This window comes from Anser cygnoides, chromosome 1 (genome assembly GCF_040182565.1).
Source record: "Anser cygnoides isolate HZ-2024a breed goose chromosome 1, Taihu_goose_T2T_genome, whole genome shotgun sequence".
NCBI classification, from domain to species: domain Eukaryota; kingdom Metazoa; phylum Chordata; class Aves; order Anseriformes; family Anatidae; genus Anser; species Anser cygnoides.
This window is the reverse complement of record NC_089873.1, coordinates 175,696,950-175,818,845: the sequence shown is the minus strand read 5'-3', so window position 1 is coordinate 175,818,845 and position 121,896 is coordinate 175,696,950. Positions and strand designations below refer to the sequence as shown.

At 38.6% G+C, this 121,896-nt stretch overlaps 1 long non-coding RNA gene across 2 annotated transcripts; it reads left to right on the top strand.

Annotated features, from left to right (window-relative positions):
- Window positions 1–22,470: 22,470 nt before the first annotated feature.
- LOC125180003 (uncharacterized) lies at window positions 22,471–63,233 on the top strand. Of its 2 annotated transcripts, none has more exons than XR_007158203.2 (7): window positions 22,471–22,898; window positions 33,890–34,031; window positions 38,033–38,155; window positions 41,749–41,857; window positions 44,216–44,282; window positions 58,085–58,147; window positions 58,872–59,196. It is a non-coding gene; the product is annotated as an uncharacterized lncRNA (long non-coding RNA). The 2 variants fall into 2 exon arrangements; XR_010827556.1 differs by lacking the exon at window positions 58,872–59,196 and adding an exon at window positions 62,688–63,233 and having other exon boundaries at window positions 22,472–22,898.
- The last annotated feature ends 58,663 nt before the right edge of the window (window positions 63,234–121,896 follow it).

Sequence of the window (121,896 nt, the reverse complement as noted above, 5' to 3'; positions counted from 1 at the left end):
CAAAAGAGGGGAAGCATGTAAAACTAGCTTAATGTTCGGACTGTTTTATGAAAATAGCTTGCCTCCAAGCTCACAAAAGCAAAGAATTTCAAACTCTTCTTTCTTTTACCTAGTTTGTTCTTGGATGTTTAGATACAGCCTTCACAAAAGTTACTAAGACGAAAAAGTGAAGTGGAGTGGGAAAAAACTGAGCAAGTAAAAGTGCCACATTTGCTTTGTGATGAAATATTGCCATATGAACACTCTTCCCTTGGTCTGTAAATACCATCATCGTACCTGGTTATGCCAACTGACTGAGATGGTCTCTTGGTATCTCCTGTGGATATCTCCCTTTCTTTTGTGTCTTAGGACCTCAACTTAAGCTTCATAAAGCTGCCTAACACAAGAGGGGTAACCACTGATCAATGTTTTTGACGTTGGCATTAATCCACCGGTGATTCTGACATTTTTTTTTTTTTTTTTAATCTGTGACACTGTTCTGGGTCATTAGAGATAATGGCCTTTCCTGAGACCTGTGGCTGCCGTAACTGGGAAATGGGGCAAGGACTCACAATGAGAAAAATGACCCAGAGAAGAGGTGTCTTTAGTCTTAGAAAATTCTGTGGTATTTATGTAGTTATACATGTATGCAATCTGACAATACAGTACTATTACACAGTAATTTACATCTGCCTGGAATGTGTCTGCTTTAAACACTCCTGTACAGCTAGATCACCATCCTTCAACAGAGCTGGGGGGGGGGGGGTTCTGGCATGATTTGTCTAGCAGACTTTGGCCTTGAACTTTGCTGTCATGAATGCAAAGACATCTTCTAACCAAAGGGCTCACATTCTTTGTGGACAGGCTCACAGCTTTTCAGTAAACAAGTGTATCTCTTTCATTTTTTTTCAGTGCTTTTATTTTTATTTATTTATTTATTTTTACGTGTGCTGGACGATTCCCTGTGTGATTTGGAACAACGTGTTTACTGTTCCAGATGTGACTGACTCCCCAGGGAGTTCACCTGCACAGCAAACATCGAAGTACACCGCTGCAAGTTGGAGCCAGAGGCAGTTTATAGCAATCGCTATAATAACTCTGTCCCACTGGAGGGCTCCCCTGCACCGAAGTAATCTTCCTTTTTAATGGCTATCTCAGTTTTAGGGCTGCCTCTTGCCTGCAGTGCAATGCAGAGCAGTTCCCTTGCAGCAGAATAAATGGGCTTAGAGATGCGGGGGGTGCAAGATTCATTCCTGCAGTCCACTTTATGTATTTTTATCACAACTGTCAGTGTTGCTATCAAGCAAATTACGTGCTAAATAGGATTCAGAATTTAGTGCTAATTTTATTTTAATTTTTGTGATAATTTCTAAGTAAGAAATATATACAACTAAATATATTCACTAAACTAAATATATTCACAGCAACTAAATATATTCGCTGCTTCTTAACCAAATACAGCTTTAGAAAGGTAATAGAAATTGTTCTGAAATTGTTCCCTTTATTGTACTTCAATTTTTAGTGGATACCTTCAGTACAATCAAGCTACCTAAGATTGCTTTAAAGGGAAAGTGAATAAACTTGGTTGGCTACTTTGCTCTTTTTCAGCTGTGTTGCTTTTAATTTCATTTAGTCTTAAAATAATTGCTCAATTTAATTCATGAACAGTTTTAAGTTTCTGTTGAGATTTCAGGTGGCTCTTTTCAAACTTGAAGAAAAAAATGCTTTAGAAAGATGCTCTGACTAGAAAGCTCAAGTGATTTTGTAGCAAGGTGTCTGAAAGCAAGTCAGTGATGTGCTTTGTGCATAGCTTTCTACAGTCCTCCTTTTCATCTGGAATGAGTTAGATGTGGCATGACACGCTGGAAAAATCCAGGAATTATAAATGAGCTTTTGTGACTACTGCAACTTTTGAGCTGCTCTTAAAAATGTTCATTCTTGGCAATTTCTACATTTTATTTACAAATACTTGTTTTTATTTTCAGGATGGATTTTAATTAGCTGATATACCTAGTTATTTTTAAATTCTTCTCCCCTACCCCCCACTGATTGCATAGTATCTCAAATCTCATACTTGAAGTTGAATGCAAATTTCAGCTTCTCCAGGAGAGTCCCTTTACGTGGTATAACATGGTAGGTAGCCTTTGGTTTTCTAAGATAGCTCTACCTGAGCCCACTACATTTTTACTTACTGTTAGCTGGTGGAAAAGTACTTCTCCTGTGGCCACTGACTTTAAATCATGATTCCTTCCAGTAGGAATTCACTATCATTTGCCTATAGATATCCAAAAATAAGCATCCAAATACATCTTTTTATTCACTCTGACAATTATTTTTAAACCATCAGTGGTACCTCTTTCTTTTTGCTTCACAAAGCAACTTTCTGCAGCCTTCGCATCTCCCCACCCACTGCAAATGCTGAGGCTTATTCTGGGATTTAAAAAGAATTATCATTTTTAAATTCCATGTATGTTACTAGAAAGGGGCTTCAAACCATGATTTTAAAATCTCCTCTTGTACCCGAACTGGAGGTATTCAGCTGCAAGGAAAACTGTTATCAGTGAAACTTTCCCATTCAGCCCAGTTCTCAGTCAAAGGATATTTTGTGCTTGTGAATGATTTTTTCTTCATCCTTCTTAATGCTCTACTAATATTTCCTTCCAATTTGCCCTGAAAAATGAAAATATGCAAAGTGAGGTACCATAAAGCTATCAAGATGTGCAATATTCTTCACCTAGAGAGAGCAGTATAGAGAACGTTTCCTAATTATCCTGATCATGGAGATATGAAGATTACGTATTAAATGGAAGGAGATCTTAGCACAGTGGCTTGTCTGATGAGTATAATCTCAGGAGGTTGGAGTACTCTTTTTGGTTTATACACCCTATGTGCTTTACAATTTCTATTTTGTCCTAATAGCCCACTAGAAATGCAGCAGCTCATGCTGACCCTCTAGAGGATTGAAGAAGAATACCTGCATGGTCTGGAAACCCTGCTAAAATTCATGTCGCACCAGAAGTACCAGGATTCCTTTACATTACAGACACTGTAATGCCAGTGAAGTGAAACGCACAAAACAGTAATGAACAGACTATACAGTTTATAGTTTCTGAGTTGCACAAAATGTTAGCTCTATAAATGTATTTTAAAAGACCCAACAGCAGATATTTAAAAATAATTGCAAATTCTTCAGTGATGTACACACATAAATGAAGGAATTCAGCTGAGGCAATTATAGTGTCTCCTGCTGCTGTGCCAAAAGTATTAACATGATACATGAGACCTCCCACTGTTTGCAGATCTCTGTGGAAACTAGGTTGAAACCTGGAGATTTAAGGTTTAGAACTTGGAGGTGAGCTGAAAAGATGTTGTAAATAATTGCACAGGTTTCAAATCTAACAGGATGACTGTGGTGCTCTAATACCAAGAGGTCCAAGAGGATTTGTCACTCTATAAAAGCTTTGGGATGGTTTATCTTTGTAAGTGTTGCAGGAATGGACTATAATCAAAACATTCAGGCAAATGGTTGTTAATGTGCTGCTTATAAACTAAAGACTTGGGAAAAGCATATATTTTCTAGAGCTTGAATGGTTCTATGTATTCCCCCGAGTTGATAATGTCATTTTATTATAAATATTATATATTTATATATATAATATATATATTATATAATATATAATAATATATACATCTCTATATTTATATATAAATATATATAATATATAATAATATATTATTATAAATATTTATTTTATTATTTATAAGTGGGGAAAAAAAAGTGTTTTCTTGTTAGAATTTGGCCATGCTTAACTTTTTTTTTTTCCCTTTTCTTTTCTAATGTGATGAATTTTCTGCCTCTTTTCTCTGAACATCTCATTACACCTTGAGGCAGAAAAAATTGTTATGACACCATTTTATAGGATAGCAGAGGACCTTGTCTGGGGTCACAAAGGAAATAAACAGCACATTCAGAAACTGAAATGGGTGTCCTCACTCCCAGCCCTGTGTTATGTTCTTTTCCCTGCTGGCACCATGAGAAAGTAAATAAAAAGGAGAGCACCATGAGACATGAGTAAATAAAAAAGAAATCTTGGAAACCTATTTAAATCCAAGTATCTGTGACTTCTAAGTTATATGCTTCTCTGAACCTAAGAAGCTATTCAGAAACATGCACTGTTTTTAAAACCGTTTTTCCTAAATTGCTCTCTCTCTCTCTCTCTCTTTCTCTCTCTCAATAAACTTATCTGTGAATTAACATTTTTTTATTTTCTAGATACCGATCAGGTGATGAAAATGTTGGAATAGTTTCTCTGAAAAAGTGAAGCTCTAAATTTTTTTTCAGCATTTATGTTTATCACCATTAAAAATGAAACAAAACATACAGCTATCTTTACCAGATTGTTTAATATATATCTTTTAATAAGAATTACTTTTATAACAATGTAGAGAATCATTATCTGCAGGTATACGTAGGTGATGCTTAAATTTTACCTCTTTTTTTTTTTTTGTCAGAGGTGCTTTGTAGATATTTCTGATTTCATGCATACCAGTGATGGCATGTGAACTGAAGTGTGACTGTATCCAAAGTTTGTGGATATTTGGATCTCTGTTTACAGCTTAGGACCATCCATTTTATCTAGATTGTTGCGGCTTTTGAAGACCTGTGAACATTTTTTTTTCTTTTGAAGTGATTTTATTGTACTTTTAGGTATGTAACTGAATCCAATTTGTATGTGCAGGCATACACATTGAATCTATGGGTGAAGATGTTAAAGTACTCTTGCTCCTACCCTGTAATCCTGATTTGGGGATACGTGCGACAATGCATGTGGCCATACCGAAAAGCTCTACCTAGAATATTTATCTTGTTCACCAGCATTTTAATGCTTAATATGTTCTGATACAGTAAAAAACCAACAACAAAAACTGAAAAAAAAAAAAAGGCTTTGGTTCTTAGTGTTTCATTTTATAGGAAGACATGCTTACTCCTCCATTTATTTATGACATTGTTAAAGCAGAGAGTTGGTCCAGCTGTGAATTTATAAGCTGTAAGCAATATTCTCTGCCTTTGGCCAAATTTTAGTCTCCCAAGATTCACACTCTGCCTGGAGTGAATCTCTGACCAACAAATTCCCTAAAATAAGAACGAATAATGGAAAATCTGTCAGGACCCTTAACAGCAGCAGAGCCACGGGCTTCAGTGTAAACAACATAATAACAGAGTGGGTTTGAATGTCGTCCTGGAATTTCAGCCTTTTTCTGCTTTTCTTGTCCAATTGCTGGTGTGACTGTTTCACAGCAATACTTACTGGGATATTCCAAAATCTATAGTTATTCATCTACAGGCTCCCGCTATAACCCAGCAATAAAAAGTACATAGGGATATTAATTGCTCTAGCTTTTATAGCACAATAAACATGGCAAAACCAAGCTGGCTACGGATGAGGTAGTAGTTAAATTAAGCCTAACCAGGTAGTTCTCTGGCTATGACATACTGAGATATTGGGACTTGTCAGCATAAGGTGCTGTGACAGTGTCTTGCTGTGTGCTGAGTCATAGTATGAAGCCTAGAGAAAGGCACAATCCTCTTTCTTCTCATCCTCCTCAACCGCATTCCTTTTCTGACGTGGAAGCGCCTTGGACTACATGCACACTTCCACACTTCACTACCAAAAGACAGCATTAGTCCTGAAAGAGGTAGCGGGGCTTCCCTGTGAAACACACTGAACAACCAACCACATAAGAATAAGGGTCTCAAAACTAAGGAAGCATTTTAGAAAGCAACAAAGAGAGGGATTTTTTTATTTTTATTTTTTTATTTTTTTTCCCCATTCAGCTGTTATGTCCCAGTGTACAAAAAGATTATCCCTATAACTGTTCTCCCCCCATCACCACTACCAAGGGCTCTTTTCTGGTCTCAGCTGCTTGAGGTTAGGGGAGGACAGTGCTGCAAATGTGGCCTTTTCAAATATTTGTACTAGTTCCACTGGTTTTGCCTTTCTCTAAATTGAGAACTCATTAGTTAAAGTGCTCAGGGAAAGTTCAGTCCTATGTAATTAGCTCATATGACTATTATTACTAAAATCAGCGTTCCTATGAAATAGTACAGAAGTTTCTATTGCCCTCCAAAGGACAGTAGATCTCTGTTTTGCCCCAGCCCTAAAGCAGGGTAGGAACACTCAGAATAAAGATCTAAGATTTAACTCATGGGTTGTATTTAGGATATTGTACTCAGCCAGAAAGCTGAGAAGGCGTCACAAATAATTTGACTGACAAGCTTGTAGGGTAAACTTCAGGTAATATTTAGGTGTTTTGCTTTGTACTACTAATCCAACAAATCTGCAAAAGCCAGGTTGCAGCCTGAAGTGTTAACATAGTTCCTAATTTTTATTTATGTGTGAAAGCTAAAAGACTGTGGGTATTTTTTTTTTTTTTTTTTTTATCTGACAACTAATGAGCTCTTTAGTCCTTAGCAGAATGCATAGAAGGAAAAAATCCCATTTCTGGAGGTAGGGATGGAGGAGTAGGAAAAGAGGACTATTCCTAGACTGCATCCTCTCTCATTAATTATTTTCCTTTGTTCATATAGTCAAAGCTACTCTGCTAATACATTGAAAAGGAAAGATTAAGATTTCAGACTTAAGGAGATTCAAGTCATACTGAAAAGTATGAAACATACATATTAATAAAATTTCCTGTTTTCAATAACATGCCATCATACTTTACCTGTCCTTTACTGAGTAAGATAGAAGCCACAGCTGCAGTTGCTCTCAGGTTGCAGTTCAATAGATAATCCAATTATATGCCTTTCTGAAGCTATATCAAGATTGCATACAGAACTGTATTGATTACATTTTAATGCCAACACCGCCATGGCAGCAGAAACAAAACATTTTTTTTTGTTGTTGTTGTTGCTTTGTTCATACCCTAAATTTCAAAAATGCCCAGAAATGTCTTAAACTTTGTTCTTATGCTAGCACCTACCACTTGCCAAACTTTCCAGAGAAAAACAGAACTTTTCTTCTGTTTATGTTCTCATATTAAAACATAACAGAACATTAACAGAAGAAGGTGGTAATTATGTGAGAGCATTCACAGCTAATGTGAAAGTCCATCCTCCATTTATGGGAATCATATTTGCATCTCCCACAGATTGCTTTAGGTATTAGGCAATAGTCCATCTGAACAGACAATATTTCCTCTTCTACTGTTGAAAGCTTGCTGATGTAGAGGGAAAAAAAAATCAGGGCTCTTCTAATAAGTCTGTCTGTTCTTCTTACTTCATCCTCCCACCTCAAAGTCACATTTCCTCTTTATTTCTAATTCATTTTGTCACTCAGTTTTGTGCCCTACCCTCCAAGCAACACAGTGTACTTCAGAACATTATGAGAGCAGATTGCCAAAGAGAGAACCATGGCTGAAGTAATGATTTTCAAGCTGTAAGTCTGGAAGTATCAAAGGTCTTTAAAGGCTTTCCGGGCCTTATGTGAACATGATGTCTTAAGAAATGAAAAAGAATAAATATAGTGACTGAGAGTGCTAGGAGGGAATTTTATGATTTTTCTCTAACAAAGTCATCTGTAGAATGAACCATTGGGAGATTTGCTGAGCTGAAAAAAAAGCTGTCTCTTCCCTTGTGTGTTCCATTCTGGATCTACAGAGCCATGGTGTATGTTGCTGGAAGCTATCATCTATGGGTGTAACAACAGCTCTTCCATGGATGTAATTTTCTATCCACAATATCTAGAAAAGAATATTAAAACAATGAATACTCTTGCTGAGTTTTGTTAGCTATCTTTGGATAAAACAGTATTTAGCATTGGTTTATTGCATATTCATAGAAAACCATAATATATTAAAACATGCAGTGTGGTGATGAATGTCATTTAAAAATTTTACTAGGAAACACTAAGAGATTTATTGTTTTAATAGTCAAGGGTTCACTTGTTTGCTCTAAAAAAGGCTGTCATAATTCAGGTTCATGGAGTTTTTGATAGATTCTTTCCATAAAAAAGAGGAAATTATGAATGATATGAACTAGAGAGACTCTTGTGTGTGTGTGTATATATACATACATATGTATGTGTATATATATGCACTTAGAGAATGTATGTAATTCCTCTTTCATATTATGGCCAAATATGTTGTTCTGAAAAAAATATTTTGTAAATCTTTTAAAGAGATAAAATTAGATCTTTTAAAGTTAAAGCTATACAAATTTAAAAGAGAAATGAATTTATTTGCTATTTGAGAAGCAGTATTACTTGAAAAATACTTGAGGCTTGACATCGCATCAAAATAATCTGAGATATTTTTACAGTTATTACTGTACATATACAATAACACAGAATCCAGTAAGCTTACATTTGAGGACTGTATGTAAAATGTTACAATTTATTCTTAAAATTGTACTATATTTTCCTTAATGCTGACTTCTAATAATATTTTTTAAATCTTATTCTCTATTATTGCTGTATGTACCTGTAGTAGATGTTGAAAGGCCTCTTGGAATTGTAAGCTCCTCAGGATCAAGAGTCTAGTATGTGTTTGATGCATTTCACTTGACAGACTTGAAGGATGATTTCCTAGGGGGGCTCAGATGACAGACTAAGGAAGCTTTATCTCTCCTTCCTCTTTAGCTTTATGAAGTATGATGTATGCTCAGAAAAATCAGCCTTTTTTTTTTTTCTTTAATGTTTGAGCACTGATCATTTCTGCTCACAGTGCACCTCTCTCTTTCCATTCAAAGCAAAATGGCCTCATTTTTCTGAGTACCCAGCACGAACAGTTCAGATAGCCACGTGTATGAAACCTCCCCCTGCCTGGCTGCTTTGCAACATGAAGCTTAGTTATTATTTATCTAATATATTCAATCTCATGGGTTAGGAAGAGAGAAAAGCAGGGGCTGTGAAGTTAATCATTTCAGTCTGCTCTTGAGAAATAGCCTGAGAAGTGGTTGGGTGTGCTGCATATCTGAAAACCTAAACAAATTTGTGCTCTGGGGAAAGGAAGAGATTAAAGGCAAACAAGTTGCAAGAAACTAAGGTTGTCTTCCAGAGAAAGTCCTGCCACCAGCAACAGGGGTTCAGATCAAGCCCTTTTGTTACTATCTGCTGTAGCTATAAACAGTCTTTCATATCATCATTTGAAGGTAATCACTTAGAGTCTTACAGGTTAAAGTCAAAGTCTTATATCAAAATGCAGCAAGTTTACTGAAAAACTTGCTGTTTACTGGAAAGTCAGAAAGCAGAGCTCTTCACCAGAGAGTTCCATGAAAGCAAACTGCAGTAATCTGTACTACCTGCAGGTTCAGAAATGCCTCGTGCTTTGAAGGAAACCAAATTCGGTATGTTTGGGAACACCTGGATACTCTTTCAAGAAGAAATACACGGTCCATTCCACCATTTCAGTGTAAAAAAATAGCTTTAGATATAACAACCTATTTTGCATCTGCTTTAGTGCAGTTAAACATCATGTTCACAAGAGGATGCTTAATGATTATTCCAAAATTTCCAGACACCTTTTGCATAAAGGTAGGAAGATTATGGTCCGGTACAGACAGTTTCTCTGCTAATTTCTCTGTGGCTAATGCAAACATTTAGTCCTCTTAGCTGCATGGTGAAGTGTCTGTAATTAACCCTCAGTAGGGAAATGCTTTCATTGTTTAACACTTTGCATTAAATAGTTTAATAAATATATGCTTTGCAGCCACTGTCTCATCCACCCCACAGAGTAAAGAATTGCTAATATGAATATAATGATTTGTGTATGAGCAAATCCTTTTTTTTTTTTTCTTTCTTTTTTCTTCTTACTACATTCTGCTCAGTTTCAGATTTCTTTAAAAATGTAATTGATTATATGCCAGCTATATAAGAGCTGGAAAAGGCTTAGGAAATGTAGTCGTTCACTTCTTTAATTGTATGTTACTGCCTACAGGGCTAATAGGATGTATTGTGAGATACAGGCAGAAGAGTATTTTGACAATTGTGTAAAACTTATTATGGGATGTTTTAAGGGCACTGTGTCAAAATGTGGGACATATTATGTTATGTGGGGGACAGACAGAGGTAGGGAAAGGTGGATGGACTAGGGAGGAACTAGTATGGGAAAACAGGAGAAGGGGTTAAAGGACCTGGTCAAATGTATTCAGGTTGCTGGTCAATATGGTTGTATGACTGAACCCTGTGCTTGATTACCATAGTTTACCATATCTTTTTATTAAATCCTATTTTTACTGTCTGTGTGAGTGAGCTCTCCATCCTGAGTGTGTGTGTTTGTATGTTTGCATGTGAATACCAATGAATTTAAAACCAGACTAGCCATTGAGCGGAGAAGAGGGCTTAGTACCAGCAACTGAAGTGGGACCATGAAACTCTCGGGGCTCATAAGTCTGTATGCCAAGAGCAGGGATGACCAAAGTATCTGGGACTAGCTACTGGATAGACTGAGTATCAAAGTCGAGCTGCTGGAGTGATCCATACTGTACACACACATACACAAGTATATGTATTTATAACTATGTATATGGACATAACAGTATGCTATATTCTACTGACAGTTTCAAATCCTGATATCTGGAGAGAAGGATCAGGGATCGGGCTGCTTGTGCTGTTCATATTTGTTGTGAGTGCTGTGTATTTTTGTCGGTGCTTATCTGTGTGGCTAGCTTTATGTGAGTGGATAGATATTCATCTATATATGTACACTATACAGTGTACTTGTGTTTATTGGGAATGAATGTTCAGCCTCACTACTGGCTGGAGATGGGGTCACAGAGCTGCAGAACCTTTATGCATACCAGCCATGCAGTTCAGCAGCTTCTAAAAGAGAACTCTAGTCTAAGCAAGTGAAGCACTTTGTTTAAAAAAACAAAAACAACAACAAAAAAACCAACATGTTTAAGAATATTTTTGGAGATGGATCCATTACTGCCAAGCATTTTTAAACCTCCTGCTTGTAGAGGGTGGTTCATTCATATATCTGCTAACATTGCTCTGTAATCCTTAGAGACTTTCCTTTCTTATGATTGTGTCACCAGTTATTTTCATAGAATAAAGAGACTCGAAAATGAACTGACAAGCAGAAGAATCACAAGTCATAAAGTGTAAAGAATAGGGGAACTCACTTTATTAAGCTGCCTTTTTTGAACAACAGTACAAGCCAAACTCCTTCTTCTTTAAATGTGATGTTATAACAATGATCACTTTGCTTTCACAAATTAGTGCTGCAGTTGGAGAAATGACTTTATTGAAACTGAGGGTTTTTTTGGCGATTGGGGAGCTGCATGCTAGATCACAGAATCCAGTTTATTTATTTCCTGCATTCTCCTCTTGGGGCTAAAGGCAGAGTATGTTTCAGTGAAACAGAAAAAAATAAATGACTTCTATATAAGGTGCACATATATATCCCTTTCTCCCAGACACTGATATTACCAGATAAGGAGAACAGGGAGTTGATCCAAGGACTGCTGAAGACACTGTCTCATGCTTCACAGGCATGTTGATCTGGCCCTTGCGGAGAGGTAAAAGAAACTTGCTGTGTTCACAACACAGAGGATTCTATTAGCTGTGTATATTTTTTTTAGTGTAGTGAGCCAGAAATGCATTAAAGTTTTTATGAATTCATATTATTTTAAAGAGCTTCTAAATCTCATATCCAACTATTCTATACATGATATCTGCTCTGTGTAGTGCTTGTTAGATGATGTAAGCAATTGAACTAGGTTATTAAGCAAACTCATATGAATCAAGAAAAATGGGATGTTAGAGAAACCTTTGCCAAATGGTCCAAGTGGGAACATTTCCTATTAGGGTTTTGAGCTCCCGATCTTGTTGTCCTTTCAGTGCTGCCCTGCCCAGCTTTCTCAAATGTCCTGCCTTAGTCACCTCCTGAATGCCATTGTTGTGTACCATGATTTTTCCTTTTGGCTGGCTCCTTGTGGCAAATGCACTGGGCCAAAACAACTCACCTCTTGCTTAGAGTTGGTTAGCTCTGCAAGCATGGTGCTGTGCTCCTGGCTTCATGTGTGTGCTTATCTAGCTCCACTGAGATAGTTTCTTCTTTCCTCAGCCTTGTATTTTTGTAGTTTTACTTCTCTAGCCTCTTCTTTCCAAATAAAATTATGAAACAGGCAGTCATGGTCCTCTCATTAAGCTCTCAGTTTCTGCCCTACCAGATTCTGCAGGTTTTTTTTTTTCTTTTCCTGCACTGAGGGGAAGCTGGTTGTCTCTTATACAAGAAGTGGGTCAGGTTCATTGTTTTTGCTATCTGTCCAAGCAAATGCCATAAACTATCCAAGAAGGAGCTGTCTTGGTCTCCAATAGCTCCTAGCTGGAGGGAGTTAGTGATTCCACATGGATGGAAAATTGTTACAAAGTTTTCTCAGTGGTTATTGAGTATTTGATGGGTTTTACAATAAAAATGAAATCACGGCACATAGAACATTTTGGCCAAAATAGTTCAATTTGTTAAAGTCATAAAAACCAAAAATCATTTCTATAATAGGATGTGCTGCAAACCTTTGTCCTCTGTGCTGTTACAGTTGCACAGGAGCTGTAATTCCAAGTCTATTTATGACAGTTGGATTCCAAATTTTTTAACTAATGAGCTAAATTCTCTGAGGGGCAGGTACCTGTTATTCAGTTAAACTGTCATGGGAAGACAGGTTGTAACAAACGTAAAATTGCACTGACAGTTACCACAAAGGACATCTGTCTTTGAATAAGAGAAAAAGTTGCTAATTTGAGACAAACTTACAGTGAGCATTTAGGTAATTATATTAAATTATGGTTAATGTAAGTAATTATAATTATTTAATTATGCCATAATTCAGCACAGTTGGATTCAGTCATGAGACATGTTTGGTGTCTTGCCTGCAGAGAGGGAATACTCTCAGACATAGTGTATCTATATCTTGTGTAAGCCACTGCATCCAAAACTGGCTCAGAGTCTCTAGTGCTATTTACACAGCTGGAAGTTCATGGAATAACAAAAAATGTAAATACAGAAAAGAAGCTACTTACCTTGTTTTCCAGCCCACAAAGACTTGTCCTGGGAGTATGTGTTCTAACAGTATATCCAGTGGAGTTTGAAATTCCTAAGTGCTGCTGGGCTTTTCTATGCTTTTCTGCAAGTAATTATGCCATAGCTTAATAGTTCCCCTTATCAGAATATCTTTTTCTTTTCTTTTCTTTTTTCTTTTTTTTTTCCAAATAATTATTCAAACTTTTCATTTGCAATAATGTAATTATATGTATTTTTGCCCTAAATATAGCTATTATTTTCCTTATCTGACCAAAACAGAGTGGATTATTTTCTTCCTACTTCTGTGATGAGATGCCTTAATAAGAATTGCAGTGCATTTTTGTTTTCCTGTCATATTACGTAGTAATATAATTCATTTCCAATTAAAATCTTCAGATCTCTTTTGGGATTGATGCCTTTCACATTCTTCTCGCCCAGAGGCTAATAGTTAAATTCTTTTACCCAGATGTATTGAACTCCCATCCTACATGGAGACATGCTCAGTTTTATGCTTTGTGATTATTATTACTGAAGTGGATAGGACTACTCACAGTACAAGCAATGAAGCACACATATAAATATTTGTGATATCAGACTTTTATTAAAATAAGCCAATTAGAAGTAAAAACAGTGCTATCATGTCAACTTTTAGCTCTCTTTAGCCTTTGACTAACTGGTGTGTACAGTTAGTCTCACTTAAATATGGTGCATCAATTATTACTGAATAAAACCAGAATGAATTGTTTAAATTAATATATATGCTTTAGTTTAAGAATATTTTATGTCTCTCAAGACATTTTTATTTTTTCTGAAATAGTCCTGTAAAGTTTATAATTCTAACAAAAAAGCTGCTTGTTTTTCTAAGGAAGTTTAAATAATTTTTTCCTCTTTATGTATTATTCAAAACAGCCAGATGCTTTGGGGATTCTGTTTGCCTTTGGAAGGAAACTAACGTTTCCAATTTAGGGTTATAATTTAAACTGAAATATCTAGGTCTAGCATAGTTAGAGTACTTTATTGCTTTCTGTCTCATTGAACACATAAGACTGAATTATCTTTACAACTCTCCAGTTTCAGTTTCACTCATGTTTTAGATTTCTTTGTTGGGATATATTTTCTTCTTTCTCTAGGAACTGTCATTTCCCTGCAGCTTTGAAAAGTTTAGTATCTTGGCCCTGTTTCCTTTTTAATTATTTCTTGCCAAACCCTTTTGATATGCTCTGGCTCAATCATGGTTACTGAACCCAAAGCGGGACTTAAAACACGGGGCCTACATTACATGACAAAATAGACTGTGATATAGCAATGGACTGTGTTATAGCTCAGAGCTTAAGTAGCACTCTAATTTACAAAGAAGTGTGTCTGTTTGAACCTTGATTCATCCAATCTTCCTTAATTGTGAATCTTTAAAGCATGTGTGTGCAGTAGAATGCTTGCTGAATAGAGAAGGAGGAAAGCATATGCTTATGTTTTATTGAGTTACTGTCTAAGAAAGGTTAGATTTGGCTCCTGGTGTTTAATGCAGCAGAAAGTATGACACAGCATTTTTGTATTTTTTTTTATGATGTCTATGATCTTCTGTTCTGTGTTTGTGTTAAGTGTTGCTATTGCATTGGATTTATGAGGTAATGGTTTGTTAGCGGGGTACTGCAGGGATGGCCTCTGTTAGAACTGCCCAGAAGCTGCCTCATGATCCAGCCAGCTCCAAAAGGGACCTGCTGCTGGCCAGAACCAAGCTATTGAGTGATGTTGGTTATGACTCTGTTTTTAGTTTCCTTTTAGTTTCTCACTGTTCTAGTTTGCTCGTGATAGGCAATAAATTATATTAATTTCACAAAATCACAGAATGGCCGAGATTGGAAGGGACCTCTGAAGATCACCTAGTCCAAACCTTCTGCCAAGCAGGATCACCTAGAGCACATTGTGCAGGACGGCATCCAGACGGGTTTTGAATATCTCTGCAGAAGGAGACTCCACAACATCTCTGGGCAACCTGTTCCAGTGCTCTGTCACCCTCACAGTAAAGAAGAGCCCTCTCATATTGAACCAGAACCTCCTGTGCTTCAGTTTGTGCCATTTGTCTACGTTAAGTCTGTTTTACCCATGATGGTAATTGTTGAGTCATCTCCCTGTCCTTATCTCAACCTTTGAGTCCTTTTCAATTGTATTTTTTCCTATTTTTCCTTTGAGGAGGGGGAGGGAGAGAGTTGTTGTGGTAGAGTTTAGCTGCCCAACAGGGTAAAACCACCACAGCTATACAGGAAAACTTTATGGTGAGTTAATCTTAGCCATCAGCCACTTACCCTCCCAGATGCTCACTCAGTACTTCAATAGGACCGATGAAAATAGGATGAAAAATCTCATAGGTTGAATGAGGGGCTGTGGTCAGACCATAGCAGTTCCTCTCTGTCACTCCTTCCTTCTCACACTTTTCTTGTGCCCTAGTATGGGCTCTTCCATGGGCTGCTGCAGGGAAATGCAGGAGACCACATGCTCCACTGTGGTCTTCAAGGGCTGCAGAGGGTTCTCTGCTCTCTGAGCACCTCCTCCCCTCTTTCTTCTCTGACCTTGGTGTTCACAGGGCTGTATCATTCACTTCTCCCTTACTCCTCATGGCCATGCAATATCTTGCCATTTCTTAAGCACGTTCTCCCCAGAGCACCACCACCTTGGCTGCTTGGCCCAGCCATACCCTGTGCTATTGAAGTGGGCTATTGAAGTGGGCTGCAACCAGCTGTGTCCGCAATGGGGCAGCCCCAGCCTCTTCTCACAGAAGCCACCCTGCAGCTCTTGTGCTAGGAATGCCTTGGCACCTACATCCAATTCAACTTTCAATTATTTTAGAGCTGCCTAGTATGAATAAAGGAGAAAAATAAAATGAAATAAAATGACTTTCACTGGTAATCTCTATGCAGCCATCAGAGTTTAATCTGGCGGACAGCTAGCTGACTGCTCTAGAGTAGACAGAAATATTTTCAACAGAGTACTACATGTACCAGAATTTATATATACCAAAATATTTTCATGTTACCACAGCCATTTTCCCAGACTGTTAGAAAAATTCCAGGAAATGTAGTTTCAGTATTTCAGAGAAATACCATACTTGGACCCTGATTCAGTAAAGCACTTCACTATTTACTTAGGTCTGAGTGAAAGAAATGGAACTGCGACATAGCTTAAAGGTAAGTATTTTATTGAAGTGCACCTTTGGGCTGACCAAGCATTTGTTTCTTTCACAATGCTTTCAGTCAAATATCTAGATGAGTTGCGGAATGTTAACAGATACAGGAATCTCTTGATGTTTTAGTAGTTCTTTGGAGTGTCTGAATGTTGACTTAAAATATTTTAGATGACAGGATGAAGATCAGAAAATCAGATCAAGTTAGGTAGCTGGTCCCGAATCCAGAGATTTGCATTTATACTCAAAGTATAAAAGTCAGTGTAGGAGAGAGAGACTAAATCTCTTCCCACTGAGCTGTTTGCTTTCTGTGTGGAGTATCTTCTTTCCATCTCCTTTGTGTCTATGAAAAACAAGTACTTCATCTTTTCTTGTCTTTGGAGCACCTTGATGAAGGGAGACTTTTTTCCAGACATTCCTGTGTTCCCACTGTCCTTAACTGGCTTCATTCTAGAGGAAGACAGTGATAAAAGATTTTCTAGGAAGTGAGAAAGAACCCCCAGTCTGATAAGAGTATTTAAGAATATGACAAGGAACATAATGTTTATACTGTGTCAGAGCGAATATCTGTTATCTAACAGTAGTCAAAGGAAGAGTATATGAATAAAGTTAATATTTGTTATTTTCAAGAATAACTCTTCCAAATTCCTGTTTATAACTGGTAGACTTTGGAGCTAGGTGTGTCTGCATTTTACAGCCTTTGGTGTTCATTTATTTATTTATTTATTTTCCCCCTTCTCCATATATTGTCCTGTCACTTTTGAACCTACCTAAACTTCTAGCATTAATAGCCCTCTGTAGCAAGGAATTCTACTCTATGGGGTCACACAAAGAGGTTATGGAAGGTGGTTTATTGATTCTCATATTTCCGTTTTAAAGTAACTCCTTTAATTCTTGGCAGACACCTTGGGTTGCTCTTGAGGAGGTTAGCACATCATCTTTTTGCACAATTTTAACTCTATTCTACTGCTGCAATCTTTGTATAAACACACACACACATACACACACAAGCATGAACCTCTTCCCCATGGATGGTTCATGCAACACTTGCCATGCGTTGGTGGCCAGCAATCAATTTCAATCATCTCTGTCTGTCCAAATATATTCACATCAACTTGCTAGCCTTGGTCTATCAGCTGCCTGATGAATTCTGCTGGGCTGCTGAAGGAAAAATGAGCCAGCTGCTGGTCTTGCCCTGTTACAGACCTGGTTATTTCACTGCGATTCAAGGCCTGTTACTTCCTTCCCAGTGCAAAACTGGCTCCATGAGCAGAAAGCTGAAAGTGGATTTTTTTTATTTTTTTTTAATTTTTTTTTTCAAAAATAGGCAATGTACAGGTGTGTTAGGCCAGACTGACTTGAATTAAGCTACCTAGTATTAGGTACTTAAGCTAGGAGCACTGGGGCTCTCCTCATCTGCACAGCAAGGTAATCTGCTCAAGGGAAATTTAGACTTAACTACTACTAACTACTATCTACTAACTTGAACATTTAAGTCTGTTACCTAAAATTAGGCATTAAAAAGTGGGTGCAAGGGAGGACATGGGATATTGACTATAAGTAGGAAACTATTAAATGCATTAATTATCTGAGTCAGGTGGCTAGTTATGGAATGTGAGCCTACTAGAACATTCATGGCCAAAGTTGTTTTTTGGCTTTTTAGTATAAACTTATGATTTTACGTCTGAAGTCCTGATTCTAGTTCTGCTATGCTGTCTAGAAGGGGATCCGTCTTGTTAGTATACATTTGAAATACTTTAATCATGTATAACTTTCTTCTCTGCTCCCAGCAAAACATCACGTGCCCTTTTTTACTGCAGTTGTAGGATAAAAATTTCTTTGAAAGCTGAGCTGTTTGAAAGCAGCTACTTGTTTACTGCTGTGGTACTTCGATATTCTAATCTCAATACTCTCTCCTTTATCCTCTTAATAATAAATACAGTAGAGTCTAACTTATAGGTGGTAGTAATCCCCATCCCCTCCCCACCCCCCCCCCCCAAAAAAAAAAAGAAAAAGAAAAAGAGATCATAGTACAAATGACAATTTAGAAATTTAAGGTTTTTACTATCCATTCAGTTTATATTAAGTCTACTTAAAGACTTATTTCATTATTCTCTATTAATCTGTGTAGGGGAAAAAGTTTAGGCAAGTACTGTTGAGCTTTGTCCTGACTTTCAACATCATGCCATATATCAGCTATGCTGTGCAATGCTGCTGATGGTATATGTGCTATATGCATTGTCACATTTTTACTCTTTAGCTTTAATTTTCTTACTGTCGTTTATAATCACTGCCCATTTGGTAGAAAACCATAAAGAACCCTCAATGTCACAGAGAGGTGGCTTTTTTTAAATTGTCATATTTTTATTAGGTTGAGCTGAACAAAGGCACTGAGGAATAAGACTTTGAAATGAGATGCATACCTCAAATCAAGAAGGCAGTAATTCTGCAGTTGCCTGGTGATGTTGTCAGGAAAAAATATATGCAACTTATTTCTTGGGTAATTATACCTTTTCCCTAAATGGCTAGAAACTTTATTCTGTTCATCTATGAGTGTACCACTGAAAAAAAGCCTCCTGTCAAGAGAAAGCACAGTTGGAAAACAGACGATAATAAGAATGCCTTGTTCTAATTTTGTTATATACAAAATATAGTAGATGAAAAATACAACTCAAAAGTTACCAGAAGCAAACTGTAGACTATTTCAGTGTCTTTATTAAGTTATGCAAACCATTATCTTTGTGCTAAGTCCTTTGCATGTTCTGTTCATTGCTGTACAATGTACTGTCATTGCTGTACAATGTTCTGTCAGTGCTGTACAGTGTCCTGCTGTACTTAATGTCAGTAAGTAATTGATAACAATACTTTGTATTTTCTGTGTCTGAAGAAACAGACAAGTGCTCACAAGTGTTGCTCATCAATATTAATAAATAAAGCAATCTGTTAAACATAACTGCATTGATACCATGGATATTTCAATGCTCCTTCATCACTAATTGAGTGTTAGCAGCATTTTCAGAAAGTAGCTCAAGACTTGTCACTTCACTTCTACACATGCAGTCTATTGTTATATTTTCCTTAATCTGGACTTGGTGTTCTGACCATTCTTAAAGCTCTTGCTGAAACTATGTAAGCAGAAGCTGAAAAAACTTCAGACAAATGGGTGTCTGTCATCCTGTCCTCTTTTTATGAATATGCATTTGAGGGTGTGACTGTGAAAAACGAGTAACTATAAAAGTGATTCTTTGTCAGAAATAGTTTGATAATTTTGATGATACAAATACAAGAAGGTTATCTATGGGCCTCAGTGGAGAGACAGCAAGACGGTATTACAACAGCTCTAGTCTGTTTAGCTGTATGACTTCTAACTCTGTCCTTGTCTTACTAAATCCAAATTGATTGTTGCAGAGCTATATGAGCTAGGTTTACACCGGTAAGTTAAGAAATACCATGCAACATCCCCAAGAACTGGGGGCCCATTAGAAACTGTTCTAACAATTTAACTGTATAGATGGCATGTTTTTTCCTTGTGCCAACTAGCACTGTCTGAACTAATCTGAGAGCTAGTATAGGCCAATGTCCATTACCAATAAACCGTTTGTATATAACCACTGGATTTTTGAGGCCAAGGAATTTAAAAATGAGTTTATGGGTTGTTCCTTGCTATATTGCCTTAGTACTAGAGAACTGCTACAGACATGATTGATTTACTTGTATGGATATAACCTTTGTGTCTTTATATCTAATTCATCAAAATTCTGGGTTGCAGAATACCTCTTGTTTTGGGCATAGAACTTGTTTTGTCTAAGGATGTGTGGAAAGAGTAGCTGCTCTTTTAGGGGTATCAGGTCAAGGACTTTTGTCAGTGGAAAAAAAAAAAAGGATAATAAGAACAGGAGGAAACCATTAACAAGAACATACAAGGACACAAACCTGATCAACAAATGATAAGGGAGGCAGTGATGACTAGAGGGAAGGGAGAACAGGAAGAAATAAGGAGGGGAGCAGCCAGACAGGAGTATAAAAGGGGTTAGAAGCCCTGCACCTGATCACTGCAGTTTGTCCCATCTTTTAAAATCTTATTGAATCTTTTCTTAACCCTCTCTCTTTTTAATCTTGCTCCCTATTCCTAGTGTCAGTGCCACAAGGGCTCAGTGCCAGCTCCTGGTGGGACCTGCGTGTGTGAGAGAGGACTGGGTGCTGGCTGCTGGAGTCAGGCTGGAGTGTGAGCATCCCAGCCTGCGGTGGCAGCTTTTGTAGCCAGTGGGGTGTTAGCATCAGCTCCTGGAGTTGGTGGAGATCTTGATCCTCCAGCCCCTGGGACAGGAGCACTGTGTGTCCCCAGACCTCCTGCCGGGGGATGGGGGTGAGTGAGGTGAGTGCGGGGCTCTGTGCTGGCAGCTGGAGCAGGGCTGTGGGTCACAGCTCATGTGCCTGGTGTTGGCTGCTGGGGACAGTGTCTGTCTGCCCCAAACTGGGTGTGCACGGGAGCAGCCAGAGAGCAGGGGACCAGTGGGGCAGGTGAGAGAGGCTGGGATGCAGGCGGGGGTGCTGGATTGGCAGAGAGGCTGGGCTGGTGCCTGGGGCACCCAGGAATGTGCATGCGCTGGTGAGCCTGGACGGGTCTGTGTGTGCCTGCACCAGGGAGCTGCTGCCTGTGCCAGCCCGCGAGGAGGAGGGGACTGGGCTGTCTGTGTTGGTGTGGTGTGTGAGCCTTGTGTGTGGGTGCTGTTGCCTTGTCTTTGGCAGTCTGCGTGACAGGTCTTGTCAGTGTTGTGTGTCTGGCTGTGTGTCTCTTGAATACATGGTTGAACCTTCAAAGGGGAAAGCAGCAGCTGCATCCCTCAGCCTGTGCAGAGACCCTGGGTCCCCAGGCACCAGACTGGGCTCCATCTGCACATCCCTTTACAGTTTGGGATGTCTTTTTTTTTTTTTTTCTTTTTTTTCTTTTTTTTTCTCTGATACTTCAGGTTTTGACTGGGAGTCAAACTGAGATCTGGTCTTTCTCAACCAGGTGTCCCCTTCTGGGTCAACAAGAATGTGAGCCAAGGCTTGGGCCCACATCTGTTCCTATTTCATCATTTGCCTTATTATTAGCTCTTTTGTTTCACATAGGAGCTCACAGACAACCTGTAGAAGCAGAAAAAAGAATGCTCTTATTTTCTAACACAGATGATTTGCAATCTGTCAGGGAATTACTGAAATTCATGAGCTTTGTCTCTGGGGTGGTCAACAGATGTGAGCTGAGTGGTCGGCCACCAGCATTCACCGAGACTATAAACTGCTTTATGGGCTAGTTTGATCCACAACTTAGTCACCCTTGCTCTGCATACCCCTAGCTCTAGCCATACCAAACTGTTACGTGTTAACTATTGACTATCATGAGGACTGAATCTGTTAGAATATTATCTTCCCTAAGCTCCATATTTGTTCTGAATCTTTGAACTTCTAGTTGCTACTTCAGACACATTTCTGTTGTGCTTGTCTTCACATAATCCAGCTGGTTTAATCCCTTTTTTTTTGCACTCTGTAGGAAGGGGTAAGAATTAGCCTGACCAATGTGAATGACAAACTAGAACACAAGACATCTTGCAAAGAAATGACAGGAAGAACTGTACTTTTCAAAGTTTTGTTTTGGACTAATTTAAGTTCCTGTCTTGGGTTTACATGGCAAAGGCTTGGTAACAGTGCGGCTTCAGGGGTGGCCTCTGTGAGAAGAATCTAGAAGCTGCCCCGTGTTATGTAAGGGCCAGTTTCAGCTGGTTCCAAAGGGACACACAACTTGCTAGAACTTAGTTGCGCAACATTGGTTGGGCCTCTGTGAAAACAGATTTAAGAAAAGGGAAAAAAAAAAAAACTGCTGTGCAACAGCAGCTGGGAGAGCGAGGAGTGAGAACCAGCCTTGCAGACCCCAAGGTCAGTGCAGCAGGAGGGCAGGAGGTGCTCCAGGCAGGCAGCAGCAGTTCCCCTGCGGCCTGTGGAGAGGCCCCTGGTGGAGCAGGCTGTCCCCCTGCAGCCCACGGGTCCCACACGGAGCAGATCTCCACGCTGCAGCCCGTGGAGGAGCCCCCGGTGGAGCAGGTGGATGTGGCCTGGAGGAGGCTGCGGCCCATGGAGAGCCCCCGCAGGAGCAGGCCCCGGGCCGGAGCTGCAGCCCGTGGAGAGGAGCCCACGCAGGAGCAGGGGTCTCAGGGGAGCTGCTGCCCATGGGGGGTCCCATGCTGGAGCAGTTTGCTCCTGGGGGATGGACCCTGTGGTACGGAGCCACGTGGGAGCAGTTCTTGAAGAGCTGCTGCCTGTGGGCAGCCGCCGCAGGCTCAGTTTGGGAAGGACGGCATTCCGTGGGAGGGACCCCACGTGGAGCAGGGGCAGAGAGTGACTGTGAAGGAGCGGTGGAGACGAAGCATCAGGGACTGACCACAGCCCCCATTCCTTGTTCCCCTGTTCCGCTAGGAGGGAGGAGGTAGAAAAGGGTGGATGGAGGGAAGGTGTATTTAGGTTGTTTTTAGTTTCTCACTGTTCTAGTCTGCTAGTGATAGGTAATAAATTACATTAATCTCCCTATGCTGAGTCTGTTTTGCCTGTGACGATAACAGGTGAGTGATCTCCCTGTCCTTATCTCAGCCCTTGAGCCCCTTTGCATCATGTTTTCTCCCATTTTTTCTTTGAGGAGGGGAAGTGAGAGAGTGGTTGTGGTGGAGTTCAGCTGCATAGCAAGGTAAAACTACTAACTGCAGTTCCATCTCTTTAAACTCCTTTATATCCAGTGTCTGAGTGAGAATGTGCTGCTGTTGGGGGGTGGGTAGAAGGGGATGATTCAAGGTATCTTATTTCTTCAAAACAACACCTGTAATTCTCCCATATGTGACACAGGTTTAGATTATGCTGAACTGTGCTCTGTAAAGACAAGAAAGGAGGAAAAAGAAAATAATTATAATGGTTGTGCAAGCAACTTGCATCGAGGAATTAACATGTTGATGTGACATCATGTAGCTGAACACTAAAGTATATACTAATAGCACAGAAAAAAACAGCACCCTGTTACAATTCCAAGTGATCTGCATGATTAAGGCAACAACATTTTTGTCATTTCTCCTGTGCTGGTGGTGAATGCTGCATCAGTTGCTTCATTAGTATGCATTGTTGTATGAACTGATTTGCTATTGTAGCTGTAGACTGTTACTGGTGGCCACAGGAGGTCTAGGAAATTATACAAGTATGGATCTGAGAATGATTTTTAATTAAATGTGGCAAATAACAAGAAATCTGTGATTTGTTTTGATTGATTTACACTATGGTGATATCATCTAATTGGTAATACAATGACATTTTAATTCAAATTTCAAACCATTTTTATGTAGTAATCCAGATTTACACTCTACTGAAATATCTATTAAAGCAATTTGTTATATATTTAGTTTTACCTGTCTTTTACTTTGTTAGGGGTTCATTTTCTTACAAATCAAAAAGCCTTCGATTTCTCTGTCTTTATTATATTCCTACATGGAGTGTTATTGAGAACTGCATGTTCTGTGCTTGCCTGAATCTATTTTGCCTCTAAAATTATAATTCGTGCGATACTTCTTTGTTTCATTCCTGTGGCATTTGTTTCTGAGAATTTGTTGACAAATATGATAATGTGTTATCTAGAAAAGAAAAAAAAAGATCTATGTGACATATAAAATATGTATAGAGAGTAACAATTCTTACAGGCATATTTTAGTACTTTTTACTGTCATGCTGCCTGTTGATGTTACTTTTAATCTAACATTTCTGACTTTCATCTTATGTTTTGGTGTCCACACTAATGCAAGCCATAGTTAAGTTTGTGTTATAAACATACTCTCAGGACATTTTGTGCAGGTATGCATAGATGCATGCATACATATATATTCATACATATGTATGAGTGTATATATATATCTTATAACAAAGGAAAATAATTTCAAGGGACTATCTTGTTTCTATTCAAATTCCTAATGAAACTTTTATTTTGTCATTAAGCTTCAGTAGGAGGAGCTGTAGGGCCTCAGAGTGACTTCTTTGCAATTTAAAATGAACCACTTTTAAGATCTGAAGTATAAATACACGTTTGACTTTTCTGCTTCCATCCCATTGATTTTCCAGATACAAATTGATTATGTAAATCAAACATTTAAGTTTATTAGTTCATATCAGTATTTTTCTTTTAACTACTCCTTGCAACATTTTATGAAATGATAGAGAAAACTGTCACACTGTCTTCATCATCCTTAATTTTCTACGCAGTCAGCATTACTGAAACATCGTAATGCACCACTTCCTATGACTGCTTATTCATATGGAAATGTGTCCTGCTGTGAATATGCATCTCTACTCCATAATAGAAAACAGCAATGTCAAGAATTCCACTACAGTTTATTGTCAATTGGCATCCATCAATCTGTCAATTGAAACTCAAAACATGACTGAATGTGTTCCCTGGTATGTGTCTGTGAGACACATTAGCAGTAGTTTATATGCAGTATTTGTAACATTCTCAATCATTGCAGTGTGTTGTGAATGCATATTAAGAATAATGTGTTGTGCTCAGCTAATTTTTAATGTACTGATTGACGTTCCCCACTCCCAAACACCTTTTAAAGACTGCTGTCTTATCTGTCTCCATCACAACATAAGATACAAAATGCCACGACCCATGTTAACAAAATATGTCTGATTTACAGTCTCAAAATCTATATACTGTCTGTTTTGCTCAGGGGTTTTATAAGTTTACCAAGACTTTAGCTGGCAGTAGTCACTTTAATTTATTACTGTCTGAAGACTGCATGGCTGTCCATGCAGATTGGTTTGGTAGGTTCAATTCTGTTCCCAGGAGACAGATATCCACACTGTAAAACTTCCTCCACAGTTGTTATTGGATGTGTTGGTTGAAGTTCTTGTATGTACAGTTAGCAGCCATTGGAGAAAAGACAGATTCTTCAAGCAGTTCTGAAAGTGAATTGCTTCAGCTTCATCCTTTGTCCTTTTGTAATGTATGTGAGGCACATTGAAGCATGGAAAACATTCACTCCCCTGTACCTGTCTAGCCCCCTTAGGGGATGGATAGGTATTTTATTTCTGCAGCTGCTAATCCACACATAATTACATCCATATTGGTAATAAAAGAGATGCTGGAAATGTGTTCAAGCACTTGTATCCTGATAGTCTCTGCTGCTCATTCCCTCACTCTGCTGTGGCCTGCCTTGGCTACCTCTGTCTAGATGAGCTCTGCTTTTGGGAAGGTGAAGAGATGGGCCAGCCCTGAGCAAAAGGCATGTGAGTTTCCTTGTGGCATATAGCTTTGTGACCAGCGAACAGGCCCTGGCTTTCTGTCATTTAGTAGCATTTACACTGCTTTTCTTGCCACCCATATCCTGCCCCAGTACCTACTGCTATTAAGCAAAGGCCGGGAGGCAGGAAGTCCAAATCTGATGCTCTAAAATCTAATCATCTGACCCTGTATAGGCTTGTGGTAGTGATGAATACTGTTGGTTAAAAACAAACAAAAAGGCACTGACACTGCAGTGATACTCCTGATAAATGCAGCTTTCCAGTTTCTCTGTAAGCTTTTATGGGGGATGCAGTTGTTTTTGCATCGGTATGGTCTTCTGTGAGCTCCAGAGAAGTCTTAAGATCTCTCCATCTTCTTTGTGCTGGTGAAGGTGGTTGTCAGTCAGTACAAGAGGATGAAGCTAGTACGGCAGTTGTGCTTTGGGAACTTTTCCCTGTATCTCCCACTCATGCACCGAGGTGTTTGCTATAGGTCACTGCAGAGCTGGATGTAAGTTTGAGTTCATTGCTGAGTGCTGGTCTAGCTTGATACCTTGTTTTGAACCTGCATTTTCACTGTTCTGCTTGGCTCATTTTAATTTTTCAATTCCTCACCTCCTGTCGTCCATTTGTTTCTGGGCCCTCTAAGTCCAGTCTTCCCCTCACCAGGGAACTCCATAATGTTTTTCTGCTGAGCTTGACCCAGTAGTAATACGTATCTCACTTGTAGCAGCCTTTTGTCTGTATTAAGTTCTCATAATATCTCATTAGGTCTTATTGATAGGCAACCTTTTCTCTGTGAAATGAGATGACGTGCATGACTGTCAATTGTGCCCTGGGAACCTGGAAGGAACAGAGACGGAATAATAACAGACCGTTCTAGAGCATAAAGGTGATTACAACATCTGCTATTGCTATTTCTAGCCTTCCAGGAAAAGCCAGTCTATTTACCCATTCTTAAAGCTTAGTTTCTAGGTATAGTGCAATAAGGACAAAAGAAAGAGCTCATTCTCAGAAAAGGGTTTCATTACTTGATAACTTGATGTTAAATTTCAATTATTTGTGTGTGTTTTTAACTCATTTAGTTCAGTGAAATCAGTTTTATGGAGGTCACGGTCATTGTGACTGCTGCTGTCTTTAATTGGATTTATGATGCAGCAGTCATTAATAATGGTGCTATCAGATGCTAGTGAAAGTCACAGTGTATTTTTACCTAAATGAGATGGTACTCATGCTGTTGATTTATATGAGCTGTAGACATTCTTATTAAAGGATGGAATAGAAAAAAGAAAGACATAATCCAAAGATAGATGATGAATATACTTAAAACTCTGTTCCTAGCAAACAAAGCATTGCTTGCTACTTTTTGCTATTTTTTTTCTGCATTGATGATAGGGTATATCCAGAAAAGGAGTGGTGACTAAAGCAAGCTGTTAGAACCAAGGAGAACAGATGTAAAATTGTTTTCCAGAGAATCACCATTTCTATCTCTCTTCCACTATGTTGTCAGGTACTGCTTCACATTAAATGTATTTGAAATCATTAAAAGATATATATATTTTTAATTATTATTTCAGAGTTTGTTTTGTGTTATCATACTCTATTTATAGCATCTTGTTTTATAGTTCCTACCTTAGATCCAGAAACTAGATATTCCTGTTATGTTCCCCAAAGAGCCAAACCTAACTGTCACGTTTTGAGGATGCTTAACACAAATTTTGTTCCTTGCCAAAACCAATCATGTCAACATTGTTTTGGAAAGAAAAGTCACCTAGCAGCCTAGTGATTGCCTCACTCATTCCAGAAATAGGAGAGCTGGCTTCAGTTGCTATCTCTGTCTGAAGAGCTTCTGTGTACAAATGTTTCTTTTCTTTGGGTTATATGTTCATTTGCATGGGGATTTTTTCCCCACTTTGCACTAGATCTGTGTGATTATTCAAAATTACATTCTCCACTGTGCTCCTCATGTGTGGATTTGCCTGACCTGCCAGCCACTGTCTTACGTTTTTTGGTTTACAGTAGAGGTAATTATGCAGTACTCACAAGACTTGAAATTAAGAATACAGTGTTCTTTGAAGCATAGTGACTAAACAACAGTAAAAAGTCTTCAATTCTCAATGAGATAAGTGCTATATCATCACTATATTAATGTATGAAACCAAGCCTAGAGTGCTGATTGGTTTTGTGGTACGGAACGTGTTATATTGACTACCCAAGTGCAAGTTAGATAGTTTGGTGAATTGTCTTCTGAAGGAGAAGTACAGATGAAAATAGTGTATCAATGCCCAAACACTGTTTTGTAGCACTTGATTGTTGTGAAATAAGTGAGTAATGACCGTAACCAAAATGCACCTTATATTTGTGAACTGCCTTTGAATATTATTTATTTCCAAGTTATAATGATGATTTTGAAAATTAAAATATGCTCTTTTATTTTGAACCAGTTTCATTTCCCCTACAGACCTATGAAATAACTAGTAGCATATAAAAGAAAACACATTTGGGGTGGTAATCAAATGCTGGTTGTGGTATCCCTGTTTTTGAAAATAATTTTTTGACTAATTTCATTGGCATCAAAATAAGAAGTGTCCTGTGAAGCCTAGATGAAGATGGGAATGAGTTGATTACTCTCTAGCTAGCTTATTAACAGCAAGAATGGATGTAGCAATGTCCTGCTTCTGGAAATCAGTCTGAAATCTGGTCATTAAAGAAATAATTATATGTACCATAGATAATTTCACTGGGATATTGAATAAAGTTAGATCTCATTGGAAAAATGGCCAGAAGCATGTAATGTGCTAGCAGTTTCTTCCTGTGACATCAGAATAGTTTTTTTTCCCCCCTTCTCTTAGTATTCTGTGATGAGCTATCATCTGTCGGGTTGTGCTTGGTGAGTTTCTCCTGAGTTTCTCAGCATGTAATGAAAATGAATGTATAGCTAACCTGGGAGGTACCTATCAAGCTCTAATACTTTTTTTTTTGGTTTACATAAGTTTATTGATATTGGCCTTGAGTCTTTTTGATTTATTTCCCTCATCGGACAGATTGTCCATTTGAGCGCATGGATTTCCTTTCCCCATTCACTCCAAAAATAACCTGATCGGTTGGGAAATCCGACCTGTAAATAGCATAGGGTGGAGAGTGAAAAGAACTCTGTAATTCACATGAAAAATGGTGACAAGGCTACATAAACATGGTCATGCAACCTTGAAAAGTACAACATGCTAAAGGAAGTTAGCAGCAATTTGTTTTCTGTAGGATAGCTTTATGTACAAAAGGAGGCTTACTAAATTTAGTAAGGTAGAGAAAAAAGATATGCACAGGTTTGCAGGGACTTTTATCAGGTTAGTCAAAATATTAATGGAAATGTTATAGCTTGCTTATCAGTAGGCTTCATGTACCTTCTTCAGTTTTCTTGGGATATTGTATCCCTCATTTCATTGTTTGCTTTTTACCTTCTCTGAGTTTACTATCTGTAGTAAGTCTTCCTTTTTTACTACTTGCTAGACTGTACTCTGTGGTTAAGCTGTTTGGACTGTGGCTTTTTGGTTTCTTTGCAAAACCAAAGATCAGTCAGGGCAGGTATATGTATACACTACTCTCAATGAAAGAGAGAAATTACGGGAGTAAGAGATGATACATATGGAGACATCAACCAGATGAAGTTTAAATGTGAAAAGTTTACATTTTAGAGGTACTCCTCAGGAAGGAGTTTTAAATAGAACATTCAAACCTTATCTGAACAATGTTTCCATATATACATGGAATCCATGAATTCATTAGATCAACCCTTTATCAAGTCACTCAGTTTCTTTGCCTAGTGTGGAAGATACCCTTCTCAACATCTTCATTTTTCTTCTCTTTCCATTTATCTTTGGCTACTGCAGTTTTCTTTTTTTTTCTTTTTTTTTTTTAATAGAAAAGTTGTGTTGTCTCTCACACTGTGGTTTTACCAAAGACTTATTTTTATCTCTACACAAATATCTCAGTTCCCACATTTTCAGCTGAGTAACATCTCTTCAGAGCTTTCTTAGCAGTAAGTGCTAGTGACATTGAATGCACATATCTTCAGGTGCTTTGCTTTTAATTAACAGCCCATTTCAAAATGTTCTGCATTTCTTATGGGTGAATTGTGCTGTAGCTTGCTGAGTCTATCAGTAAGGGGTTCTGGACCATTAAACACTTCTTTTTTTCTCACTTTATGGGTTGTTGGATTTTGTGGCTGGGAGAGCAGATGACGGATGGCTTTAACTCAGTTTAAACCATAACATTGCATATGTTACTATAGGGTATCTAGTATGTTATCTTTTCAGGTTATACCACTTTCCTGGCAGTCATTTGTGTTATCTCATGACTCTGTCTTTTTCATATGACATTGTAGATTAGATTCTATTAAAAGAGGTCAATATATTGATTCATTCCATTAACTTGATTTAAGGGCTCACACTAAAACTTACAAACTTACCTACAGATACTGTGATTTTATTTTTTATTTTATTTTTTTTGTGCGTGCAGCTTTAACTTTTGAGCAAGCTTAGAAACTGTGTAAAACAAATCAGCAAGTTGTATGCATGATGTGACTTCCCATTTTTAGTTTTTAAATAGTAAAAAATAACACACACTCAAGATATATATATATATTTTGGTCATTTTACACGTTTCATAAATGAAGTCAGTGTCTCTCTGCTTTCTTCACATCAGTAGATCCTCACATGCACCACTGTCAGCACTCTTATGCTGACAATGTCGAGTGTTGTCAATACGTATAACTCCACATATCACAGTGTTCACCTCTTCCAGACAAAATTAGATTGACTATTAGGACTAGCTCTTTCTTCTCTGGAAACCTTCCTTTATACTTGTTTGGAGTCTATCAACAAAAATAGATTAGATGGGTTGTAAATCTTGTTTAAGGTGCAAATACATCATTTATATATATCTCTGAACTGCACGTTCTCTTTATTAAACCCCAATTGTATTATTATTAAACCCCAATTGTATTATTATTATTAAACCCCAATTGTATTATTATTTTATTAAATCTCTCTCTTGGAGTTACTGAGATGGAATAAAAGAAAAAAAAAGTTATGAAAATAGAGGCTCTGAAAGTATGGTTGGCAGGATGTACACAAATATGTTATTCCTATTCTGCCATATAAGTATCTTCAGTCACTGGAGACACTGCAATTTTCAGAATAGTGCTCACACTTGGTAATGCCAGATTTTAATGATGCCAAATTTATGTAGTTGAAAAGTGAGAAATGTTGGTTAATGAGCTATATAATAGCGTGATAGGATTTGAGTTTGTTAAAAGGTGCTAGAAAAGCAGCTATCTTCTTTCAGACTCAGCCTGATGTGTAGTCAGCTGGGGTTTATTAGCAGTTGGAGTGTTACTGTGTATGTAGTAGAGGTAATTAGGGAGGAGAAAAAAGGTGTCCTTAAAAAAAAAAAAAAAAGCAATAATGAATAACTAAGTTCAGGGAGCTTATATGGAGATTTATATTGCAGTCATTTAAGTTATCCATAAGGCAAAAAACAGAAACTCTGGGAAGTTTCTGTTAGTTCCTATGTTAAAAACAGGGTTAAAGCAACATCTGCTTAGAGCTACACAATGCTTAGTAGGGAAGAAAGTTGTATTTTTGGCCTAAAGCGTGTAAAAAATATCAAGTGCAATCAACATGGAACAGAGTATTGCCTGTGGACTAATATTTGAAGATCCACTTGCACAGAAATTTGTGTATTACATTTTGAGCATTTTGAGTTCAGTAGGCAGATAAGAAGAACAAGCAAGCAACCCTGTCCCTCACTCTAGAGATTTTCAGCATGTTAGGATTTTTTTTTCCCCATCCAGTATTCAGACGAGGTGTTTATAAAATTCCCTTGGAAATGGAAAAAAAAAAAAACACACAAAAAACTAAAACAGAGAGAGAAAAGATAGTTATTAAAATGTATCTGACCTAAATAAATACATTAATGGCCTTTTTTTTCTGGGCTCATGCTCATTAACTCTTAAAGAACTAAAACACTATAGGGGGAGTGTAGTACTAAAATAGAAGCACGTAGAGTTATCTTGTGTAAAGGGTGAATGGGATCCTCTCTGAGCTAAAAGTCTAGCATTGTGTTTGGCTGAGGATCCCATTTAAAGTTTTCTTCCCATTTGGAGGGATCTGCAGAAGTATACTGCATTCAGCACTAGATGGAAGGAACATCTGTCTCAAACTGGATAGAATCAGTGGAAAAACTTAACTGAGTCAGAAAAAGAGCGGCATTTTTAACTTGAAAGTTTTGGCTTTGAGTTAGAGTTCGTTGTGCGCTGAAGTATCCTTGTCCCAGAGGATTTTGCAGATTTTTTTTTTTCATCTGTTTGTAACTTGTGTATCTGCCAGCTATTGCAGAGATCAAAGTGTGCAACTGAGGGAGAGTATGTAGACTTGTCAATCTGGATTACTTGATTCTGTAATCTACAGTGTACTTCATAATGAGGCAGCAGATGCACAAGTCAAGTACCGTTTGAGCGTTGTTTATTTTATAAAAATTTGTACCAATTTTCCACAGACCCAACAATACTAATTTCAGAAGAAAAATATTCCCTAAAATTCTTAGAATGATTAATTTGACATCTTAGTAAAGCTAATGTGTTTCGGATAAGCAGAAAGGGTAGTTAATTTTTTTTCTTCTTTCTTTTAAGTGCTATGTCATGAGCGACTATCTAAAGAAGAAATTGCTTGATCAAAATATGTAGCTGAGCTGTAGTATTATCTGGAATATATATATATATTTATTTCTCTTAAAAATTGAGACTGTCAGAAACTTTTTGTGTTTTCATTTTATAGTGAATACCTAAAAATGTTTTTATGAAGAGCTCATTTAGGTGATACAGTCTAGGTAATTTATCATTGTCAAAGATCTATATAAACTATGCCTTTCAGAGTGGAAAAAAAATTAATTTTCATAGTCAACACAGTGCTTCCACAGTATGAAGGAGAAATGTGCAGCAATAAGCAAGTCCTCACAGTTCAGTGATTTTTTCCAAAAGCAGGAAAAAATCAGTGATAATACTGATGAAGTTCACAAAGACTATTTTGAGTCTTTTTTTCAGTAGCATCATTTGATCTTACTGGCACATCTGTTATGTATTTAAAAGCCTTTTTTAAGCAAAATTCCTGGATTTATTTGAGGGAAGGACTGAGGAAAATAGGTATTGTAGGAGTCAAGATTTCTACAAGTGGTTCTTCAAGATAGAGGAGGTCTACCAGAAGAAGTAGGATGTATCTGAATCTATGACTTTACAATTAAGATTTAAGTGCTTTGGAAAAGGACACATTAAATCTATGTTCTGTATTTAGCAAAGGAATTTGTAAGGTACGTGCCCTCTGGAGTAAAACCAAGTTTATAAAAGCATTATTAAAATACAGGTCACACAAACAAGATTGTTTGAGATTATTTTGTAGGGAGGTAAAGGTTTGCATGGATAAGTAGTGTTTTTTTGTTTTGTTAGATCAACTCATGCACCTAGACAAATAGAGATGCTTTAGTGTAGAAATTTTTCACCTCGTGGCCTATTTTGCCATTCCTAATAAAATCTTACCTCTCCATTTGAATCTTACCTATTTTATCACAATTTCAAAAAAACAGTTACTAGAATGTTTTTCATTTCTTGTCACCACAACACATTTTTGTGCCCCTTTTTTGAAATTAGTGTTGGATTGTTTCTTCCAGACCATAGATAAAGAACTAAATAGCAATAAGCCATGGAAATATCCATTTAGAACTGTATTAAAAACACAATTTATGGACACTGACTTTGCATTTTGCTTTCAACACACACAAAATGAGGATAGTGTCAGGTTAAATCCGTTCTTTGGTGTAGCCACAAATTCAAGGGATCAGCTACTATGAGAAAACATTTGTTGTTTCCATACTCAACTATCCATATTTTTGATGAACTTTTCATTAAAAACAAAACAACAAAAAAGTACTGTAAAGTTTTTACTGTATATGCTGCTAGCTGTATGTGCTGATTTTTTCTAATCTTATGATGATGTTTCATCGAAGAACAGGTGTTGGTCACTATCCTTCACTGATGAAGCATGTAACTTGTTCTGCTGTTTCCTACTACTTTGATAGCTGAGGGGAAGGTTTTGATTAAATTTACATTACTCATCAGGTTTGTAACTATCACTGTGCTCATTGTTGTCTTACCAGGAAAGGATTCTGATGTATTTAGATATCTAGGGGCAAGGATTGAACAGGTTATATACCGACTTTAATGGATGAGTAATAATCACTTTTAATCTAATAAGTGACGGACAGCTCTGTTACTATAAATATACAGTCTCCCCCTTTGCCACCAGTACAGCCTGTTGGATACAATATGCTTGAACATGTGAGAATTACAAATCATTCCTTCTATTGTAGGTGCTGTTTTCCTGAACCTATCTTTGAGTGTCATAGTTGTATGGAAAAATTATTTAGCTATTTTTAGACTGAAGTAAAAGAAAGAAGAGGAAAGAAGAGGAGATGAAGAAGGACTCCGTCAGTTAGTTTTTTGGAAAAAAAGGTAAGTGTTCTGTAAAACAAGTTACAATGAAAAGGTTGCTAAACCAAAAATTTAATCTTTCCTCCTGAGCAAATTTCACCAGAGAAAACAAAAGCACTTTAAATGACATGTTTCAATTCTGTAATCAAAGGGGGAGAATCAGATCAGATCCTTGCAAGTGTGTTGTAAGCAGCTGGTGAAGGAAAAGTTGGGGATGGTGCTGCCATGCTTGCTAAGTCACTTCACATTGTTCTGCAAAGAGTTTATGAAACCATAGCTCTTCAAAATTGTTTTGAAGGACAAATATTTTGACATTGTAATTGACAAGTTTTTACGTTATGTATGAGGATTGTTATTTTGTTTTCTAAAATGTTCTTCTGGGCTAGCATTTCATCTTTTTTCTTCCTACAAGGTCTTTGTCTCAGCCCCTGGTGCAGTTTTTAGCTGTTGAAGTGGATGATAATCTATCCATGTTCTTGGACAGATAATCAGGAGCCTCAGAGTAACACATCCATCAAATGTGCATGTATATACATGTATTTTCCTAGTGATTTTTTCATCCTTGTTTATAATTATGAAAGAGTAGAGGTGGAAAAGAATAGTTAATTTTTGCCCTAAGTCCTGCTGTAACATGAAACTTAACAGAAATTGGACAGAAATGGTTCTGGGAAGCTTTTATTGCTAACTATTTATTGCTAACTATTGGCAGCACCTCAGTGAGGAAAACAATAAAAGCTTTAAAACTTTTTCTTCAATTATCAAAGCTCTTTGTGGAATAGATTCAACACCTGATTTACACAGATTTCCCTAGGCAACATCTCTGAGAAGTTCTCTTTGGCTTTGGGTTTCTAACTTCAAAACTGAACACTTCGGCCTCCGGGGCCTGGTGTCTCCCTCTTTCAGTTTCTGGGAGGTGGATTTTACTTGCTGCCTTATCTTTTCTGTTCTGTTTCCCTTGTAGGTCTCTGTTGCCTTACATCTATTTTCTATTCCCTTAATGCCAGTGGTCACAGTCAACAGATACCTTTGCTTAATTACACTGATTCAGAAGCTATGTTGTATGAATTTGGTAGATAAGATGCCCTGTGGGACATAGTTCCTGATCTGAGGAATTCAGAGACGAAGATAGGTTTGTTGTGTATACTGAAGCTAGAGCAGAACAGATCTAAATTGCAGTGCAAACAAAAGATAATGCAGAGGGATGGGAGCCTTCTGGAAGTCTGTCAGGGCACACTTCCATCTGCCAAGGCATTTCTTTACCAAGTATAAGTAGGCTCTATTTCTCCAGCTTTTTTCTTCAAATCGACCTCAACCGCACACCGTCATCTTTTGTGTTTGGGCAGTACACTAAAAAAGTAAAGTATTATGCATTACTTATTCACGAATTTATTTATAGATCATCTGATCACGAGGCTGTTCTGTGCTACACTAAAGTTATAAGAATTCAGAAAAAAAAAGTCTATGAAAGGATTATAAGCCATTTTAGGTGAAAGAGTTACGACTGCTTTTTGTTTGTAGCTGAAAATGTTGGGGTGTTTTCAACTTTTACATGGAAATTGATTTTTTTTTTTTCCCTCTAAGGAGCTGAAAACATTAAAATCTATTTATTACTCATGTACTGACATTTATTATTAATTTTATGTCCCACTGTATTTCTTTCTTCAGGGCAAAGCTAACATTCATTTGTTGAGCAGTGTTATACAGTCAACACAAGGTGCATGGCTGCTGATTAAATAACAAACACACTAGGATCTCTTTTTTATGGGTGTTGGCAGTAGGTGCTGCTTGAGTCAGTTCAGGGCAGATTGCTTGCTGCCCTGGTAGGCTAGCACTGCTCAGTGCATACTTTCAGGTCAACAGCCCAGATTTTTTTTTTTTTAAATTATGAAGCATCTCCTCTTCCCTTCCTGAATGGAAGTTAACAGTTTGAAGGGGTATTTTTCAGACTTCATAATGAAGTTTTAATAAATAAAATGTTGCATATTTATCCTGCAATACCTTTGTTTGCCCAGACCCTTGCTTTATACTTGTAAATGTTCATGTGCATTTGTAAGCCTTTGGAAATAAGGATATATCTGATGAGTGCAATAGATTCGTGGAAGGAAGGGAACAACTACAGGAGATGTAAGATAGGTGTCATTCCAGTGTACCATCTTATACACGAGATTGGTGTTCAGTTCAAGTTTTTACTAATTAACTGAGTAAATTAAGTGCAGGCAGTCATTGGAAATGTAGACTCTCTTTTGGTGGCCCATAAGGGCTCAATTGCCCATTTTAAATGAGGCCTAGTAGCTTCCTCTGCCCAGATGACGTACATCATTTACTTAAAATGGACTTACTGCCATGAATGAATTGACTTCTGATAATCCATTTGGTAAAATGGGGACCTGTTCTTTTACAGGAGGCATATTTATACCCTAGAAGAGTAGTATTTCAGGGTTTACACCTATCTATCGAGTATTTTATTACTCCTGTTAGTCAAGAGGAATGATGAACTATGCATCTCTCATAATATATATTGATCATCTTGGAGATGATTTAAGCATCTATCAATATTCTCTTCTGGTCTCCACATAAGATAAAATACTGTATCTTCTCTCTATTTGCAATTATTATTGTGGCATGAAATCCTCTCACAATTAGTTTCATTCTCTTTAGCAATAGTTCAAAAATACCTATTTATTTTAACAGTTAATCAATTAATAGAAAATTACTGCATTGGATTTAGTTTGTTTTGGTGGTGTTAACGTCATTGCTATAATCCAAGTTCCCTTTTGTTGTCTACGGTTTCACAATAGTTGTTTTCTGGCTTTCAACAGTAGGACTCAGTCAGTCTCTTTGGTACTGTCAGTCTGATGATGAGACCAGAATAAAATGTTTGCAAATTTTACTTTCTGTGATTCCAGTATGGCCTATGATAGGTTAACTGTGATCTGGATTTTGAATGTAATGATGAGCTTTTATCACTCTGTTCCAAACACCTAGCATTTGATTAGCTCCCAGCTTTCTTTGCTGTTAATTCAAAAATCATGCATGGATGACTGCATCTGTAAGCATATTGTGTAAATAGTGTAAATACCCACAACAGCAGAGGAGTCCTGACCTTCAGATCTGCCCCAGCAGCTCCACAGATACTTAGTTTCCTTCATTGTTTTGTGTAGGATATTGTTCACTTGGGTACGTTTTCACTCTTTTGGAGCCTTTTTTGACATAATTGATTAAAGTGCCTCTATATAAATTGAATTTCCCATGTGGACTTTTTAAAACCTCTGGAACCTGATAAGCTTTAGTAACAGAAGAAGAAATGTTTCATGCAGCTTGAAATCCTCCTTGCATAAAGGACCATTTCATCAGCTAGTGTCTGGTCTGCTAAGCTGTGCTGGCACAGCGGCATCTGAATCCCACAGTCTTAACTACTTTTTTTGTCTTGCCTCAGGGTATGAGATTCAAGAAAGCTTTTTTTTTTTTTAGCAATAGAAGCCAATGAGCCCAATGCATTAAAATAACATAAAAGTTACTGCAATCTTGGAGAGAACTTTGCATAAAATATAAAGGGGATGCCATTTTTTGTTTGTGGGACTTCAGATAGAGGTTTCTTTTAAAAGGTTTGAAGTAACTCTTAAACCATTGATAATCTAACTTGTGTATCTAACTTGTGTATAACAGAAGAGGAGGAGATGAAGTGTTAAACACATCTCAAGTTAAATACTAATAATAATAAAAAATAATCTCAGAAAAAAAAATGTTATCTTAAACTTCAAACTCTGGGGCAAACAAGCTGTGATTGCCTGCTTAGTTTAGTGTTTTCAGTAACAGTGACAATATACAAGTAAGGATGAAAGCAAATGCGCATAGAAAGAGAACATTTTCCACTCCTGTCACTTTATAATATACTTGTTTCTGTGTCTGATCTGCAGTCCTGAAGTGGAAGGTGTGCATTTTTTTTTTTTACAGTAGCAGAAAGGAACTGTAATTACATTCTTGAAAGAACTATGAATGTTATGTTTTTCTTTGCTTCCCAGGAGTCAGACTTTCCTGAATATTATCATCTGCCGTGGCAAAACACAATCAAAGAACAATCTTACCTTCTCCATTTTTTCTTTGAAGCCTGAGACAACTGAGAAACATAAATGGAAAAGTTTCAGGTGCAAGTTTATTTTATATTTCCTTTATTTTGTGAATGTAAGACACACTTGATGATTCTCTAAATTCAGACTTGCAGTTCAAGGACTGAGAGGAACTGATTAGTTCAGCAGATAGAACTGTGTGATATACAGGTGTCAGTGACAGATTATCTGGGAACTAAGCACACTTTAACCAGTATCAGAAGAGAGACTGTAGCTTGATACTGAGTGATAAAACTTCAAACTTTCCTAAACTTTTCTTGCTGTTTTTCCACATCTTGTTGTACTGGGTCTGGCTGGGTTGTTAACTTTCCCTGCAGCAGCCCATACAGTGCTGTGCTCTGCACTTGCAGCTAGAAGAGCACTGGTATCACACCAGTGTTGTGTCTGCTGCTGAGCAGTGCTGGCACAGCATCAGGACTCTCTCTAGCCCTCCTAGGGCGTGGGCAAAAAAGTGAGAAAGGAACCTCACCAGTGCAGCTGACTTAAACCAACCAAAGGGATATTCCATACCGTATGATGTCACACTGAGAGAGCAGTTGTGGTGGAGTTCAGCTGCCTAGCATGGTTCAGCTGCCTAGCACTAAATAGACTTGAATCAGTTCAATACCTGATAGGGAGTCACAAGGCTAATTTTTTTTTTTTTAATTTTTTTTTTCTCTTACCTAGTATAAGACATTGTGACAGCACAGTCCCTCTACAGTTCAGTTCCAGGGGTGTCAGAGATGGCACCATACATAACAAAAATAATGCTTTTCTTGCATTCGTAGGAAGTTTTTACCTCTTTTGTGTAGAAACTATTCTGCAGATGAGCACAATGAAGATGGTGAAACTCCTTGGAGAGAGAGTAATGTTATTTCAGATGAGAAGGTATAGTCTGGCTGTGATGATCAAGAGACCAGTGACACAGGCAGAGGGTGTGACAGAGGAATATTACTGATTCCACCTCCTTTCCAAACACATAGGCTTCTTTGCAATCAGGAAGATACAAAGATATTTTCATTGGAAAGTAATGGTTCTTGCTTCTAGCTAGTATCAGAGAAAGCTTATGTTTGGATAAGAATGGGAATCTCAGGAAACTATCTTGTCTACTGAAATTTTTGGGGTATAAGTTTCTCAGAGCTATGCATCAGCATGTTTTTCTGTAAAATAGGAAAGGATATTGTCTGATTGTATTTCTGTCATTGAGGAACCCAGGATACCAAAACTCTCTCTAAGCCATGTAAACAGATATTATCTCTGATGAGACAGTGTTGCCAAAAGCCCTGACCTGACTTGGACCTTCAATACCAGCCATCTGTTCTCAGCATTTACTTTCTCTGCTTGTTTTTTTTTTTTTTTTTCTTTCAGTTCTGTAGTTGTTTTTCCTCCCATCCTGGATGAAGCAAATAAGATAAAATATTGTTGCAGGATGTAAATTTTCTGTACAAGCAGATCTTATTTATCTATCTATTTATTTGGCTGCTCATAAATCCAGAGGATTTATAAATGGAACCCCGATTTAAGTACTTTTATATCACTATTTGGAGAAGCTTCTTTCTTTAATCGGCTGATAAGGGATACTGAGTCACTAGCTTTCTAACTTCAGTGCAAATATTCTCTAATAGAAGTTCAGTGAAAAAGAAGAAAGTGAACAATGGAAGCTTGGCCTAAAGTAGAGGGAATATGGTGGTTTGATGTGTTTCTGTATATGTTTCTAATTCTTCCACTTGAGAGGAGAACTGATGAGTTATCAAATTCCTAACATGGTGCATTTTCAAACTCAGGTAATTTGTAGATAATCTACACTACCTTATATCCAATTGGATGTAGGATCATAATAAGTCTATTAAAATTTGAAAGATGTATTTGTCTATATGTATGGTCACAGATTTATTCAGATTTACTGTGTACCTGAGATAGTAAGAAAACCTGAAGTAATTTTTTGTTGCAGATATTTTTGCACCTACAATTGTGCATAGCACTTGGTGTTATTGCTAAGTAAAAAATAAACAGCATTCCAATGGTGTTGTTTGTTCCAAAACCAGCCTAGGTGTTCCTCTGTCCAGCTCATTAAGCAGTTTGCCAAAGGTTTGGTGAAAACACTTACTTAAGCTGACTGTCAGCAGAGAGGTTTGTCTGCTTGTCCTTTGACAGGGGGGGAATGGTGAAAGATGCAGACCTAATGTGCAGCCAAGTATTTGTCTCATCCATTTTGGGATAGTACTCCGAAAGCTGTGGCTAAGTTTTTTCAAAAGCTTCACCATGTCAGCTTGAGTATTCATCCAGCTGCATAGTCATTGCTGCAAGGTTTTCTTGCGGAGTTGAAAAGTAGCCAAGCATATTTCTGTTGGGCAACTGGCTTAATATTGTAAACTGTAGTTTTTTAATAACTGATTTAACTACATTTGTGTACTGAAAAGAAATTAAAACTTCAGGACCTACCTTCTACTCATTTAGGCAACACATCCTTACTTTGCCCAGAAAAATAGCATAGAGCACAACCCAAAATGAGAGCAAGTATGCTAGACATTGAAGGCACGGCATGCTTTTCAAAGCAGACAACATTTAGAGGCATGGTCTCTGTGAAATACCGTGAGCTCACAAGAGAGTTCAGAGAATGTTTTCCCACCATTTTGCAGGCATCCTCAAAACACAGCAGCAGAGCATGTAGCTGTTTCTTCAGCTTAGAGGACTTGCCTTATTGATAATAATTTCTACTGAAACAGGCAAAAATGCCTAAGTTTGTTCTGGGAATCAAAGTGGATGCTGCAGGGTACCCATTTAGCTTCTATTACTATGCCCTAAATGCACGCTTCACACCATGAGTCCACTTTTTTTTTTTTTTCCTGTTATTGATTTTATCCCCTCAGTACAAATTCCTGTGCAGCAAGAATATTCGATGATATCCTCATTCATGAAGGTATCAGCAGTATTTTTTTTTTTATTTTTTTTTACAGCTGTTCAGAGAGGGAGGAGATGAGAAAAATAATAATAATAAAAAAAATAGTCATGAGGAAAAATGAGCATAAACCAAAAGAAAAATAACATCAAGTGTGTTTATGGAGTGTCTGGACTCAGTGTAAGATGAAAAGAGTATTTTCTGCTGTGCCGTCCAGGTGGCATGACACTGTGAAGAAGTTCATTTTCCTGCTCTAGCCATCATTTTGCAACAGTGGTTTCATGGTTTCATTGCTTGGTTACTCGTCTGGTGACATGTCTTTCATGCAAGAAATTGATTCACATTTTTGTGCATTTTGTATATTGATTTATATATCTTTCATTTTTTTTTTTCTAAAACTAAATTGCCTTGCCTTTTAATTCACATGATTATTCTTAAGATGGCAGTGAGATAAAAACAGCTACCTGACAGAAGTTTATCATTCAGTACACAACTTGTGAACATATTCCTTGTTTCAGTTGATATAAATCAAAATTCGGAGTAACTTTCATCATAACTATGTTTCCATATGCATTTCCATAGTGAAATTCATCTCTAGCTGTGAATCTGGACTGTACTCACATGTCTCCAGCCAACTGATAAAACTGAAATCACCCGAAGACCTTCTGATACCTGTTAATTTCCATAGAAAGTACCAGTTTTAAAAAGACTATCTGCATTTTTTTCCCCACAGAGTTCAAGAATGAGCCTGGGTAAACCTGGCAGCTTGAAGTCTGAGGAAGAAGATTGGTTTCTGCATGAGTTTCATTGACATGGAAGCTTGTAAGGGTTTTCAAACTCTGGTAAGGAAACTCATCCAGAACAGTCCAACAGGCACACTGGAACAGGTTGATTTATGGGCTTTGAAACATCTGAAGGTGATTCTGTTAAAGCCAATTAAAAAGTTGGAGAAAATGTGAGATTAAGATCTACCCAAAAAAGGGCAGATATTAAGAAGAAATTCTTTACTTAAAGGGTGGTGAGGCACTGGCACAGGCTGCCCAGAAAAGTTGTGGATGTCCCATTCCTGGAAGTGTTCAAGGCCAGGTTGGATGGGGATTTGAACAACCTGGTCCAGTGGGAGGTGTCCCATGGCAGGGGGGTTGGAACTAGATGATCTTTAAGGTCCCTTCCAACCCAAAGCATTCTATGATTCTATGAAGATGGTGAAATGCAGAGAAGCCTACTGTTCTCCATGTAAAATGAGAGAAACAGATACCTTAATCCGATGGCACAGCTTTGTAGCACATACGTGAGAATGCAAGAAGTTCAGTGAGTTTTTTTGAAAGATTTACTTAGGCTGGTTGTGCTCCCCCTTCACAGCTATACCACTCCTAAGAAACAAAATGATGTGAAGATGTGCATGTCATTTGGTTTAGCAGTCCTAAGCAATGCACACAGCTAGTGGGGAAAGTGACAGTGGGAAGGACTAGCACAGAACACAGTGAGCAGGATCTCACAGCAAGCCGAGATAGCGGGGAACTTCATGGCTAGTCCAAGTCACATCTGATATAGTAAGAATGTGGGATGAGTTAATCAACCTGGTCAGCATGAAGAACAGGGAGTGAAAACACATGATCAAATTGGGCAGACCCTACTGGGACCTCTTAGCCCAATAGCATGAAGTCAGAGTAAGTTGTATTAAAAATCATTAACACACTGTCTGCCACTTGGGCTCTGCTGAGCTTGAGTTTCAGTAACAGCTCACTACTTGAGCAGTTACATACAGCTAAAGAAAAAGAGCTTATTATATTCCCTGTGTATAAACTAGATGTATATCCTGAAAGGTATTTTGCTTTTCAGAGAATATGTGCATTTTCCAAGATGTTATACTGTTGATTTTTTTTCCCCTAATTATAAAATATATTTATGTAAATATTTTTATTCACTTATCTTTATTTTTTTAGCTTTAAAAAAAATTGGAAAAACTGTTCTGTCAGTAAGTGCCTGGCAGAAAAGTTACATTTCTAAGATATATTCAATTTGTGAAAAAAAAAATAAAGAAAAGATATATCAGCATATGCATTTTTCTGATCTAGGGGGCAATAATATTTTCTTTTTTTGAGTGAGCCACCTGTCTTTTGAAATATAAATTAGTTTCCAGGTAGTAGGTGAAAAATTCTGTTATTGCAAGTATGTAATTCTCAGTATGTACATGAATGTTCAAATTTAATATGTTGATGGCCAAATTGCAATTCACTGTGATGCGGTAAAATAAATGCCCTCCATTATGGGATTCCTTTGACTATTGCTCACGTATCCCAGGAGTGTTCACTTGATATTAAAATACTGTTACAAAATCTAATCAATGTTTCTAGGAAAAGAAGAATGAAAGAAAAATTTTATTTTCTTTTTTTAAATAGATACATTTGTTGGAAGTAGTTGAGCTCTGTCATACATATATATATTTGTTCAACTGATGGTTTATTAAATCTGTTTTCTATATTTTTAGCCATATTGGCTGCTATATTATTGAATAGTAATATTTCAAAATTATTCTCTTCAAAGAATAATTGATATATAAAGCACTTTGCCAAAACTGCATATGTGCAGTGTGAGCAATGCAAGTTTTTTGTTATGGATAAGCACCATTTGTGCTGATAACATCCACAGGTAACCAGTCTGTAGTCATTCCCCTTTTAGATTTTTTTTCCTTTCTCCATTGAATTTTCTTGAATCTTTTGAATTGCCAGTCACCAGCAAAGTTCCACATTTCTCTTTCATTCTCCTCTCTGCATTATATACCACCCATTTAATCAGGAACAACGTGTTGCATAAAGAGATTACAATAATTTCACTGGAAGATGCTACTGTTTTCTTTGTTTGTTTGTTTGTTTTGTCTAAATTTTCTAAGAAATAAAGCTTATACTTCAGTTGTGTGGTAGGCATGCATGCCTATTGTGTGAATCTGCTGATTGATTCATTATGGTTTGACATAGATATCTTAAAATAGTACACTTTTAAAATTTCAATCCTAAAATATTTGTTTCTTTTGATATCTTCTGCAGTCATACACAGTAACCAAGCTTTGTTATTTTAGTTCTTACAGAAATTTTTGTTTTAAAGGTGCTATAAACTTAGTTTTATTATCAAACTTAGCCATACAGGAACTATTTTATCAACTACTTTCAACTAACTAATATTTTGAACTATTTCTCAAGACTGTTCCATGTTTTAAAAGTTGTCACTGGGCGATTCGGTGCCGCATAGCATGGCACAGTGTTTCAGGTGAGTAAACCTTTTCCTTCCGTTCCGATTCTTTATTACACTTCTGTGGAAACCTATGCTGGCTCTTGAGGTGTGACAGTCTGACTGCAGTGAGACTTTGAGTTAAGCAGGATATGCTGGTTTTAGGGTATAAATATTTTGATGATGTAAAGATCAGAATAATTGATGTAAATAACTTCAGTAATCATCAAATATTTTCCTTGGCTTTTTGGACTGGCAGGCTAGTGCACATTAAATAAGGCAATTAAATGTTTTCTGGAAAACCTCATGCATTACAATGCAGCAAGTGCAGATAACAAGAACAGAACTACAGATAGTAACCTCTGTGGAAGACATAGTTCCATTATCTTAAATAATGAAGTTCAGAGGCAGAAAGATAACGGCATTTTCCCTCGTTATTTTTAATCCTCTAAACTTCAAGATCAAAAATGGAAGATAGCTGTCTATATGGAATGAATAAAAAAATAGAAAGATGAATGAATGCTTTTTTTTTTTAATGTGTGCAAGTTTCTTGACATTAATTTTATCTGTCATTGCAGCAGCTTTTTCATCTACATTACTATATGCCTTCTGAAACTGCTGGAAGTCTTGACTGATGGGTCATGAATGTGATGGGATAGGGGAAAAATCACTGAATGAAAAAAAAGTAAAGCTTCTGTAAAGTTTTTTTTTTTTGGTTTATGTCAAAAAGGGTGTGATAAACAGGCAAATAGTGCTTTACAGCAGCTGACATGTGGAGATGGTAGTTCTGCTTTTTTTCTGTATGTCTTTTTGCATGGGGTGTTAAACCTATCAGTAGGTTTTTATTGGTTGTCCCAACACAGAAGCAACAAAACAAAGTAGCAGCATACTAACAGAAATGATGTGATTTATCATACCACAGAGGTCTCTAGAGGCATGAGGGATCTTGGTTAAGGCTGTAGTTCTGCAACACTCTGTGTAAGAATCTTTTAAAATATTAGAGAAATTGTAAAGGTCACTACTGTGATATCACATGGTTACACACAGAAAGCTGCAGAAATAACCATCTCTTGCTGGAAGCTCTCAGCTGCATGAACAACTACATACAAATGGCCAGATACCAAATTTCAAGTGGAAACTGACACTTGCAAATTAAAGTTATTTGAAAGTAAGATGTACTTAAGCACATTTGTATAAAGATACAGAAGTCATATTTGCAAATTTAGCCTCAATTATCACTGAAAGAGTCCATCGTTACTTAAAGGCAGACTTTTGAGAAATGCTTAAAAATGAATCCTAAATGAGATTGTCTCCTTTGTGTTAAAGAGACTTTGGAGCAGACATGTAGTTATAGCTATGATTTCTATTCAATTATATTCAGCAGAAAAAATACTTAGCTCTCTCTCCCATGCAAAATCTAAACCAATACTTTAAAAAACAGGCAGCAACTGACAGCAAATTTGAGTAAAGGTGGCTTTATTTTTTTTAAACATTTTCATTTTAAATGAATTTAATGGTATGAAAAGTTTAAAAAACTCATCAGAGAGAAAAAACAGATCTCTTTGCAACTTTCCAGCAATGGAATATATATTTGTCAGAAATAGTTCACTTAAATGAACAGAAAATAAATATACTTGGTGAGTACCTATGTCCTGTAGATACAGATGACAAAGGTACAGCCATGATATGATCACTGAGGTTTAGATTCATTTATAAGTCTTATCTACACAAGGTAAGACTCATCTACATAAGGTTCTTCGTATAGTATATGGGCAAGTAAGTGTCCATTTCAAAGATGAAGATCTCTCATTTTTTTCCCCATTGTCTAAATGATCACTTATACTAGACTCTTTGGCTTAGACTGCAAATGTCATGTGAGATAAATTCTCCCACAAGCAGTTTTAGAAAATAGTTAACAGATAATGAATTCTTCTGTAATATTGTAATAACACTTGTAATATTAAAGACATGTAGCCAATGTTTTTTAGAGAGAAGTGAACAAAATACAATAAGAAGTAATTACACTAGTTTTGATTTTTTGAATCTAGAGAAAGTTTGCTAAGGGTGTGCTCACTCCAGCCACTTTTGTCTACTTAGAAGCTAGATAGGAGGATCATTATTCTTTGATCCTCTGCCTCCAAAGGAAGAGGATAAACTGCCAGAGTGTGATTTGTCTCATGTTTTCTAAATGGTTAAAAAAACCCAGCTATTTTCACAAGGAGTTAGTTAATGATGCAATGGTGATGCCTGTGAGGTTGATACATAATTCCTATACAAATAAGCATATTTTTTGCTTCCTCCTTCTTTGTAACACATTTTCCAAACCACTATTAAAATCACTGGTATAGACAATAAATAATAAACTGAATTCGGCTGGATAGTTCTCTGTAAATTGTCAAATGAAATGTCATCACTGAGATTTCATTTAAACCCAAGAAAGCTCTGAATTTTCTAGATGCAGAATTATCATGTGGCAGTTCTTGAGGGTAACTAGTTATGAAAGGGAAAATACATGGTGCAGAAGTATTTGAAAAACTGAATGCATTATGGTATTCTAAAGCTTTTCAAAGACTGCTCTCAGCTCCAGCAACTACATCAGTATACATCCATTCTGGGGGAAACTAGTCATCATTCTATGTTGATTAATGCCAAACATTATTGTCACAGGGTTGCTGTCCTCAAAAGGACATGGATGAAAAGACTTTTTTTGACATAACAATTATTTTATGGGGATGTTTTCTTAATGCCATGGCAGTGTAGGCACTGTTCTCCATTTACTGTATGTCCTGCCTCATTTTACTTGAATCACACTGGAATAAAGTACCCTCAGTTAAGTGGCTTGCAGATTGACACATGATATCAAGGCAGTGCTGATTTTCATACAGGAAGTCTGTTGGTGCAGTGAGTGCAGAAGCATGGTATGAGGTAACAGCAAGCTGTCATGGTCTTGCTATGAAATGAAGAGGGTGTAATGTGTACCTTGCTCCCAGACTTGTTGTGCTGACAAAAGGCTTAACTTCAATATTCCTTCTCACTATGATTTGGAAATGGCCTTTCTACCTCCCACATCTGGTGATTCTGTGTCCATGGGAAGTGGCACAGGGGCATTCAAGACCATCTCTGCAGCTTCCCTCTAGGGGAAGGGGTTGGCCCTATAGTAGAATCAAGAGACACAGCAACAGGAGGCAACAGCACAGGTCATTGTGCTTTGGTCCCACAGTCTAGAGGAAAAAGAGAGGCTGAATCTCTGGGCATAAATTTTCATTCTTCTGCTTCCTATGGGATCCTAAGCACAAATTCAGGCCAATGCTCGCAGAGCCTGGTGAGTGTTGTAAGGAGAGCTGTCAGCCCGCTGGTGGGTCACATATTCTGGCCCAGCACTCTTCCTTTTTTTGTAAAAAAAAAAAAAAAAATAAATAATTTTTACTAAGTCATTGAAATATCATACTAATACAGGCATAATACTTGTTTTAAGCAACAGAAATTGAATGGTTTTACAAAGTGTGTAAGGTGCAGATGTGGTAGGGTGGTGTACATATAAAAAACAAAGCTTATAACAGTATTTCTTTATGGTTGTGAATAGAGGACATTGTTCTAGAATAGAACAGAAGATCCTGAAATAGGGTAATCAGAGAGAAAAGAAGGTGATAGCTGACCCCAAGAACAGAAGACAGCATCTGAGAGTTTGATGCTTGGGGTGGGGTGCACCTATACCATCTCACCTGCTACGAGATTCCCCATGCAGAGCAATAGTATATAGTATGAAATTATTTGCTCATTTTTGCCCTTCAATTAATATTATTGGAAGTATGCAAGTAGATTGCTGCATCTCTGCCCTGGGCTGGGTCCATTTCCAAGAGGAGTTCTACTTTGAATCAAAGTAGTAGCCACCAAGTGGCACCCAAAATGGAAGCAGTTCTCAAATCCTGGGATTCCTAGTCAAGTATTGTTCTCAGTGAGACCACAAGCATGTTCTCTGAATGTATCTTGATCAGGGACTTGTAATTTTGAATCTCTAAGTTCAGAAGAGAAACTTTACACGTTGGTAGTTAGGTATTTTTGTAACAGGGGTTTTGTACCATAGTATTAAAATTTCCTAGTCAACTCATTTGCTTGCCTTTGCAAAAGCTGCTGTTTTTGAGTGATTGAATTAGAAAGACAAACTCAAAAGCACTTATTAATCAATATGGAAGATAAAAGAATCAGCCAAGCCAATGCAGCATCCTGTTGCAACAAAGAATCAAACATCTGAGATAAACAGTGGCAATGAAGCAAATAAAACCACACACATGTGCCCAGTATTCTGATTAAGAAACAAGAGGAAATGAATCTTTCAGTTTTAAATGAGCATTTGAAATTGAAATGTTATTTTCCCTTTCCCTTTCCCTTTCCCTTTCCCTTTCCCTTTCTCTTTCTCTCTCTTTTTTTTTTTTTCTTTAAGAAAAAACAGAAGTTCGAAACCAAATAATTCTTCAGGGCAAATTAATTGCTAACCTGTAATGATTTTATTTTCATATCAGTAGGGCCAACTTATTTGCTTTTATCTATGATAAAATGGAAATAAGATTTGTCAACAAGTCATAGAAAGAAGACCAAATTATTGTGTCATCATATGATACAAAAAGCTATGCCCTAGTATAACAGCTTACGCTGAGATAACAAAAAAAGAACAAAAAAAAAAAACCAAAAAAAACGGTATGGAAGAGAACTGAATTTTGTGGCATACCAGTAGAAAGGATTTTAATTAAAAGATGCAGGGAACAGAACACTGAGTGGACTCAGTGACATGATGTCAAAAGTGATATCTGTAAGAAGAAACTGAATAAAAGAACTGAGATGTTTACTGAGTGTTAATAAAAAGAGTCAGGCATCCTAAAGACAGGAAAAATGCAATTTGTGGAGAAGAAAACTGTGACTAAATGAGAGTAAACAAGATGGAACAAGGAGGAAAGGTCTTTATATGAATTGCTTTGGTTTGCGAATATGTTCTGAACAAATGAGATGGTTACATAAGACTGTCAAAAGGCACCGTTAAACCTATTATCAACAGACTGCTTGGCTACCATATAATCAAAGTGTGTTAAAGGATTCTTTTTGATAGCACTGACATCAAAACATATCATCAGACTCAGCTATTTGTGTCTTTACCAGAACCATGAGTAACATAAGGTGAAATGTGCTCACCAAGATCAACTTGCTGCTCATCATCTCTGAGTTTTTTCTATGAAGTTGCTTTTAAACTGACTGTTTATTTCATTTAATAGTCATAAAGAAATATACCATATAATGAGAAACCATGATTTATCCCCCAGGTAGTTGGATAGATGACATGGAATTAAGTTAGTCTTTCATCTCAGCACTTTATCATCTTTTTTGTTAATATGTCAATGAATGTAAAAAATAATCGTAATTCAAGTGTAGCTTCCAACAAAGTGCCTTAGCAAGCTGTCACTTACTTTCACAAAGCATATAAAGCCCTTCATCAAATTAGTTTCATTGCTTACAATCTGTAGAAGAAAGTTTAAGCAAAAAAAAACACCTCATTACAAAATCAGGTTTATATACATCTGTATTCTTTTGATTTTAGTACGAAAAGTGGATCCATAGTAATTAGTAATGAAGTAAAGAATAAGAATTTCATCCAAACTACCTTTGCAAATAGGTACAAAGCTGTAGATCTTGAAACCAAAATACAACAATCTTTTAAGTGAATTGGTACAAAGAACATGATAATCTTGTATTTAGATGAAAGACTGTCAAGCACAGTGATTGATGAGTAGTTTATTTTTAGTTTTCAAATCAAAGAATTAATCTGATTGGAAGCAAAAGTTTTTTTTTTTTTTTCCTCTTTTTTTTTTTCTTTTAAAGAAAATGTAGATCTTAACAGATTCCATAAGAATAAGATGGTCTCTTTTATACCTATTTTATTATTCTGGGGATGTTATTTTAAAACATGGCAAAATAAAACAATTTGTCTACTTTAATTAGCTCTGAACCGCTCTATAGGTTCCATTTTCTGTATTGGCTATAATCTCCTTTGACATAACTGGTATCTTAAGATACTATGAGACTTAAGATACATACGTTGACATATATATTTACACAATGAAATGTTGGTGAACTGTATTCTGTATTTTCATCATACAGTTAAATCTATAAGGATAACCTGCATATTTTTCCTACTTTATGATGAGGTGAATTGCTTTCTAGAAGCTCCCTATTTACTTCTGTGGCAAGCTGCTACATGAAATCTCACACCAAGTGACCCTGTAAAGTAGACATTTACCTAATAGGTTGAGCATTATATTAATTTTCATGATCCATGCTACATGTAGTTGCTATTGATACAATTTCTTTTTGTACATGCGAGAAACTGAACATGACCCTTTGCAGAATGTTCCAAAAGGCAGGAATAAAAGTATTGGTCTGAACAGTGGGCCAAATGGAAAATTCTGAACCTTGATCTTGCACATACTGGAGGGACACTTTGTTTATTGGGTAACTGTGCAAGAGACTGGAACCATCAAATTAATATGTTTAAAAATATAATTCGGAAAAAAAAACACAATAGACTGTCATTTTAAAATTTTTCAATTCTCTACCCCCCCCCCCCCCCCCCAGCAATTTTTGGGTGATCAAAATGTTATTATGAAAATAGCTCATATTAATCAGAAATATTACAATACAAAATCAGTATAATCTACCTATTGACTCATTTTTCCCCTTATATAATCTTTTTTTAAAATTATTTTTATTTTCGGATTGTAATCTTCTTTATTCTATTACTTGTTAAAAGTGATTCCACTGCATTGCCATTCTTAGTTTTGCCTGATTTTGATTCATTCTGTCCTGTTGCACATCAAGTTTGATCAGAATTGATATGAAACTGATGTGAACTGAAGCTTGCCTGAAAAGTCATGCAAATTTACATAAGTAAAAATAATTCACAAAGTTGGTGCTAAGATAAGACTCTTGCACTGAACAAGTTCTCAGTAACCAAATTTTGCTTCACATACTGACAACAATTTGCAAGCAGTCACCCCTTTTATAACACTTCAATGCTTGCTCAGAGAAAAATGGCATCCCATAAATTGCTAATAGCGCTTCCCGCAGTAGCAGTGGGTTCTTTGGAGGTCTTTTGGCCAAATACCAGAGTAGCTCATCTCTGCTTTGCTTGTGACATTTTGTTTGATCACATCATAAAGTGTTAAGGCCATGGAATGTACACTTAGCACTATACACTAATAAAGTGTTTATCCTTTAATGTCTCCCAGCTGCTTGCATATAGCTTTTTCCAATAGTAGAGAGAACATGCTGGTTTGATGGGATCTTCTATTTATATGGTCTGTTGGGCCTATGTGATACATCATGTTCTTTCCTCCTTTACTTTTGCAGAATCAGTAAAGCAAGTGTTGTCTTCAAGGTCTATTCCTCTCTGTGTAACACATGCTAGGTCCATTAAATAACTAGGAACAAATGGTAATAAAAATAGAGGTTAGAAGAACATCCTTGAGGAAAAAGCAGTCAGTAATTTCTGTGTTATGTAAAATCATAAACTTCTGTGGGACTGACAACGCTTAACTCCAGAGAGCTTTGGAGTGATAAGAATGAACAGAATATTTCCTAAATTTGGGAGAACATTCAAGGGTCAGCATGCTAATTCTGTTGTTCAGAAAGAAAGCGTGTGACACTTGGGGTCTGATTCTTTATTGCTCACCACTTGGTGCTGTTATTTATGATGGTTAAGGCAGGTATACACATTAAATGTTTTGAGTATTTTACTTACACTTTGAAAAGTTGTAAATCATCAGCTTAATCAGCATCAAGCGCTGCAGGCAGTAGATAAATGAAACCCTGGCTCTTTCATCCACATAGGACTGCCTGTTGAACTGAGGCTGAAAATCAATCAAGAAAAATCAATTGGAGTATTCCAGCTCACTATTAAAATTAAAATGTAATGTCCTCAGTTTTTCTTTGTTTATCCTGACATGAAGTGCCAGGTAAGAACTTCAAAAATGTTTAAATGCCTTTCAAGTCCAAGTCTCATTTCAATAGTGTTATAGACATTTAGGCCCAAACTGTTTGTGGTTGTCAAAGCACTTCACAGTGTAAGCAATTTATTCCATGTCTGCTACAAAAGCTTCTGCCAATATAGTGATTGTCATCAAGAACACAATTTTTGATTGATAGCAGAAGCTTCCATTACATGAACAGTAGTACTGCCAAAAATGAGCTTTTGCTGAATTAGCTAATTTTACTTGAAAGAGCTGGAAGATATGATGTTAGTGGAGACACTGCTTAAGAAATGGTTGTTAGGATGATAACACTGGGACTAAATTGCTCCTAATCCAAATATAGCTTTAGTTCTGCACATCCAGTTTTAATAGGGCAGAACTGCTAAGGCTCACCATGGAAGAGCCAATACAAGGCTGTAAACTTTCAAGTGTACCTCTGGCATGCCTAAGTTTTATTGACATGATCCTACAGAGCCCCACATCCCATAACAATATGGATCCATGTGCACAAACTTTGGGGCACGTGAGAAGGAAATCCACATAGCCAGCACTCTGAACAGTGGGTAGCCTGAAATCATCCTTTTGGGAGAGCTATCCTGATAGCCACTAAATGCCAAGCCCAGGTACAAGCCCCATATGCCACTTGCTGCACATCTTGATAACAATGCAGGAAAGTAACTGTCCTCTGCATAGCAACAGGTTGATAATGATGGTACAAAGCTCTTAAAAAAATCTCTTAAAAATAAAACCAACCATTTTGGTGGCAAGAACAGTAATATTTTACTGCTCTAAGAAATAGCTATAGTGAGCATACATACCAGGAATAAGAAACGGATTCATTTCTCTGTAGCACCTGAGGGGATAAAGTCAACCCCTTTCACCTGTCAGGATAAAGTCTATACATGCTCTCCACCCATCATATTGAAGCTATGCCTTGATACGAAGGATAATCGCCCTACAATAGAGAGCATAGCAATCATTTAATGGTCAGGATTGTCATGTACAAAGGAAGGAGAAAGAGTATGAGCTCTATTTTCATCTTAAATACCTTCACAAGACAGTTACTAGATAAAATATGTAATTGCTGAAACAATTGCTAAGACATTAAAGAAGGGAAAGAGCTGTTAATGCTAGCCCATGTGAGAAATTAGGTCCTTTAATTTCATGCTCCAACAGATATATATATTTGATTGAAATTTGTAGCTACGTAGACAGAATGTAGTTAGAGTTGTGTAAAACTATTAACTTCATATTATTGACATGCTGATTAAATGAGCATCATTATCCAGAATGACCAAAATACACTCTATGTTGATTCTGTGTTTTAGGAAAGCTGTTATCAGTGAGGAAAAGATCGTTGAAAAGAACAGTTTTAATTACATTTCATTGATGTTAATGGTAGGACCAGTGTTTTCAAGATGTCCGTCAATAATTTGAAAGGAAATATAAAAGCCCTGCTGATAAATTTTGCAGAATCATGCAAACTGCTGGAGTAGAAAATAATGCACGGAACACAGAAATTTGACAGGTAGTTTGAGCTCTTATCTGTGGCCTCTCCAACAACATGTATCTCTGTGCAGCCAGATACAAATGTAGCCCTTTCAAAATGACAAATGAAGAGTTTAGCTAAAATCTGTGGACTGCACTTTGAAAAGGTTTCTAATGTAACCTTTTGAAAAGGTCTTCTAGTGATCATAATAAATAAAAAACTGAGTTTGAGCTCCCATTATGAAGCTGTGGAGAGAAAAGCCAATAATCCTGAAATGCTATGAATTAGAGATTTTTACTTCTGTCTGTGGCTTTAATTCCTCTGTCTGAGCAGATAAATAAAAGAGAGCTAGTGATGATATCAGTGCCCTGGGGTCAAGGTGGACTGACTAATTCACATCCATGCTATTTAAGGCCTTCTCTACAGCAGCTTTGTCCTGAAGGGGCAGGTTGGAGCATTCCAAAGCATATCCAGGGAAGGAATTAACAGTCAGGGTAGATGACTGGTGTTCAAGCTCATTCCTTGGCCCTCTTTTGTATAATGCAGTATATAGGTGCACCTACTGAGACCTTAATTAGAATAGTGAGATCATTTTAATGCACAGATTTTCAAAAAGATACAGAGTAATTCTGGAGAGTACAAAAAAAGTGTGAAGTAGTTGGAGAGCCAAAAATAATACAATCAGTGGAACACTTCAGAAAATTAGCCTATTTAGCTTTTTAAAACAGAGGGTGAGAAAACAGTGTGATTATAATGCGTAAATACCCAGAGAGGGAAGTAGAGTGATATGAAAGACTTTGTAAACAAGTGAAAAAAGATACAAGCAAAAAGACCTTTTATAGGAGATGAAGCCAAACAAACTCAGATTGTAAGTAAGATATAAATTATTAATCATAAGTTGATGAACGAAGGAGTGGATTGATATTCTACCGAAGCAAGTAGTGGATTTTTCACCTTTTTGTAGCTTCAGATTAAGACTTCTTAAGAAGACGTTCAGTAGTCACATGAGCTTTTTGTTCATTTATGGAAAGGACTGTCTGCAATTTAATCACCAGTCATATGCAGACAGTTTAGATAACCTAACAGATCCTTTTTGGTCTTTAATTTTATGGATCTATATGCCAAAACAGTAATATTAATCAGAAATTATTAGCTGAAGTGAATAAGTTCTGTGAGATCTTATTTGTATTGGTCTAGGTAACACATTACTGCAAATGAAACATTTATATACACAAAGGTCTAGAAAAAGAATTGTAAATTAAACAACATTTTATTTGTATTGTGACTGTTTCTCCTTAAAACATTAGGTGTGGACTTTCTCAAAAATATGCTTAATGGTTTTGGAAAACTATGCCTTGACATCAATATGAAACAAACATTTTCCTACACCAAGGGTAAAGCAACAGCTATGATTGTCCAGGTTTCATTTAGCGTGTATTCTATTCCTGATCTAGAGATGGGAGACAGATGAATTAATTGCTTAGTTCTTGTCTGTCTGATGAGACTAGTAGAAGACGAACGCTTTGGAAGATTGTTTTATGGGATATAAATGTTCCTTTGCATGGAACTGGATTGGTAGCCCCAATCTAGTTTGGTTTTGGCTATTGTATTTTTTTTTTTTTTAGTTTTATTATTATTATTATTTTAAATAGCATACATGCAATCTTTTTTGGTCATTATTTCTCAAGACTATGTTTGGACCAATGAACTAGAATTCTAGTCAGTAGTCATTTTAAGATCTGTCAAACCATCACTAGCAGTCAGATGGTCTACTTGTTTTATTAAAATCAATAGCAACATTCTTAGCTTGGGCAGAAAGAGGGTTGGACTAGGTGCAAATATATCGTCAAATTGGTTTTCTTCTTGTTCTACTTCAGAAATAGAGCTCTGCCAATTATCTGCACAGTGCACTTGTTAATTCAGTCATGGATACCAAGCAGAGAACTCAGTAGTAGTAGGAAACTGTATGGAAGAAAGAGTATTTTATTGAAGAGATTGCATTATATGAAACTGATATAAGCCAATACCCAAACTTGTTCTAGTAACCAGGGTTCAGTCATTACCATCAATAACAAGGTCAGTACAGATTGACTTCAGGCAGTTTTAAAATCAGTTAGCTGTATTTAGGGAATGTAGCTATTATGGTGAAACAGAATGTGGGACAAAACAATCACATCAATTTAATTAAAAAAAGAAAAGAAGACCATGAGACTTCAATATACCTGAAGTCCCAGGTATATTTCCTTTACCTTCACAGATCTGCAAGTATAGGGAAATAAGTATCTGACCAAAATACCTTTACATTTACTAACTACTGTTGGATTTATTTATCTTTCATGATTCTTTATAATTCTTCTGTGAATAAATGCAAACTCTGGGATTCACAACTGGTAGCTACAAATTCCAGTATTGTGTGAAACAATTCCTCCTTTACTTGTTTTGAGTCATCTACTTGATCATTAAACTTGATGCTCCTAAAGCTTGTGTTGTGACAGTAGACAATGACACTTCATTCACCTTTTCTCTTACTTCTCATAAATTCACAGGCCTTCACTCTATCCCTCTTAGTATTCGATCTTCCAGGTTGAAAATGTCTGGTTTATGTAGTCGTTTCTTATACAGAAGCCTTTTTTTACTTGATTGGATCTGGCTGGAATGGAGTTATTTGTCTTCAGAGCAGTACTATATAGTACTATATATACAGTACTATGTTCTGGATCTGTGTCTAAACCAGTGTTGATAACACACCAGTATTTCGGCTATTTTTGAGCAGAGTTTGCATAGCAATTAGTTCTTTTTTTTTTTTTTTTTTTTTTTTTTTTTGCCTTCTCGGCCCCTGCAGCAAGTAGGCTGGGGGTAGACAAGAAGTTGTGGGGGGTGCAGCCTGGACAGCTTACCCCAACTGACAAAAGAAATAGTCCATACCATATGATGTCATGCTCAGCAATAAAAACTGGGAGAAAGGAGGAGGAAGTGCGGATAACATTTGTCTTCTGAAGTAACTGTTACATGTGATGAGGTCTTACTTTCCAGGAAGTGGCTAAACGTCTGCCTGCTGACGGGAAGCAGTGAATGAATTCCCTATTTTGCTTTTTGTGTGCATGTAGCTTTGCTTAAATTATCTCTATCTCAACCTATGTGTGGAGCTTTCACCCTTCTGATTCTCTCCCTCATCCCACTGTGGGGAGCATAAGGAGTGATGGGGTGGGTGCTTATGTGCTGGCTGGGGTCAACCCACCACACATCTCTGAAGAAGTTTACTGCCTTTCTTCATACATTTTCTAGGGTTATTGTAGTCTGTTCTGAGATCTGTGGAACTAGACCTACACATGGTATGCAAGATCCAGATGCACCATAGAATTAAACACTGAAATAATTTATGTTCCCTGTTTTGTTATCTGTTCCTTTTCCAATATATTTTTAGCATTTTGTTTGCCTGTTTGACAGCTGCTGATCATTTTCTTAGATTGTCCATTATAGCTCAAAGATTTTTTCCTCAGTGGTAATAACTATTTCAGAATCCATCAGTCTACATGCATTTTAAGATTGTTTTTTTCCCCATGGGCAACATTTTGCATTTATCAACATAGAATTTCGTCTGCTATTTACGGTATACTTCTATATTCTCTAAAGTGTCAGTGGAGCAAATGGTAACTTTAAGGTACTCTTGAGAATTACTACTCCATACCAACCAAGGTGATAAATACTAAAGAGAAAAAGTGCTCCAGGAGGTTGAACAAGATTTTTCCAGCTATGACAAGAATTTTTTTGTGCATAATTTGACTCAGACAAAACCTTATATGAGTCAAAGTGATTTGTACAGACAAAAGCAGTTGATGTTCCACTTTGTGACTTCAAACCATGACTATTATCTCGAGATATTAAAAAAGAAGCTCTTTATTAGCCAATCCTCTTTCTACTTTAATCATCTGAAAATGAGTGGACAGCCCTGTGACATTTATATGAAATGTTACATGCTTTTGGCTTGAGAGCTACGCTCACTTTGAGCTATATTTTTCTGACACTAATGGCATACCTAAATACAGATTAAAATGGAGATATAAAAGGGATCATGTATCTGATTCGTTAGCTTACGTAAAATAGAAAGAAGATGAATTTCTCTTTGAAGTAATTGGGAAATTTATTATTAAAATATCAGACCTAGAAACATTCTGCTATTAATGCATATGATATGATAATTATGTAAAAATATTTCCAATTTTAAGTCAAAATATATTTACTTTTTTAATTTTTTTTTTATTTGGTAAAAATGGTTTATTAACCATTTGTGATTGTTTTGCTGTTCTTGCAAAAACAGTTATTTATTTTTATTCCAGAATGAAGCAAATAATTTGGTCACAGTAAAAGAGTGAATTAATCAAGAACAAGACTGTAACTTGGTAAGTATGATGGCATTTGCTGAGAAGAACATGTATCTGTAAAATGGTAACCTAATAGTCTTTCAGATTTCTTTTTTTTTTTTTTCATTTTTTTTTATTTTTTGTTAAGAAAAGAAAAAGGTCAATCAATGAGCACTGGTAGAGGAGATAATATGTATGGAGTATGTCTTTATTTGAGAACCTAGAGTGACATATAAAGGATTCTTTTTCCTTCAAATTTTCATACATTATTTTTTTTTTAGTCTATAGCCATTTATATTGTTTCAGGTCCTTGGAATCTAGTTGTCATGTTAAACAGCACATAACTCTCCTCAACAGTTAAAGTGGAGGCTCAAACTGTGGGTCAAAAAATAAGACTTATTCATGGATCTTCACATTTTATTCCCATAGATTCCTAGCCTGCTGATTTCTTTGACTACATTGCACAAGGCACTAAGTCTTTTAAAACAATATGTCAGACATGCTTTTCCTGTGACAAGAATCAGAGACATAAAAGACAAAGACATATCAAAGAAATAAAAGTAAAATTTATTCACATGCATACCGGGAGATATTTTGTTGCATCTTTTGAATAAGAACATTAAATGTTTATTTAATGCAATAACTGTCCACCATATGTCTTGAATTTTGGCAGTTTTTCTGTCATGCTTTCTCCATTTTCCATGACCACAAAAGCTCTGTCTGCAACCCAGACACTGCTAAACAAACCTATTCCTTTCTACAGTACTCAGTATTAGGTGCATACTGAAGATGGAGAAGAAAAAGTAACAAGAATGCTGTACATGCTGGCAGTACTCGGCTGGTGGCAGCCTGTTGGGATAATTTTCAACTTGTTGCAAGAATTGCCTCCAGGCTTCACTATGATCCACTTCTGGGGATTGGCCCAGGAACAGAGTCAGGATGCTGTGAAGTTTTCCTTTGATGTAAGATTGGCACAGCAGAAGTCAGTGTCCAACAGTTTTCCCTCTTCTAGGCAAGTACATGACCAGACTTCCAGAAGATATCTTTCTGGTCTTTCCCTGATGAAACTGTGCTTACCTGACACTTGTGTTTTAATCTGCACTGTAGTGTTCAAGGAGACATTTTTTTTTTTCTCTACAATTGCCTGAAATAAAGTAGTTATGAGATTTGGAAGCAATATTGCTTTGCTTGTGATTTTTTTTTTTTTTTTTTTTTTTTTTTTCCCCAGGACTAGCACATGTAGTTATATAATGCCCAGAGCTGACAGCAGTCAAGGTAACAACTCTCACAAAAGGGCACTTTATAGTAAGCTTCTGTAAGGCTCCTCAGCAACTTCATGGCGTTGAATTGCCTTTGTAAGGCTTGTTGACTGGGAGTTTGGTGTATCTTTCTTACTCTTTTTTCTAACTTTTTGTCCAGGAGAGTATTGTCTTTCCATAGTTATATTTGTGTTGCAGTACTTTAAAAAATAGGTTTTAGCTTCAAAGTGTTTGGCTACTGAACTAAAGGGTTATGGCTGAAAGCCATCACCGAAGACACAAAGCATGTCTAACCATGCCATACTTGATATTTCATAGTTCTGTTCCGTTTGGTCTGTGCTTAAGCAGTAGTAGGAAAATAAAGACTTGATCTCATTTTAAATTCTCAGAGGGCTGCACATTAGCTAATTTCCACTGTGAATCAGACAATGAAGCTACAATTAACTCATCTGTAGGATTTGAAAAAGAAGACACATGTAGCCTTGCTTTTAAAACTTCATTGCTTCTCAGAGAACAGAGCAAATGTTTACAGCACAGCTCTGCCATTTCATGTTTGTAATTGACAGACTGCTGTTATAGGTGTCCAGATTTGAGCTAGGTATCCTAAACTCTCTTACTGTTAATGTAGAGAAATAAATACTTCCAGGACACAGTTCTTCTTGTCGTAAAGTGGATGTCTAAAACAGATCAACTGAATGGTGCTGTAACGCTACCAAGAGAGCTTAGGGTGAATAGCTCATTTGTTAATATCTAAATTGTTTATGTTTAAATTTATGGGGCGAATCCTATTCTACTTTGTTGCTTCAATGTAGATTGGCTTCCCTACTATAGCATTTTTACATCAGAGAGCACCAACAAACCAGAGTTTGATCTTGTTTAAAAAACTGGATAGAGAAGGCAAAAGGTGGGTTTCAGTTCATGGTTCAGACTCCTTAATATAAAGTCTCTGCAGTTCAGATACCTATATGTAAGCTGTATATATAAGATCCCATATAGTCAAGAGAGATCTAATTAATACAGTTAGTTGGAGCTGAGGCAGCTCTTAGCTGAACAGATGTGCATGAGGTCTGAGATCTCTCTAGGCTCTGTTGACTCTTTTGACTAAAGCTGCACCATCTATAACGGAAGCCTAGACACCTTAGAAGTAGATGCATGCGATACATACAGATTTAAGTGTCTGAACACCTAGAGCAAAATTGTGGTGGTGGTTCCAAAGATAACAGGGATATTTTATTGTTTATAGTGATTTAATCCTAGTAGGTGGATGAATGATTGTGTCTTTTATGTTTTTGTTCCTGAGGATGTAGATATATATGTTTATCTGTTGTTAGTTTGGTAAATGACGACTTACTGTAGTTGAGTCATTGGGATGTAGTTGAGTCAGTATCCCTGGAGGTCTTCAAAAAATATGTAGATGTTGTGCTTAGTGACATGGTTACCTGTGGACTTGGCAGTGCTAAGATAAAGGTTGGACCAGATGATCTTAGACGTCTTTTCCAACCTCAATGATTCTATGATTCTATGAATTCAAATGACACCATCACATTTTAGGCAAAATCACTGAGTGAGTTGAAAAAGTTGAGTAGTGTAGATATAGGCTAGTGATTATGACAAGGGACAGAGGGGGAATGGAATTAGTTCTTAGCTGGAGACCTTCAAGAGTTTTTTACAATAAATACATATCAATGAGAGGAAAAAAAAATGCACAAAAACTTGGGCTGGTAGCACATTTATTTTTATTTCCATTAAGCTTCTGGTTCAGAAGTTGCAGTGGCTCATGCTGACTCCTCATAGAAAAACTACTTATGGCTCATAAGTACACAACCTTTGTGAATTTATAACCCAGTCAAAATTTATTGATCTTTACAGTGTCAGGGCTGTGTGACCTTAGAAATAGATAAAAGCTTATAGCTTAAGGAGCCTTCAGAGTACCTTCTGAAATGAGCGTTTGGCTTCTAAAATTTCTAAGTTTGTGTTCATATTTTTTGAAATATTCTACTGTGTGTAGTTGGTTATTGCGCTTGCAGGATTTTGTGTGTCTCTATGTGCCGTTTCCTTCATTCAAGTATCTCCTTACACAAAGCATAAATGCTTAACCATTTGTTTCCAAGGCCCATAATCTAGTTCATGCTATTCAGCACATATTAAATGGTTGTTGACATACATGATTTAGCTGTGGATACAACCATGCTTTCATCTGTGCCACAGACGTTGATTGGATCAAGCTCATACTTTCTAGGCCTTTTTTTTTTTTTCTCCAGCGTTAATATGCTATATAGATGTCAATTACAGTTTTTTTTTTTTTTCCCTCTGACCTACTCTTTTTTTTTTTTTTACTTTTTGAGACACTTTACTGTTCTGGAGACACTTAAAGCTATTGTTTTTCTTGAATTATATTTATACAGATAAAAAAAATCTTGGCAATGATGGTCTTTCTCCTGGCAGTGTAAAGTGATCTAATACTATCATTTATTATTTTTGATTCTTCATTTCTACATACAGTGCTAAAAAAAAAAAAAAAGATAATTAAACATACCCTTAAGCATACCTAAACCCCCCTTTTTTTTTTTTTTTGAATACTACTAAATCTCACATTTTTTTCAGGACTTCTCCTGACATTTCAGTTTTCTCAACTAAATCCTCTGATCAGTTTTTTCCCGAATTATCATTCTGTGTTTATTCTTTGTCTAGCTTAATCTGAAAGTGAGTTCTTTGCAGTAGACAGTGGACAGATTATGTTGAATATTACTGGATTTATGGGAAGCAAAAATCTTGTCCAATATATTTAAGCATGTGTTTGCAAAGCACCATGTAAATGCATAGCAATAGTTGTGATTAAGAGTAATAAAATTACTGTTTTCATGGTTAATAATAAATGTGATCAATAGCAGTATAAATATAATTTGTCACTAGTGTTGTAGTTGTTCAATGAAGGTAGTTTTGATAGTAATAAGCACTGTCAACAAGTAATATTAATCTTGATTATAGAGGAAGCATTCTAGTAATTTACCTTTCTCATAATTTACCTTCTGTAGGTACAATATGAAATGGATGAGTAATTATTAATGTACTTGAAACTACTCACTTAATGAGAGGAATAATTGCTGCTTGCTTCCATTATTCAATCATTTTGCATTGCATTGCAGCATGGAAATGTACATATTGGAATAGGAAAGAGGGGCTCACTGTTCTTTTTTTTTTTTTTTTTAAGAGGTCTAGATCCATTTCTTTTGTAATGTAAAAAAAAAAAAGTTGGTGCTGAGAAAGAATTAGAAGGTATTATTTCATGTTTTCATGTTTCATGTTGTTACTTTTTCCAGGGTATCAGTTTGTAGCTACTATGGAAAGCAGACACCTGAGATAGATGGGCTTTTATCTACCACATGGGGAACATGAGGTCATTTTGGGCAGAACCCCTAGGAATCAACCAACAGCTATGCGTGGAAAAAAGGTAGGAAGTTTTGAAGATACCCTAACTTAGAACAGCCTGAGCTTTCCTTTCGGTGGAACAGAGCTATGGATTTAGATCTTCTCAAAGAGAGCGGGGTTGAAGGTCCTCTAGGCAGCATACATATTCCTAGCACTGCTTTAAATGAAGTGATGGCCACTATGTCCAGAGGGTGCAGGGGTACCTGATCTGCATTACCAGGCTGGAGGAAAAATGCAGTTTTTGAATCCTTCTAAAGTACAGGCCTGTGATAAATGTTCAGCAGCTCAGCTGTATCTAGATATCTATAAGAAATAAGACTTTGTTCACGTGGGAAACATTAATATTAACCATACAAGATACTGCCAGGAATAAATATGTAAATTCTGCTTTTGTCTCATGAGTTCCTTTTAACTGCTAGACTCAAGAATTTTGTCTCAGCCACTGATGCTATTAATTATAACAAATAATTAATTAAATCAAAACAATTTACATATTTTTATATTTTATATGCATTAAATCAAAACTAATTTAGAAGAATAATTTATAAAATATTTGCTATGAGTTAAAATAACGAATTGCTGATTAATAAAGGAAATGAAATTTAATATTTTTTGAAATGGCCCTAGTTGCTTCAGGTATTGTTTCATAATGTTTGGTTTATTACCAAGTCCTAATTTTTGGAGTTTAAATGATTTCAGTTTAAACTGAATTTGTGGAATTTTTGGTATTCCTTATAGTTGCAGAGAAAATTCTAAAGTATAACCATACTGATATCTTAAGGATAATTATAAAGAAAGCAAATTTTTGACTTTTTAAGTCTTGGGGCTTTAAGTCTTTCTCCTTGGAGACCTGAATTCTGGGCTTTTGAAGTGGTAATTTTTAAATGATTGAGTTTGATTTTTTTTATTTCTGAGTTCTGAATTCTGAAATAGAATGACTACAAAATAACATAACATAAAAAAAATAACATTTCATTTCAGCAAAATGAAATATTGTAATATAAAGTTGTTTGAATTAGTGTTGACAAATACATCATATTATACAAATAAATACAAAAGGTTAAAATCTAGTTTGAAATTCTTAGTGAAAGAACATAACAATCCTGTGGAAAAGGACTTAAAAATCTTAAAACTCCAAAGACAAGACAAGACCAAATAGCAGGGAAGTCCCTGAATTGTGAATTAGCAGAACAAAGAAAGTTTTCCTTTCAACCTAAGCATGACTTCCTTTGCATTCTTAAAAAATGTCTTTTGTAAAAGTTTGGAACTTTTATGCTTGGGCAAGAAAAAAGGGATGCTTATGTGTCCAGAGACTTGGGAATGATGGACGGTAACTGGCAGCTGCAATTAAATGTTAATTTGATATTCATCCTGTTTTATTTTGAATGTTTGTGCCAGCTCAGAAATCTCAATTTGCTATGGTAATTAGGAAGTCTTTCTGCATAAATAAGGCTATATTAAGGCCGTTTACATGGATAATAATTTGTTCATAGACTTGATGTTTCTTGTTCATGATCACTCCCATTTTAATTAATTACTTATTTTTATATGAGTGATAGGAAAGTCATACATCTACACTCCCACAGTATGTACCTGGGGGGCTTCAGCTGAAGTGTTTTTGAGTAGCAGAGATAAGTTAATGCTGGACAGACTGAATTTGCATACTAAGTGGCCTTTTTCTGTACATGTGCAAAAGGAACTCCTTTTTATTGTAATATGAATCATAAATGTTCCCAAAGGGAAGAAATCTGTGATTCCCTTGTATCCTCTTTCTTATACATGGTAATCATTGTAGCTACAAATATATATACAAAAAAACATTCTATCTCTTGGGTTAGAAGAAATTATCTGTGTTTAACATATCTGTCACAGTGTTAGTAGCCATCTGATAGAGAATGGCTGTGCTTTTTTTGTATTCATACAGGCTTTCAGTAACATTTTGAATACAGAAGAAAATTCAGTAAAGTTCAGTTGTGACTGAAATATTGGAAAGTGCGACAAAATCTGCCTATGTCAGTCAATACTGAATCAGAAATTTGCAATTTGCTCATTGAAAATGCTTAGTTCAAGTGTGCTCCCAAACTGAAACAGATCATGTCTCTGGTCTTTTAAAAATGATTCAGTATTTTCATTTTTGTTTGTAGTCTGTAATAAGCATCACTTAATAAGAATCAAATAAGAATCTTTTTTTTTTTTCCTTTTTTTTTTTTTCTTTTCTGAGAACACTTTTTATGAACTTGTTACTGCAAACCTGAGAAGAGGCATAGGATGGAGCTTCTCTCCGAAGTCATGATTTGCCAGGCTGTCTGAGGGCAAGTTCTGCTGACATCCAGAGAGTCCCTTGAATGATGTAATGAAAGTGGTAGCTGCAGGCAGGATTAGGACATGAAAGTTAAGATCCCCAGAAGAATTTACGACAGCAAAGCCTAATTTTTACCTATGCTGCACCCTTGCCTGAAAAGTTCTCAGGAATTAGATGCGCAAGTATTTGAAACTTGCTTCACCCAAGTTCACTCATCATAACTAGCCACTAGAAAGCAGAGAGGAAATGGTTGTGATTGAAGTCATTTGAAGAAACTAAGCACATTTTCTTGACTGGTCTCTGATAGGACTTAAAAAAAGCTTGTACAAAGGCACGTTCAAACAATGTCTGTCGGAGAGGTGTCCCTCCTCCTTTTATTCATGAGTTCAGTGATTACTGTACTCACTTGACATGGGGAAGAATTTAGTTTAAATACCTCTAAAGTTATAAACAGTTCTCAGACACCCCAAACCCAGCATTTAATCATCTGAGGAAATACAATGGCATGAGCTTTCAGCGTAGGCTGGTAAAACTGGGCTTTAAGGATCTACCAACTTTTTGAGAACGCTGACACCTCTGGTGCAAGATGAAAAAGAGTTAGTGCATTACATGAAAAGTATCAGGCACATTAGCCATGGAAGAACTTCTATAGGTGTAAGTTCTGGGCAGTTCCTTGATCTATGTTTTGTTATTTTTGTTGTTATCAGGTAGTATAAATCTCTTCTTAGTAGATTCACATTTTCACTGTCTTTTAGTTGGACTATTTTTTGACATACTGAGTTCAATAAATCTACAGGAGGTATTAGGAGAGGGAGGAAAAAGCAATTAGTCTCCTAATGGTTCTTACGTTCAGAAAGCACTTGGGGAGCAAGCATTTAAGATGAACTGGTACAAATATCCATTTCAAATTTACTCACCCCAGATATCTGAAAGTCTCTGGTTCACACTGTGCACACCTAGAAGCTGTAACGCACCAAGCATTACAGTGCAGTGTCATTACATCATAATAGAAATTTGAAACCAACTTTTCAGTTTCAATAACCAATTTTCACTGGCTTTAAACAGATCTGAGATTCTTCAAATAAAAGTGCAAAACAAGGAATCTTTCTTATAATTGATGTTATTCCCTGCACATCTCTTAAGAGGGTCAAAACTGATTGGTTTATGTGTTATTTATATGAGCTAGACACCTGGAATATATGGGTTCATGACTTTTTATGAATGTGAAATGTGCAGGCTAGTGCTAAGTTCTCCCAGCCTCAGAATTTTTAAACTTTCTGGCATTATAAACTACAAACAATAGAAAGAGGGAAAACTATCTCTTCTGAAATAGCAACAAAACTTTATGCAGTCTAGGACCCAACACTCCTGCTCTAAGCCTTGGGCTGTTGTGTTATGGTCAATGAACACAGTTAGGTATCTATCTCCTGGAAGTAGTTCAATAGTACTTACTATAATTAACTGTATCAGTGAAGAAATGCCAGGTAATGTTCCTGTACGTTTCAATCTCTGTTGCTTGTACTGTTGAATGTGCCAGTTATCACCATTCAAACAACTAGGAGTCATTTGAAATAGGTGGTTTACAGAGGCCACATTATTTTGGAGTGTGTAGAAATTTAATAGTTTTATTTGAGCTGTTCTGTGTAAGTAAGTTAGATGCCAGAGAATAGTCCTGGACATTTGCATATGTAAACAGTAGTTATTCTAAATGGATGGAGTTGTTTAATTCAGGTGTTTAAATCAGAGAAATTGGGGAATAGAGATACTGCTCTGGATTTCTTCCCAGTTGGCCAGCTCTAAGGATACTCCCTGTTCAGTAAGTGATCCACCATTTGTCATATTTGTTGACTCTTGGTTTCCTTACAGCTTTAATTACACTTGCTATATTGTATGTGAGACAGTTGAATTAGGGATAATTCCCATGGTGAGAAGCCAGTAGAAGTTGCAGGTTAATAAGAGTCTTTTCTTCTTACCTTATATTTTAATCTCTTGTATAAATGTCACAAGAAGGATGCACTTAAATTACCAGAAAGACAGATGATGTGATATACCATTTCTGCTGTTAGGAGCAGCAGTTACAGATATTGATTGATCTTAGTATGACCCTCATCATGGAGAACCAGCATGATAGCTGTAACAGAAGGAAAGGGGAACAATGACATTGTGCTTCTTTTGATGAAATTTGACAAAAAGGATATGGTGAAAGAAACCAAAGCTGATGTCTTTGCCTGTTACTGCTAGTAGCAGTAGTCATGTAATATTTCATTAAACACAAGAATTAATTCAGAGTCCCAATGCTTTTCTTTGACAGAAACCACAACAAGTATTCTGAACATTGGTTGGCTTTACCCAGGGTGAAACTGACTGACAGAGTCAGAAATTGCTTCTGCATTACTGTTGATTTTATTTGCAGAAGTTTTATCGACAACACTCCAACATTGTACAACCAGATTAGTTTCTCTGTCTCAAATGTTATACCTGTATTTTCCACTGCAGCTGATATTATTTCAATGATAGTATAAGCAGCACATTTTATATTTGTCTCATTGCATTTAAAAAGAGATGGGTCTTGGCCCACTTAACCCCAGCAAAATGTTGCAATTCCTCCTTTGGCAGACAGATTTTTGATATTTTATTGCTGACTGATGCACCATAGTTTAGGTTCAGCGTCATAGTTTAGATTACACAGCACTACATTTCCTCTACATGCCTTTCTTTGTATGTGTTTTGTTCATTTCTATGTACACAGAGAATAAAAAAACAACATATCAGTTTTGCTGCTGAATAGAAACAGTGAACTGTAATCAAAATACATTTATGAAGTATTAGAAAAAGCTCTGAGACTAATCAGTAATTCCCTGACTTTTATGTTCCTTGTTTACAGACGTATCTATTTGTGGAGTCATCAACACAAGCAAAGGCTGACTAAATGGTGGCATTACTCTTTGAATTATAAACTGCCAATTACGATCAGTTCAGTTGAGCTTAGTAGTGGAACAATTCCAAACTGCTTATTTCTAGTATATATAAGTATTTTCAGCTCTTCCTTTGTCCTCATTGATGTTCTCTCTTATTTATGTGATGATCACTTTGAGGCTGATGCTAGATCACCCATTGACCAGAACTTATCTTTGAGAGCTCTTCATATTTAAGATTATCATGAGATTTTCAGCTGTAATTGCCATCCACTGATATCTGTGGTGCTACAAAACCCACTAGTTTTCTCAATAAATCTGAGTAAGAAATCTGATGGACACTTTTGACTTACATTCCATAGAATGCAAAAGTTTAAATCAAAATTGCTTCTCTTTCTGAAGCTTCAGAAATGTTTGCTTTATTTTTTTTTTTCATTCAGTGAGGTCTCTCAGTTCTTTCTGTAGGACTAACAAATTCTTATTTTCTCCTGTGTTTACTCTTTTACTCAGGATCTTAAGGGATCTTTCAGTGTCATCCACCCTTTTGGCCAAAGGCCATAATCAGAGCAACTCAGAAGTACTTCATAATAATCTACTTTTTTTTTTTTTACTTTTTTTTTCTGTTTTCTTTTTTTTTCCTTTTTTTCCAAACTAGGGTAGTATTACTGCTAGTAGAGAAAGTCAGCAACAAAACAAAACCAGTGAAATATAAATCGGAAAATAACATGTTTCATAACCATTAAACAAAATCAACAACAACAACAACAAAAACAACCAACCACCACCACCAACAAAACAAAACAAAACAAAACAAAACAACCAGCCAACCAAAAAATAAAACCGAACAAAACAAATCCCCCAAAACCAAAAAAAAACCCACAAGCACTCTGGAAGCTTACGCATGTACAACAGAAACCTTACAAAGCATGCTTCAGTTATTGCTGTAACCTGAGAATCACCATGATTGCTCTTGGTTTTGAGTAAGGGCATCCACCTTCCTGAAACATCTTTACCAGCTTGTCAAATTGTATTAGAGCTGTAACTGTCCATGTGACTGGGCTGACCTTCAACAAAATAAAATGTAACACTTTTTAAAGAAGATTTAATCATTCTATTGAAGTGAAGCAGTGATACATACCGTACCTGACAAAATGAACTATCCAATGGAAATTGTGTATGAATACGTTGCCTTGACACTGATTACCACACTATGTATGCAGTTTGGTATCAATTTGCAGTACTTTTTGAGTATTTTTTTTCTCTCTACAGAGAGAAAAGAAACACAAATCATATGCAAAGCCGTCAATTTATTGTTAGTGTATTTGAAATCTTAACAGTTTCAACAATAAATTATTATAAGTTCAGATGTAATTCTTAAAAAAAAAAAAGTAAAAAGAAAAGAGAGTAATATTGAAGGAAAAACTATAACAATAAAGTTAACACTTTTATACATACTGCATCATAGATTCACACTGAATTATAGGAAACGTCTCTGAAGATCATCTAGTCCAATCACCCTGCTCAAAGGAGGTGTGAACTACAGCAGGTTGCTGAGGGCCATGTTCAGTTAAGTTTTGAATATCTTCAGGATTGGTGCTTCTCTGTTATGGTGTTTCCCCTCCCTCATTTTTCTCATGCTTAAGTACAATTTTCTATATTTCAGTTTGTGCCTGTTGCCTCCTGTCATGTCAATGGACACCACTGAGAAGGGCCTGGCTATCCCACTGTCAGGTAATTATACATATCAAAAATACCACCTTGAGTCTTCTTATCCCCAGATAGAACAGTCCCAGCTCTCTCAACCTTTCCTCATATGAGATTTTCCAGTCCCTTTGCTGGACTGTCCTGTCTTTTGGTCCATGTCTGTCTCATACTGAGTGCTCAGACATGGAGCCAGCAATTCACAGGTGGTTTTGTGAGTGCAATAAACCCACAAAAATGGTGTTATGGTTACCTTACCAATGTTCTTCTGGATCCTAAGATGAATGATTTTATTCTGATGTGCTGTCAGCATCCCAAAACCTTTGTTGGGAGTATGATCATGACAACGATTTCTTCTTCCCTACTTTAGGATCCATTCAGGATATTTTTATCTATTTCCTAACAATCACTACACTTTTCTTTTTCTTCCTTGGTGTGCAAGGTCACATTATATCTGAAATTTCTACATTTTTTTTGTTATTGTTTGTTTGTTTATTTGATTTGCTTAAGTTAGATATCTGTTTTTCTTCTTTTTGTTACTCCTAAAACTGTTTTTGCTTAGCTCCATGCCTGTGCTTCTTCAAATGACCATTGCTGAATTGTTTCTAGTCTTCTGGTGCCAGTTTGTGCTCATTTTCTTGTCACCCCATGCCTGTAATCCCTCTACTGTCTATCTTGTGTCCCCAGTTCAAGACCCTTGCTGCCATATCAGGCCCATATTCCTTTGCACTGCATCATTATGCTAGTGTCACAAATATGTCATTTTGTACAGAATAACTAGTTGTTCTTACTGTCTATATAAAATGATGGCTGTACCACAGATACATTAACAAAAGCAAAACAAATTAAGTTTAGCCACCTGTTCATTAGGAAGAAGTCTGCCACAGCTAAACAAACTAAAACAAAGCAGCAGATAGATCAAAACAAGTTAGACAAGCCTCAGTCCTAAGAAACTGCAACCTCAGTATAAAGCCTGTGAAACTGTTGCTAGATATGGCAATGCTTTACTAACTCCTTTCTGGATCATGGGATAAAGTTCCTAATGGAACTTTCAAAAAGCAGAAAAGTGAAGAAGAAATATGACATACATAAAGTTTATGATTTTTGCTGGTTTCAAAATAAAAGTTGTAGTGTGTTCTAAAGTGCTGGCTGTTGAGAGTGTGAAGTTGCTGTTGCTGTGACATTTCGAAAGCAAGCATCCATAACTGAAAGATTAAACTTGATGAATATTTTCAAGGCAAAACTTGAAGGACTAAAAATCAACAAGACTTGATTAATCAAGTTGGCAATGTCAACATAAAAGCCTTTTAGACATTTTATTTGATGTATGTATGAATCACTAGCAGCAAAAAATACATATATTTGCAGAAAATGTACGAAAGTCATTGTTTTGAAAGTTGTACAGCCTGAAGCAGCTTTCTCAATAGGGTCTTTGACAAATAACAGTGTTCTGCAGTGAATTAATTATATGGCTCAATATGTCAATATATTTATAGGGGTGACCCTTCTAGCATACCGGATGGAAAACTTAATGGAAACATCTCCAGAAGCAATCCAAGGTTTATGTGCCTAGGGGTACTGATTTCTGTCCAACTATTCCAATAGTGCTAAGGCAGGACAAGAGCATCTTAGCCCTGCAGATAAAGAAAATTAAACACAGTGACTGTTGGGCTTACTCTCTTGCAGTTTACAGAAGTCTTGCCACTACTATCATACTTGGAAAGATGTATTAAGGATGGAAGCATGAAAGGTAAGGCCTTTTGTAAGGCCATCAGATAATTTTTGACTTATTGGCATTGCTTCTTCTTTAGGCTATCTTGTTTAGCCTTCAACTAGGCTATAGGCTTTTCTAGTGATTAACATCTGTCCTTAGCTGGTGATGCCTTCAAAAATTATTTTTGTGTGGTGTACCTAATCTACCTTCTTGATGGCTCCAAGCACCTAAAAGAGCAGCACTTCTCTTTCTGAGGCTGAAATTGAAGCTTTGTTTACATGTAACATGATGAAAGCATTCATCAGAAAACTTAGAGGCAGTTATTTCCTAGGCTTATGGACCAAGTTTACGCCATTGCAGATTGTGTTGGCAGAAACGAAAACCAAAATCTGAGAACTCTTACAGACCTTTCATATCCAGTGGTAGAATCGTTTTCCTAGCAGTATGGGAAAGAGTGCTTACCTGTTGATTTATCTGAGCTGCTATTGGCTCTGTTTTAGTGGGTGTGTTGTTTCAAAGTGAATAGTAAATGCCTCTTGAGACTCTGCTTTCTGGGTGACTTTTCATATCCCAGAAGCTCAGAAATGTTTAATCTCTCTGAAGATAAGTCCAGGGAATTCTTTTTCTTTTTTTGATGTAAGTCAAGTTTATGAAGATTGTGATGACAGTAAAGTGAGAGAATATTGTGATTATTCTTAAATATGCTTTTCACAGAGGCGAGGGTTGGAATGTAGTGGGTTTACGTGGCAAGGTTTTGGTAGCAGGGGGCCATAGGGGTGGCTTCTGTGAGAAGGATCTAGAAGCTGCCCCATGTTTGGTAAGGGCCCCACTGCTGACCAGAGCTGAGACAATAGGCGATGTTGTTTTGTGCCTCTGTGAGAGCATATTTAAGACAGGGAAAAAAAAACATGCTGCAACACACAGCAGCTGGGAGAGTGAGAGGAGTGAGGAACAGCCTTGCAGGCGCCAAGGTCAGTGAAGAAGGAGGGGGAGAGGTGCTCCAGGTGCCGGAGCAGAAGCCCCCTGCGGCCTGTGGTGAGGACCATGGTGAAGCAGGCTGTCCCCCTGCAGCCCATGGAGTACCACGGTGGAGCAGGGTTCCACGCTGCAGCCCGTGGAGGAGACCACAGTGGAGCAGGTGGATCTGCACTGATGGAGACTGCGGCCTGTGGAAGACCCCTGCCGGAGCAGATTCCGGGCCGGACCTGTAGCCCGTGGAGAGGAGACCACGCAGGAGCAGGTGACCTGGCAGGAGCTGCTGCCCGTGGGGGATCCAGGCTGGAGCAGTTTGCTCCTGAGGGATGGACCCTGTGGTACGGACCCATATCTGGAGCAGTTCTTGAAGAGCTGCTGCCTGTGGGCAGCCCACGCCAGATCAGTTCAGCAAGGACTGCATCCCATGGGAGGGACCCCACAGCACAGGAGATGAGAGTGACTGAGAAGGAGCGGCAGAGAAGAAGCACTATAGACTGACCACAACCCCCATTCCCCCGTTCCCCTGTGCCACTCGGGGGGAGGAGGTGGAAGAGGGTGGATGGGGGGGAAGGTGCTTTTGGTTTCTTTCCTCTGTTTCTCACTTCTCTAGCTTGTTAGTAATAAGTAATAAATCTTACTGTCTCCCTATGCTGAATGTGTTTTGCCCGTCATGATAATTACTGTGCAATCTCCTCATCCTTATCTCAACCCTTGAGCCCTTTTCATCATATTTTCTCCTCGTTCCTCTTTGAGGAGGGGGAGTGAGAGAGCGGTTGTGGTGGAGCTCGGCCGCCCACCCAAGTAAAACCACGACAGTTTCTTTGTAAAAGACCTGTCAATTCTCATTCTCTTTCTATCTTCTGAAACAGGCTTCTTTTCCATTACAGTGTCAAAGAAACTATCTTGTTTATATATATAAACAAGATATATATATATAAACAAGATATATAAACAATATATATATGCGTATATATATATGGTCAAAAGTGACTAAAGATTAAGTATTACACAGATTTTGTCTAATCTTTGTGTAGAATATCTTTCACTGTCTGGAAAGATTTATCCATTGGATAAATCTTGTTCCTATGGTATTGTGGTAAGATGACCTCAGCTGGCTTCCAGACCCCTCACCCAGTCAGTCTCTACTTTTCCTCCTCAACTGGACAGAGGGAGTAAGTAAGATGGACAAGCTTGTAGGTTGGAATAAAAAGAAAAGCAAAGGCCATGCATGGAAGCTAAGCAAAGGAAAAAAAATATTCTCTACTTCCCATCAGCAGGCAGCCTTTTTATTCTCTACTTCCCATCAGCAGGTGTCCAGCCACTTCCTGGGAACCAGGTCCTTAGTGTGCATAGTGGTTTATTTGGAAGACAAATGCCTTAGCCATGAATTTGCATCCCCTCCCCTGCTCCTTCCTCTTTTCCTTCAGCTTTTATTGCTGAGCATGATGTTATATGGTATGGAACATCCCTTTGGTCATTTTGGGCTCCCCTGTACTGGCTATGTCCCCTCCCAACCTCTTGCCTACCCTCAGCCTACTGACCTTTGTCAGTCAGCTTTGTCTTCAACTAGAGATTATTTAACATTTAGAAAACAATCTCTCAGTCTGTACAAGTACACAGAAAGAACATCTGACAAGGAGTGAAACTCCAGACTCTGACACAGCTGTACTGAATGCCCCTTCTGTTCTGGCAGACCAGTTTAGCTATCTTGCTTTTTCTTCTGTGCAGGCTGAGAAGCCCAAATCTAATTAAATAAGAGAAAAATGAGACATGCAATTGATCTGTGAAAGGAGAGAGGGGAATAAATTAGCATTGAAAAGTTTAAGCTAGAAAGTAATTTGAGTATATTTATCAGATAGGAATTTGAAACAATCAATTTATTTTGGAAGGCATTTTTACAGTTAGTGAAGAGATAATACACCCTCCCCTCCACACCATGCTTCTTGCTTTTCAAAAGCAGAAATCAAACACTCTTGATATTCCTTCAGAATTTATTCTACAAAGGAAAACCAAAAACGCTTTCCTAACATCCCATTTTCTTGTCCTTGCCATGTATCTAGTATTCTCCCACAAGACACATATACTTGTCAAGACCTTTCTTATTCAGCTGAATTTATGTCATTTCTCTTCATGAAGTGATATCTGGCCTCTTAAATCTGGCTTTGGCAGAGTGTTTTCAGTATTCAAATAAGGTGTACTATTGTGGTTTAATTGGGCAGGCAGGCAGCTCTCAGCACCACACAATTGTTTGCTCCTTCATCCTCCCCCCCCCCCCCCCCAAGTGGGATGGGGGTGAAAATTAGGAGAAAAAAAAAAAAAAAGCTCTTGCATTGAGATAAAGATCGTTTAATTGGAAGAGAAATAATAAAATAATAATAATAATAATAATAATAATAATAATAATAAAAAATAAAAGAAGAAGAAGAAGAATGTACAAAACAAGTGATGCACAATGCAATTGCTCACTACCCTCTGACACAGCGGTCTCCCCCACACAGCCAGCCACCCCACAGTAATTGTTGATCATGATGCCACATGGTATGGAATATCTCTTTATCCAGTTTGGGTCAGCTGTTCTGGTTGTGTCCCCTTCCAGCTTCTGGTGCATCCACACCCTCCTTGCTGGCAGGGCAGCATGAGGAGCTGAAGAGTCCTTGGCTCTGTATAAGCACTGCTCTGCAACAACTAAAACATCAGGGTGTTATCAACATAATTCTCATCCTAAATCCAAAACACAGCACCATACCAGCTGCTAGGAGGAAAATTAACTCTATCCTAGCCAAAATCATGACATGTACGTAACCCATTGAAGGGTCAAGTCTACAATTTATGATTCTTACTGAGAAGGGAAGAATGAGATTAGAAAGAAACCCGTCATATTAATCACATTGTCATGTTCAAAGAATATTTAATGTACAAATACTTTCAATATTATTCTGAGCATAGTCAGCAGCATTGTCTTTATAGATTATAGAAGCAGGTGTACAATGCAGTTCATAGTTTCATTTTAAAGGGACTATAATTCCAGATCTGCTTAGTGTGTACTGCTCTGATTCAAAGCATATCAACATGCAAATAAGGACATAAATCTTGAGCAGAAAGAAATGTATAAGAAACTTGGCTGTAAATGAACAAATTTTCACAATCAGTCAAAAATGCAATATTACTCAGTATTTGTACATCACAGATGTTTATAGTCTCTCTAATCTCAAAAAGTTCAATGTCTCCAGAGCTTCTATTTGCCTCACTCATGACTTATGATCAGAAATGTCATCAGATGGAGTTAAGAAGTGTAAATGAGTTGTGGGTGGGGATGCTGTTAGGGCTGCAGTAAATCGCATTCCTCCAAATGTTTGATAATATCCCCTTGTAGTGTCATAATCTCAGTGTCAAATAATGTCAGCTCTTCAAAGCTCTGGGGCATGATGGATAGTGTCTGCCTTCTTCTGTAGCTTTCATAATAGGATAATTTGTAGATCCATCATTTTGTAGGTCCATCATTCTCCTATGAAGAAAGGCTAAGAGAACTGGGGATGTTCAGCCTGGAGAAGAGAAGGCTTTGGGGAGACCTCATTGCAGCCTTTCAATACTTACAAAAAGGATGGAGAAGGTCTCTTTACTTGGGTAGATAATAATAGGACAAAGGAGAATGGTCTTAAACTAAAAGAGGATAGATTTAGATTAGACATTAAGAGGAAAATCTTCAATGTAAGGGTAGTGAGGCACTGCAACAGGTTGCCCAGAGAATTTGTGGATGCCCCACCCCTGGAGGTGTTCAAGGCCAGGCTGGATGGATCCTTGGCCAACGTGATCTAGTGGGTTGCACGGCATGGGGGGTGGAGTTAGACTATCTTTAATGTCCCTTCTAACCCAAGACATTCTATGATTCTTTGATCAGGCTTTCTTCAGCTGTTGATGTTATGGACACTGGGGAGCACAAACATGTACTGTTAAATAAAAGTTCAAAATATTTAGATGGGTGCATACAGAATAGTAGAACACTATAGTCCTTCTGTCCTATAGTTCAGCTTTCCACTTTAAGTAATGAATTGTTATTTTTGCTAATGTGAATCTCCACTGGAAATCATAGAATAAAAATAGCTTAGAGTAATCCAACATGAACTACAGATGTTTAATTAGACCCATGACAATACATTTTTCAAAGGAAAGGTATAACATATTCACTATATTATTCAGAACACTTTTTGATTCTGGATGTTTGCTATTTTATTATTAATTAATAATAATAATAATAATTATTATTATTATTAGGACAAGCTCTTCAGCTACTCATTCAACTGTGGAATTATTGAAACTGTGTCCTACTATGCTTCCCTTGCTTAAGGAAAACTCTAATACTGGCTCTTGACTTCTTCACAATGTTTCTATAATGCATTCTCTCTGATATGTCTTCCTAGAAATAGGAAATCAAGGCACGCTGATCTTAGTCCTATAGATCAAGCACACTACAGATTTTCTAATAAATTAAAGAAGTATGGACTTCTCTTGTGAGCTTATGTACACTGACAATGTTGGTGTTGTCTGGGTATGTGGAAAGTAGAATTTTGCCTTGTAGTTTAGTATCTGTCCACAGAAAGTTTAAAAAATAGCAAACCCACAATCCTCTAAATAAAACAGGTGGTGTACTTTCATGATATCATTTTACTTATGTATGAGCACGTATAGGTGTAAGAATTTGGGATTACCCAAAAGTGACTACAAAGAAATAGTTTTCAAGAGTTTTTAAGTTCGGCCAAAATTGGAGTTCATAAGGATGGAAAGGTAATTTTGTACTACATTGAAAATGGATAAAGTAATATGTAAACCAAAATGATTTTTTTCCCAAAATTGTGTCTTTTGCTTATTAAATTTCCAAGTGGGTTTTCTTGCATTTTTATATATTAAAGAGGTAATGACTTGTATTAACCCGCTCATCAGACAGAATACAACAATAACAACAAAAGCAAAAGCCTCTAAAATACTACTTTGAGTACTTGTCACTTAATGAGTAACTTGAATGAAATTAAATGTTTTCATTATTAATATTTTACAGTGCCAGGATCATTTTCTTTATCTTATGTAAGACTTACTTGGACCAACTAAATGTGATGTGTGTTGTTGTAAATATGAGCCCTTTTTGCTTGCTCTGGCTCTTGTTGAGTCAATTCCTTTCTTAGGTTATGATTCAGCAGTGGGAAGGAAAATGTGGTGGAAATGTTAGGCATCCAAGGATTCTTCACCAATAACAGAAATGATTTTTTTGTGAACTCGTTGCTGTTGCCAGCATGTTGTTTCATTATCTAATTAATAATTTCATTGCTGTAGGTAGTCAGGAATTTGTTTTGATGGAAAACTTTCTGCTTATAAACATACACAAGTGGTAAGAAAATTGCTACTTTCCACTGAGAAATTTGCTACAAAAAAGTTTCAGTCAATTTGATGTCAGCCTGAAAAATATGACTTGTGAAGTGATGCAAAACGTTTTGTTTCAAATCACTTAATCAAAACATCAACCTGCATTTTCTCTGTCACTATTTATCTCAATCAGATTGTAGTTTGGTCACAAAATCTGTTTGAGACACTGGAGCCCCTGAAAAAGACTATGCCTCCATAATAAAAGCATACTTTCCTGTCACTGGCAGGGAGGTCATGAAATCCACAAAGCTATCGGTACATTTTGAAACCCATAGTCCTGTTACTTGTCTTTTAGAATAGTATGGAGAAATTATTTTCTTGTTCTGTAGCTCTCAGACCAGAATGTCTAAACAACATTTTTTTGTTGAGTTGTCTAGAAAAGAAGTAAAGAAGAAACATTTTCATTCAGGGATGAGACTTATTTTTACCAAAAATGTCAATAATGTATCTCTTCCACATTTCATCAAATTGTTCAGGATATGCATAAGAAATTTCAAAATTTTTCAGTATGGAAAAAAAAAAGCACCACCACCACCACCACCACCAACAACAAAAAAGTCAAAATGTCTCTCAGACATAACTGAATTTCCTCAGAAGAGAAAAGTAGGATAAAAAATATGAAAGGAAGGAATGTAGGACACAGAAACATAATCAAGGCAAAGGTTTAATGATCTGTATTATGATGAGGCACTACACAGTCCTTTTAAGAGTGAACAACTAATGAGGGATACAATAATATCATCCCTTAATTAAATAGACTGTGTTTGAAATTTGGAGGTCAGACATTCAAAGTAAATGGCATCTAATTATGCATATGCAATTTGCATACCTATTTCTTTCACCCAATACAATTGTACCTCCTACCTGGTTGAGGGATCATTATACTCTCTCTCTCACTTTCTCTCTCTTTGTCTCTCTCTCTCTTCTTTTCTCTCTTTTTTTTTTTGTTTGTTTGTTTGAAAATATTATCTTTCTCTTTATATTGATTTATTTATTTAATTATTTTTTAAAGTAACGCTTAATAACTCCAAAGGAAATCAGGGTGTCTTTTTAGTATATAGTTTAAAATCATAATGCAATTCTGATAAGGAACCTTCTCACAGATCTGAGAGGAAAAGAATCAGAAGATTCTTACATAAAGGCAGTCATAGCATTTCCAATGTAAAAACATTTATTTGCCTTACTCTTGCTATTGTTGACATTACTTCTGAGTTGAATATTGAACAGAGGCATAAGTCATTGCAGGATTACAGTTCAGAAAGCTGGTTGAAAAATGTGCTTATATATAAAAAAATTATAAATGCATACAACACTTCCATAACTAAATAATGACCTGCTTTGAGATGTGATCAATCTTTACCCAGTGTTTCATTTTGTTTTGGGAAATATAATATCCTTTAATAGAGCAGCTGATGTAAGTGGAAAAACCAGGCATGCTTTCAAGCATGTAAATTTTCAGGACCTGAGGAAGAGCTTGTGTATCTGTTTTCTCTAATTGTGTTTGTTGGTCTCATAGAAGAGGTTATTTCTTCCTACAAACCTGGCTTTACTTATATCCTTAAACATTGTTAAGATGGATTGTTTCTTACTGGATTGTTTATTATCATGGTAATAATTTTCTTCAAATAGCCTAGGTTTCACAGAATCACAGAATCGTCTAGGTTGGAAGAGACCTCCAAGATCATCTAGTCCAACCTCTGTCCTAACACTAACAAGTCCTACACTAAACCATATCACTAAGGGCTACATCTAAACGTCTTTTAAAGACCTCCAGGGATGGTGACTCAACCACCTCCCTGGGCAGTCCATTCCAATGCCTAACAACCCTTTCAGTAAAGAAGTTCTTCCAAACATCCAACCTAAACCTCCCCTGGCGCAACTTTAGCCCATTCCCCCTCGTCCTGTCACCAGGCACGTGGGAGCAATAGACCAACCCCCACCTCTCTACAGCCTCCTTTAAGGTACCTATAGAGAGCGATGAGGTCTCCCCTGAGCCTCCTCTTCTCCAGGCTAAACAAGCCCAGCTCCCTCAGCCGCTCCTCATAAGACTTGTTCTCCAGACCCCTCACCAGCTTTGTTGCCCTTCTCTGGACTCTCTCGAGCACCTCCATGTCCTTCTTGTAGCGAGGGGCCCAAAACTGAACACAGTACTCGAGGTGTGGCCTCACCAGAGCCGAGTACAGGGGGACAATCACCTCCTTAGACCTGCTGGCCAGACTGCTTCTTATGCAGGCCAGGATGCTGTTGGCCTTCTTGGCCACCTGGGCACACTGCTGGCTCATATTCAGCTGACTATCAACCAGTACTCCCAGGTCCTTCTCCACCAGGCAGCTTTCCAACCACTCATCTCCCAAAGAGTTTGTGTAGGTGTAGTACCAAATCTCAAAATCATAGCTACATTTCTTTTGCAAACTGTGGATTCAGTTTAACAAGCCTGGTAACAAGTGTCCCATCATTGACTGAAACTATCAGATGAGAATATCAGATAAGGATCGTAGTCCATCTTGAACTTCTTTGCTGTAAAGAAAATATTTCATATCCTGTTCTCAAGTGGTTGAACATGTCCATCCCTTGGATGGTAACATTTGGCAAGACATTTGGTGTTCCCCTGCCTGTTACAAAAGGAAGTGACTATATACATATCCATATATTTATTTCAAGACATAATTTTGATAAATCCTACCATTTAATCTATTTAATTTTATTCGGTCTTTGTAAGGAGTCATATTGTACTAAGAGAGAGTATATGTTCTTGGCAGATGATACGGATGTGAAAATAAAAGGGTTTTAAGAAATAAAACAGAAAGAGGGAACATTAGAAAACCAGCAAGCTGTTGAAAGAACAGTCAGCCAGACACTATCATAAAGATTTGAAATGCTGCAGTGTTTTCTTTTATGGCAGTCCTCATTCAGAAAGGTCATGATGGTATGGAGGATGAAAGCTTATCTTTATGATCTCTAGCAATTTAAAATAGTGTAAACAAATAAATCCTGAGAAAGAGAAAATGTTTATTAGTCTTCAGAGACTTTGCAAGAGTTCAGTTTAGTTACTGAAGTGCTGTGTGTGTTATAGATGATGAGAAGGTCAGTACCTATAACCATAACCTGTAGATTTTAATGCCTTAGAAATATTGATGTAAATTCCACATGATAATAAAAGTGCAAATCTAAAATCAAGGTATCATTACATAAGATATTTTCTAAATTAATGGGCAGAATGAAAAGAGGTTAGTGTGTAGAAAACATTTGACAAACCTATGTAGAAAAGGAAGGAAGGAAGAGAAACTTGATGAAGAGATGGTGTCAGACAATCTGAAGCGGTTGTGATAATGTTCTATTTATTTAATTTTCCAAAGCCTTTCTCTAAAACATCACCATGGGTTGTATCAGTGGCAGCTTCCCACTTCTGGCTATCAGTTCAAAAAGAAGTTGGTCATACTTCACAGCAGTCAATGTGGTTGGAGGTAAAACGCCCCTGTTTTGAGCAAGTGTATAAATTTGGGGAGTTGAGCTGTAAACACTTCTTTTCTCAAATAATAGGATTTGCACTTGCAGATCACCTTTCCACAAGGACGTAAATATTATTTAATCCCCAATTCAATTAACTTCATAAGCAAAATCCCAAGGTCCTGATTTCTCTGTATGGAGCCAGTGATTGTGCCTGCATTTAACATTATCAATTTGTTTAAGCTTCTGTTGAATGTTCTGACATCTGCCTGAACAAATGCGGTAGTCAAAACTACTTTTGCAAGACTACCTGCAGAGAAATAGAGAAATTATATTGCACCTCTTCTATTCCCTCACATGTCTGCTGCCAAGCACTCTTCCTTAATTTGGGCAAATTTTAACATGATTCATAATGTGAAATGGCTAAATTCTTATGTTTATAGATGGTTGATGCTAATCTTTAAAATTTTGTTCTGGAAACATTTTTGAACCAGGGAGGAATTTAATCTTCTATGGAAACCAAGCTAGTTTGGACTAGGCACAACATATATGTTATGATACTGTGACCATAACAAACAAGAAAAACAGTCTGAGATACAGATTTCATAGCTTGATTAAGAATTTCTTTTAAGTGGCATTTTGAAAGATGATAAAATGTAGAGGTACTCATATATACTTTTGATGTAGAAAACATATTATTCACAAATGAATGGGTGATAAAAAAGATTAGGCCTATGAACAATATTATTTTGTGTTGAACAATTAGAAACCAGAGCCTATAAGGTATTACACACCTTAATTCTCTGGCTGTAACCAGAGTTCAATATGAACAATATTGTTTTGACTTCATATAAATATTTTAAAAAAGAAAGGAAAAATTTCAATGGATTTTTAATAGTGAATTTTGTATTTTATGAGCTTCCATTTTTTATGGACATCAAAATGGCTTTTAAGACTATCTATGTTTGAAGTGTATTCCTTCATGAAACACTGTTTATGATAACACTCCTCATTTCAGCAGAGAAGATTATGCTGTTATACCTAGAAGATTATGGCTTAAAGTGAGGAATGAACACATGAAATCTCTGAAACAAAGCTCCTGTTATCATGCAAATATCTCTAGTAACAAAAATGTTTAGAAAAAGAAAATTGCAGAAAGCCTGTGATATACATGTAGTTTTATAGGAAGAAATTATTTTTTTTGAAAGTTTCGTCAGGCTTCTAGGAAGAACTTGTCTGAGTATATAGCTTTCAAATATCATATATGTCAGCAGAATAATAGTATTATGTGAGAAAAAATATATTCTGTGAATTTTGCAATAGCCAAGCAGGAAGTAGCCAGAGAAATGTTGGTTTGATGTTTTCATCATTTGAAAAAATGTAAGGGCTTGTTAACAAAATAAAATGCTAAAGGATGATCATAAGAAAGACCTCTTTACTGGACAGTCTTAGGAGGCAGTAGCATGTTATAAGGAACCTGATTTGTATTTAGTTGAGCCTTGACAGTTTTCTTTCTGAGTTCACCTCATATCATTTCCACTGAAAATCTTGGCTTCCTTCTTCAGTTATATTGATCCTTGTTATACCCAAGATAAAAAAAAAAACAAAACAAAACAAAACTTTTTTGGGGGGAGGGGGGGAGGAGGAGGTAGAGCAGGGATGGAGTACTGCTTGTATTTTCAGCTTACTTGGAGGAGATATAATCATCATGACAATGGAACACTTTTGAAGATTTTTGAAATTAAACTCTTGAACTTATGTTTAATTTTCATGAGAAGTAGCTTAACATCTGAAGAAGAAGGAAATTTTATATATATATTAATTCAACCAAGGTATGTGATAATAATTAGCCCTGAGTAGTCTTTTATGCACCCTCAAAGGTGCATATACTCCTGATGAGTATAATAATGCTGAATGCAGCGTTTGTATAATTAATTTGAAATTGATGGAGACACCAATAGGCCATTATCTTTCCTTCTTGTGTGCTTTTGGAGACAATATACAGAAATCCACTTAGAGCCCTTTTACTGTCTATGCTACTTGCCTGTTTTTAATTTGGTCAACATTTCATAGAATCATAGAATATCCTGAGTTGGAAGGGACCCATAAGGATCATCAAGTCCAACTCCTGGCACCGCACAGGTCTGCCCAAAAGTTTAGACCATGTGACTAAGTGCACAGTCCAATCTCTTCTTAAATTCAGACAGGCTTGGTGCAGTGACTACTTCACTGGGGAGACTGTTCCAGTGTGCAACCACCCTTTCGGTAAAGAACCTCTTCCTGATGTCCAGCCTAAACTTCCCCCGCCTCAGCTTAACACCGTTCCCGCGGGTCCTGTCACTGGTGATAACAGAGAATAGGTCACCTGCCTCTCCACTCCCCTTCGTGAGGAAGTTGTAGACTGCGATGAGGTCCCCCCTCAGCCTCCTCTTCTCCAGGCTGAACAGGCCAAGTGACCTCAGCCGCTCCTCATACGTCTTCCCCTCTAGGCCCTTCACCATCTTCGTCGCCCTCCTCTGGACACTGTCCAATAGTTTAATGTCCTTTTTGTACTGTGGTGCCCAGAACTGCACACAGTACTCGAGCTGAGGCCGCACCAGCGCAAAGTAGAGGGGGACAATCACTTCCCTTGACCGACTAGCAATGCTGTGCTTGATGCATCTCAGGATGCAGTTGGCCCTCCTGGCTGCCAGGGCACACTTCTGGCTCATATTCAACTTGCTGTCAACCACAACCCCCAGATCCCTCTCTGCGGGGCTGCTCTCCAACATCTCATCGCCCAGTCTGTACGTATAGCCAGGGTTGCCCCTTCCCAGGTGCAGGACCCGGCACTTGCCTTTGTTGAACTTCATGTGGTTGGTGATCGCCCAGCTCTCCAATCTGTCCAGATCTCTCTGCAAGGCCTTTCCACCCTCATCCGAGTCCACAGCTCCTCCAAGTTTGGTGTCGTCAGCAAATTTGCTCAGAACACCTTCTAGTCCTACATCCAAATCATTTATAAAAACATTGAAGAGGACTGGCCCTAAAATGGAGCCTTGAGGGACCCCACTAGTGACCGTCCGCCAGCCAGATGTGGCTCCATTAACCACAACCCTTTGAGCCCTGCCCGTCAGCCAATTGCTCACCCATTGTATGATGGTTTTGTTAAGTTGTATGCTGGACATTTTGTCCAGTAGGATCCTATGGGAAACTGTGTCAAAAGCCTTGCTGAAGTCCAAAAAGATCACATCAGCTGGTTTCCCTTGATCGACTAGATGGGTGATCTTATCATAAAAGGAAATCAAATTTGTTAGGCAGGACCTACCCCTCATGAACCCATGTTGGCTGGGACCAATGACTGCATTGTCCTCCAGGTGCGCCTCAATAACTTCAAGGATGATCCTGTCCATAATTTTACCAGGCACTGACATGAGACTGACAGGCCTGTAATTGCTAGGGTCTTCTTTCTTACCCTTCTTGAAAATTGGCACAACATTTGCCAGCTTCCAGTCCAATGGGACCTCTCCAGATTCCCAAGATCGTTGAAAAATAATTGAGAGAGGTCCCTAGATGATATCAGCCAGCTCTTTAAGCACCCTGGGATGGATCCCATCAGGACCCATGGACTTGTATGGATCCAGGTGGAGCAGCAAATCCCGCACACGTTCAGGGTCGGTAGGGAGTTTGTCATTCCCACCGTCATGGTCCTCCAGCTCAGGGTACCCTGGGTCCCGAAGCCCATCATCAGCATTGAAGGCAGAGGTGAAGAAGGTGTTAAACGTCTCTGCTTTGCCTATGTCATTGTCTGTGAGGAGACCCTCCCCATCTAGTAGCAGACCTATGTTTTCTTTGGTTCTCCTTTTTCTGTTCACATATCTAAAAAAACTTTTTTATTGTCTCTCACAGACATGGCCAGCTTCAACTCTAGTTGGGCATTGGCCACACAAATTTTCTCCCTACAAACACGAACAACATCCCTGTATTCCTTCCTCATCGCCTGACCCTCCTTCCAGTAGCCGTACACTTTCTTTTTCTGCCTAAGCTCCAGTAGAAGATCCCTGGTCAGCCAGGCCGGCCTTCTGCCCCGCCTGCCTGCCTTCGATATTTTGGAATCGCCCGATCTTGTGCTTATAGGAGGCAGTGCTTAAAGATTGACCAGCACTGATGGATGCCTATGCCTTCAAAAGCAGCTTCCCAGGGGACCTTGCTGACTAGTTCCCTGAGCAGCCTGAAGTCTGCTTTCCCCATAACCAGGGCTGAAGTTTTGGTAACAGTTTACCTTCTGTTACCATAAATTCTAAACTCAACCACTTAATGGTCACTATGACCGAGACGGCCGCCAATTGCCACATCTCCCACAAGACCCTCTCTGTTCTCCAGCAACAGATCAAGGAGGGCATCTTTCCTAGTTGGCTCCCTTAGAACCTGCACCAAGAAGTTATCATCTAGGTGCTTTATGAACCGCCTGGACTTGCTCGTGTCAGCCGTGTGGTGATCCCAGTTGACACCTGGCAAGTTGAAATCTCCCATAAGGACAAGGGGAGTTGATCTTGAGGCATCTCTTAGTTCCGCAAAGAGTAATTCAACGGTGTTGTCGTCCTGGCCAGGTGGTCTGTAATAGACTACCACAATGACATCCCCTTTATTTGTTCGTCCCTTAATCCTTACCCAGAGGCTCTCAAATTTGCCATCCCCAACTTGAAGTTCCACACAGTCCAGCCCATGCTTCATATACTGCCACCCCGCCACCTTACCTACCCTGCCTGTCCTTCCTGAAGAACCTGTAACCATCTATTGCCACACACCAGCCACAGGACTCATCCCACCAGGTTTCGCTTATGCCGATGATGTCGTAGCTGTGGGACTGGGCCAAGACTTCTAGTTCGTCCACTTTATTCCTCATACTGTGTGCGTTTGTGTAGAAGCGCTTCAAATGCGCTTCCCTACACACAGCACCTTGTGGAGCCGACTGAAGGACCTCACTAGCACACAGTCCCTCACTAGCACAAAGTCTCCCTTTCAAAAGGGAGTCCCCCATGACAATCACCCTTCTGTCTTTCTTGACAGATGATGTAGCAATGCGGGGGGTAGGTTGCCTTGCCTTAAGCACCCTCTCCAACTGGGATGGGCTTTCGTCTGCTTCGTTGTTCTGACTATGGTGTTCTAGAGCCTCGTACCTGTTACATAAGGGTAGATGGGAAGGTGAGGTGGGCAGGGACGGGGCTCGCCTACCACCCTGAACAGGAACCTGCCTCCATTCCCCCCTGTGGCCTAGGTCCCCTCTTACTGCCTGGTGGGATGAGGGGACTTTTGTCTTCTGCGTAGCAGAAGGCACCTGTGCTGCGGCAGGCTCCTGAGTCTGTCTCAGAGAGGGTAGAGTACACCTCCACCAGTCAATTTCCCTCTCTGACTCCCTGATGCTCCTGAGCCTGCTCACCTCCTCCTGAAGCTCTGCTACCTGTCTGAGCATCTCTTCAACCTCGGCACACCTCCCACAGGCATACCCCTCGCTGCTGCTGTTGGATACCGACAGAAGACTCGGGCACACCCTGCAGCCCAAGACCTGGATGGCTGTGTGTTTCCCTGAGCCCTCCGTCTGAGTAGCCACATCGGTGACTGTGGCTGGAGAGGCCACAAGAGATGCGAAGAGATGCGAAGGCCATGGTTTTCTGCCTGGTTGATACCATGGTCAGGTTCCTCGCAAGCAGGCTACCAGTACCAGTACCGAAGGGAAAGACCGCTGCAAGAGCGGCGAGCGGTGAGGGACCCTCCCTGCTCGCCCTGCCTGCTCGAACTGCCGCGCTAACTGCCGCGCCCCGCCCTTCTGACGCGCCACGCCCTGTTTGCCCGCCCTGTTCGCCGCGCTCCTGGTCTCTCGCGCTCCCCAGGGGCTGCTTTTGAACGGCCGGGGAGGGGGCGCTGCTGGTTCTGCGTACGCCTCATCAGCCTCCCTCGCGAGGGCTGCTGGGTCCTTGCGGCTCCCTCGGCTGCTTCGAGTGGCCTCGATGCCGGAAAAAAAAACCCTGCCTGTCTCGATCCTCCGCTCCGCTGCAGAACGCGTCTGCCCCAGAGCCGATCGCCTCAGCAAGTCCAATTTAGTCCAATGCTCCTACCAATTCCACACCCATGCCTTGCTGATTTCTGTCCATTTGTCTGTCGATATAGTTCTCTGACTTGCATTTACAGTCAGAAATTGACTGACTGTGGTCCATTGAAATGGTGATGGGGCACATGTGTTCTGCAGCGGAGTAGTGCAGGGGTTTCCCTTCACTGAGGCCACTCGAGGCAGCGGAGGGAGCTGCTAGGACCCAGCAGCCCTCACGAGGGGAGCTCACAAGGCTTGGGCGGGGCCAGAAGCCCCCTTGCTGCACAAAGGCAGCCCCTGGGGAGCCTGAGTGACCAGGGCGTGGTGTGGCAACCAGGATGTGGGGCATCAGCCAGGTGTGGCGTGGCAGTTTGCACAGCAGTGCGTGCAGGGAGGACGGAGTATCCCTCCCTGCCCAGGAGACCAGCTCACCTATCTTCTGCCTCCCAGACAGCAAATCCAGCTATGGTCTTCACCAGGCAGAAAGCTCTTGCCAAAAAGACTGTGGCAACCCAGACCAACTGCCTGTCCCAAAATGCGGCTCTACAGGTCTCCGGCTGCAGGGAGTGCCTGATCCTGTTGATGTCAATGGAAGGTGGCAGAGATACCACCTCCATGAGGTGCGAGCAGGTGGAGGATCTGATCAGCCTGGTGGCAGATCTCAAGGAGGAGGTGGAGAGATTAAGGACTATCGGGGAGTGTGAGCAGGAGTTAGACCGGTGGAGTAACTCGCTACCATGCCTGAGAGAAAGGCACTGGGGTGATACACCCCAAATAGTGATGGACCCCTTGCCCTTTTGCTGTCGGCTGAGGGATGGGACCTGAGAGTTGGAGAAGAATGGAAACAGGTCCCTGCTCGGCATTGCAGGTGAGCCCCCTGCCTATCTGTCTTGCCTCCCCAGGTGCCCTTACACAATAGATTTGAGGCTCTGGAGCTTGAGGGACAGGGTGATGAGGGTGTGGGAGATGGTCCACCCAGGAGGTTGTCTAGGGCAAGGAAGTCGACTCCATGCCTCAATACTTCCTCCACCAAGAAGGAAAGAAGGGTAATAGTCATAGGCAACTCCCTTCTGAGGGGAACAGAGGTCCCCATATGCTGGCCAGACCCTACCTGGAGGGAAGTCTGCTGCCTACCTGGGGCCTGGGTCAGGGACATTACAAGGGAACTTCCTGGCCTGGTTCACCTGTGTGATTGTTATCCGTTAGTGATAATTCAGGCTGGCAGTGATGAAATTGCAGAGAGAAGCCTGAAGGCTATCAAAACGGTCTTCATGGGCTTGGGGTTGTTACTGGATGGAGTGGGAGCACAGGTGGTGTTTTCCTCTATCACTTCAGTGGCAGGGAGTGATACTGAGCGGACCTGGAAGGCCCAACTGATCAATACATGCCCGAGAGGCTAGTGTTGTCACAGGAATTTTGCTTTTTTTTGACCATGGGGAGGTTTACTTGGCACCTGGCCTGATGGCTGCAGATGAGTCCCATCTGTCTCAAAGGGGGAAATGGATCCTAGCCCAGGAGCTGGCAGGGCTCATCGAGAGGGCTTTAAACTAGGTACGAAGGGAGATGGAGCTGAAATGAGACTCTATGGAGATGAGCCTGGGGCAGCAATGTCAGGGTTGGGGGTGAGGGCAATGACACAACTGAAGTGCATCTACACCAAAGCATACAGCATGCGCAACAAACAGGAGGAGCTGGAAACCATTGTGTGTCAGGCAAACTATGACCTAGTTGCCATCACTGAAATGTGGTGGGACCACTCCCACGACTGGAGTGCTGCAATGGATGGCTACAAGCTCTTCGGAAGGGACAGACAACAAAGGAGGGGTGGTGGCATGGCTCTCCATATGAGAGAGTGTTTTGATGTTGTTGAGCTCGGGGTTGGGAGTGATAAGGTAGAGTCCCTGTGGATAAGGATCAGGGGGTTGGACAACAAGGCAGGCATCCTGGTGGGGGTCTGTTATAGACCTCCAAACTAGGATGCAGAGGCAGATGAGGCATCCTACAAGCAGCTGGCAGAAGTCGCGCAATCATCAGTGCTTGTTTTCATGGGGGACTTTAACTTCCCGGACATATGCTGGAAATACAATACAGTCCTGAGGAAGCAGTCTAGGAGGTTCCTGGAGTGCATGGAAGACAGCTTCCTGACTCAGCTGGTTAGTGAGCCTACCAGAGAGGGTGCCCCACTAGACCTGCTGTTCACAAGCAGAGAAGGACTGGTGGAAGATGTGGTAGCAGGGAGTTGTCTTTGGCAGAGTGACCACGACATGGTAGAGTTTTCTATTCTTGGTGAAGTCAGGAGGGGCATCAGTAAAACTGCTGCCTTGGATTTCTGGAGAGCAGACTTTGAATTGTTCAGGACATTGGTAGGGAGGGTCCCTTGGGAGTCAGTCCTGAAAGGCAGAGGGGTCCAGGAAGGCTGGACACTCCTAAAGAAGGAAGTCTTAAAGGCGCAGGAGCAGGCTGTCTCCATGTGCCATAAGATGAACTAGCAGGGAAGAAGACAAGCATGGCTGAACAGGGAACTTTTGCTGAGTGTCCAGGAGAAAAAGAGAGTTTATATCTATGGAAGAAGGGACAGGCAGCTTGGGGAGAGCACAAGGAACTTTCCAGCATATGCTGAGAAAAAATCAGGAAGGCTAAAGCCCAGCATGAGCTCAACCTGGCCACTATGGGTAAGGATAACAAAAAATGTTTTTACAAATATTTAACTTTTTTACAAAGGTTTTTAAATATTTTTACAAATTTAACGGTAAGAGGAGGGCCAAGGAGAACCTCCATCCTTTACTCGACACAGGGGAATATAACTACTGAGGATAAAGAAAAGCATAGGTTCTTAATCAGGTTCTTGTCAGCTCTTGTTATAGCTATCACTAAGTTTAGAGAGAGAAAGAATTCTTAAAGTTAAAATTTATATGTTTACAGATATTAGCTCTGTTTTTAGCCACAATGCCTTATACACAAAAAGAAAATGGGTGCCTAAGAATAATACTTGCAACTAATGAAATCTGAAGAATTCTAAACATGATTCATAAAGAATTATATTTATGGTTTGCAGGCACTTTTAAATAACTCATCTCCTGCACCTCATATATTCGTTCTGAAGACAGCTGTTAAGAAGACTTAATGCTGCTTTCTGCTGTTATCATATTTCTCATTGCAGACCCAAATTAGTTTAAGTTTTGCAAATAGGTAGTACAATAAGCTCTGGGGAGCTTCCAAGTGCAAGCACCATCTGAGGTATTATTCTTAAAAAAATAAGGGTGTATAATTAATATTCAGCTGTGCATGTTTTTGTTTGTTTGTTTGTTTTTTCACTTTGAGGATGAACAAAATTATATGGACAAAAAATGACATTTCTGTTCCTCATTAAAGTTTTCTGATATATTCAAAATACTCACCTGGGAGGTATAAGATGTCCAGATGAAGTCCTTCTGCCTCTTCTCTTCTGATGCAGATATGGGAGAAATCTAGCAATTCCATTTCTTCTTGTGAGTGCTTGCCTGAAGCAACCCTGAAAGTTGAATCTGCTTCAGGATGAGATGCTGCAGTGGGAAGAAGAGGTGAAAAAGAGGGAGAATTGACATAAAGAACTAGGAGTAAATAAGGAGGCAGAGGGGAGAGCAGAAGCCATGAATCACGTTGTAACAGCTTAATCTCCCTGGTGGCAAGCATGCTCTGATGGTCATCTCAGCAGAAGGATGCAGACTTTTTTTTGCAGGTCCTAGGCTACTAATACTTTAATGTTGCTGAAACTTGTGGTTAGGTGGCTGTACATAGCATATCTGTGTTCAGAAATAAAATTTCTGCCTAACAGTGATTGAAAACCACTCACCCATGGATGATGTGGTAGAAAAAGATACCAGGCAAATCTTCTTAGACAAGCAAAATAGTCTGCAGCAGAAAAGCAGATTCCTAAGTTTGCTGGAAGGCTGGGGGAAGAGAGAAACATAGACTCCGCTATGCCTGTACTAGCAAATAAATGAGGCCAGTCTCTTTTGCTAGCTCTGCAGCCAAATGCAAATAGCATGGCAAAGCATGGCATCTGCACATCAAAAGCCACACCAAAGCAAGGTGGCTACACCTAAAACTTCTAATATAGCTGTCTTTGTCTTTTACTGTCCTGGAACTCTGCCTGATATTGTCTGGGAAAGAGCTAGGTGGTGGGGATCAAAACTGTAAGAGTACAAGAGCGACGAGTTAAGCCGCATGGATGCCTACAGGCTACAGGCATGTGCCCAGCCTGTGCCTAAGTCTTTTCTGACACACTCATATAGAGATTTTCAGCAAGTCTCACAGCTGCTGGGGTCTTTTCTCTTTAGTGGTGGTATCAAATGGCTGTCGTCCGTGCCTTGATTACAGGCCTTAAAATACAGATTTGCCATAAAGAGTGTATTTAAATGCTTGCATTACTGAAATGCAGCATGCATTCTCCCCTGGATGGATGGATGTGATCAAGAGAAAATTTATTTTAATTATCATGCCTAGTTTCACCCGTTACACCTAGATTATTTACCATCTTTATTCAAAGTAAAAACAAACAAACAAAAAGAACTAGTTATATGCAGGTTGTTTGTAGAATAGTGCTAAATTTATTTATAGCTGTTTGTTTTGGTAGAAGTATTGTGCCTAATTAAAAGCAATTCCCATGCAATCTTAGCTAACGGAACAGCATGCAGATTTTTAGGAAGAATATACCCTCCTTGACAATAAATCTACACTTGCCACCTGTAGATCCAATTGCAGTTTCTAGAATATGTTTCTGCATCTGCTCTTTTGTTGAAAAAGTCTGTGCAATTTATTTCACTGGGTAGTAGAATTAAATATTTGAATACATACTAATTTTGAGCTCAGTATCCGAGAAGAACTTTTAAGTCTGAGTTATAGTGAAGCAACTGTTAACTGCTGCCTTTCAAGCTATTCACTTAAGAAGAAAATTTTAATGAGGATTTTATTACTATAGGGCCAGACAATGACATTATTTTAACAGGTTCTCAGAGAGGAGCAATATATATTGCACAGTTTTCTAAAACTACAGAAAACAGATACGAGGGCCAGTGGTATACTGGGGTGCATCAGGCACGGCCTGGTTAGTCAACCGAGGGAAGGGATTGTCCTGCTCTACTCTGAGTTGGTGTAGCCTCACCTCAAGTGCTGTGTGCAGTTATCGACACAACAATATAAGGGCATAAAACTATTAGAGAGTGTCCAAAGGAGGGCTAAAAAGGTGGTGAAGGGTCTAGAGGACAAGGAGTATGAGGAACAGCTGAGGTCCCTTGGTTTGTTCAGCCCAGAGCAGAGCAGGCTGAGGGGAGGCCTCATGGCGGCCTGCAGCTCCCTCACGAGGGGAGCGGAGGGGCAGGCGCTGAGCTCTGCTCTCTGGGGACAGCGACAGGACCCGAGGGAACGGCATGGAGCTGGGACAGGGGAGGGTCAGGCTGGGTGTTAGGGAAAGGTTCTGCACCCAGAGGGTGGTCTGGCACTGGGACAGGCTCCCCAGGGCAGTGGTCACGGCACCTAGCTGCCAGAGTTCAAGAAGCATTTGGACAGTGCTCCCAGACATAAGGTGGTCCTGTGGAGCCAGGAGTTGGACTCGATGGCCCTTGTAGGCCTCTTCCAGCTCAGGATATTCTATGATTCTAAGAAACTTCTTTCCCCTTTTTCTTTTTGTGTACCCTTCTTTGTTCCCAAAGAAAACTTCTGTTTTGGTTTGACATGGAAAATTTTAAGAATGTTCTTATTGTAAAAAAAAAATAAAAATCTTTTTTTACAAACTTCCCAGTGGTTATGGAATTTTCAGGAAAATGCTTTTTTTGAAATGTTTTTGTTATAAATATTTAGAGCTAAAAGAGCTTCTAGGGAATGTTTGTTTTCAATATTTTTAATTTAACAGACAGTTTCTATAAATAGTTCGACATTTAATTTAAAAGTAAAACCACCTGATAGCATTGATGTTTTCTAAAATGATAAAAAAACACTTAGTTGAGACTCTGTATTTAAATTGCGATATAACTAAATAGCAATGTAAAATGGTTTAGCTAACAAAAAGATGTGTCTCTCCAAAGGTTGAGAAGAGAAATTAATACTTTTTGCATTAAAAATAAACATTTTCATTTTTTTCTAAGTAAAAGTGAGCAATGTTTGCAAGTAGAAAACTTAGTTTCTTATCCTAAATCTATCTACCTAGGGCTTATCTCATAAAAGGAACTGAATATAAAAAATATTGCAGTTCTGAACAGCAAATACTGTGTGAACAAGTCACAACTTGTGTATAGATTTTATATTAAGAACCAAAAGTAGGTATCAGCTCTAACCCATGAAGGTCAGCACCACCTGGGGTTCCTTCTTGACTGCTTTCTTCATTAGTTACACAGTGGCCCAGTTTTAAGACAGAGTGCCTTCTTTTCCCTAGATTTTGTGGTTTTGGCCCTACTCTTGAGCATGGAATTTTGGAGCCTGAACCAAGGTTTGACTGTTCTTGAGCCAGTAACCTAGGCTATCATGCAAAATGTAGAGGATGCCGTTTGACCATGTTTTCAAAAAGTATGACTGCATGGACAGATAGGCATACATATAAATTCCTTATAAATCCCTATTCATACTCCACATTTTAATCGTGAAAAAGAGGGGTAGTCACCTAAAGCCATCAGGATTACCTGTGGAAGTGCTTAGTTTCCTGTAAAAGAATACTTAATACTTACCACTGGAACAGGCTCCCCAGGGATGTAGTCATGGCACCAAGCCTGTCGGAGTTTAAGAAGCGTTTGGACTGTGCTCTTAGTCATATGGTCTGAATTTTTGGGTAGACGTGTGGAGGCAAGAGTTGGACTTGATGATCCTTATTGGTCCCTTCCAACTCGGTATATTCTATGATTCTATGATTCTATGATTAATGCATTTGGCCTGAGTTGTCCTCTGTAGGTTTCAGAGAATCTAAACGATGTGATAGAGAAGCCCTTCCCAGCTGTCATCTTGAGATGTGTAATACAGTCATACCCTGCCTGTACCTTGGGACAAGACCTGGCAATATTCTCTTTCAGTCAGCTCATTGAAGAAAATCAGGCATGTAGGTAAGGTGAGCTCCAGCATGTCCCAGTAACTGCACTCTCCCTTCACCTTAGATGTAGGGAAGTGTCATTGACTATAGAGGGACCTTAGAGTGCTAAACTGAAAAGTAGCAGTTCCAGAAACAGCTATGTATCTTCTATGCCCCAACATTTAGGGTATCTCTAAATTATTACACATTAATCTGATGATTTTCAATTTCTTCTCTCTGTTCCAAGACATTTATTTATTTATTTCTGCATGACTCTGTATTCTGGATGCATCCCTGTCTATGGTCTGCAGAGCTATCCAGTTATATTAAGGTACAACCAGGCTTGAAGTTGGTGCTAATATTAATCTAATGTACAGTTTATATTTCATATTTTTATGAAAAAATATATAATTTAATGAAAATAGAATGACTATGACAGAGGTGGTCACCATCAATAGATATTGTGAATATCTCAGAGATGGTCTAACAATGCCTCCTTTGCCATGCAATCAACATGCTATGCAACCAAAGAATGTTTCTACCCTGAGATAATCACCCTACAGCAGATTATGCCAGTTTTATGGACAGAATCCCCTGGCAAGGTATATATATATGGATGATATATGTATGTATATATATATACATATATCATATATACATATATATTATATATATACATGTATATCTGGTGTTCATCATTTCCATAGCTGATACAACTTTCACGGCACTAGACCAAGCTCATGATAGGGTCAGTGTGGGTGGCATGGTTTTGCTATAAGCCAACAAATCTCTCTCCCCTTGTCCCTTCCCCTTCCCCCTTCAGTGGGCTTGAGATATATTAGTGACAGAAAGCAGTAAAGGAAAGAAAACTTTTTAATACACAAATGAAAAGTGACAAAATTCAATGATAAATCCCTCTTTTCACTTCTGAAGGCAGAAACACAATACTTTGCTCTGATTCCATTTTTATTTTATTGCTTAAATATGCAGTGTCAGTCCTTACATAATGTAATGTTTTTAACTTTTTATTTTCACAATGGGGATTTCATGCCTTGTGTATAATTGAAACGTGTAAAATTACTGTGAAATTTTACTGAAGCATATGCTGAATTGAATCTGTATAGTATTTTTGTTTTTCTACTGAGAAAGAAAAAACACTTAGTGCTAGTATGAAACATTTAGGTTTCATACTAAAAATAGTAACCTATGATCCTATGATATCTGTGTATATATATATATATATATATAAAACTTTGCAAGACATTTTGGTATTCAGGATAGCTGTTATCATGATTTATATCACTAGCAAATCTTAAGTTCTTAAGTACCAGTTTTGACTTTTTGACCTTAGCTCCAGGAGTTAACATACTTTTGGATGTGAATGCACAATGCCATAGCATGGATCATGAATGCCTTGGGTGGAAAGCTGGATGTACCTTCGGATATGGCTGCATCTCAGTCCATAATTTGGTTATGACTACACTCAAATGCTGTCAGCTCCTATTCCTTTTGCATGGCTGCTATGTCTGCAGCTCTTTTTGGATGCTGCATCTGCTGTTTGTTGTGTTCTAAGAAGGATGGCAGATTTCAGAGGGGACCTGAGGACAGTGGTAGTATCAGGAGGACAAGTTGCAAGTTATGGTATGTCAAAATAGTTCGGGGCACAGGCAGGAAGAACGTATTGCAAAGAAATGTCGGAGATAGATGACAGTGAAAACATCAAGTGTATCATCTGGGAAAGAGGTTACAAAACATAAGAAGGTAACGCTGAAAGTTAGCTGAATGAACAGATTAAAAGATCAGGTGTGAAAAAGGGAAATCAAATTTGTGTGCCTCCTGTCAACTGAGGATCTGCTGCAAGATGTTTTTCAGTTAATGAATGTTATTTAATTGGGTCTTTCAGAAGAAAATATAGAATCCAATTAAGCACTTGCCCTGGACTGCTTAGCCTTGGTTTCAGATGGCTAGCAAATACGAAGCCATATACATTACGGAATCACAGAACTACTGGTAGGGTGATAAAAGACATATGAGAAGCAATATGAAAGTTATCAGAAAATGCACTTGATTTGTGATGAGTTTTAATAGAGGAAAATAAATGGTGAACTAAGTTTTAGTTAGGAAAGGAGTGAGAGAAATACGAAGTCATTTTGGATATAAAAAGCCAAAGGGTGAAGCTTAGTCTAATTTCCTTTGATTTAAGGGTGAGACTATTTTCTCAAATAAACTCAAATGATTTTTTTTATGTTCCTGATTCTGGATTTATATAATTTATATTTCAGTAGTACACATTGTTTCCAAGTAAATTAGGTTATTTAACTTGGAGATTGCAGACATTTAAGTCATGTTTTATTTAGATTGCCTTATGCATACATAATAAGTTTTACATCTTTATTGTGCTAAAACGAGGGCTGGGCTGCTCACTGTAGGTTTGGGTTTAATGAAGTTCAGTGGCAGAGTCTGGAAAGCATTCAGATAATTATGGATAAGGATATAGAGTCATAATGTAAAAACAAGAAAATTCTCACATTCCGTTTATTGATCGTTGTGATGTGTGATTCCTCTGAGGTTTACCTAGTTTTTTTCTATCTATACAATATGCTGCCATTAAAGCTGGATGTAAGAAGATTTTGTGTAAGATTAATACAAATAAATCCTCTTTGATGCTTGTTTTATCAGAGGGGAAACATTTAATTCTGTGGTGATAACAGATGGGGCTATATTTATGCCATTTTCAATGCCATCTTTTTAACTGTCACTATATATTTGCAAAGAATATTCCATTGTACCCCTGGTGCACTAAGAAAATACAATCAATAATGTAGGAACAGTATTACCCCATTGACTTCTCTATCATAATGTGTGCAGACCATCTTATCCTTTTTTTTTTTTTTTTCCTGTGAAAGTACTTTGAATCTATTAGTATTAGAGTGACCTTTTAATTTCAAAACTATTTTTAACCGATCATGGGAAACAAATAGCATGAACTCAGGTCATTGGGATTTCTCCATATTTACTCATACTTTGCAGAGGGATCTAGATAGATTGGAGCAATGGAAGATCATCCATGACATACAGTTCAACAAAGGGAGAAAATGCCAGGTACTGCTCTTGGGACTGAATAATGCCAGACAGGTGCAGACTAGGAGATGAGTGGCTAGAGAGCAGCTCAGCAGAAAGGGATCTGCTGGGTCAACAGTAGGCAAAATGTGAGTCTTCCGTGTGCCCTGGCAGCTAAGAGTGCAAACTGCATTTGGGATGCATTAAACACAGCCCAGCTAACCGTTCAAAAGAGGTGATTCTCCAAGTATATTTAGCATTGGTGTGGCTTCACCTTGAATATTGCATGCAGTTCCAATCTCCACAATATAAAAAGGATGTTAAGGTATATGAAAATGTCCAGAGGAGGATAACAACGTTGTTAAAAGGGCTGGAGGGCAGGTCTTATAAGAAGAGTCTGAAGACACTTGGGTTGTCTCATTTGGAAAAAAGAAGGCTAAGAGGCAACAGAGTTGCTCTCTACAACTTCCTGAGGAGGGGAACTGGAGAGGGAGGAGTCTTCTTCCTGGTAACCGAAAGACACAGGGGAATAGCACAAAGCTGTGCCAGGGGAAGTTCAGACTTGACATTAGGAACAAAAAATTTACTGTGAGGGTGGTCAGACACTGGAACAGGCTTCCTAGAGAGGTGGTTGATGCCCCATGCTTGTCAGTGTGTAAGAGGCATTTGGATAATGCCCTCTAATTAGTCATTAATATGGTTTAATATGATTAAACTTTAGGTTAGCCTTGAAGAGGTCAAGCAGTTGGACTAAATGATCTTTGAAGGTCCCTTCCCTTCCCTTCCCTTCCCTTCCCTTCCCTTCCCTTCCCTTCCCTTCCCTTCCCTTCCCTTCCCTTCCCTTCCCTTCCCTTCCCTTCCCTTCCCTTCCCTTCCCTTCCCTTCCCTTCCCTTCCCTTCCCTTCCCTTCCCTTCCCTTCCCTTCCCTTCCCTTCCCTTCCCTTCCCTTCCCTTCCCTTCCCTTCCCTTCCCTTCCCTTCCCTTCCCTTCCCTTCCCTTCCCTGCCCTGCCCTGCCCTGCCCTGCCCTGCCCTGCCCTGCCCTGCCCTGCCCTGCCCTGCCCTGCCCTGCCCTGCCCCTCTTGTCTCTTTCCTTTTTTTTTTTTTTTATTTATTATTATTCTCTTCCTCTTCTCTTCTTCATCTCCTCTTCTCTCCTGTTTTAAATAAAACAGGAAAAGAAATCTGAGGACACTCCCCAGTATCAAACCAGGGGAAGCATGGGGTATAGAAATTTATAGAGGTAAAATTACTGCTGCCTACATGAAAAAATATTTAAGAGTTCATTTTGTAGGAAAATCTGGGACTTGGAGTCTGTTAAATTGTATAAGCAAGATCAGCTGGCAAATCACTATATAACATATTACAAAAATTTGTAACAAAATTTCTATTTAGCTATTAAGAGCTGAAGCAAGAAGTAAGACATAAGAAGAGCCCAATGCCCAACTGTAGTAGACTGACAACCAAATAAAAAATCTTACCAGATCTATATACAGCAATAAATACAGTACACAGGAATATTTGTTATTACAATTATTTATTTAGACCTGACAAAGCATATACTTAACAGAATACAATAACATATTACTCTCAGAACCCTACTTTTATGCAACATTTAAACCGTGATTTCACCTTAACTTGCTATCAGATATATTGATTAAGTGTAAGTAATTTATTATTTCAACAAAGCAGTTCTTCACTCTCTATGGACAGTGCACAGAATTTTAAAATACATGATAATGCCTTGTAAAAACAGATGCTAAAGGTCTCAGACAGGCCACATGGAATATTGTTCAGATAAAAGGAATAATCTCTTATTTTCTTTTTAAGTATTGATATTTAAACATCTAAACAAGAAACAGGAACATTTCACTTCTAAATGTCACCTCTTCAAGCTTCAGGTGAATGAAAGGTCAGTGAAAGAACTGAGGAGTTAGGGTGTTGATTAAGGTATTTGTTTTGATCAGAACTCAGAGCAAAGATGCAGGACTAAATTGGGGTTGTGAGAAAGATTGGATGACCATATGGTATTACCGAAGATACAAGCAATTCCTCCACCTTTGAATAGGTGCAGGCAGTACTGCAGTTATACTATCAAAAGGTGATTGAAAATTTTTTAATGAAACAGATATTTTTAGTGGAATCTGAAGCTTTGTTAGAACTGAGTATTTCAGTTGGAGTATGTCTATTTCAATAACAGAAGAGACTGAACAGGTAATAGTATTTATTTATTCACATTTTCTAACACTGAGTATATTAGTTTGCTTTCCATATTTTCCATTTATTTGTTTTTGGTTAGTATAATACATGATATATGTCATGTATGGGCTACTCTAGCCCTCTGACATGAGTATTATGTGCTTGTGTGTTTATTTTCATAGCTTTTTCCTTGTAGTCCATGATCTGCAAGCCATGTTCTGTTCTTGGTAAGTAAGGGATATAGTGTGTGGTTCTGTGATGCTGTGATATTGGCTACTTCTTATCTTTTTGTTATTCTGTTCCTATAAAGGATTCAATGATAAGGCTTTTGTCACAGTATTATGACAGTACTTTTTTATTTTTGGTAATGTTCACCAATAAACAGAAGATCAGACATCATAAAATTGATAAAAATCAGATAAATTGGTAAAATGAATAGTGGTTCAGCGTGTCTTTATGAAATACCTTTGCATTTCTGCAAAATTTACTTTCTTTTGTCTATGTCTTGGGCACAGACTGATCTTTATGAGACAAATCACAGTATGTACACTCATCATGGTTTTGGCTATGTCAACATAGGAATCCCACCAAAGTTAATGATGTAACTTTTGCATCTTGCCTCTAAATGCTTTTGCTTGCAAAACTGAATTTTACACCAGATTTCTCTGTAATATTCCTCTCACAAGAAGGAAGAAGATTAAATGTTTACTTCTTTCAACTATGATAAGCCTCTCACATTGTATTTGTAGAACTTTTTCTACATTTGTAGAACTCTGTCCCTCAAAGGAACAGGATTTGTTTTTTAAGAACCTCACCTGTCCTACTGCCTTTCTTGCTGATTTCCTGGGATCCACAGTAGTGGGATTTCTCCATGAGTTGAGATGAATTGGGAGCCAAGGGTGATCCCAGTGCAGGCAGTGCCCTCACCAAAAGGGGAATCAAGCAGCAGGGACTGAACGTGGTAGGCAGAGTGTAGGTGGTGATAGAAGGCTGCAACAACAGTCCTTATCATCATGAGTGGTGCACCTCATCCAAGGTCCATCCAGGTGCTCCAGCTAGGAAAAAAGGGAGAGTGGGCAAGAGAAAAGCCTACAGTATAGGTCACGGAGCCTGTCTGGGAGAGCCAGAGAAAAATCTGGGGACTGGCAATCCTACAGGGTTGCTGGGGCAGAGACTGATGGCAATGGGCTGGGCTGAAATGTAATTCTTAGCCATGGGCAGTGTGGAAGCGTGGACACAGGGGAGGCTGGGAAGAGAAGGTAAGGCCTGTGAGTGTCCTCAGGTCCCTACAGCTGATAAATCATGAGTTCTTGTTTCAAGGACAGCATGTCTCTCAGGAGCTATATTCACATTTCAGGATTCCCATTTCAGGCTTAGCTTCCACTACTGGAATCTGCATGAGTAAAGAATGAGGTTTGCTGGTAGAAAGATGAGATCTGATCTGGTAGGATATCAGATAATGAAATCTAAAGCTATCCTGAAATTTGCATTTATGAGATTTCACGCCAGACATTACATAGTCTCTTTTGGGAAGTAAGACTTTATCAAACTCTGGCAAAGAGTACTGCCATTGATTTTATTAATATAAGACTCAAAAATTATTTGTCTCAGAACTTTCTGTAGAAAGCTGAAGATAGTTTTTTTGTTTGTTTGTTTTTCCTTTTATTCATCTCTCTCCCCCTCCCCCGGCCTTTTTTCTTTTTTCTTTTTTTCCCATAACATCTATTTTCATCTATCTTACTTCAGCTAACATGTGTATCTGGACAGTTACCTGTAATAATGTTTCACTTCATATAGTTATAGTTATATAGTTATATAGTTATAGTTACAGCCTTTTAAGTTATTAATTTTAATTAATTCATTTTTAGTTCTCTTACGATTGTTTTTCTCTCGGTGATTCATTTTAGTGCAAGGCAAAATATGTTATTTAATATAACTTTATCTAAAAATTAAAAGACTAAATTAGTCACCTAGGCACTCTCTAGAGCTGGTAGAGGGGGATAAACATCTGAAAAGTGTTTTAGTGGTGTATTCTAGACATCAGAGCTATGATGGAATAAATCATTCTTGAGGTAACCTTTCACTACATTGATTGTGAATAGTCTAAGTAATAATTTACAGAAAAAAATAAAATCCACTTATAAATGGATAAACTTATATAAGATAAAAGTAATCCAAATCATTTTTCTTTAGATTGCAGTACAGGTATTTGAACTTTCTTTCTCTATATCTGCTTATATGCCTGAGAATCTTGTACCTTGTTGAAAAGGGAATATATTTTTCAATAGTGCACACTTTCCTTTTTTTTTTTTTTTTCTTTTTCTTTTTCTTTTTCTTTTTCTTTTTCTTTTTCTTTTTCTTTTTCTTTTTCTTTTTCTTTTTCTTTTTCTTTTTCTTTTTCTTTTTCTTTTTCTTTTTTTTTTCTTTTTTTTTTCTTTTTCTTTTTCTTTTTCTTTTTCTTTTTCTTTTTCTTTTTCTTTTTCTTTTTCTTTTTCTTTTTCTTTTTCTTTTTTTCTTTTTCTTTTTCTTTTTCTTTTTCTTTTTTTTTTCTTTTTCTTTTTCTTTTTCTTTTTCTTTTTCTTTTTCTTTTTCTTTTTCTTTTTCTTTTTCTTTTTCTTTTTCTTTTTTTTTCTTTTTCTTTTTCTTTTTCTTTTTCTTTTTCTTTTTCTTTTTTTTTTTCTTTTTCTTTTTCTTTTTCTTTTTCTTTTTCTTCTTCTTTTTCTTTTTCTTTTTTCTTTTTCTTTTTCTTTTTCTTTTTCTTTTTCTTTTTCTTTTTCTTTTTCTTTTTCTTTTTCTTTTCTTTTTCTTTTTCTCTTTCTTTTTCTTTTTCTTTTTCTTTTCTTTTTCTTTTCTTTTTCTTTTCTTTTTCTTTTTCTTTTTCTTTTTCTTTTTCTTTTTCTTTTTCTTTTTCTTTTTCTTTTTCTTTTTCTTTTTCTTTTTCTTTTTCTTTTTCTTTTTTTTTCTTTTTCTTTTTCTTTTTCTTTTTCTTTTTCTTTTTCTTTTTCTTTTTCTTTTTCTTTTTCTTTTTCTTTTTCTTTTTCTTTTTCTTTTTCTTTTTCTTTTTCTTTTTCTTTTTCTTTTTCTTTTTCTTTTTCTTTTTCTTTTTCTTTTTCTTTTCTTTTTTTTCTTTTCCTTTTCCTTTTCCTTTTCCTTTTTCTTTTTCTTTTCCTTTTCCTTTTTCTTTTTCTTTTCCTTTTCCTTTTTCTTTTCCTTTTTTTTTTTTAAACAAAAGAAAACTACTATAATTTGTATGATTGTCTGAGGCATAAGAGAAAAAAATGAGTGCTTATGCTACTAGTATAACTGAGGTTTTAGATTAATTCTCTTAAATCTTTTAAAATTCTTTTCCCAAATAAATTTCCCAGTAGGATAACCTACAAAGTTGCCTAAGAGCACTCTGAAATCAAAACAAACAAGGTAAATGAAAAAATGCACTTTAGTAAAAATCGTGGGACAGTATACTATATTACAAAATATGATAAAATGATGTGTATTTTTAAAGAAAAATGCATTACATTCCTTTATATTCTTCTGCTGTGCTCTTTGTCAGTTTTAAACTAGAAATCACCTTTTCGTGGTTCTGATTCAAGTAGCATGATTTGGCTGTGCTTGGAATAAACTAGCTCTTAGCTGTCAAACCAGTGGGCCTAAGTGTACACATAAGTACCCAAATAATCATGTCTAAATGCAGAATTCTAATTTTAAGCATAAAATATGAAAATTGGTTTCCTTAAAATAAACTTAAAAAGACAGACTCAGAGATTATATGTTTCAGTTTTACTAAAAATGGTATTTTAAAATGCCATCCTCGGGGTGTAAATGTCTTACATGCACTTTTTGTGCATAAATTTGAATAAAAACAATATGTACAATAAGACTTCTGATAGGCTAGAATGTTTGTTATTCATGCATATAACAATCCATTCCTGTATTGCAAAGATTTTTGCTTACTTGATTGTTTAGCGTGATTTGTATCTTTTGCATTTAAAGAAAGCTGATGCGTGATTTTTCAGTCTGTTTGACATAATAAAGCATCAATAATTCAGTACTAGATAGTTAAGATACACTTTCCTTTCTATTTCTCCATGGTCCTAAGTATGATGATACTGAGCACGCACAATTTCAAATACACTGTTTTTGGGTCATCAGCAGTTGTATAGCGAAGAAAAGTCTGCAGAGCCAGTTTCTGTAGCTATTGCAGTTTAGTGATATTGCACCAGATCTATAGAAGATTCCAGAAACCCAAACATACGATCGCTATTTTTCATAGTGCAGAAACAGATGTCCAAATTAGTATCCTTTGCAGTCTAGACACAGTCTTCTATTACATCTTGAGACTGTGAATCTAACATCGATCAGGAACATTTGTGGGATTCTGCATTGCTACTAGGTGTTCAGTGGTGGAACATTTTGACTCCCACATTATGTTCATCCTAGCATAACCTATCCCTAGTGATCTGAGTCAATAATGGAAAGCAACTGACATAGTATTATACAGTTGCTTTTGAAGGAGTTATTTTCAGGCGAATTTTTGGTTTAGTCCAGTTGGCAAAATGGCAACAAACTCTGAACACAGTTATGTCTATGTTTGTTTTCATTTTTTTAATGTTGTTTCAATTTTATATGCTCTTATTTACCTCCTTTAGGTAGCAAACCACGCCGTTCATATAGTACTTAGCTGCTTGACTGATGACAAGCTATTTACAAGCTCTTTACTTCACTTCCTGGCTAGCAAGGTAGTTCTGGGCCTCCCAGCTCCCTCCACATTTATCAGTGTGTCAGATAACCACTTGGTTCCTGCTTTTCAGTCTCTTCCTAAAACAACAATATCCTTATGGCTTTCACATCTGCTACTGTTACAACAGTTATATTTTTACAAAGGAGAAATAGATAGGATAGAGCCACAGAGAAAAGAAACCAGGAATGTACTTTGCTCTGTGTTTTGTTTTGTTTTGTTTGTTTGTTTTTCCCCCAAGATATTCAAAGTTTTTCTGCTTTTCATAGAATCATATAATCATTAAGGTTGGAAAAGACCTTCAAGATCATCTGGTCCAACCATCCCCCTACCACCAATATCACCCACTAAACCATGTCCCTAAACACCACATCCAACCTTTCCTTAAATACCCCCAGGGATAGTGACTCTACCACCATCCTGGGCATCCTGTTCCAATGTCTGACTACTCTTTCTGAGAAGAAAGGTCTCCTAATTTCCAACCTAAATCTCCCCTGGCACAACTTGAGGCCATTCCCTCTAGTCATATCACTGGTTAACTGCGAGAAGAGGTCAACCCACAGCTCCCCACAACTTTCTTTCAGGTAGTTGTAGAGAGCAATAAGGTCTTCCCTAAGCCTCCTCTTCTTCAGACTAAACAACCCCAGTTCCCTCAGCTGCTTCTCATAAGACTTGTGTTCCAGACCCTTCACACCAATTGTTCTCAGACAATCGGTCTTCTGTAACATGTCAAATACTAAACAAAGTGCATGTTAAGCCATTGCATACATTAAGGTATAACATTCATTTTAATAACATTATTTATGTTTTACAGCACAGGAAATTGCTTTATCTCTGAAAATAAATAAAAAATAGTTCAGCAGAGACAATGAAGAATGTATTAGAGCCATTCTTACCGAATAGTCAGTCTGCCCAGGTTTGTACACTACCTGGAATAAAAACAGGAAAATATTGTAACTCAGAAAATTGTCAAACCATTTTTTTTTACCTGAAATGGGTAATTTTTCTTTTTGTTTGTTTTGTTTTTAAAAAGTCAAATTTGTGTTGATATTTTATATTAAAATATAAAATGCTTAGTCTGTAGATACTAATTTTCAAGTGATAAGTTCTCTCTGATTATGAATTTCTGTCATTTTAATTATTCAATACATACACGTGTACAATATATCTACAACAAAGTCCTTCATTTTTAATTAGATGATAGCTTTTCTAAAACAATATTTTTTGTAAGATCTAATTTTATGTCCTATTGAGATTGCCCATGTCCGGATTCATTCTATCCAATTTTAGACACTTATTTGTGGTATGCTGCATATAATTAAACATTGTCTTCCTGTATCTCAAAAACAAGCATAGAAGAATGAGGAGTCAGATCTCACAGAATCACAGAATCACAGAATCGTCTAGGTTGGAAGAGACCTCCAAGATCATCTAGTCCAACCTCTGTCCTAACACTAACAAGACCTACACTAAACCATATCACTAAGGGCTACATCTAAACGTCTTTTAAAGACCTCCAGGGATGGCGACTCAACCACGTCCCTGGGCAGCCCATTCCAATGCCTAACAACCCTTTCAGTAAAGAAGTTCTTCCAAACATCCAACCTAAACCTCCCCTGGCGCAACTTTAGCCCATTCCCCCTCGTCCTGTCACCAGGCACATGGGAGGCACGTTGGAGGCACCAACCCCCACCTCTCTACAGCCTCCTTTAAGGTACCTATAGAGAGCGATGAGGTCTCCCCTGAGCCTCCTCTTCTCCAGGCTAAACAACCCCAGCTCCCTCAGCCGCTCCTCATAAGACTTGTTCTCCAGACCCCTCACCAGCTTTGTTGCCCTTCTCTTTACTCTCTCGAGCACCTCCATGTCCTTCTTGTAGCGAGGGGCCCAAAACTGAACACAGTACTCGAGGTGTGGCCTCACCAGAGCCGAGTACAGGGGGACAATCACTTCCCTAGACCTGCTGGCCAGACTGCTTCTTATACAGGCCAGGATGCTGTTGGCCTTCTTGGCCACCTGAGCACACTGCTGGCTCATATTCAGCTGCCTATCAACCAGTATTCCCAGGTCCTTCTCCACCAGGCAGCTTTCCAACCACTCATCTCCCAGCCTGTAGCTCTGCTTGGGGTTGTTGTGCCCCAGATGCAGGACCCGGCACTTGGCCTTGTTGAACTTCATGCAGTTGACCTCAGTCCATCGGTCCAGCCTATCCAGATCCTCCTGCAGAGCCTTCCTTCCCTCAAGCAGATCGACACATGCACCTAACTTGGTGTCATCTGCAAACTTACTGAGGGTGCACTCGATCCCCTCATCCAGGTCATCGATAAAGATACTAAAGAGGACTGGCCTCAGCACTGAGCCCTGGGGGACTCCACTAGTGACTGGCCTCCAACTGGATTTGGCTCCATTCACCACTACTCTCTGGGCCCGGCCATCCAGCCAGTTTTTAACCCAACAAAGCGTACGCCAGTCCAAGCCACGAGCAGCCAGTTTCTTGAGGAGAATGCTGTGGGAAATGGTGTCAAAAGCCTTACTGAAGCCAAGGTAGATCACATCCACAGCCTTTCCCTCATCCACCAAGCGCGTCACTTGCTCACAGAAGGAGATCAGGTTCATCAAGCAGGACCTACCTTTCATAAACCCATGCTGACTGGGCCTGATCGCCTGGTTGCCCTGCAAGTGCCGCGTGATGACATTCAAGATAATCTGCTCCATGAGCTTCCCTGGCACTGAGGTCAAACTAACAGGCCTATAGTTCCCCGGGTCTACCCTCCGACCCCTTCTTGTAGATGGGCGTCACGTTTGCTAGCCTCCAGTCAACTGGGACCTCCCCTGATAGCTGACTGCCGATAAATGATGGAAAGCGGCTTGGCCAGCTCCTCCGCCAGTTCGCTCAGTACCCTCGGGTGGATCCCATCTGGCCCCATCGACTTGTGTACATCCAAGTGCTGTAGCAGGTCACCAACCATTTCCTCATGGATAGCGAGGGCTACATCCAGTTCCCCATCCCCTTCCACCAGCTCAGGGTACTGGGTATCCAGAGAACAACCGGTCTTGCTGCTAAAGACTGAGGCAAAGAAGGCATTGAGCACCTCAGCCTTTTCCTCATCTTTTGTAACTAAGTTTCCCCCTGCATCCAGTAAAGGATGGAGATTCTCCTTAGTCCTCCTTTTTGTGTTCATGTATTTGTAAAAACGTTTTTTGTTATCTTTAACGGCAGCAGCCAGATTGAGCTCCAGATGAGCTTTGGCCTTTCTCATTTTGTCCCTGCACAGCCTCACAACATCCTTAAAGACCTCTTGAGTAGCCCGCCCTCTTTTACAAAGATTATAAACCCTCCTTTTTCTCCTAAGCTCGAGCTACAACTCTCTGCTCAGCCAGGCCGGTCTAGTTCCGCGTCGGCTCGTCTTTGGGCACGTGGGGACAGACCGCTCCTGAGCCATTAAGATTTCCTTCTTGAAGAGTGCCCAGCCTTCCTGGACTCCTTTGCCCTTCAGAACCTCCTCCCAAAGGACTCTGTCAACCAGTGTCCTGAACAGCTCAAAGTCAGCCGTCCGGAAGTCCAAGACAGTGGTTTTACTGGTCCCCTTCCTGACTTTGCCAAGAATAGAGAACTGAACCATTTTGTGGTCACTCTGCCCAAGACAGCTCCCGACCACCACATCTCCCACCAGTCCGTCACTGTTTGTGAACAGAAGGTCTAGCAGGGCACCTCCCCTGGTAGGCTCTCTAACCAGCTGCGTCAGGAAGCTATCTTCCACGCTCCCCAGAAACCTCTTCGACTGCTTTCTCTGGGCTGTGTTGTGCTTCCAGGATATGTCTGGGAAGTTGAAGTCCCCCATGAGAACAAGTGGTGACGATTTCGCAGCTTCTGCCAGCTGCCTGTAGAACTCCTCATCAGTTCCCTCATCCTGGTTCGGTGGTCTATAACAGACCCCCACCAGGATGCTTGCCTTGTTGGCCTTCCCTCTGATCCTAACCCATAGGGACTCAACCTTATCATTCCCAGCCTCAAGTTCCTCAACATCAAAACACTCTCTAATATAGAGAGCCACATCACCACCCCTTCTGTGCTGCCTGTCCCTTCTGAAGAGCCTATAGCCAGACATTGCAGCACTCCAGTCATGAGAGTGGTCCCACCACGTTTCCGTGATGGCAACCAAGTCATAGCCTGCCTGCTGCACGATGGCTTCCAGTTCCTCTTGTTTGTTACCCATGCTGCGTGCATTAGTGTAGATGCACTTCAGTTGGGCCATTGCCTTCTTCCCCGGCTTTGCCATTGTTCCCTGTTACAGCTCCAACAAGCCTAATTTCAGCCCCATCCCCCTTCTTTCCTAGTTTGAAGCCCTCTCAACGAGCCCTGCCAGCTCCTGGGCTAGGATCCGTTTTCCCCTTAGAGATAGGGACCCATCTGCGGTCACCAGGCCGGGTGCCGAGTAAAGCACCCCATGGTCAAAAGAAACAAAATTTCTGTGTTGGCACCATCCTCTGAGCCACGTGTTAATCAGGTGGGCTTTCCATGTCCTCTCGGTACCTCTCCCTGCCACTGCAGGGATAGACGAAAACACCACCTGTATTCCCGCTCCATCCACTAACCGTCCCAGTCCCCTAAAGTCCTGTTTGATAGCCTTCAGGCTTCTCTCTTCAGTATCATCACTGCCAGCCTGGACTATCAAAAGAGGGCAGTAGTCAGAGGGGCGAACCAGGTTGGGAAGCTTCCTGGCAACATCCCTGACCCTGGCCCCAGGGAGGCAGCAGACTTCCCTACGGGTAGGGTCAGGTCGACAAATAGGGCCCTCTGTTCCCCTGAGAAGGGAGTCACCTACTACGATCACCCTTCTGTCTTTCTTGGTGGAGGCAGTCTTGAGGCGTGGGGTCGGCTTCCTCGCCCTAGGCATCCTCCTGGCTAGACTTTCTATCTCGTCCTCACCCACTGGTCTCTCAAACTCCAGGGCCTCAAATCTGTTGTGTAAGGGCACTTGGGAAGGTGGGGCCTGTAGGGGGGGGGGCGTTGCCTGCAAGGTCGAGCAGGGACCTGTCTCCATCCCTCCTCAACTCCTAGGTCGCCTCCCTCTGCCCGACCGACAGGGCAGGGGGTCCATCCCCATTTGGGGTGTCTCACCCTGGTACCTCTCCTTCAGGCCCTGCAGGGAGTCACTCCACCAGTCTATCTCCCACTCACACTCCCTGATAGCCCTCAACCTATCCACCTCCTCTTTGAGTTCTGCCACCAGGCGGACCAGGTCATCCACCTGCTCGCACCTCAAGATCTCAGTGTAATGAACAATTTCTTGTAATTGTCTGTTTTTTCCATTTGTAAAAAAAAGTCAAGCTACTTGAGCTCCTAACTTTGAAACCTCAGCCTCTATATGAGACAAAAAAAAAAGTTAATTTATTTTTTATTTTTTAATTTTTGAGGGGGTCACTGTTTACAGCAAGAGAATGAAGGTGTCTGGGAATAAAGAAAATAAATAACATTTAAAAGGTTTTTGATATTTCCGTAGTTAGGAACACTGTAAAGACTTGAGAGATTGCTTAATCTGATGAACTTTGTACATTTCAGCTTACTTAGAAAAATTTCAATCTTCATGTTTATTAAATATAACTTTCTGTCTTGAATTTTGGTGAATGAAAGTAAAGTTACGGCTTCAAGATATGTCTTCTAGACATGCACAAAAAAAAAGTAGTTGTGGAGCATGGTTGGATTGGTTACACAAGTGAGCCATATTCCATCATTGAGATTCTGCTTTTTCTGTCCAAGCTTTTCAATTACATAGTGAAAGACTTGGAATCACATTGATTTTTATTTTTTTATTTTTTCCTAAATGAAGTACTGGTCTTTATATGTTTTAATACATCATAAAATGTATTAAAAATGAGAAAAAGAAAAAAGACATTATATAAGGTATGTAACAGTCATATTTCCATTTCTATCTTGGCAAACATATCTAGAGACTGAAAATGGAGAATTACCCATTTTCTTTGAGAAGACATATCATTGATCTTTCTTTCAAGGGGAAAAAAAAAGAGATAGTGACTTTATTTTCCTGACTCTAAAAAATGAAACATCTTGCAAAAACACTGTAAAAACTTCATTCCATGATATCATGATACAAATCTTTTTTAAGCTTTACCAGTTGCATTTATCAGCTCTGTATTCTTAGTTTCCCTATATCTTTTTCTTTCACAGTGTCTGTTATCAACTCAAGTCTGTGGATTGTCATTGAAGGCCCTGATTTTCTATCCTCAACCATTTTAAGTAAATCCAATACTGTTTTTCCTTTATTGGCTCTTTGTCAATTTCTGCAACAATGAATATATTTTTTTATTTATTTATTTATTTTACTTTTTCTCCTGTTTTGCACCTGTTCTATTCCATTATTCTCAGATTCCTGAATTCATTACTGAAGTCATCCACATTCAGCTGACAAGTTTATTTCACTTGCTGTCACTCCAGTTTCTTGTAGCAATGATAATAACAAAAAATTCACAAATCAGTAATTGGTCAGAATCTCTTCTGTTGTAGTATAGTCAAAAGTCTCATAAAGGTAATAAAGCTCTTCGTCCACTGAAGAGAGCAAAGAGGTACCCTTTTACAGTACTTGAAGTTCTTCTGGCAAGGATATGAAACAATACAGGAGTCAACATTTATATAGTTTTGCTATATGAAATCTTTTTTTTTTTTAAAAACTAAATTTATTACTGTATTTAGATCCACAATTTACAGTTTTCACATCAACAGGCTCTAAAAATTAGCTTCATCTGTCCTTATTTGAACATGAGAGTGAGAGTTGTAGGATGCCATATGAAGATTTTAATAATTTATTCAATTGTATTACTCCATATCAAAGTGATTCTATTGCCTACCACTGTATCTATAGAAAAATCTTATACATACAGAGATTGGTGGGCCTCTGTGTTAATAACCTAATTTGCTTATTCCATCCTAATCGTTTAAAATAAGAAATCTTGTAATAGTAGAATAATTTTAGTTGTTTCATTAGTCTCTTTCCAAGGAATCGTTGATTTTTAATGCTATTACTTCCTAAACCTATTTTACCAAGACTTTATTTACCAATAGCTTTTAATCCATGCATAATAATGCATTTATTAACCTCTGGAATCCTGTGAGAGTCAGTGTTAACAAAAGCAATGAACAAAACAAACTGTTTGGCTTGTATTTTACATGCTCCTTGCAAAGTACACTTTAAGAATATTCATTTTGAATATTTCTGAAATTAAAGAGCCTCTGTACTCCAGGAATACAGATATAAGTAGGCTGCAGAGCACTTCAGGGACAGATAATTTTTTTCTGTATTTTTTCCCAGCCCTTCCTATTTCTCTTCTTTGTCTTGACCTAGTCGTCAACCACAGAGAGCTGCTAACACATATTATTCTCTTTTCCACAATCAATTTTATGATAACGATTCCTGGTCTGGCGTGCAACCAAACTGAGGGGTAAAAGAGGATTGGTTAAGCAGTAAATCAGCCTTCCTCCAATTTTCACATTAATCGCCAGCCTATGCAATCACCTTGTAAGAGGTAAAGATATGGAATTAATAACTGTCTTTGAGATATCTGATCTGGTGGCTCTCAGAAGAGACAGACTCTCCTGCAGATTCTTACCGATCAATTATATTTTCATTAGATTTCATTTGATAACAAGTTCCATATATTTCTTAGCCAGTAAACATTTTTCACTCTATACTTAGCATTATTAGCGTGTCAGCTCAGTTTTATTTTGAACACTATTCTCATTCTCCTTGGAGCAGAGACTCTGCCTTTGTGCTTTGGGTGTAACCCACCAGGCCTTAACCCTGACCAAGGTATTTTGGAAGCTGTAGTATAATACATTAGTAATGGTTATTACTATTCACTTGGATTACTCATTTTCTCAATGGAGACATACTTCTCCAGAAGCCTATTTCCTTGCCTAAATCCTGCCATGTATCAGTCATGGCCAGACTCTGAGCACAAGGCAAGAAATGAGGTATATTTGCCTGGACAAGCTGAAATGCTGGACAGTGGTATGTGTCTGTGATACTCATGTTCTTTGAAAATTGAAGTTTTTCCTGCAATGCTGATATAAATACACATCTGATATTAGGATTAACCAGATAATTTTTTTTGGTCATCCTTTTGAGAATAAAGAGTCAGTTAAAACCCCTTTTACATTTTAATCATGTGGGCTGAAAATATTCATCATTAAAACAGTAGTCAATATGTTTGCCTGGGCAGTAGGAGACTGGAAGATGTCCCTCACTTTCTCACTCTGCATATTTTATGCTGTGGCTCTACTTTAAAATGGACAAGTGGCCGTAGTAGTGGAGGTGAAAAGTTCACTGTCATGGAGGGTGCTCAAATACAGAAATTTGGCCTTTCTTGAGCCTGCATCACAAACCTTTCATAAATAGTTGGCCCCAGTGCCTGCATCATAACAGAAGACACTGAGAGAATGGCTGATTGAGTTTTACTTTCAGCTATTGTTACACTGGATACGTAAAGTAGCTTCTTTAGTTGAAGCTAACATAGCACCTAATTTTCTCACATGATCAGGATAATGTTGCAATTGCAAATCTCTCATATAAAAGATGAGAATTGTTACCCCATCCTTTTGCATTTTTGAATAACAATGGCACGGGTGGAAGTGGTTTGTGCCGAATTCAGTGACTTGCTGTCTACTGGTGGGTATGACTGCCCAAAAAAGTTGGGTTCAGGAAATGTTGATATAGGGAGGTCTGTCTTCTGAAACTCAAATTTTCTTATTTGTAAGATAGTTGCTGTGATGATCAGCTTATCCAAGTTGGTAGCATATTGGACTTGCGTAGAACTTTGGATTCCTAAGCAAAAGCTGAAGTGATATAGAATCTTATCCTAATACAGATGCCTTAAGTTAGATAAACTATACCATAAAAGTGCTCATTTGTCTTCATTTCCTGTGAAAGGATCCCAGCTGACAGGTTTAGATAATGATATTCACTTGGTAGGATAAATACCACTCTTGGTATTTAAAAAGTGTCTTTTTGGATCACGTAAATCATAGAATCATAGAATCATAGAATATCCCGAGCTGGAAGGTACCTATAAGGATCATCAAGTCCAACTCCTGGCACCGCACAGGTCTGCCCAAAAGTTTAGACCATGTGACTAAGTACACAGTCCAATCTCTTCTTAAATTCAGACAGGCTTGGTGCAGTGACTACTTCACTGGGGAGACTGTTCCAGTGTGCAACCACCCTCTCGGTAAAGAACCTCTTCCTGATGTCCAGCCTAAACTTCCCCCGCCTCAGCTTAACACCGTTCCCGCGGGTCCTGTCACTGGTGATAACAGAGAATAGGTCACCTGCCTCTCCACTCCCCTTCGTGAGGAAGTTGTAGACTGCGATGAGGTCCCCCCTCAGCCTCCTCTTCTCCAGGCTGAACAGGCCAAGTGACCTCAGCCGCTCCTCATACGTCTTCCCCTCTAGGCCCTTCACCATCTTCGTCGCCCTCCTCTGGACACTCTCCAACAGTTTAATGTCTTTTTTGTACTGTGGTGCCCAGAATTGCACACAGTACTCGAGGCGAGGCCGCACCAGTGCAGAGTAGAGGGGGACAATCACTTCCCTCGACCGACTAGCAATGCTGTGCTTGATGCATCCCAGGATGCAATTGGCCCTCCTGGCTGCCAGGGCACACTGCTGGCTCATATTCAACTTGCTGTCAACTACAACCCCAGATCCCTCTCTGCGGGGCTGCTCTCCAACATCTCATCGCCCAGTCTGTACGTATAGCCAGGGTTGCCCCTTCCCAGGTGCAGGACCCGGCACTTGCCTTTGTTAAACTTCATGTGGTTGGTGGTCGCCCAGTTCTCCAGTCTGTCCAGATCTCTCTGCAAGGCCTTTCCACCCTCATCCGAGTCCACAGATCCTCCAAGTTTGGTGTCGTCAGCAAATTTGCTCAGAACACCTTCTAGTCCTACATCCAAATCATTTATAAAAACATTGAAGAGGACTGGCCCTAAAATGGAGCCTTGAGGGACCCCACTAGTGACCGTCCGCCAGCCAGATGTGGCTCCATTAACCACAACCCTTTGAGCCCTGCCCGTCAGCCAATTGCTCACCCATCGTATGATGGTTTTGTTAAGTTGTATGCTGGACATTTTGTCCAGTAGGATCCTATGGGAAACCATGTCAAAAGCCTTGCTGAAGTCCAAAAAGATCACATCGGCTGGTTTCCCTTGATCGACTAGATGGGTGATCTTATCATAAAAGGAAATCAAATTTTTTAGGCAGGACCTACCCCTCATGAACTCATGTTGGCTGGGACCAATGACTGCATTGTCCTCCAGGTGCGCCTCAATAACTTCAAGGATGATCCTGTCCATAATTTTACCAGGCACTGACATGAGACTGACAGGCCTGTAATTGCTAGGGTCTTCTTTCTTACCCTTCTTGAAAATTGGCACAACATTTGCCAGCTTCCAGGCCAATGGGACCTCTCCATATTCCCGAGACTGTTGAAAAATAATTGAGAGAGGTCCCTAGATGACATCAGCCAGCTCTTTAAGCACCCTGGGATGGATCCCATCAGGACCCATGGACTTGTATGGATCCAGGTGGAGCAGCAAATCCCGCACACGTTCAGGGTCGGTAGGGAGTTTGTCATTCCCACCGTCATGGTCCTCCAGCTCAGGGTACCCTGTTTTGGTACCGAAGCCCATCATCAGCATTGAAGGCAGAGGTGAAGAAGGCGTTAAACGTCTCTGCTTTGCCTATGTCATTGTCTGTGAGGAGACCCTCCCCATCTAGTAGCAGACCTATGTTTTCTTTGGTTCTCCTTTTTCTGTTCACATATCTAAAAAAACTTTTTTATTGTCTCCCACAGACATGGCCAGCTTCAACTCTAGCTGGGCTTTGGCCCCGCAAATTTTCTCCCTACAAACACGAACAGCATCCCTGTATTCCTTCCTCATCGCCTGACCCTCCTTCCAGCAGCCGTACACTTTCTTTTTTCGCCTAAGCTCCAGTGGAAGTTCTCTGGTCAGCCAGGCCGGCCTTCTGCCCCACCTGCCTGCCTTCCGATATTTTGGAATCGCCTGATCTTGTGCTTATAGGAGGCAGTGCTTAAAGATTGACCAGCACTGATGGATGCCTATGCCTTCAAAAGTAGTTTCCCAGGGGACCTTGCTGACTAGTTCGCTGAGCAGCCTGAAGTCTGCTTTCCCCATAACCAGGGCTGAAGTTTTGGTAACAGTTTACCTTCTGTCACCATAAATTCTAAACTCAGCCACTTAATGGTCACCATGACCGAGATGGCCGCCAATTGCCACATCTCCCACAAGACCCTCTCTGTTGTCCAGCAACAGATCAAGGAGGGCACCTTTCCTAGTTGGCTCTCTTAGCACTTGCACCAAGAAGTTATCATCTAGGTGCTTTATGAACTGCCTGGACTTGCTCGTGTCAGCCGTGTGGTGATCCCAGTTGACGTCTGGCAAGTTGAAATCCCCCATTTGGATAAGGGGAGTTGATCTTGAGGCATCTCTTAGTTCTGCAAAGAGTAATTCAACGGCGTTGTCGTCCTGGCCAGGTGGTCTGTAATAGACTCCCACAACGACATCCCCTTTATTTGTTCATCCCTTAATCCTTACCCAGAGGCTCTCAAATTTGCCATCCCAAAATTGAAGTTCCACGCAGTCCAGCCCATCCTTCACATACATTGCCACCCCGCCTCCTTGCCTACCCTGCCTGTCCCTCCTGAAGAGCCTGTAACCATCTATTGCCACACACCAGCCACAGGACTCATCCGAACAGGTTTCGCTTATGCCGATGATGTCGTAGCTGTGGGACTGGGCCAAGACTTCTAGTTCGTCCACTTTATTCCTCATACTGCCTGCGTTTGTGTAGAAGCGCTTCAAATGCGCTTCCCTACACACAGCACCTTGTGGAGCCGACCGAAGGACCTCACTAACACACAGTCCCTCTGATTCTAGCACGCCATCCCTTAGCTCATCACCGGCGTGCCTGGTTTTATCCCCTTCCCCCTTCAATTCTAGTTTAAAGCCCTATCTATCAGCCCTGCCAACTCCTGAGCAAAAATCCTTACCCCTCTCTGAGAGAGGCGCATCCCATCTGGTGCCAGCAGGCCCGGTGTCATGTAGACCTTCCCGTGATTGAAAAACCCGAAATTCTGCCGGTTGCACCAGTCCCGAAGCCACGTGTTAATGTGATGAGTCTGTTTGTCAGCAGCGATCCCCCCTATTGGAAGGACAGAGGCAAACACAACCTGTGCCCCTGATCCTTTAAGTAGTCACCCCAAAGCCCTAAAGTCCCTTTTGATTGCTCTCGGACTTCTCGTTGCTACCTCGTCATTACCAGCCTGAAAGACCAGTAGTGGGTAGTAGTCGGTGGGCTGTACCAGGCGCTTGACTTTCTCAGCAAAGTCTCTCACCCAAGCCCCAGGGAGGCGACAGACTCCCCTGTGGGTTGGGTCTGGTTGGCATATTGGGCCCTCTGTCCCTTTCAAAAGGGAGTCCCCCATGACAATAACCCTTCGTTCTTTTTTGACAGCTGTTGTAGCAATGCAGGGGGTAGGTTGCCTTGCCTTAGCCATCCTCTCCAACTGGGATGGGCTTTCGTCTATTTCGTTGTTCTGACTGATGTGTTCTAGACCTTCATATCTTTTACATAAGGGTAGATGGGAAGGTGAGGTGGGCAGGGACGGGGCTCGCCTACCACCCTGAACAGGAACCTGCCTCCATTCCCCCCCATGGCCTAGGTCTCCTCCTACTGCCTGGTGGGATGAGGGAACTTTTGTCTTCTGCATAGCAGGAGACATTTGTGCTATGGCAGGCTCGTTAGTCTGTCTCAGAGAGGGCAGAGTACATCTCCACCAGTCAATTTCCCTCTCTGACTCCCTGATGCTCCTGAGCCTGCTCACCTCTTCCAGAAGCTCCGCTACCTGTTTGAGCATCTCTTCAACCTCGGCACACCTCCCACAGGCATAGCCCTCGCTGCTGCTGTCGGATACTGACAGAAGACTCGGGCACACCCTGCAGCCCAAGACCTGGATGGCTGCGTGTTTCCCTGAGCCCTCCGTCTGAGTAGCCACATCGGTGACTGTGGCTGGAGAGGCCGCAAGAGATGCGGAGGCCATGGTTTTCTGCCTGGTTGATACCATGGTCAGGTTCCTCGCAGGCAGGTTACAAGTACCGAAGGGAAAGACCGCTGAAAAAGAGCGGTGAGGGACCCTCCCTCGCCCTGCCTGCGTGACCTACCATGTGAACTGCCGCGCTAACTGCCGCGCCCCGCTCTTCTGACGCGCCATGCCCTGTTTGCCCGTCCTGGTCGCCGCGCTCCTGGTCGCTCGCCCTCCCCAGGGGCTGCTTTTGAACGGCCGGGGCGGGGGCGCTGCTGGCTCTGCCTACGCCTCATCAGCCTCCCCCGCTCCACTGCAGAACGCGTATGCCCCGGAGCTGATCACCTCAGCAAGAGGCGAAAAAAATAAAAAAAAAAATAACAAATTAATTAAATTAAAAATTAAAAAAATAACAGTCCAGTTGCTGACTGATACCTAAATAGTAATATGTGACAACTGGAAGTAGAGGCTTGGAATTAGATACTAGAGTCGGTGTCAGAATATTTGTTGAATTTGATTAGACATTCTTCATTCTCACAGAACAGTTGGGCAAAAATGAAAAGAATTAATTTACCCAATGCACAGAAACCACATGGGCAAAGAGCTCAACCTCTGAAAAAAACACAACAAGGTGTATACAGGGTCCAGATGTAGTCTCGGTTTTGCCTGAATTAGAAAAGTTTTAAAAGCTTAACTCAAATAGCTTTAAATGTGGGCATTTAAAATTATTTTAGCCCTTGCTTAAAAATGAATTCTTTGTTCTAGTGATACCTACTTCAAACAAATCTGTATATATGGGTATACAACTGACTGCTGGTTATCAGATGCTGCCTATTGATTTGTGGTGTGTGCCTTTTTAGCTGAAATTTAAAAAGATCCTTATTACCTTGTTTTTCAGGGAGTTTAAAATGTTCACACAGATTACCAGTAATTTAATGATACCCATCTGACAGGATAATTTAGTAAATGTTCACAATTTAGTTGCAGCTCTAAATCCTAGGAAATTAGACCCTATACTTGTTTTAGTAAAAGCATAATTTCAAATTAAGTAGGTTGATTGAGGGTAGCTGTGATAATACAACTAAGGCTAAATCTGTGCAAAATAAAAATACAGATGGTTTGTACAGCCTAACTCTTAGTGTAGTTCCTGGATTTCTCTCACCAGCGTTTTCTAAGAACAAACAGCTTTAGAAAGGGCTAGTCCTATATAATGTAAAGAAAGCCAGTGCCCTTTAGCCTTGACCTTTCTAATTCAGCAGTAAAAACTTAGCTTCTGACTGTACAGATGCTGCTGACTGGCTTAACTAAGTTTTCTCTTAAACAAATTTGCATTAAATTAGTAGCTAGCTGGACCAAGTAAGAATCATCTCCTTTTCTTCCTTCAGCAAAAGAATAACTGTTGGAACTCAATCTTTCTGACAGCACAGAAAGAATATCATCTGTAAAATTTTTACTATTTTCGATTGAGTCATTTATTTCTGTTTAAAAGGCTCATTCATAGTGTAAGTTGTCATGTTTTTCCTGTGTTTTTATTATCACACTTTGAAGATTTATTTGGCAGTTTTCAAATCTAGTGCCAAATTAATGTGATTTATTTCAATACATCAGCTTCACGGTTCATGAATTTGTGGTTATTCTTGCTGACGTTTCAATATAAACATTTCTTGAAAATTACTAGGCTATATAATATACAAGAAGAATTATATAGGATCAGAAAACATAATCATCTTGATTCAGGGCTTCTTATTTGTGCCCAGTTTGCTTACTACAGGAAGTCATAAAATCGTGAGGTGATAAATATTTCAGAAGTACTTAAAGCTACAAAAGGCATCTCCAAAAGGTTTTGCTTGAATAGGTAAGACTCTTGGTATAAATGACTGATAATCTTTTAAGCTTTTTTAAAAATATATATTTATTTTTTTATTCCTTTAATTAAAATTGCTTTGGTATTGGGAACACAGTGCTCTGAGATACTCTGGATTTTCTTGACAGAGACTAATGTTCAGGACTATTGCATCAGCTAGTGACATTACTACAAGCTATATATCACCCCTTCTGAAAGAAACACCAGACTGCTCCAGAAGTGCAAACTCAGAGAATAGTAACAGAGTTCAGAGCACCCAGCACTGAAAGCAGAGGGAAAAAAAAAAATAGACTAAGCGTCTTTAAATTTGAATTGGTACTTCTAAACCAGAGAAATATTTTTTCTGGGAAGTGTAATTATTTTGAGACTAGAAGTATGAAAGCTGCATGTAAGATTTTGAGGACACATTCCACACAGCTCTGTTCAGTTTTTAGCGTTACCTATTTCTCACTTAAATTTTTCATTTTTGGCTACTTAGACGTAAGCAATTTACTTTTCAGAAGCAGAAAATTTTCAGAAGCAGAAAACTGTTGGATTGATACATATCACTGGGCAACAGAAGGAATTAGGGAAACCAACCGAAAACATCTCTAATTCTAGTTCTGTAATGAACACTGGAAACAGAAAAGAGAATACACATAATTATAAACAAAACAAAACAAAAAAAACCAACAAAACAAAACAAATCACCACTATTTTTATTTACCATTTATCAGGGAAAACTTCAAGAAATGCTGATATAGCAATATCTGTTCTATTTTTTTTTTTTTAAATATCTATATTTGTATGTTAATTAGGTCAAAACTTACTCTTTAATGCACATTTTAATGTTGAAAAGTGGGCATTTTAGTGTTAGGACAACATATATTAATGTTTTTAAGTTGAAATAAAGTGGCAAAACATATGCAAGGAAGAAATTCTGCCAGCAGGCTTTTCATGTCTTGGCAGTCACATGTAAGTCAGTCACAGCAGAACAAGGACATTTCAGCTTCTCATTTCTGCAAACTCAGTTACAAAGGAGTGAATATGTCAACAGGTCAGTGCACAGTGTTGGCACTAGTCCAGTGCACCGGTCAATAAGGCATAACCTCAATTTATCAAAAACATGATCTCTGGTTAATGTGCCACAAAATCCACAAGATGACAAGAAATTCAATATAATTCTAGAAGGGAACTGCTGTCTTGCACCATGTGGTGATCAACCTTTGCTTGTCATTAGAATTATTCTCTTTAAGAGAGCATTAGAACTGGAGAAGAACTGGAGCTTCAGAGAAGTAGTAGGGCTATAGGGAAAAATGCTGGACACTCTTTTTACTATATCCTGTGATAGAGGAACTGTGACATGATACTTGTGGCTATGTTAATGAAAGCCTTCTGGTTATAAATGTGATTTTTCTTGTGTGTGCATAAAAGAATTATTCCCAAGATCTCTCTCTTATAGCAGGCTATAAAGGTATGATGTCACATAACTTACCATTGCCTTTCTCCAGTTTATTGGATTTTGTTCAGTCTTGACAGACGTAATTGCCTCCACCCAAGGAGAGACTGTGGTATATAACAATAACTATATGGCTATCACAGTGCCATGTTGACATGTAGGAAATGATTTATGATTGTGAAGTAGGAGAAACTGGAGCATGATTCAAACAGAATTGGTATAAATTAGGAAAAAAAAAGTAAGTGAAAGAAACTTGGTGCATCAATATACTTCTAATTTTGCATCTGATTACTATGAATGGATATAAAAATTCTCGGAGATCATGTGTTCAACAATTAATATTGGGTTCATGTGTGTGAAATGAGTTTATTTATAAGCGACTGAAAAGTTTATTTAAAATTGACTGACATAGAAAAATTTCCTTTCTTAGGCTAATAACGTGGAGATGATGAAAAGAGTTTTGCTGAGCCTTGCTTCAGATTATAGCTTTTGATTTTCATGAACAAGTGTAATATAAAACTTTTTGGCACGTAAAGTGCACTGATGTCATTTGTATCTCAGTGCTCTAATAGTTGGTCCTTAATATCTTGAATCAAAAGCCTAACTAAAGTAGTGTCAAGTCTCCTACAGGTCTTTGGATCCGGTGTTTCTGGAACTTGTAAACATTCCTAGCTGAGAGCAGCAGAAAATATTGCTAGTTTATGTTCTGTGACCAAATCTGTGAAATTCTCAATGCTTTAAATAATGGTAAGGCAAGTTATTATGCAATTCAAATTATTACAGACATTTTACAATGTTTCTGACAATGATCTTATATTCAGCTTACAGTATCTGTCTTTGTAAATCTTAATTAAATGTCTTCCCAGTTTCTAAGTTTAATCTGTCTGCCATATCTCAGCAGCAGTGTCTCTGTCCATGAAACCCTCCACTGCATTAACATGCAATGTATACTACTAGTGAACTTCATGCTTTGCTCATCTTCACAGGCACTGGTAATATGGGAAAGGTCAAGTTACGCTGGAAGTATCATATTCTCTATCAGGAAAAGCTTTGCTCTTGCCTTCTTTCTTACCCCTGCACAGTGCCTAGAGTTTTTGTTCTGCCTGATTAACTTCAACATTCATGA